Here is a 144179-nt window from a genome sequence, read left to right on the forward strand (position 1 = left end):
TTGTGTGGATAGTAGATTATGGATTTTGTTTATTGTTTCTTAGCGTATGTGGAGAGTATAGTTTGGGTTTTGTAACCGCTCACGTACGATTGTGTGGATAGTAGATTATGGATTTTGTTTATTGTTTCTTAGCGTATGTGGAGAGTATAGTTTGGGTTTTATTATATGAAATGAAAAAGTAGGGGGATGTTTTCCTTCACGTCCGCGCTTTTCGTATAAGAACCCACAGTATTCGTCGTTCAAACCATTCTGCAAAGAAAAAAAAATGAAGATGGCTTCTAACCAAATGGACAAAATGGAAAAATTGCAAAACGTCCTCGACAATTTAGGAATGATAGAGCAAATGTTGGTTAACCTAAACGAGGATCACTATTCTTATAGTCCCCATCGAGTGAAGATGGAGATAAACAATTTACGAAAAATGAATGTAATCATCAGTGATCTGTTGAAAGAAATAAAGGAGGAGAAGGAGGATGAAGAGGAAAGGATAAGGATGAGAGCATGGAATGAAAAAATTGAAAAAGAAGAAGAAAATGAAAAGAGGAAGAAAGAAGAGGAGGAAGAGAAGAAGAAAGAAGAGGAGGAGAAAAAAAGAAAGAAAAGAAGAGAAAGAGTGTTGGAGATAAAATAAGAACTTGGTGGAGAAAAAGAAGAAACTAGAAGCAGAAGAAGAAGAAGAAAACCCAAAGGCCCTTTTCAGGGCCAGCCATATTTCTCGAAAAGAGATAGCCTTTCCATTGCCTACCCCTTTTTTAAAAAAATTTAAAAAAAAAAAAATCCCATGTTCAATTTCCCTTGACGCTATAAAGTCCCACCCTGTTTAAATTCCTTTGACGCTAAACCGTCCCACGATTTTTCTCCATGTTAATTTCCCTTGACGCTAATCTGACCCACGATTTTTCTCCATGTTAAATTTCCCTTGACGCTAATCTGACCCAGGGGTCTCTGTAATGCTAATTCCCACTGACGCTAATCTCACCCCATTTACTACTAATGTATTGTCCATCTGGGCAATTTAGTCCTCGAAACGCGCGAGTTCCTCGAATGACTTGAGTGTACACTTTCACCGTGTAACAAGAAGCCAGAACGTATTAAAGTTTCTACATTTCAGAAATGATACACAGTCTCTTTGAAAATGCCCTTCTTCTTGTAATATAGAGTTCTGTTTAAGTAATATCTTTGGCTATGTCTGATATTTTATTGCTCTCCTGTGATCTTTTAATTTTATGGCATCGTTCTTTTCGGCATAAGCTCTACTCAAGACAACTACACTGGGGAAATATCCTTTTTTTGTGAGCTATTAATCTGAATGATGCTTGTTTTGTTAGAGCGGAGTTCATACATAAATAATATTTTGAGTCGTCCAGTACATCTGAGAGGTTTGGCGTGTGTCATATAAAGAATGGCTTTTCCAATCGGTCAACTCGAACTCTTTGTTGGAAGTTTGAACGTGTTGAATTTTTTCCAATAATTTGGAGAGTGTCAACTCGGTAGGTGTACTAAACTCGATCCAGACAGGAGACTTCAGACTGTCATGATTGATAGAGATTGTCAAACGATCGTTTTCTTTAACTTGGTATTGTCTTTTCAATGTCTCGAACAAAGAATCCTATACGTCTGTAATGAAACCTACTGGTTTCTCTTGTGGCACTTGAGGCTAGAACTATTTAAATTTCACTGTGCGCGTGTAAGCCGTGATTTGGGTCTCTCGAGTGTGAAAATAATCTTCACGAGCACCTGAAAGACTTTCTTTCTTGGTGGATCTTGACTCTCGTGGCAAATGTACAGGTGTTGGTTGAGGCGCACTCGTGTCATTTTCGAAACCACAGGTGTCCACTTCACTTAACATATGAATCGACACCTAAAGTCTCCGTTATCTCTGTTTTTCTTCTTCTGACTTCTCGATCGAACAGTGTGATCGTTTCATCCTGATTCAAATACTTTATTTAACTAAGTCTTGCACACCATAATTATTTAGATTCTTTCGTCATAAACTAAATAGCATAAAAGAGCGAAGACCAACAAGTTTTGCAGTATTCAACAATTTCTCTTCCTATAACACAAAGTGAATGTTTGTAAAAAAAAAAAACTTACATTAATGCGAATTAAATCCCAAATAGTCCTAGAAGATTTAACACAAGTCCCAGTGTATAAACTTCCTACTGAATCCCAGTGGTATAAAAATTAAGTTCTAATATTGATCGTGTTGATTCGCAGGAAGTCTCGCATATACTAATGTGAAAGTGTCATGCAGTGTGGCGTTGTCGTAACAGTCTTTTGATGTATCACACTAATTTAATCCCAGTATGTTCTTGTCTAAAACCACTATAATTCCAAATTAATGTTATAGTCTTAGAATATTAATGAGCATTCTTTTCCAGCAAATAATAGTTTGAATGAAATAAAACCCCACCTAAATGAGGGCTGCTATTCAGTTATATGTAGTTTATTATTACATTTGTACCCAGAGTAGCTCATCTGTCTGTACATTTCTAAGGTTGTCTGAAGACAAGATAAATCCCATATTAAACTCTCCCTGTCCCCATTAGTGTCTCATTCTCTAAACCTATGGGCAATTTTACCATAGGGATTTCCTTTGTCTCACAGTGGCCCTAATATAAACCTATGGCGTAATGTTAATTCCCGTATGTCCCCATAGTAACATATAATACTACTAGTTTACCTATCGTCATGTGATGTCTAGTCTGTTTGAGTCCTATAGATTATATTTCTGACATCACATTAAAGAGACATTTCTGTACATGTGGCATGCGCTGTTTGAGTCCCAAGCAGTTATAATCCTCGCATCACGGCCGTGAACCATAATCGTCCTTCAAACGATAACAATGCTTCAAAGCAGGATAAAATTATTAGCAAGTATGAACCAGTGGTTTCCAGTCATTACCTATACGTTTGAAATACTTAATGGCATTAAAATATTTTTCTTTTCGAAACAGAGAGAAATGATACATGTTTTATGTCATGACAGGATCGTATTAAATCTGGGCCAATCCAGTAATATACACTGAAAGATCAGAGAAGTCTCGTTGTTAATAATGACTTTATTTTCTATTTGGATGGATCAGGAGCGTTTCTTTTTGATTCTGTAAAGAATGTTATTGAGCGGTATTATCCCTCATCCAATAAAAATCGTTAATTAAAGAACAGTGTAATTTCTGCAAACAAATCGTCTTTGATTAAATCACCATCAAATCTAAATCCTTACCGGGTTCTTCAAAGCATGGCTGTTGACTCCTTTCTTGTAATAAAGAGATGATGTATTGTGGATTCGGGCAATGCCAGATCTGGCCAAGTGTGTGTGTGTGTGTGTGTGTGTGTGTGTGTGTGTCCAAATTTTCAAACGGGCCCTGACTTGCGAAACGAGGGTGTCAGAGAAACATACCGGGATGTAGTTCTATTGGAACTAATGGGAACGGCGTTCCCTTACCGTAACTGCACATTCCTTTACTTCTTGGCGCTTGACTTTCCTCGCATTTGAGTAACACGTGTTCCCTCACTTCCTTTTTGCGTTCTGTAACGTTTTTGTTTAGCACTAGACCACAGTATACTAATACCTTTAAGAACAACTGACTTTCACGACTGATTTTCACGACTGATTTTCGTGATTAATTTTCACGACTGATTTTCGTGACTGATTTCATCCTCATGTTTGTTGTATTTGGTGGCCAGGGTGTATGGTGGAATTTGGAGATTGGATGCTTATAATTTGACTGGTTTTTATATTTAAACTTTTATAGCTATAGAGGCGGGAGGACATGAAGGTTTTTGATTGATGATATAACTTGCAGAAATGAGTTTCACTTTCAGTATTTATGAACAAATTGTGATTCTCTAACCTCTATGATAATTGTTCTCTCTCTCATACATTTTCATTGTCATCATCTTTCTCTCTCTGTACACACACACACACACACACACACACACACACATATATATATATATATATATATATATATATATATATATATATATATATAGAGAGAGAGAGAGAGAGAGAGAGAGAGAGAGAAAGAGAGAGAGATAGGCTGAATCCTTTTATTCACAGTCAATCATCAATCTTCATTCTTTTAAAATCAGCATTTATTATTCCTCCACACGTCAAGTTTATCAAGTCGGGAGAGGGTGGACATAGGGAATGGTGTTGGCACTTTACTTGTGGCAAGTTTTATAATTATTTTTCCTTGTAAAAGGGTCAAACTTGGTACTTCAAAATTAGTAAATGAAAATTCTAAGAATGGCACCTAGTGAGCAAAAAGCGTGAGGATATGATCTAGAAAGCTCTTGTAATTGTTTTTGTCATCCTGTTCTAAATGTTGAACTTCAATGAAACTGAACCCTTCTAATGGCAAAACCCCAAAACGTTTGACATTTGTTTTAAAGGAAGTAAAGTGATGTATCCGGCTGCAAAGTTGTTCACTTCACAATACATTTCAAGTGAGACTTTTTTAAGTAGAACAAGTGATTTGTTAGCAAGTCGGCTATTTTTTTGTAAAACTTGCATGAAAGAATGTATCGTTGTGTAAAAGATTAGAATACAATGAATCCATGGTCTTAAATTAAGCAACAGAAAGAGCGATAAAACATGTTTTGTACAGTTCAACAAATAATTTATTTCCCTAGCATACAAAGTGAAAATTTCAAAGTGGACATTAAATTAATTAAATCCCAAATAGTCCTAAAAGTTCTATCACATATCCAAAGGTATGAGCTTCTAATTGAATTCCAGTGGTGTTCGAAATAAATTCCAATATTGAGTGTGATGATGTGACTATAGTCTCGAATATGCTAATGTGCAAGTGCAAACGAACTGGAATGTTTTTATTTGTTTACAGTCTTTGGTGTTAATAATACAAAATATCTTTGTTGAATTCACTTTAATTCCAAATTAATGTTTTAGTCCAAGAATATTATTGCGCATTTTGCAATTCCAGTGAATAATAATTTGATAAATAAATCTACCCAAATTAAAAACTGAACACAACGATCAGACTGATTCTGCTTCATATGTAAAGGCAAGAATGAAAAATCCCAATGCAAACAAGATTATGTACCCCGCTTCATGACCAAGGTCGCAATTATCATTTTCTGAAAATAGTCTAAGACATTTCTATTCTTGAAGTTTCTAATACAGAATCAAGACTACATCTTTGACTCAGATCAACGCAAACATTCTTATCAATGATATTGACCTGAATATTGAATGACAATGATAGAGAAATATTAGCGATTCATTAGGTTGTTTACAAAATAAATGTCACTAGTCAGGTACACCATTAACTTGATTTTGGACTACGTCGATTAAACATACGGATGTACATAACATATAATTATTGGAAAAAGCCAACAAACAGTACAAAATAAACATACACAACAATTCTAAGATGTATATGCAGATATTTAAGATGCATTATAATCAAGAAAGATAATGCCAGCTGCATCCAGCTAGGTAAATTTCATTGTTTTCTTTTGCATGGTGGAAAGATACATTTTAAGTTAACAATAAATCTCAAAATTATGAAGCACGACCCAATACTTACTTATTTTTATAACAAAAGCATTGGACTGTTGTGCTAGTATTGAGCATATATGTTTTTCCCAGTCCCCATTCCTCTGGAAACGTTTCAAATCGAGTTCATATTCAACTCTTAAGATTGTCTCTCGTCAAACTTTTGAAAGAGAGTAATTTTCGACTCGGTATCTTTAAGTCAAGCCCTGAAATTATCCTATTGTAGTTTACGAACAATTACCTGCAAAATTTAAGCTGAAATGTTGATATTGTTGACTTGTATTAAATATGATTCAAATCAGATCTCCACAGTCCTACATGACGACCTAATGGACTCCAATAAGAAGTCACGTTCTCTGGACCTTGTTTCTCGCCAGTGAAATCATAGCTTTCAAATCTGAGTTCACTAGGTTCAAGATTTCTAGGTCCGATTTACATTCAACTTTATTGGCTGAAGAAATTTGTTTTAGAGCCGTGTGTCCATCAAACATCATTTTTCAGTGTCCTCCGTTTTCTGCCCCGTGACTCTACCATCGTCTTCTTGACCAGTATTTTAATCACGTGACTTCTGCTGCTCGCTTAACGAATTATACTGAATCATCCTGTGTAGATGTTTAATACAGAATTTGTTTCCATTCATTTATGTGTCTATTTCTCTGTGTGTGTGTGTGTGTGTGCGTGTGTGTGTGTGCGAGAGAGAGAGAGAGAGAGAGAGAGAGAGAGAGAGATTGATGTAGAGATAAAAATGATATATTCTGAAGAAAATGCAATTAAACGAACGGTCCCCAGACTTTGACTGTTACGTACTTTACTTCAACGTTTGGAGATTCTCCTTAGAATAATTTATGAGATAGATAGATAGATACATACATAGATGGAAGGAGGGATGGAGGGATGGATGGATAGGTAGATCGATATTTACATCTCCTTTGTTGTGCCACTAATAATAAAAAATTCCCTTTCTATAAATGATTACAAAAAACTCTGTATCCAGGCTAATGCTTTCTACCTTGCTGTTTACAAGAGTCATCGTTTGATCACAGTGCTTCGTTTTGTTTTCACCTTTTGGCTTTCTGGCAATACCTTTTAGTTTCATTTCACAATAATATGTATGTTATTGGAATAAACCTCGATATGGTTTGTAAAGTATATTGACTTTTTCTCTGTAGACTTCGATGTTGTTTGTAAAATCTACTGAGTTTCTCTGTAGACGTCGATATTGCTTGTAAAGTTTATCGACTCTTTGTCTGTAGACCTCGATACAGAGGTATGAAAATCATACTTTATTCTACACAATAGTTTATGAAAGTTATCAATATTTTCATTACAGGTTAATAAAAGATTAGTACCAAAACAAAAGTAGAACAAAAATAAAATATTTGAAATCATAGACAGATTAAGAAAAACTATAAGTATAAATAGTTACAATATTTACAAGTATAAATAGTTACAATATTTACCAGGTTTGGCATATTTCAAACCGTGGAACATCGTACTGAATGTTTATCATTATGGTAAAGAAAATAATGAACTATTATTTTATATTATTAATCAAGGCTACATCGTTTTACTAATTTCGCATTGTTTACCTTTTGCCCTTACTAAACCGCACTCTATAAAATGCGTACTGGTATCAGAACTTCAACAATTACAGAAACGTACTGCCGGATCGGATTAGGAGGTGAGTGTGTGGGGTGGGACACGCTTCCTAGGGTCAGTTTTCCTATCCAGTTAGATGATCAAAAGTATACTCTGGAAACGAATGAATTGCAGGAGCTTCCATGGGATTCGCTTTCTGTGTGTGTCGGGGATTTCATCTCACGGACCCCTCGCTTACACGGACCAAACCACAAACAAACAACAAAATAGATTTTAACGATGTTTCTGGGTCCTCCCTAATATTGTCATTTCCGGTGTAAAAGTTATAAATAGAAGATGTATAAAATGCAATTTTTTTTCTTCTGCGCTCATTAATTTAAAATAAGTACATATTTTAGATTAAAATTAGTGGTTGTCCTTTACAAGTGTTGAATGACGTGATATGTACACGTTTACCTTCATCGGCTCGGTACACCTTTTCACACTACTGGCAGTTTCGCATAAAAATACAATTTCAAAAGTAACATACACAGTCTGGTGATATTATTTAAACATATTCGTGTAAGGTCATGAACTAAATAATCAAAGAATTATATTGCACTGGATAACTTCACAAAACAAAATTATGATAACGCCCCTTTCACAGTTTGGCGTATTGTCTTTTGCCAATTACGTGTCTGTGAGAAGTTGCTTTTTGGCGAATGATATATGCGCATCTGATGTCGTTATTACAAGACCTAAAGTTCGATATGTCTTTTGCATAATAATTTGACTCAGTGGTCTCTTTAAACATCTGCGTCATCTAGTTAAATATGCATCGAAAGTTTGATGCATGTGACTGAGGGGAGATATATAAGAGCAGATTCAAGTCTTTGCATTAGATTCCGTTGTAAAATGATCATATGTAGGCTCAAGTATGATGACTTTCTCATATTGATAGTTTGTCGTATCATAAACATTGGTATCAACTCCAACATTAACTTGATGATAGATATTTGCATCAAAACTATTTCGTATGTTTGCCTTTGACATATTGATCTTTTTAGTGGGATCCAACATAGTGTAAATAGCGCAATCTTCTCTTTCTTTGGTCAATGCAAATTTCACCGCGTCTTCTGGAGTCGAGTACTGAACAATATCTGGTTTATCAGGATCAGTCGAGTGATCCTGGCTAAGTTCTGGTCTGGCGATTGAATCTGCAACTTCTGAGTAGGTTTCGAACATATCCATTTTGTCGCTCCTTCTTTTTTTATTTACACTTCTATGGCCCTGTTTAACATCAAACGTTCGTCTTCGACAACTGAAAGATGAATATGAAATAAGAGGTGCAAGTGATATTACACATATACTTACACTGTTCACGGATAATAAAAGTGTGTGTGTGTGTGTGTGTGTGTGTGTGTGTGACCTGGATTTGTAATGTAACTTTAAAAAATTGTCAGTCATATCACTACGATGTCTGCAGTGTGGCAGTTTATAGTAATGTATAGCACTGGTGCATCATGCCACATACATGTAGCATAATGTCCCACCCAGTCACAGTATCCTGACACGAGGCCGACAAATCCTAACACTAACCTCTTAATGCTGACCTCCTAGCCTGGAAGTTGCAAAACCATTTTTATAAGTCTTTGGTATGACTCGGCCGCGGTTCTAACCCGTGACCTCTCGCATCCGAGGCGGATGCGCTAACCACAAGGCCACGGGATCGGTGGAGAATAAAAGCTAGAAGCACACGAATGCTAAATTGTCTATTAATGTCGATGTTATTTATCCTCTATTATTGGCATGTATTTAAGATCACTTTCTTAAGATAAGGATGAGAAGTACTTAATAAAACCTGCATTGTTCTTTGGGTCCTTCCCTGTCTTTGGATACGGAACCTTCTATCATACGTAGTAACCACTTTTACAGCCCCATCCTTAAACGTATGCATTTACAAGTCAGATAAAAAAATATTTGAAAAATATGCAAGGTTCAGGCCATCAGATGCAAGCTCACCACATTATTGTCGTCATGGATATAGCTCATAATCAAATTCATTTGAAATTTTGACGATACAAACTCCTATGCCAGGTTTGATCAACGTCTAATCAAAAATATGGTATCTAGAGTGTGTAAAATCTCAGCCAATCAGATTCAAGATTAAATTAAGCATATACGTGGATATTGTTCATCATGAAAGTGTTTCTAGGACTTGATGATACAAACGAACATAGCAAATCTCATCCAAATCTAATAAGATATGTAACCCCTAGATTGTTCGCAAACTAGAAAATCAGATTTATGACTATAGCACGTCTAGTCTTGGTTGCCGCTCACAATAATTTCCAGGCCATGATTAAGTAAGCCTACATGCCAAATGTGATGAAATAAAATTGGCATTTGAAGTTTTCACAAGATCAGTAATACAATATAAAGATACTTAATTATCATTCGTGGATGCCGCTCATAATCAAATTAATTGTAACTCTCAAGGAATTTAATTTGCTTACGTAATCCGATTAAGTGTGGTCCGCATTGTGGCCTCTGCTGTGTTCCCAAACTCAGAAAATCAGATACAAAATCACTTCTTTAGTAGGTGTTGCTGCCGCTTGTAATCCAACTATTTGGAGGACGTGATAAGCTTGTATACTTAATCTAATGAAATCTAATTGGAAATATGCCCTCTGGGGTGTTCACAAGCTCAGCCAATCAAAAGCAAGATGACATCATTGATGATGCAATATTACATACTAAAAGTTATACAAAACATGATATAAAATATGATAAAATATTCGAAAGTCAGATATAATCAGCTCTTCAGTATGCATGGATATCATTCATGAACAAACTCTACGTGCCAAATTTGCATAATATCTAACCACAAGTTTGTCTGCTAGAGTGCTCACAGTCTCGGCTAACCAGCTGCAGGATTGCATCATTCATAGGTCTAGCTTTTGCCCATCATCTGACCAGTCGCAGGTCTTGATGGCATACATTTTCCTACCAAATCCAATGCAAATCTGACCAGAACTGTGGTCTCTGTGGTTCACGAGCCCAGCCTACCAGATGCAGTATCATCTCATTAATATCCGTGGATGTCGTTGGTAATTGACGTCTTTGGATGAGATAAACTTACACACCATGAGATAAACCTACACACCATGAGGTAAACCTACACACCATGAGATAAACCTACACACCATATCTGATCGAAATCTAACCAGAAATGAAGCCTCTAGAATTTTAATAAGTAAATGGTGGACGGTGGATGCAGGGACATATCATAAGCTCACGTGACCTTTGGTCATGTGACCTAAGACTGATATGGATTTGGCTGTAATACGAAGATGTATGCACGAGTACATGTATGTATGTCTCTATGTATGTATGTATGTAGATGTATGCACGAGTACATGTATGTATGTCTCTATGTATGTATGTATGTATGTATGTATGTATGTATGTATGTATGTATGTATGTGTGTGTGTGTGTACGTACGTACGTAGGTACGTACGTACGTATGTATGTATGTATGTCTGTGTGTGCGTGCGTGCATTTATATTATATAAGTAAACTAAAAGAATGCTCAGACTGATTGGATAACACATGATCATATGACAGTTTGATAAAACGCTTTTTCGATGATGTCTAACCTCAGTTCAGACACCTCTCAACGGCCTCCACCCCACCCCACACCGCATCTATGCGACAGTAGCAGTAGTTTTTAAATATAAAAACTTACTTTTAAAATGAAATAAATAAGTTAAACACGATTTATGATTTTTAGAATACGCTCAGTTGCATTTAATAATGACATAATAACTATTAAAATAACAAAACAAAATACTTATCAATTACACCTCTACTTCCATGGAATGGGTCAAAATTAAAACAAACAAAATGAAACGAAACGAAACGAATTGAAACGAAAACCTCGGTGCGCGTATATAAACAAAAAGCTTTACAGCCTAAAGAACTAAAATTATCTTTAGGTGTTTGGCAATTTCAGCGGAAGTGCAGACACGTTAAATATCATTCCCTGTTTTCCACAAACGGGGTGACATTGCTACTGCTGTTGCTGCTAATGCTACTATTGTTACTGTAATTAATATTATTGTTGTTGTTGTTTTGTATTGTTGGTTTAGAGTGCAGTATTGTTACTATCTTATAATGATACAAATACATCTTAATGCTATAACTGTCTCATTAAATGTGTAGCTGCAGCCCTAATTGTTAGGAACTGTCTTATGCAACCCTAGACAACTTGATAAATGAACATGCATCATTTAAACAGTAATAATGAAAAACAGCTGATTAACCTGCCAATGGACATACATGCTTTATGTGAAGGTAACAGTACACTCTGTCAAAAAGGAAAATGTACTTACATACACGCGAAGCATGAGAGAATAACGAGACCAATAACGACAGTCCCACTGATGCTAGCACCAATGATGATATACAAAGTTGTTGTCTTTGTTTCCACGTCTGTCAAATAATAATAATAATAATAATAATAATAATAAAACACCAACTACAGCAACAGAAAAATCAACAGTTTGTGGGTTTGATAATGGCGGAAAAGGGATGGGCTTTATTCAAATTTCTTGACTGGTGTATAAATCTAAAACCAACTCGAACCCTGTCCTAGAATTTGAAGTCTCTATTTAACCGGAAATGGTCAGATGCACAGTCACACTTCTGAAACCCATCCATAAAACTCCTAGACATATCAGTGCTGCCACCCAGCCAGGATTCCATCCCATTAGTGTTGCCTATCATACAAGCCGTTTTGCAGTAAAGGGTAAACTTGTTTTCTGGAAGGGATTCCAATATGCAAGGAATGATAGCATAACTGCACTTGCAGCCATGGACACAAGTTCATTGCATGCTGATGACACCATTATTGATATTTAGCAATATGTCTGCAAGGTGTACCTATTTCAAATTAGAAGCTGAGATGTTGACTGTTTAGAGAGAAGCAGACGCAATCGAAAAGGCTACCGCCTACACAGGATACAATTGATCAACCTCTTTTACAGGCACACTACTGGGCCATGATCAGGAGCAGGGGCATCACAGTTAACCCTGAGATCAAGCCATTACAAAATATGGATAGAAATTAGACAAAGAAGATTGGGTTGCAGTTATGCCTCTGCAAATTCCGGCGCCAAAATCTGGATTGCACTTGGTGAGGTGTGTTTGTACCAAGACCAGATGCCAAAGCAGCATGCACCTGTCGAAAAGCAGGGTTGAGCTGCCGAAATATATGTGGCTGTTCTATCATAGTGGCAACATGGAATAAGTGAGGACAGTCTATAAGGAGGCAGAGGAGGAGGAGGAGGGAGAAAGCTGGAGAAGATGACATATTCCTGTGAGATATCTGGTGTACCGGTAAATGGGGACATTGCTTGTATTGTAACATTACACTTTTAACTATTAAGTCCCCAGTAAATCTACGTTCTACGTGACACTGTATGATCTATCAACATACATTTACATATAGACTGTTAAGTTGATCTCAGAATAGAAAGCTATTAACAAATAATATTTATATGATTAGTGACAGCAGCACTTAGAATAATGTCTTGCCAGATTGTTCCATTTTCTTAGCTCAGGTTGATGTGTCGTAAAAACTCATCATTGTTTTACACGAAACGCACAATGTTCTTTTTAAAAACACTGTCGGTGGTCATTCTGATATTTATTTTTTTCTCAGCCATACTAACATATTTAAGATATGACCTGCCTTCTTTATATACTTACAACTGTACTGTGTTTATCTCTATGATCGAATTGACTTCAGATCGATTGTTTGGATTTATTTTTGCAAAGGCGAGCTCCGTAGACCACTCGGCCACACCGGGGCTCTAAAACTGCAGAAGAATCATGGTCATACTTATGACAATGCCCTTTAGGGCTTAATACGAACTGGAGTCTTCACCTATAAAGAAAATGGTAGACTTTTCAATGTCAGGCATGATGTGTCGTTTTCGTCAGCTTATAAGTGACGGAGTACCAAGTACTTAGAACGACAGAAGGGAAAAGCTAAAGAGGTCTACGTTTTACCATGGAGATAAGGTCTACGATTTACCATGGAGATAAGGTCTACGATTTGCCATGGATATAAGGTGTACGATTTACCATGGAGATAAGGTGTACGATTTACCATGTAGATAAGGTCTACGTTTTACCATGGAGATAAGGTCTACGATTTACCATGGAGATAAGGTCTACGATTTACCATGGAGATAAGGTCTACGATTTACCATGGATATAAGGTGTACGATTTATCATGGAGGTAAGGTCTACGATTTACCATGGAGATAAGGTGTACGATTTACCATGGAGATAAGGTGTACGATTTACCATGGAGATAAGGTCTACGTTTTGCCATGGAGATAAGGTCTACAATTTACCATTGAGATAAGGTAGACAATTTACCACGGAGATAAGGGCTACGATTTACCATGGAGATAAGGTCTACGATTTACCATGGATATAAGGTGTACGATTTACCATGGAGATAAGGTGTATGATTTACCATGTAGATAAGGTCTACGTTTTACCATGGAGATAAGGTCTACAATTTACCATTGAGATAAGGTCTACGATTTACCATGGAGATAAGGTCTACGATTTACCATGGATATAAGGTGTACGATTTACCATGGAGATAAGGTGTACGATTTACCATGTAGATAAGGTCTACGTTTTACCATGGAGATAAGGTCTACAATTTACCATTGAGATAAGGTCTACGATTTACCACGGAGATAAGGGCTACGATTTATCATGGAGATAAGGTCTACGATTTACCATGGATATAAGGTGTACGATTTACCATGGAGATAAGGTGTACGATTTACCATGGAGATAAGGTCTACGTTTTACCATGGAGATAATGTCTACGATTTACCATGGATATAAGTTAAAACCAAGATAGATGCCATTTCAGCTGTGCTGCAACACTGGGTCAGGCAAAGCAGTCACTCATATGTCTCAGCCAAAAATCAGAGCTCGTTCATATTTAAAGTTGTCGGAATGTTCCAGTCCATGAAGATCTTATGCTGTACAGATATTGCGCTTTTATTTGCCAGATATGAAGGTCTCAAAAGTTTCGTCATTAAAAGCTCAAGCAGAGAAAGTACAGCTGCTTTTATTGATGATAATTTGTTTACTATTTTGAAATGTCTGACTGATAGCGAGAAAGCATTGGACGCGAACATCAGTGACACAACCCGCCTTTCAGTTTCCTCTAACACGCTGCGCTGTTAGCTTCGAACAATCGCACAAAATATTAATAGTGTAGCAGTTACACCTGATAACACAAAGCCCTAGGCTTTCTTTCAGGTTGTGGTTGACAATTATTTAGATTTGAATGAATAAACACTAGATAGGAAAAATGCCCATGCTACAACCCATATCGTGTACCCAAAGCGAAAGTGAAGAAAGTTTTGGAAAATGGAAAACGAGGCACGTTGTAACATGAAACTGTCGCGTACACCCATGGAAAAAGCTGTGGCTGGACATAGAATATTGGACTTCAGTGCTAACTGACTTTGCCCTTCATCACAATATCGACTAGGGCAGATGTCAACAGAGCTGTATATGGATCGTACTGTGGTTCAAGAGGCCTGTAAACTGGGTGTTGCTTGGACTGTCGAGAGATTGTGTCAGCAAATATTTCCTGACATGTTCCTAGAATAAAAGTAATTTCTGGTTGGTCCCCATACAGTGAATATACAACGAAGAAAAATCCGAACCAAACGAATATCGTATATTACTTATTCCTGAAACTGAAAATGGCATTTGTGCTTGTACAACGTGTAAGACACGATACAAAGTGTTTAAGTACAAGAAGTATGAAATTTGTAAAAATGTGCCAACATGTTCTCATGCTTTAAAATCGACTCACGCCATTAGCATAGGCATAACAGCATGAATGTGGAACTGCACTTCTATAGTGATCGGTTTTGTCTAAGTCATGTAGGAATGGGTTTCATGACAAATTTCTAAGTTTAAAAATGCTAATAGTTTCCACATAATTTGAAACAAATTTAAGATGCTATGAGAATATATTATGATTATCCACATATGCATATGATATCATTAAAGTCTATGTGCGTATATGTTCATAAATCATGGCACTTTTCAATGGAAATATGGCACGCGGATGAGTCTAAAAACTACTTGTATGACGCATTTCCTTCTAGCCAAGCATAAGGTTCTTAAAAAACGTAGACGGCAATTGACACATTCTCTCAAAAGGTTTCTCATACACTGCATGTTCATATTCCCATATTGAAATGTAATGAAAATTACTTCTACGTGGTCGTATTATACGCACTTCTGGTCGTAAATAAAGCAAATTTCTTTTATAACAAAAAAAAAATTAAATCATCATTTTTGCTCGCTGTAATAACAATTAAAGAATTAAAGGTCTGAATGGTAGAGTGATTAATTTACTTCCTATAATTGACTAATGATGACACATACATTAGTAAAAAACATGACCTATGTTGGATCAGTACCTATCGTAATCCCGTGCTTTGGCGAGGGAGTTGATGAGTTGGTAAATGAGGTGATATTGTTTTCAGAATGGTGGCTTGAGCTATCGACTATTGTTGTGGACGCACCTGTTGTCGACGTTGGTTCTAGGATGTATCTTGGAATGAAATCACTGAGTATCGACACAGAATAATTTTGGTGTTCACCTATTTGAAAAGAGGCATACGGATATGAAATTAATGACATGTATACAGTGGAAAACAGAGAGAGAGAGAGAGAGAGAGAGAGAGTTATTTTTGAAGTAAGCATTAGGATATATATTACCCGAACAGCTGATATTGTCAGCGCAACCAGTTTCATTACTATCTATCTATCTATCTATCTATCTATCTATCTATCTATCTATGTGTGTGTGCGTGTGTCTGTCTGTTATTTCTTACAGACAATACCCAATCGAAGAATCCATACCATTTATGACAACAAAACAAAACGATGAAGATATTCAGCCACTAGATCCTACCATCCGCTACAATCTATCAAGTTCTTTATTTTGTCAATATTATGGTGAAGAACATTATGGTAACTTCTCCCACACATGTTCATGTACCTTCAGAAATGCTGATCAGTCAATTGAACATAACTGTCAGTTGAAAGAAGAAATACAGATTATATCGGTCATCAAAAGATCTTTTACCGACCATTGCGTGGTTACCACAGGGAAGAAAAACAAGTATTTTCAGACCCTACCCGTAAACAAACAATTACAGACCATACCCGTAAACAAACAATTACAGAACATTCCTATAAACAAACAATTACAGACCATACCCGTAAGTAAACAATTACAGACCATACCCGTAACCAAACAGTTACGGATCATACCTGTAAACAAGAAGAAGGATGTAGCTAAGGTATGTAAATCGGAACCTTATTTGCAACAGTCATTATATGCCCAATATATTTAGTTATAATAGTGATATTATGCAAAATAATTTAATACATGTAAATGTTTCACTTTTACAGTGCGATGGCATATTTACCGATAGGTATCCTATTATATTGTTGATGCACTTTTATGTCTTTTATGGTTGTTCTTTAAGGAATTTATACAGAATTCCAATAAGATACAATTAGAAATAGAATTATGTGTGGGCACGTGCTTAAGGTATATTATATTTGAAACCACCCTTTTATGTCTTCCAACCTATATCCAGAAGCCACATAATGAGACCTGACAAATATCTTCCATAATAATTAGGTAATTAGTTTCTTGCAAGGATTACTGGATATTCTTAAATCCAAACTGTGTCACCTATCTAATATCTGTTTTAAGTACTAGTTTCTATTGGAGTAATATCAGCTAACCTATACTAAATTTTGGTATGTTTATTGACGATGTTAGGCAATACATCTACCCAACGCTCTGACTTGTAGTTTTCGAAGTTGTATTAAACCTTTTATTACAGAGCCTTCCCGATGTTTGCTTAAACAAATAATTTATTCACCCGGTGGTTATACAATAACTACTTCTCTTCATAGATTGAATTATTTTCTGGTCATAACTCTTTAAAGAGTTTTCTGCGTGCATCATATATATTATCCCATCTTATAGACCGCACTTTCTTAGTCAAAACATATTTGTATAAAATATGTAAGACATTAAAAATATTTTTTATATACTTCATTCTTCTCATATATTTGCATAGCAATAACGTCCACCTGTCGCTTGGCATCCAGAGGGTATCATTAATGTTCTAACTTGATATTTCCTCGCCTTTTTATGCAATATAAGGGTATGTTTTTCCTTTAGCTATTCTTTCATTTCAACGAGTTTTCTTTGGAGTTCTCATATTTAATATGTTCCAGCATTGATCGATATTTGCATAATCAATTCAACTTTCATGCCACAATCCAGATACCTATGCCTCAAAAACTCTCCTTTTTATTTACTCATTTTTATTTTGTAATTATTTTTTAGCATTTTAAATATACTCCATTTTAATCAGTATAAGGTATTCGAAAAATCAATATTATCTTCTTTTTGTGTTGTGTTTTTTTCCGCTTTCGAGGGGTTGGGATAAAGCAACGTTGATATTTTGAAGCAGTGCTTACTTAATGTCGAAAATGGACGGTACAAAGTACGGTCTAAGTTTGTTATCTCGAAAAATCTCTGCAATATTTCCATATGATGCATCATAACAGATTAAATTCTTCGAAAGAGAGCACTGTAGATCAGTTTCATGACAATGACATAATTAGTTTGATTTGAATTGCAGACACCAAGGCATATACCATTCTGTATCCATAATTTGTCTGTAATCTATTCTCATCGTTGAAAAGGATTTGAGTGTACGAAGTTAATGTTGAAGTACAGTCACACAGTTGTTACTAATTTATGAAGGGTGCTTGTTACATACTTAGTTATTTGCAAGCTGAAGGACTGTAGAATCATATAGTTCAAAGATATGTCGTTACCAGTGCTGATAAAACAAACAAAGTAGAGTATGCTATGATGAATACAACACTGCGAAAGTTACGAGCGGTAATGGCCAATGCACTATACACGGATACAAAAGTAATTCAGATTTTAATATGTTGAAAGAATTGTGTACTACCAATTGATTTCCAGGTGATGACAATTCATTGTCTACTGTACTCATTTCCATTTTGTTCTACCCTGGATAAGAGACTGGCCATTACAATGTGAGAGAAAATTAACTGATAGAAATAATTAGCCAAACATTTGAGTAAAATGTCCCTCACCAGTAAAATATGAAAGCATCAAAGACTTTTTCATTTAGCTACTTGAAATAATTTTCTTTCTTCATTGACTGCATAACAAGAAACATGTTTTGGAGTTCGTTGCTAATATGGATTGCAAAAGCTATACTTTATTTTATTATGAATGATTTGCAATGGAGCCTTGATACTGTGTAAGGTTTGGTCATGTTGGGTTTAACTCCATTTGTCAGCACGCTAGACTACTAATGGCGGCTAATGTATTTGGTGGAGGACAAACACATGAAACGTTTGTAAAGAACAAGCGACCCACGGTAAGCTGCTGGCAAGCTTTCTCACATACATACGTTGGTCGAGCCAAGACTCGAACGCATACGGACACACGTGGGATGTGCAAGTGATCGCCTTAGACCACTCGGCCACTGGGGCCGGACACATTATAAGATAGAAAACGTAACAGTTTTTCATTTAAGCTATACAAAAGAAAACGATTACTGTGTACGGATTACCAAACATATTGCGTTCTCATAGGTAACAATTACGTATCGGTTTACAGATGTAATTTGGTATTTCATTGACGATCAATAGAAACACACAAAACCTATCAGTCTCTGCACAACTCTACAGTTAATCTTGTATGACTTGCAAATTAAATATCATAATAGTTTACATGGTACATGTCATAAGTTAGTCACATTTCAACAATGTAGTATTTGCTTCCATTCTTTAGTGCATTATACTAGTCAAATTTTAAACATTCTTGCAACCGAAACAAGCATTAGTACCAGATAAAATGACAATACAAACGTATTCCTAACGTATCGAGTTATCATTGGGCTGGTAAAGTGATTAAGTTTATGTTGTATAGGTTTCTCTAAAAATATCAGTATGAGTAGAAAAATGTACATGAATGCAAATATTATCCAAATTTTTCAAGACGGGGATAACCAGATCGTGTTCTCTCAATCTTTCCTTCATGAGATATGTTCTAGTTTTATTCTGCATTTACCCTCTGCAATTATATAAGGGTTTTATCTTGTTTTATTCTCTCCATATCATCTCCATTTGGACCAAAATAACTTTAACAGATAATTACTTCTCGTGTAAACTGTTCAATTAACTATTACAACAACTATTTACTATTGCTATTGCCATTTCCTGCTAACGCTGCTTAACGATATTACACAGTGGTGCTGACATATTTTCGTATTATGATGCTTGAACGCTCTTCCTTTGCATCTTACTTGATCGCAAAAAATAAAATATTTTATTCCAAAACATATATATGTGATTATGTTTGTTATAAGTGGCTTCGTATTATTTCTTGAGCCTTAGCAAGTTACCAACATGTTTATCTGTTACATCTACTCCAATATGAGCGTCAATCTTATCAACTAATTTAATGTACAAGTTTATGAAGAAAATTGTATGAACCAGATTTCATTATTTGAACTGCATATTGTCATGTATTGTGTGTAACTGCAGTATAGTAGACGGTATTGAAGTGGACAAATAGAATATAACATTTAGGTGTAATTTTCCAACAACCCATATATAGGTTCTATGAGATTAATACTAACTCATTGCATGACAAACGAATCCTCATTTTGCAAATATGACAATGACATATGTTATATATAATTAACATGGTGCAATTGGAAACTCATAGAGCACTATACACGCATAACTATTGATTTATCAAACAAATTTTGTATTGATCTAAACTGCTTTTTTTCCTCGATTTTAGAAATAGATTCAATACTCACCATACCTATTTGGGTTCAACTTGATTTTAAATGTATCGACCTTATTTTCCTTTCTATTTCTGATTTAAATGTATCCATTCTTCCACCAGTGCTAAAGTTTTCTGTATTTATTTAAACAAATTTTTAACCACTTAAATCTAATTTGTAATAACTCCCTTGTAGATATATATAGCTCTATGTAACAAGTTCATTATCAGCAAGTTCTTTTATAAATAAATCTTGAGTCTTTTCTTCCAACCGAACGCTTAGACTTGGCGAAGTCTTATTCCTTAGTGTTTTTATTTATTCGTTTTAATCACGTATGAAAGGTAAATTGTTTTTGTATAACTCTGATTACACTTCTTTTCACAGCTAGTGTGTATTTATTGGCCCTTGTCTGTTTACCATCGCAAGCCACGGGTGATAATACGCCACGCTTTCTCTTCATCCTTGGCTGCCTTTGATGATATTTATCGGTTTATCCTGAAAACGCATCAATACAAATATGTCATGAACAGCAACATCTAGCAATCAAATACATATGAATGAAAACGTCCGTTGTATCTTCCGATAAGTGGTTGCGCTTAGAACAGAATATTTGATTGGTTTATTTAAACTGCATGGAAGATCAATAGCGAGAACAATTTACTCGCGTCGGCAGTGATTGGTAAGCATGGTTATGGATATTCCAAGAGAAGCGAGAAAATCTCCGCACAGGCGGACAAGATCGATTTATGAGCGTAGCGGATTACCGCCAGTGGTTTTGAAACTTTGTACGTTTTTCAGTATGACTGTTAAATGGAATATAATTATTTTCTTCTTGCTTTCCGCACGTTTTAATTTCTTTCAAATTATTATCATCCAATGCATTATGTATTTGTGCATCAACAAACTTTTCACAAACTGGATAGTACCTGCATCAGTTGATCTTACTCGATGACCTAAATTTGCAATAGGGTTGCTTATTTAAACCTAATCCTTTATGTTTCATTGGTCAAGTGTTCTACCATCTGATTTCGCTTCGCTTTCCTCTACGTGGTTTTGAAATAAAATTGTTAGGAGTTCTTAAAATACATAGCTCAGCTAATACGAGTCGCAGGTTGATTCGTACATAATAGTGCCATAGTTAAATGTACATCTTGGTAAAGAGCTGTATAACCGGATTAAGACATCAGATCAGCTCCCAGGGATGTGTTTGCTATATCGCTAATTGAATGCAGAACGTTTTGGCATTTGTCCCAAAGGTATATGTGATAGAGAAGCTATGTTACTGTCAAAACTTTGCACGAAAATTTTGGTCTATTTCACATCAGGAATGTTGTTCGTCATTTGAGTTCGAAGACCTCCTTGACATCACTAACTAGTTTGGTTTCTGTGGGTACGTGATAACTTGATCAACCCAATATGTGCTTTGAACCGTCGGTTATAATACGGAGTGAAGATGCCGCTTGATGTTGCTGGATTAAAATAGGGCGTGCTGCAGTCGTGAGATTTAAGTTGCTTGCGCTGCCGCACTGCCCCTGTCCGTCTCCGCATCGCTCAAATATGTAGATATAGATGTGGCTGAGCCAGGTTGAATGATTCTGTGCAAGATCTTCATGAGACTCAGAGGCAATGTTGAAGCGTTTCAATGATGACTTGAGATCGCTTTCCTCTTTCAGTTCGCCGTAAAGACCCTCTTTGGAGGTGGCCCGTGGTGAAATGACCTGCGATTTCATCAGCAGAGTGTTGATGCTTTTAAAATCTGCACCTGGGAGAACCCCACAGCTCTTGGACACTGTCCTACCAGCGTATCCTCTTGTTTTTCCTGAGATTACATATGACAATGATTCGGGTTCTTCGAATGACATATGTGTACCGCCCAGGCTTCGCATACATGCAATAGGATCGGCTACACAATGGCTTTGTAAAACTTTACTTTTCTTGAGGATTGTTACCTCTGTGTTCCCGCATATCTGGTATTGGTTTCGTCATCGATGTTGATTGCACGTGAGTGTGTACTTGTGAACTTGTCTATTGCGGGTTTGACAATTCACTATGATGGAAGGCTCAGCTGTAGGCTTTCCTGCTATAGGGGGCTACATCGCTTCTTTTTTAAAAAATATTTATTGTTAGACCGAAATTGTGAGAAACTGAACAGAAATTCTCCAAATACTGTTGCAGGTATCACTCAGATTGGATATTCAAGGAACAGTCATCAGCAAATAGGAGATCACAGAAATTCCCTTACTACAGAGTTTCTGTTGTTTTTTCCCGTTTTTATAGAACGTGAATGCATTCTTGTACTCCTGGGATGTGAGTTCTTGCGTCCACATTAACTGAAAGAGTTTGATCAATTTCTGTGCCATGTGCAAGCCTTCGGCGTTATGGATTTCTCGATGGAATATTGGATAGTTTCAACCTGCCTTAACTTCATCTTTACGCACAGAGGGAATTTGGACATAGATGGAAATGTTTAACGTATGTATCTGTTGTTTTTTTCTTCTCAGAAATATGTTGGTTTTTTACAAGTTGTATTTTAATATTTGCAAGTCATATGTTGCTTTCTCTGACATTCAATTTCAGTTTGTATGTTAATAGAAATGTACCTTTATAATATAAAGAGATAAAGATTTTGTTCAAGAATATATTGAGTTTCTCATTCAAGAATAGCTCTTCGATAATAACAAAAGGAACCATATAGAAATTTGAGAATCCATTTTAGAACCAAACTGAAAGAGACAATCCAAGATATAGTTAAATTTGTGTATGGTCTGCATTATATATCTCAGCAAAGGAGATGAGAAGCAAACTGCATTGTTTTGCAACCGAAACTTCCAAAACCATTCATATCTTAACTTTATATAAACCGCATATTTTGTCCGTCAGTCTTGCTTGCCAGAAGAGTTAGAAAGTGAAAATTGCTAAAATTAAACAAAATAAACCGCAAAAAAGAATGTTTATTAAGTTCCAAGAAGTGACAAGAATAAACATCGCATAAAATCTTACCTTCAACACATATAGCTCTTCTCTTCTCTGAACATACATCAGAAAATATATCTCTCTTAGAGTACAATGCACAACGTGTCAGCCTAGTTGCTTCATTATCTGCAAAAAATATATTTATTTACAACAATATTTTTAAAAAATCCAGCACATACACGATTTGTTTTATTCCAGTCAGCGTATTGGGGACACGAATAATACAAGATCGGAACTAAATATAGTTATACAATCTCACTTAATTCATGATTTGTACAATAGAACTTGCAAATAACTTCATTGTTTCATATTCTGTTTTTTTTCTTCTTCTTCTTTTAATGACAATGTTAGTTTCCATTTTGCTCTTACAAGGAAGTTTTCGGTTGGAGAGACAACCATGGACTCGTAAAAGATTGTGAGGAATGAGTAAGGCTCATGAGTTCTTCACACACAAAAAATGGCAAAGTTACTAATTGTGATATTTTAAGGTGTGCATTGAGATGCTTTAAGGTATTCACTGTGAAACTTTAAGGTATGTATTGTGAGACTTTAAGGTATGTATTGTGATACTTTAAGGTATGTATTGTGAGACTTTAAGGTATTCACTGTGATACTTTAAGGTATGTATTGTGATACTCCAAGGTATGTATAGGGAGACTTTACGGTATTCACTGCGATACTTTAAGGTATGTATTGTGATACTCTAAGGTGTGTATTGTGAGACTTTAAGGTATGCACTGTGATACTTTACGGTATGTATTGTATTACGATTCTATGATCTTAAAATAAGTAATCTAAAAAAGTGCGAAGTAACAAGCGTTGCAAAAATCAGCAACTAATTTATTTGCCAGGAATAAAAAGTGAAAATTTAAAAAATAAACCTACGGTATTGCAAATTAAATCTCAAATAATAATAGAATTGCGATTGATTAAAGATCTGAATATGCTTTAGTAGAAATTCAAATTAAATCCAACGCTAGAAGTGTTGATGTGCCCGTGTAGTGATGTTGTGCCAACAGATTTTAGCTGGATCTCAATAATGCAATCAAACAAAAATATCCTTATTTGAAATGTCATTATAAATTCAAGTCTCTATTTCCAATAATGTTACTTTTGAAGAGCACTTAATATATTCAGTAAATAAGTTTTAATAAATTAAATTTCAGCCTACCTTTTGACAAAACAATAGTAAACTTGATTCTGCTAAGACCTTAAAACACGAATAATTAATTATTAGAAAAACAAGATTATATTGTCCTCTACCGGACCTCAGATTACAATTTGCATCTAAGAATTATATACCCCCCCCCCAAAAAAAAAATTACCCTCCCACCAACAAACAAACTATTTCCTACATGGAAATTTCAAATTTGCTTCTGGAAAGCTTCCACAGTTTCCAAGATAAAATCTTAGTTATAATTAGACGTCTATTTCTGACAGTACAATATTACACATGTAGTACACATCAGGCAGATCTGACATTTCATGGGGATTTTCAAATGTTCTGTACTCTGATTGAGATAAGTATGTTTACTACAAAAGCAAAATCAGTTATTCAGGTCAGGTGGAACATGAACTTGATTTTGGATAAGGTCAAGTCCAAAATAAAATTATCCATAGCATATAATGAAGAAAACAACAACAACCTAACATATAAACAATGCAAATCAAATATACATAACAACTGTGATACTCTGAGGTATTGTTATACTTTAAGGTATTCATTGTGATCTTTTAAGGTAGTGATTATGATACTTCAAGGTATTCAATGTGATATTTTTAGATATGCGTTGTGATATTTCATGGCATACGTTGTGATACTCTACGGTATTCATTATGATACCTTAAAGTAATCATTGTGATACTTTAAGGTATTCATTGTTATACTTTAAGAAACTGATTGGAATGCTTTATGTGTGCATTGTGATACTTTGAGGTATGCATTGTGATACTTTAAAGTATTCATAGTGATACTTTAAGGTACTGATTGGAATACTTTATGGTATGCATTGTGATACTTTAAAGTATACATTGTGATACTTTAAAGTATTCATTGTGATACATGAATGTATTCCTTGTGATACTTTAAAGTATACATTGTGATACATGAATGTATTCCGTGTGATACTTTAAAGTATACATTGTGATACATGAATATATTCATTGTGATACTTTAAAGTATTCATTGTGATACATGAATGTATTCATTGTGATACTTTAAAATATACATTGTGATACTTTGAGGTATTCATTGTGATACTTAGATATTCATTGTGATACTTTAAAGTATTCATTGTGATGCTTTAAAGTATTCATTGTGATACTTTAAGGTATTCAGTGTGATACTTTAAGATACTGATTTGAATGCGTTATGGTATTCATTGTGATACTTAGATATTCATTGTGATACTTTAGACCATTCATTGTGATACTTTAAATTATTCATTGTGATACTTTAGGGTATGCATCGTGTTATTTTAAGGTATTCATTGCCCTACTTTAATGTATTTATTGTGATACTTTAAAGTATTCATTGTGATACATGAGTGTATTCATTGTGATACTTTAAAGTATACATTGTGATACTTTGAGGTATTCATTGTGATACTTAGATATTCATTGTGATACTTTAAAGTATTCATTGTGATACGTTAAAGTATTCATTGTGATACATTAAGGTATTCATTGTGATACTTAAATATTTATTATGATTCTTTAGACTATTCTTTGTGATATATTAAGGTATGCATCGTGATATGGTATTCATTGTTATAATTACATACATACATACAGTGTACTTTCTACATTTAAATTCCTCTAATAACAATATTATCAATATCATTATCATCGTCAACTGTGGAACTTCATTAGTTCTTTCCATTGAGATAAGATTCTCAGGTATACCAATATTAATAAACATGTAGTAGGATATACAATATGCGTTTTCAATTTAACAAATAACTTACCGTTTAGGAGGGAAGTGTAATTCACAACGCCGATTCTATATGTAGTGTTCCTAGACAACTTGCCAGCTATTTGGGAAAAGGAACCTAATTTGATCAAGTTGCCGGGGAGGCCGTTTCCTAGAGCACATGATGTTTTGAGTGCATCCTCTTCTGAGTAAAAGATTGATAATATTATTTTAATTGGTATCGTTGATATTATCATCAAGATTGGTGCTCCTGTCGTAGTCACATTTGATGTTAATGTCCTTTTGTAATCACCATCGTCGCCTCCGTAGTACGACATCAGTAAGTACCATGTGGTCAACACAGTTATCAGATGATCTGTATTGTTACTAACAACATTGCAGGTAAAATTAACATCTCTGCCTCAACGTATATATCGTGCTGATTATTGTCATTTTTATCGCCGTATGCCTAATTCTATTATCTATCATTTCATTCTTGTCACTGCTGGACAATCACTAGTCTTTCAGCCATATGATAGTATTCATCAATAAATTATTATATTCGAGAATTTTATAATAGTAAATATATAGAAAACTATTGAATGAATCTCATAACGTTTTTTTGAATTCAGCAAAAATTAAGAGTTTATCTAACAAATGACAAAAATAATGATTCTATTCAATGTGATTTCATTACGTAAAGCCCAGTTGTCAATAGACAATTGTCATTAAATAACACTGTCCCTCTATTCATCCATTAAACCGACTTTTGTGTAATACAGTGTGACAACGTAATTACATTACATATCAATCACTTTGTTTCTGGGGATGCTCTACAGATATTATAAAGTTATGAGAAAATGGCGGGTGTAAGGTGAAGTTACATTTCCAACATGCAGTCGACAGAATGTTGTTACTTTCATATACTGCGGCTGAAATGTGTGTGGATATTGTACGTGGGGAAATAAACGGCTCACTAAAATACTGCTCCTTTGTGCTCACAAAATCAGCTTGAACTGGTATAGTACACTATCTTTAGCAATTATTAAAATAGGGAAACGAATCTCGCCAGACAAGACAATATCAGCTTCGGAAAGTGCAATGAATGATTGATCAAATAAATAAAATGTAAAACAAATTATCAGCTGTTTTTTTACAATTAACTTGTGAAATCCAAGAAGTGAAAATAACCAAGCGGAGCAATCAGTTTCTTGTTAGATACGCATCCGAAATAAGGTCAAGCTGTATACTCTATATCCCATATTCCAAACATCAATCATACACCACAAAAAAGGAATCATAAGTTCTTTTAACAATACCCACCATAAGGTACACAAGGTTTTTTGTTAAATAGCTAGTAAAACCAGTAATAAATGCGGAGACATTCCTCTTCTTTAAAAGTCTAACCCCCATGCAAAATACGAAACTATAGAGCGCAATCTTTGTTATCTCATATAATATGCAAAATAGCAAGTGTTATTTGAACGAAATATCAACTTACGTCTGCAGTGATACTCAAGGTTATCACCAGTTATTTTTATGCTGTAAGATTCTGAAATAATAATAATAATAATAATAATAATAGTAATAATAATAACAATCATAATAAAAACAATACTACTACTACTACTAATAATAATAATAATCATCATAGTAATAGCGTTTGTTTGTAAAACAGGCCACTGGCCCATGATACGTATCCATACATCATGAGGTACCAAAAGATGTCATATTGCAGAACAATAGAACATCCTCTCTATTGGAAGTGATATACATAAAAGTGTCGTTTGAATTGGGTGAGATACAGATTTAGTATATGTTACACAGTAATCACACAAATGTATTTAAGGGGAACCCTAAAATCTGCATGGAGCATTTTTTGTGAGATTGATCTAGAGTCCTATGTTGCAGAAGTCGTTGATAAAACGGTTTCTCTAATCTTTAAGGATTTTATAGTAAACATTGTTAAATTAGCCATCCGAATTTTACTAGTATCAAAAGACGTACATTATTCTAAAATTGAATTTTTATGCACAAAGGTGGGTAAATATTTTTTAAAATTATTTCTCCATATAGCGGACAAGTAGTAATAAAATGGAATTCATTTTTGATGTTAGCGTTACAGATTTGACATAATCTTTCCTCATAGCAAATCCTTTCATATCTTCCCGCGTTACCTCTGATTGGCAAGTTACCACTCTAAGCATATTGATTATACGACAAAAATAGCTATCTCCCAACAATTCTAGATATCTTTGACAAGTGAATTGTACTCTATCTGATCTATATAAACGCAATCTTTTCATAGACTTAATCTCATCCTGCAGCTTTTGCCTATAAATATTTTCACATCTCCGGCTGAACAATCTAAGAAAAATGTTATCATTTACGCCATGGGTACACCCAACATTGCCAAATCCAAATGTAAATAGAATCCTTTTAACAGTGTTAACCAAGCATCCCCCCTCCAACTGTCATTTGTAGCATTTTCTAGGATATCTGTCTTCTGGCATTCTTTGCATTCTAAACAAATATTTCAAAATACGTTTTATCTTATACACTGCATACTAATTCTTCCTAATTTGGTGTAGACTTAGATATACCAGGAATATATGTACAAAATAACAAATGAGCTTTTTCAATATCATTGGTCTGTATAACACCCAATCCTCAGCCACATAGTGAAGGATGAGAGATATCTTCGCGTCAACCAGACGAAGGAATCCAATTATGGATAATCTGCCAAAATTTGAAAGACTTTGCTTCATTGTATACATAGCCTTCAGCGCCTACAACGATATAGTTTGATGTCTCATATACCAAGAGTTTTTCAAGAATATATGCTAATTAAATACTTATAATATGATTCAATTTTTACCTTTTTATGGCCATAGTACCACGTTTAGTACCTTCTGAGATAGCACCTCTGCGAAAAACAACAAATCTTGTTTTGTTTTTTCATATTCACTTTTAATTTTAGGCAATATGTAATCAGCCTGTTGAGCATATTTTGCAACTGGTGAGCAGTGCCAGTCAAGACAATTAAATTGTCTGTATTTAACAGTAAACAAAGCTATAAGGTTTCCTCCGACACTACCCTGTTTCCTTCAGCCAAAAAGGGTTTCAAATCATTAAAAACAACGAAAAGAATAAGGGCGATAAAACAAATTGGCATACACCAAAAGAGCAATTAAACAAGCCGGTAACAAGATTGCTGAACTTAACACATGCTTTAATATCATTTAAATTGCTCTAATAACTCTTAACATTTTTCCGCTAATATTTTCAATAACTAGTTTTTGGTACTTTAGACGTCTCTATATCCTATCAAAGGCCTTTTCATAGTCAACAAATACTGTATATAATCGACCCCCACGTTTTCTTAAATATTGGCAAATTAATGTATATAATATTAGATATATTATCTGATATATAATATCCCGCTATAAATCCCGACTGCTCCTCGCCCAGTAATAAGTTTTCCTCTACCCATTCATTTATTCTATTATTTAAATTCGATGTAAACACTTTGCTTAATACAGGTAGTAGACTAATGCTTCTGTATTTGGAGGGTTCATTTGCATCCCCTTTCTTTAAAACTGATATTATGACAGCCGTTGACCAACATTCTGGATAATATCCAACATCGAATAGCTTGTTAAATAATATTGTTAATATTGGAACTATCATGATGCCCGTACATATAAAGAAGTCGCTGGATAAAGCATATATTTCCCCAGCTTTGTCATGTTTCAGTTTACTCTATGGTAGGGTACCTCCTTTCCTGTGACTGTTCTGTCTAAAGTCTCATGAATTAGTGGAATGTTCTCATTTTCCTGTATCTGGTCAACAGAACTGGAAAAATTAAATAATTCTAAATATATTCATACCAAGTTGCAAACGTGATATTGCTTTGCATACCAGCATTTGTGTTCTTTACAAGGCGCCATAATCGTTGTATATTTTTCCAGCATAATGTAGATAAAAGGCTATCTTTGTTTTAATTCATATTGTAAGAGTTTTATACCTATTTCTATACAATGTATAATCGTCAAGTGATTCACTTGTGCCTTTTAATCTGAACTGTCTTAGATATCTTGAGGCTTTGCTTTTGACGGTTGTGGTATCTGTGTCAAGCAGCATGGCTGATATTGAATAATTCATCTTGGTAATATATCACAGATAGGTTTTGCTTTCTATTGATTGTCTTCGTTGTGCTTGCTGTATCATGGTGTATAATCAGTAATTGTTTCGACGCAATCATTCGGTTTGCTATTGTTTATATCATTTAAAATCTTATCTATATTTTGAGATAATCGATGTTTGCAATTTTGGATAAAAAATAGACCTTTTCCTTTTTATAAATAAATAAATATGTATTTATTTCGCTAACACAGGAGACACTTAAAGCATTTTGCTCTAGTTTACCCATGTAGACAAGGTACAATACAATGGGCATATGTATTGATTCGAGTCTATCATCTATAATAATAATAATAATAATAATAATAATAATCATTAATTTACACAGTGCCGTTCGTAGCGTATTTATAAACTATTCAAACATATAATTGTAAAAGCCACCTCTGTCTAAAAACATTGAAGAGATGCTATGAAATACCTGATATGACGCCTCTGATGTGACACAGACTACCAGATAATCGAAATGATGCATATAGTACATCATATTATATTATTTCTTAACTTTACTATTCTTCTGTGCTCGTGAAAACGAAAGCTTAGTCGTTCGCGCGGCACGTGTGAAGTATAGAACCCGGCTACATGTTCAGGCAAAAGGAATACTGCAACTGTGTAAGTGGTGTAAGGGGTGCTCATGGAGGGATATTACCTCTGGTGGGGGTAGCAGTCGTACTCCCTTGGGATTAGCTAGTCGACCTTTGACCCCCACATGCCTCTCACCTCTCACCTGTGGATTCAAGAAGCTGTAGCATATGCAGCGGCCACACCACGGGCATTAGCTTCGACTGGCCAATTAAACCAGGTTGAGGGTAATCTACGGGTCTCAAAGCATCGATGAGTTAGGGCTTGTCACTCATTGCATATGAAGACTGGACCCGGCGGACTGCGTGGAACCACCAGCTGGTCAACGGGCAGGAAAGCGGACAAAGCGATGTGGAGCGTTAAGAGCATAGCAAGACACGTAGGACGCATTGATTATCCACTGCATCCAGTTTCCATTCCAGCCATCTTGACTAGGTCTTGCCACTGGGCAATGTTGGGCCTGAACAAAGGAGTGAGACTGACGCAGCGCAACTCTCCCTCACTTTAATCCAACTCACGTGCAAGTCATTTTTGTCATCACCAGTGCCTAAGTCCTTCGGCGATGGGCGAACTGCAACGCGGCAGGTGTGGATGCACTGGCAGCCGTAGTGGCGGACCTGCACGCACGAGTCTAAGGCGATAGGTTCGTCCTCCATTGACCTGAAGCAGAAACGGATGTCAGCAGCCGTCTGAGAGACTAAGCAGACATCTTCTTAATAGCGTTGCTTACCTCCGTAGCCTGAGGAAGTGGCTAGGAAAGGTGCCCTAAAGAAAGTCGGCTTCGACTACCCCGACCAGCATACCGCGACTGGAGGGAATCCTATTCTTGCGGTCGAAACACAAAAAAGCCGAAAGGTTCCACTTTTGGTGCGTTGAACAGATGCAGTCTATTTGATCGCGCAGAGGCTGACTTACCAAAGAGAAGAACTGCCCTGATGGCTAGAGAAAATGCTCGCTACAAGATAAAGATAGCATCCCTGAGTGAAACTCGCTTGGCCGACGAGGGCCAGTTGACTACAGTTGTAGCTGGCTACACCTGTTCATGGAGTAGACGTGGCACCGATGAACATCGTGAGTCTGGAGTTGGTGTCGCTGTCAAGTCGAGTTTGGGGAATAAGCTCTCCATCATATTAAAAGGGTATTGATGACCGGCCAATAATGCTGAAGTTAACCTTAACTGGAAGAAAGCAAGCCACACTTATTAATGCGTATGCACCAACCATGACCAACTTGGTGTAAGCCAAAGACAAGTTCTACCAGGATCTGGAAGTTCTGATTGCTTCAATACCAAAGCCACACAAGCTCATTATTCTTGGAGATTTTAACGCCAGAGTTGGCGCAGACCATATTTCGTGGGAGGGAGTTATTGGTAGACATGGCTTTGACAACCGCAACAGCAATGGACATCTGCTATTACGGATGTGCGCAACCTATGATCTCCTGATCACAAACACAGTCTCCCGCTTGCCGAACCGTAATAAAACAACTTGGATGCAACCTTCCTAGCCTACACAAGGAATTAAAGTCCCAAAGTGACTTAGCGTCTACAGACTGAAAGTCTACAACACTGAGCATGCTCTGTCTGAAGCTCTGACAAGGCAGCTGAAAAACACAGACACTGATACCAATGACGTAGAAAAATGCTGGCGGCCTTCAAGCATCTGGTGTACTCTACTGCATCTGAAACTCACGGTGTCACTGCGCGAAGGCACCAAAACTGGTCTGACGAGAACTGTGAAGAAATACAGTCCCTGCTAGAGGAGAAGCGTCGTCTCCACTCTTGAGCTCCGATGGCAGCAATCTCTTAACCGAGAAGATACTGTACTGACAGGCAGAACACTATGACGGTGTTCTCAACAGAACCTCTTTCATCAACGATGAAGCGATCAACCGTCTACCCCAATTGGAGATCAACGAGAGATTGGCTGACCCCCCAACAGCGCTGAAAACTCATAAGGGCATTGAGCTCCTGTCTAGAGGGAAAGTTCCGAGAGCAGACTCCATCCCAGATGAGATCTACAAGTCTGGTGGGCCTACGATAGTGGAAAGACTAACAAAGATGTTCTGTGGGATTTGGAAGAGAAAACGCATACCCCAGGAATTCAAAGATGCGTCCATCATCGACATTCACAAACGCAAAAGCAATCGCCAGCCCTGCGACAACCATTTAGGAATCTCTCTTCTCTGCATCGCAGGCAAGGTCCTCGCCAGGCTACTGTTGAACAGACTCAGTGAGCACCTTGATCATGGCCTACTGCCAGAAAGTCAGTGTGGCTTCGGAAAGGAGAGATGTACCATTGCCATGAGCTTTGCTGTCAGGCAGATGCAGGACAAGTGTCTTAAACAAAATGTTCAGTTATACACCACATTCGAGGACATGAATAAGGCATTCGACACTGTCAGCCGGGAAGACCTTTGGAAGACCAAGGCCAAATTTGGATATCCAGAAGTCTTCATTGAAATGATGAGGCATTTTTATGATGGCATGCTTTACAGAGACCAGGACCAAGGTAACTATTCTGAACCCTTTGCAGTTACGAATGGAAAGAAACAAGGATGCGTCTTAGCTCACATTCTCGTCAGCCTCATTTTCTCCGCAATGTTGATGGATGCTTTCAAGGACAGTGATTTGGGAGAAGGTCTCCGATACCGTCTGTATGGGAAGTTGTTCAACCTGAGGAGGCTTCACCAAAACCAAAGTCCAAGTTGAGAACATTCGCGACCTCCTGTTTTCAGATGACTGTGCCCTCAATTCCAGCACGGAGGCAAGCATACAACAGAGCATGGACCTTTTTTTCTATAGCGTGCACCAAGTTCGGACTCACCATATCTACCAACAAAACAGATGTTCTGCATAATCCAGCTCCTGGATAAGATTACCTGGAACCATCCATCACTGACAATGGCCAAAAGCTCAAAAATGTAGACAGATTCACATATCTCGGCAGCACCGTCTTACAACTAGTCCAGATAGACGACGAGGTCAACACCAGTATTGCCAAAGTCAGCATATCATTTGGCAGACTCCGCTCAAATGTCTGGGATAGGAGAGGCATCAAGCTTGCCACCAAACTCAAAGTTTCCACCCTCCTTTATGATTGCGAAACATGGACTGTGAATAGCAGCCATGTTAAAAAATTGAACCACTTCCATATGGGTTCCCTGAGAAAACTACTGAAAATCAGATGACATGACAAGGTACCTAACATACAGGTGCTTAATCAGGCCGGCATGACACAATTCCGATGGGCTGGACATGTTGTCCGAATGCCGGTAAAACGCATACTATGAAGGTCTTATATGGAGAGCTACAGCAAGGCAAGAGATCTAAAGGTGGTCAAAAAAAGAAAGAGGTACAATGACACCATCAAGGCTTCGCTAAAGAACTTAGGCAATGACACTGACAGTTGGGAGAGTGTCGCTACTGATCGATCTGCTTGGCTCAGTCAAGTCAATGCTGATGCGGCAGCCTTTCAGCAGAAAAGTCTGTTGGACGCAGCTGAGAAAGTGATCCGCGCAAATCCAGGAAAAGTAGTTCTGCAACTCCCAGTCAGCTGCCTGTATATCCATGTTCCCATTGCAACAGACTCTTCCGGGCCCGGATCGGACTGATCAGCCTTCTCCGGAGCCACCCCCAGTAAATCGATGACATTGAATATTTCTTATCGACACCGATGGTCAAACATCATGATACTGCAGCATACACTATACGGGAGGGTCATTTTACGCCTAGCTGGCAGAGTGTTACTGTTATGGCGGAGATCTAAGTTCTGAGACAACAAGTTTGGCTAGTCTGTTTCATATTATTATATTTGAAATTTGTGAACTCGTGCTCAGTTTCCTGTTGTGAAGCAATGTTGTAGTGTAGGTTTGCGTTTCTGTTTTATTCTCAACAATTGCTACCGTATTTGTAAAGTAACTCGTTGAGTACGTGTTGTTTATGTGACATGGTTATGGGTATTTGTATCCAGGACGAGCACCTCCCCATGTTACAATTCTAGGTCTTAAAATATGTAACAGAAAGATAATGAAACCAACAATTTAAGTAAATTAAGCAAGAAACCTGTCCCTCCAATGCAAATTGAAAATTCAAACGAAACTTACAATAAGTTTCAAATAATCCTAAATGTCTTATAACAATTGAAAACATATATAATAATCCGTATAAATTCCAATAATCTTGGATTTCCGATATAACACAATGGTGCAATCCAGTTTTTCTTTGAATGAATCCACACAAATCAAAATTAATGTAGTAATTCAAAAACTTAATGAGCACTTTAGTAATTCAAATGAATATTTTAAATACATAAATAATCTCGGATTATATCTCATTTCAGCAACACAACAGCAAACTCTGATCATGAATGGAGTCCCACAAACTGATCCCAAACAGGAACAAATAATTTATAAAATCCTTATTTATAAGCATTTTTGCGTGACCTATGTCATTACAGAAACTGTAGTAATCCAACAGTGAAACCTAATCTAATTGTGAAGAAGCCTGGCCTTGAATTCAACTGCTATATTAACATTCTGTTTACAACTTCCATCAATGGCCAAAAGTTAAATGCACATTATACATGAAGACGATGTTAAATAGGAAAGAAGCCGGACCATACATGATGGCAATGTGGATAAAATAATGTAGCATGAACACAGAATGAATACCATATTTGATGTTGCAAATATATAAATGATTTGCGGCTAAATTTACAGGACAATATATAGATCTTGTAAACTATACAAACTATAGTTTACAATAATTTAACAAATACAGAGACAAACAAAGTTTGATTGTAATGAACAGATGTTGACTTGGCATATGAAATAACCATAATAGAGTCAACCCTTGGGAGTGATTAAAAGGACATAACTCTGAACTAGTGTGTTCGTTTGTAAGAATTAAATACAAAAGGATCATATTGTATATGTTTGCTTCTTGGTTACACCTTAAGTGTGATCCGAATGTTGCAATTGTCTTTAATGACTGATAAAGAACAGTACCTAAGAAATCTTAACTACCATTCCGAAAGTACAGATGCCTACACAAATATGAATGAATTGGGGCAAAAATTGGAAGTAGAAAAAATAATGAATTTTTATCTGACATTCTATTTAAACACTGCATAAAGAGTAAAACACAGCATCAAACAGATTATGTGAATCTTGTTGATAAATCAAAGTAATGATGAAAGATGACTTAAAACCAAAAATGTTAACATGGTGAAATCTTGTCAAGCTAATTATCCATGACCACAATCAGAGTGAAAGCAAGAAATACCAATCACCATAACACGTAACTACAAACAAACCAAACGGGGAGGAGGTCGAGGTCTGCATATCCGAGTTTAAATCCGTCTTCTTTGGTGGATGATAATTTCATTTGTTGGCTCTTATGATGCTTTGTCTGCCAGTGGAAAATGTAAGAAGTGTCACTTTTTACACTGAATTACTTTTTAATGTTTCTTTCTTTTTAAGAACATTTTGGGATATGTGCCTTTTACCAAGGAGGAGTAGCATAAGCACGAGCACGACTAGTAATGCCACTGAAAATAATCTCATAATAAAGCTTCCATCTTTTGTTACCGAATTCAAAATTTGCGCAAATAGTCAGTATATTATATACTACTAAAATTGAACAGTACCATATATTAAAATAAACCAATATCATATTTTACACAGCAGGAGTGCGCAACGTACACCTAATTATAATAGCTGACAATGAATGCTCGTGTAACAATGTTTACGTAGGCAAAGTCGTTAGTTCGTAGACAATTATAATACTTGTAAGAAAATGATTCCTGAAGGTTCATCAAATAATTTAAATGGAAGTAAATAACAAAAATACGCTGGTCCAGAAAGTAATGTATCGCCACATTTAAACAGTGCATCGCCTACCCCATCTCCTACCCGGACATAGATTAGTCAATGCTTGACAAAGGAACAAGATACAACAAAACTGGATTGAGTCTCCTAGGATTTATGAAAAGGTACATCAGATCAATATGTTTATCAAAAGCTAGGTAGGAGAAAATGTCATATGAGAATTTGTTCTTATCAGAAAGAATCGATACGCTCGAGACAGAAAATAAAATAATTAAGGAGGAAAATGCTGGAATAAATGTTTGGAATGCTTCGATGAAGAAGAGATCAGATAGCTTGTGATTAATAGACCCGGAAAATAAATATTGAACTGTACGGGATAGATGACTCAAACAAGGATAAACCGCTCAAAAGAGTACGAAAAAGGTCATATCTTTCGGAAGAAATAAACTAAACATCAGTATTGGATCACATTATATTACTATAACACACATATTTGATCAATATCAATATAGATCGATTATTTACTGATTAGACCCATGACGCATTGGGAGGGTACTATAGAAACTGTTGAAGAGATTCTCACTACTGTTAAGAAAACGCATCACCAAAACAACTTTGGAATACACGGAGAAAATCGGAAAAATAATGTCTGAAGGAAGTACATAGGTATATGATTGCAAGGTGCTCGCATAGTTGCTGAACAGTAGAAAATTGAGAATAATCACTACAACATATTTACTCACTTTGGGATCATGAAGTCCCAGAAATTATTTATTTAAAGATTCTTAGTTAAAGGTATATTTATTACTAATATGTAAAGTTATTAACACTTTCATTAAGCACTGCATCAACATTCTATGTTGCATTTCATGAAAGAGTAAAGGAGATAAAGAGAATTGTAAGTGAAGTGATACTACAAGTGGTAACTACTACTCTCTAACTTGGATGGATGGTGGATGGGATGTGGAGTTGGGATCTGAATGAAGACTTTAGCTGATCCGAATAGTGTTTAGGGTATATCACAATCACCTGTTTTTGGTGTTTAAACAATAGACATCTTAATTCTTTCTATAAGTAGAGTATATGAGGTATGTAACTGCATAATTATATAAATGCATGATTCGTTTCGCCAGACAATTAGTATTTTAAGTGGATGACTGACTAGAGTGATAGCCGTATGCTGAATATGGGCAGTGATATAACTTTATTTTCGTCCTCACTGAGTTGGTTTCGATAGGGTTTACTAGCCTACGTGTTCATTTCAGATATATAAATCTGTGCAAATAAGTTTCGTTCATCACATTAACACTTAATTACTTATTTTTAGACGTCTGTTTGTTATTTTGAGAAGATAGTTGATTTATATATTTTAAAGAAAGATTTATGCAAATAGTATTTAATGAGTTTGTTAATATGAAGCATATACAATGAAAAAGCTAAGTTTAAAATATTAATGACAACCACGAACATATCTTAGAATGACAATTTACTGCGCTATATGTTCTATCACTGCTGTACTAATTTGTGTAACTTCGAAGAAATTCATTATATTAACAAATTAAATAACGTAGGGTAAAGCTAAGTCGTTGCAAAAAATCACTAATCAATTTAAAATTTCGAATGATGTATAAAATCTCTGTGATATATTACTCCGTAGATAAAATAAGTAAAATAAAACTAGATGGCATGCTTGGAAGATTGGAGGTTCCTACATTGACTCATGATGAAGAAAAGAAAAATACTGGACGAATTAAGTGGTTTGGAAGTTTCAAAATGCATAAAAATCACGAGTAATAGTAAGCGTCCAGGAAGTAACGGATTCACTTTTGAATTCTTTAATTTATTAGCAGGATTTATAACAGGTTATGATAACTTGAACAAATCATGGATTTAAGCAAGGAATGTTAATGGATTATGCAAACACAGGATCCTTTTTAATTGGCAACCGTTGGATTAAGCCATATTTTGTTGGCCTTTCATACTCTGTTGAACTTTGTTTTATTATACCCGTGTTACAAACCTTTCTCGATCACCTTCTCCCTTTTTTATGTTCAGTGTCAAAACACCCTTCAAGCTAATTTTTGGAGAATATAGAGTAAGATTAATAAATTTATATTGATTGCTATGTCGATAATTCTATTCCTCATATTGTAGTAATAAAAGAACCAAATTCCATCTTAATATTTGTCATTATCTGTTTGAGCAAATAATTCTGATGGAATTGTCTCATACTTCAACAAACATTGTTTCATTTTGAAGTCTGGGATACCACTTTCTATCATTTCGGAGGTTTTTGTGAGTGTTGTACTTGCTTTAAAGTCACGTGGAAAAGCAAATGAATAAGGTTTATAATGCCTTGCTGGAATCGAAATGTCTAATGATATTAAGAGTAATACATTTTGCACCACAAACAGTTGTTAATATACATCCTGACATAGTTGTCCTTTGCGATTAAAACAAGTGAATAAATCATTCTTTAATTATATTTTTTTTAAAAAAACAACCTTTAGTCAGTAAGTAACAGTTTTTTGTTTATTTGTAATCCACTTAAATAAATTTAATATTAACGCTCTCGATCTTAAAGGTTCAGCACGCAAATGAAGAAAAATTGTAATATGCCTGATTTTATTTTTATTTGAATGGCGTTTTCATCTAATAACTATATTATAATTAATTTAATTCTTGAAACCATGATAGATCATACTTAAATCGATGCACTTAACAAATATCCTGAGTATATTAGCATCTCTGAAAACGTCCAGCAATCATTCTAGCACTTGGATTCATTAGTAATGGTTGTTTTTTGTGCAATTGAAATTATGACTTTTATTCACACCTAATTCAAAAACAAAAGATCCAATTGGCTTCGTACATAAAGCAGTATGCATACTTTCAGGGTTTTTTCCAAAATCCTTTATTACTACTGGTTTTCTAAAGCATAAAGAGCCAAACATTCAGTGATATAATCGATGTATTGGAAAGCTAAAGGCATTTTGAATTATATTAGTTTCACTTCTTAAAATATTTGCTGTGTTTAGTCTAGTTTTGATGCGTGTTTATGTTTGTATCGGTTTTAGTTATGCCAGTTTTACCACATAATCAGTCTTTAAAACTTTATTAATATTGCATACATCAGTCTCAGACGTAAACCTGTTCCAAATCATTTTCACATTTCTTCATTTGCTTCGTATTTTACATTGATTCGTTCATTCTGCACTGGATCCCGCCAATATTATAATTTCTCTATTCATATAATATTTTGTATCTGTTTGAGAGTGGTTAATCTCAGCAGGTAAAACATTGCACGTGACCTATTTGATAGTTTCGATTTTTGACTCGAATCTGCAAAAGATAAATCGCGAGTTGTTTACATAGCCTTCATCTTGCATTCTTACATATTTCCTTTGGATATTCTTTGTACTCGATCTATTTAATTATTGCTTCTAAATCATGTCTGCTTTGCGCACTCTGAGAGAATATTCTTGTTCCTAGTTAGTATTTATTCGGATTAGTCTTAGTACGCTACAAATATTAATTCGATTTTAAATTTCTTGATAGTTTCGTTGGAGTTCACTTTTAACGTTTCTCAGTAACTATTCACACAGTAATTGAAAATTGTTGACACATCATTCGGCAAAGCATCTATCAAACGATTTCTCTTTTATTTGTTCAGTACGTTGTAAATATGTGAGTTGTGTTTGTTCCGGTGTGCATTAATAATATATTCGTGGTCTCTATTTACATTCATTTCCCTCTTTCACTATTTTCATAAAGATTTCGAGGCCGTAAAAATCACCATAATTTTTAAACACTTGTTATTTCGTTTTTGCTTTGTGTTCTCTTCAAAGAGAACGATCTCCTATTACATCTAACCATCGTTACCATTGGTTAAATATTTTCTCGAACGATACTGTAGGCATACAGTTTATTGTGAAACATTTATAAAGCAAAAATTTTTAAAACTTAGAGGTTGTGACTCATTCAAAGGATAATGACATTATAGTTTTTGCTTTCAATTTATATTTTTTGCATTTTACGTTTCCAAAATGATTATTCTTTCTTACGCTTCTCGAGATTTTTCACCCGTTTCCTTTCGTCCCATTTATTGTTTTAATTGCTTAATATGATGTCTTACGGCATTGTTGGTTCTGTTTTTTGTTGGATTATTTGTATTGTTCTGTATTTATTGTTCTGGTTGATAATTAAAATTAACACCTGATGGTTAGTTTCATTCTCACTGGTCGGCCTGTTTATTGTTTTGTCGATACCGTTCACATTGCAAGTTGCAAATTAAAATCCGAATGACCAGCTACACTGGTGACTATTTATATAGCTCCTAATTTTGACGATGTTGTACCCAGAGTAACTGAATCAATTTCTATACCAGCCGCCACCCAAGCTAAGGCAGTGTATTCTACTTTGTGTATGTCACTAAAGCGATTGTATTGATTATCTTTAACTAAATCACTGGAAGTCTGGGTTTATTTTACTTTGTTCTGGAATGACAAGCCTTACTGATGGAGGCTAAAGGCAACGTATGATATAACTGTGGATTCTTTGATGAATTTCTAGTTTCTTTATTTACATGAGAAAGATATCATGTTTTGTGTCTTATTTACTGGTAACTTGTTTCTCTGATATTGTAAACATTGTAAGTTGTTCCGTCGTATTTTACCGTGTAATATTTCATGCAACTGTACTTTAGTTGATGCTGAACAATGTCTTTTGCCTTCCCTTTTGGAACAGAAACATAGTTGTCATTTGGACAATACGTAGGCATATAGTGCATCGAAAAAGACACGGTAAATGTTGCATATTCGGCAAAATCATTCTTCTCGGCATTTGCAAAGTTATAGCCTAGCGGTAAAGATTTACTTTTACAAAATATTTTTTGAGCAACAATTTTGTCAGTTATCGGGAATGTACTATAAGTCAAGCTAATGGAAATGGAATTGACATAAACAGATATTTAATAGTCATAATTGACAATGTGCCAAAAGTAGGATTTAACAGCTTTTTCAAAAGCATGATATAAGCTATGGTAACATATGAGTTGCATGACGCAATGAGTTGATAATACTGTTGTTTTAGTAGGCATTTGTTCCTTTTGTTTAAAAAAAATCAGCTTTGGTTGTTTTTCAGATTCATATGATTTCATCTAATTGCCCATCTTCAATTGGATCATTTGATTTTCTTGGAATAGCTATTACCTTGTTTTCATTTTCATATGTGTCTTGTTCAGCTTTTATCTCATTTTTAAGGAAACGATACACTCAACAGTACTTGCAAGTTTTCTTTCACTTTAAATAGCGAAACTTGTGAACTTGAATTCTTTAAAAAAATAAACAAGAACATAATGAATCATGGAATATTACGCACTTCACAGTGGAAAAGTTTTGATGTCTTGCCTGACTTATTTGCCCTGAAAGACAACACTACAAAATAAGCAGCATATCGTGGAGAGACAACTTTTGTAATACACATGATTAGCAAATACGAACGCAACAACCAAGCGGCAAATGCATTCATTTTGCTAAACATTTTCCGAATTTTTTATTTACTCCCGATATTTTGTTTTCTCTTTGAAAAGGATGTATAATCAAACCGGTATTCAATTCATATACAGGCTTCCCAACTTTAATTTAAAAAAGTCTATGAGGTATCTCATATATATTTAATGAAATGTAATTATCTGTCAATTAATTTGTAAATTGTTGAAAGTCTCGATTGGTAATAAAACATTTCGCATCATAAGTTAAAATATCTGACAATGATTTGGAATTGTAGCAGTAGTTGAGATGAGAAATGTTTCATATCCCTTGTTTATTTCTTCTCCAACTATTTTTGGGTAGATTGTTTTTACCAGGTATCTATTTGTATGTTCGTGGAAGCTCTGTTGCATTCCTATTACATATTCTTCATTTCATGTAGAATGGAGTTACTGATATTTTTCTAGTCGATAAGTCCAACAGCTTTTCCGATATTGTCCTTTCTCTTTTTATCAATGTTAAAATCAATGTTTTTGAGTTTAGTATTCATTGAATGATAGATAGTACGTGATGCTTGCAATAAAAGAGTAGAAACAACATTGCATGAAGGTATTGATAACATGATGATCTGGTTTTTGAATACAGCTGGACTCGGTATTGCATTCCCAAACAACCTTGATATTATACTTGTTTCGGAATTGGTCAGTTTGTATTGGCATTTGTAATCGGAAATGCAAACACAGTTTCCGGTAAAATTTGCAAAACTCGTGTAGAAATTTGGGATCGTTGTTCGCCGTATAATATAAAGGTTTGTAAATTATTTTAGAAGCTAGATTATAGCTGCTCATGCAAGTATTAATATCAACTTAAAATGATTTATATATTTATTTCATGGTGTTTATTTGTTTTTCTTAGGGGTGGGATTTTATGAAGATCCTAATTTGCCATGACCCAACGGAATGTTCAAAATAATATATATATTCCACTAGAAACATATTAAAACGTCAACCTATTTTCTGTTTCATTTTGTGTAAACTGTATCCAAATTGCAGGCTTAAAGTAAGTGTAGTTCTTGTACATTTCCAGGTTTTCACTCTTAGAAGCTTTCTCTAGAAGCATCGTTAATGTCATTTCCCTTCTCTTCCACTCTTTAACTCCAACATTAGTTGTAAAGGATATGTCTCAATACTAATATCTATTTGTTATCAACGGTTGTATATTTCATATGCGTGCATATCAACAATATGTGCTTGCAATGGATCATCCACGTGACAAATATGAACCTATTTGCCCGAACATAGTGTTCTCATTTAATTGTGGAAAGTGTAGGTAGATGGTTTTTACTCTACTTAATTTGTTTTTAAAATTGAGGAAGTCCGCTGTATGTAGTATGTATGCTTTTAAATATTGATCTTTGGCTAGCAATTGAAAAAATACATAAATATTCAGACACGACATTTGCCTGACACATTTCTTGATGGCGCTGTTAAAAAGCCAATAGGACATACGTTTAAAAAACAGTAATATTTTCACCAATTTGCAATGTTTCTACAGTTTTATAAAACATGTACATGATTCAGGTTATGTCAAATCTGTCCATTACCATATCTGGATCTGAAAGAGCTGCTTCAGGTAAAGTCACCTAATGATGTATTAAATATTTCTGTAAAAAAGAATATGTCTCGGATTTTTACGAATCTTTTTACATTGACCCATTAAAGTCCATGAGATCTTCAAGTTAAACTTGTCTTTTTACACTGGCCCATTAAAGTCCACGAGATCTTCAAGTTAAACTTATCTTTTTACATTGACCCATTAAAGTCCATGAGATCTTCAAGTTAAACTTGTCTTTTTACATTGACCCATTAAAGTCCACGAGATCTTCAAGTTAAACTTGTCTTTTTACATTGATCCATTCAAGTCCATGAGATCTTCAAGTTAAACTTGTCTTTTTACATTGATCCATTCAAGTCCATGAGATCTTCAAGTTAAACTTATCTTTTTACATATACCCATTAAAGTCCATGAGGTCTTCAAGTTAAACTTGTATTTTTACATTGACCCATTAAAGTCCATGAGATCTTCAAGTTAAACTTATCATTTTACATTGACCCATTAAAGTCCATGAGATCTTCAAGTTAAACTTGTCTTTTTACATTGATCCATTCAAGTCCATGAGATCTTCAAGTTAAACTTGTCGTTTTACATTGACCCATTACAGTCCATGAGATCTACAAGTTCAACTGTAAATTTACCCATATATAAATTTGTGTGTTTAATCCACATCAGATAGTTAATTTATTCCTTCCTCGTGCTGCACTGCGCTGGTTTAACCTTCTTATCTTATTTATCTTATTTATACACAATAACAACAATAATAGCGTGGGACTGGGCCAGTCAATTTTGAGGTCGCTGGGGTTTATAAACCAAGAGTGAAGAACTATCTGAAGAGGAGGTACAAGCTATTGAAATAAATTAATACTCAGAGGCTACTAAACGAAACACAAAATGGAGCATTGGCATTTTCAATAGTAAATTTGTTGTTTGTTTGTTCTTTTTTGTTATTGTTGCTTATTTTATGTCGTGTGGGTGTTGGTGGCATGGTGTGAATGACACCATTTTCACAAAAATAAAAACAAAACTTTATGAAACCATTATTCAAACACCGATTAATGATTTTAACTTGTAAAACTACAAGAAGAAGATAATCAGATTAATTGCATGAAATATCTTTGATGGATAGATCTTGAACGTATATAATAACATAGTGCATACTTTGTTGACATGACAATGTTATGACGTTATTTCCACCAATGCGTATCCACATCACTGAAAAATGTATATAACAATCCATAAGGTAATTGATTTTCTAAGTTAACTTATTTTGGCTGTTTAGTCATTCATTTCAATGAAAAAGAAATTGCATAACATTTTGCATTGTTATTCTTCTTCTCAAGAAATAATTTTTCTGTATAAATTTGAAAGACTTCAAATGTTGAAGGAAATAATTACAAATGTCACCATATTACATACATAAATCCCAACCATAACCATTCAAGATATGTACAAATTGCTGGAAATGTTGTCTTTATGGTATTTCAAAATGATCTTGCAAAGCGTAAGAACTGTATTGCTATGAATATATTTATATTTACTTACACCTTGGTGCATTCAAATTATTGGACACAAACTTGGCTTCAACATAATCAGGTCAGACAAGCTGAGTGGCCACTTAAAAAGGTTCTACGCTGGAGCTCAACTCAGTATTTTTTTTATCATCCAGGGTCACAGAAACGCCAGCTAATCAGGCGCAAGAATATCACCAGAATTCATTGAAATATGTTCGTGCAGCCATAAACAGATACTTGAAGGACATTGTTAAAGAAATTGGCATTGTCAAAGACAGAGAATTCAAAAATTCTAATTCAATGTTAAATGCAAAACTGAAATTGAATTTAAAATCAGGTATTTCAAGGCTAACCCAGCACTACCAAGTAATTTCACTGGAAGAATTAGGAAAAATCAATGCGTATCTTAAAAAATTTGACACTGTTGCCTTTCGATTCAGAATATGGTATCTGCTGGATATCCATTTTGTGACCAGAGTATAGAATTTCACCATCGACTGACCCCCAACTTCCTTAAAGTTTGAAAATGATGAATCTGACATGGAGTACATTACTTTAAATCATGAAGCAGTTGATGAGCAGCTTGAAGAAACATCAGACAAAATAATGTATGCAACTGGCACAAACACTTGTCCAGTGAAATCTATGAAAAGATTTCCTTCCGAATTGTGACAAGCCTCAAAGGTCTTATTTACACAGTAAAGAATCACTAAGATCTCCCGAATTTACTGACAAATGGTATACTTGTGAACCGGTCAAGCCAAAGCGATTCTACTCATCCATGCCAGACATCTGCAGCAATGCAGGAGTACAACGCTATACTGGTCATTCACTCCGTGCAACAGCAATTCAAGCTATGAGTGATGGGTTTGCAACAAGAAATATTTTGTTTCTGAAAGACCACAAACGTGAGTAGTCTCTAAAAGCTTACACGTCGAAGATCTAGCACTGAATAATTGTTGTTGTTGTTGTTGTTGTTGTTGTAGGGTTTAACGCCATTTTTCAGCACACGATAGACTATACATGGCGGCCAGTATTAATGGTGGAGGAAGAACCCGGGAAAACCCCGGAAAGAACCACCCTGGCAAGCTTTCTCACATGCCTACATTGGCTGAATCCGAGACTCGAACTCAATGCAGACAGAGGTGAGATGGCAGTGATCCGTAACGGAGAGCGCTTTAGACCGCTCGGTCACTCGGGGCCCCAGCACTGAATAAAACAACTCATTAGTTCAGGTTTGGAAAATATGGCTGATGATGGTCAAGCTTTGTCTGCATCAGACCCTAACACCATCCCCCGTTTCACTTCAGACCAAAGTCAGCAACCATTGATAAACTCTCCAATCCAAAGTTAAAACACTCTAATCGCACAGTCCTTCCAGTGCTCCAACGCTCAACTATGCAACCAAACAAAACATATGGCCGGTTTTGCGAGCAACTTACCTTTAACAACTGCCCATTCAATTTCACATTGGAATCATATCACTGAAGGGGTCTTGTTAAGTATTAACGGTGTTAAAAATGATATAAAAAATTATTCCTGTAAAAATTATTATTTAATTATTACCTTTATTTTGGTAAGGGATAATATCATCTTGTTCATATTTTCATGTTGTTCATTCATAAAATCCATAATGATTTAAGGTTTGTTTGGACATTTCATTTAGCACACTCGTTCTAGCCGTATCAGCTGCTATTAAGGTCGTGAATTTGAGCATATTAGGTGTCGGATTGGCAACATTTTCAGATAGCCATATTGCATTTTAGATAAGTATTATTCACATTAATGACCAACTAACGATAAAAGAATACTTTAGTGAAAACCCCATGTTGATATAATCCTTTATTCAAAACAGCGATAATAATAGTTTAAGACTGCTGTTGAGCGGAACCATTTTCATTCAGGGCCAGCTAAACATATTCTGATAACAATGCTATTTCGACATGACGTTTTGTTCAGGATGATATAGCAATAACAACATTTTCAAGAAGGATGACGTGGCAGTTATACTGGATGTCCGAACAGAACCATTTCACTTAGAATCAACAAGAAATCATAAGAAGTCTTTTTGTGAAAACTCCATGTTGATATGAACATACACTGAGGACGAGTAGCGATGACAATGTCTGCAATGTGTCAGCTGTGCCGAACATACTGGATGTGTTAGGGGCGCCATTTTCATTTAGAGCCAGCAAGACCTTGTTTATAAAGTCGCACGGCATTCCTTCAAGTAGTTGAGGAGAGGAAGCGCTAAAATCTTGTGCTTACGGACGTCGGAAATGAGGTCGTCCCCAAACGATCTTCTCGCAAGAATGCTTTCTTCAATAGCACATTTATGTTTACTCGACTTGTTGTTCTAAACAATTACTTCTTTCTAGAATTCTCACATGTATACTTCTACTTTTCCAGCTTGATTTTCATATGCACACTTTATTATTCCCAGTGACTCTTGATTACTCCATTCGCTTACCTCAACTCACCATTTCACACTTGCTCGAGATCTCCCACTCGCTTAAATTTACCCTTTCTCAGTCTTAATTAGTCAAACACCCTCTCATTTACTCCGATTCGTCTTTGTCTGCTTCCTCTCAGTTACTATGGGTGGCAGGGGACAGTTTCGTAAATTGGCTACGGTCAGTATTATTAAAGTAATGGCTGTGGTGTGACTTGATCATCTATTATTGTTTAATAATGAAAGATATGGATATAGTTGTTAATTAGGTGTTCAGGCTTGTGTTGGTCTTGATATTGGTGTGAGGCATGTACACCTCCCATAGTTACTTTAAAGTATGTAGATAGTGAAATACCAGTAGTCGGTTGGGAAGAAGAGCTAGCCACAGATAGCAGTAAACACGTGGGCTCAGAGCAAGTAGAGTATCTCAAAAAACGGCTTGGATGGCAACTATTTTGTATTTCAGCAACCTGTTTAGTACACAGTGGTTTTCAGAATTTTCCCCTAGCAAAAGGGCTTGTGTCTGCACTGTGAAAGTGACCTTAGGAGGTGACAAATGCAGGTATGAATTTGGAATAGGGTATATAAACTTATGTTGCTATGAACTGCTATTGACTTCCTTGGTCAAGTGAATAATATTCTTTATGCTCTCTTTTAATATATTCACAAATATGGACCTTTTGGACATCACTTGTGTATTTTATTTTTTTATATTTTTTATAATAGGCAGGTGAATGCGGCATTAAATTAGTGCATAAAAACTGTTCCTTGCACTCATAGCTAACTTTCCATTATGTGCATTCTCTTTGAATTTCGCCCGTTCTAACTCCATTTCACCAACGTGATCTCAACTTTTGCGTCGACCACTGCTTCTTTTTGTCAGGTACATTTTACTTTGGCTTTGGGCGATTCACCTATCGTACTTTTCCAAGACAATATCTTTGCCATTTCTAGGATCTTGACATCATCAAATGAGCAGCCGTAGTGCGATTTAATGTAGTTCAAATACGGTCATAGCAATACACTATCGAATGTGTTATTTTAGTTAAATGATGAAATTACCAACGACTTCTTTCATATGTGAGTCTGTGTGTGTGTGTGTGTGTGTGTGTGTGTGTGTGTGTGTGTGTAAGAGAGAGAGAGAGAGAGAGAAAGAAAGAAAGAAAGAAAGAACGAAAGAAGTTAGAAAGAAAGAAAGATGGATGGATGGACGGACGGACGGACGGGCAGACATACAGACAGACAGACAAACAGATAGATAGATAGATAGATAGATAGGAGAGAGAGAACATTACCATTATATGAGCTGAGGTTACCATCTCTTCCAAACATCTTTGTAATTTCAAGTTCTTGTATCCAGTATGCTTCAGTTTCGCTTGCATTTAAGAATCTGTGACTACGTACGATCTGTTGGCTTGCCAAAGTCATGTTTATTTTGTTACAGGCATCTAAGCTATCCAACCATCTGTACGACTCATTCGTTATTGTAAATGAGCTGAACCCTGAAACCGGAGATTATTCTGATTTTATCCAAAATTCAACAAACAATAAAATAAAAAAATAAAATAAAATCAAAGTAAAAATTTTATAATTAGAAAACATTCATATTCCTCCATAACGATTGTGTTACATGTCCAAATAAGCATGAGCTCAAGGAAGCGAGTTATTCCGAAATTAAGAAAAGAAGGAGACAAAGAGAACATAAAGGACATAAGTAGGCAATATAAAAGGTGCCTACCTGTATTTATGAACCTGTTTTCGAAATGTTATTTACACGACTGAACTGGCCCACCGGGATTCATGGAGATTGTTGGCAGTTCCCGTGTCGGGGTGGGTGCGGTGTATTTTTTTCTTCACTTACATAACGGGGGTTAAGGAAGGGGACGGAATAAAATCATTTTGTCAATTATTTATCAGCGATGTCCCTCTGTCTTACGTATGCATGTCCATACATAATGCAATTTCGTTGTCTAGCTAAAGGTAGATTAATGTCTAAGCAATGTCACATTTTGTTTTGTAAATTAGGGATCACTTATATAACTGTGCCTGATGTTTGTGAGGTGGTATGCGAATACACAGAACTGAACTGTTTGGAGATGAGAGAAAATAATTATCCAAACAGAGGGGTATGCAGTTCAACGGTATAAAACACTATGTAGGAAATCAAGCAAGCAAGCTGTCAAGTAATTGATCAAGCAGACAGGAAATAATATTCCAGAAAGTTAAATATCGATAAACGAAGAAACCTAAGTCTGTACGTAGGTTGACTAGTTGATGTACGTGGTAATAGGTTATCTGAATAGGATAAATCAGTAAAAAGAAATGTTCGCTTCAACTCTTGGCAAAAAGATACTCTTCAATACTGGAGAACAGTTTCAGTTATCTGGTAGATAGTGCTATAAAGATTTTATCGTCCTATACATTATGTATTAATTATTGTGTTATCTTGTTTGACAAAGTCGACCAATGCTGTTATCGCGCTCTCTGACCAATAGCTTAATTGAGAAGTAAAACAGAAGGAAAACATGACCAATGTTTGCGTGCATTCTATTTGCAATACTATCTATTTATCAACCGAATCAAACGACCTCTGTTTAAATTACACATTTTTTAAATAATGCTATTACGTCCAGTTGTATATATTAAGCCGTGCAGCAATATTAAGGTATTTAAAATTGACTATAAATTGTAAAGTTTATATGTCATAAACCTAAATGCTGAATTTGGAATTCTTTATTTTATTTAATCATATTTGAATTGGGCCAATACCCAAATGACACATATAATTTTAGTTTATTTGCCAGGAGACTTGATACACTGCAAATTTTCTAACAAAAAGTAAGATCTATCTCTCTCTATATATATATAGTTATCTATCTAGCTATCTATCTATCTATCATAATTCAAATATTTTTACATATGGAAGTTACTTCTACTCTCTCTCTATTATATATATATATATATATATATATATATATATATATATATATATATATATATATATATATATATATATATATGTATGTATGTATGTATGTATGTATGTATGTATAATCCGTCAAAATAATTATATTTTGAGTTGAGGTGATATTGGGCTTTCTGAAAATAAGAAAGAAAACTACTACTTTGAAAATAAAATGGCATTTATCTTTTTTGTCAGTACTCCACGTTAACTTAACGAGGAGGTATACGAGTCTTCTGAGACACAAGTGCACCCCACTCCACCCCGATCGTCTTTATAACATCTCAGGAAAAGCCGTGACTCAGTGATAAACGTGCTTGTCGATTTCGACCCTCAGACCAGTCTACGTCCGCTGCCGTGGCGTGCTCTTGGACAAGGGACTTTAATCCAAATCATCTATGTCAATTAATGTACAGTAAAACATCTAACCAAACTTTTAAAATATCAGATGACTAAGTATCATTTTTTTTATCAACAGTATCTGCTGGTCTTTCTGAAACAACTAGGGAAAGAAAGAAATGTGAAATATAGAAGTATAGAAGTAGATCTCCGATGAAGTTGAGTTTTATTTTTTAAATTTTTGAACAGCACTCAGAGAGAGAGAGAGAGAGAGAGAGAGAGAAACAGACAGACAAACAAACGGGGGGGGGGGGGTCTCGATAATATATATTATCAATTTCAGTGGATTCATGTGTATGTCAAAATGTATGGAAGATAAAATTACACGTATAACGACGGATCATGCTATAATACTAAGAATAGGAATCATACTGTTAAAGTAACGTAATTTCTTACAGTCGTTAAAACTCTTGACAGTAAACTATTCTTATGAAACGTGGGAACTAGTCTTCGACAATTACTTTGTTTTTCTATATGCCTTAGTTACATCCATAGACATAGTGCACATTTTAAACACCGTGTGCACTTATTTTTATTGATCGGAGTCTTACGTAGTAAAATATAAATTGGTTATTGTAGGTGGGTATGAGAATATGACAAAACGATGTGAACAACTGAACGATAATGTGTCTTTTGTGCAGAAAAATGGGAAAAATAGACAGACAAGCAAATATACAGTAATTAGTTACGGTTAGAGTAACGTTAAGTCATCAAGTGGAAAAAGATCATTATCTTAAGATCACTTTTAGCACATTATTGCCCTTATCAGGATATTGACGGTTAAGTGCCATTATCAAGGATACACCAAACCAGCCAACTTCGGTTTGTCCTATCGGGAACAGAAGCCGCAACCATTGGACTACGCCTCTGACATTTTAATAAACGTATTCGTGGATGTGTTTATTATGGTCAAGACCAGACCGCAGAGGCGTGGGAATGGATTTTGGTAGGCGGTGAAAATGGTGTTCTCGGCCAGTATAAAAAGATAATGAACATGAAACAACCGGAACGTTTTCTAAAGTAAGTTTTCTTCACAATTAGATGGTTAACGTTATCCCAGCAAACGATTAAAATGCAGCGCCTTGTGGAGGTCTCGCCTCTTGGCCTCCACTAGGGTTTCCATCCTATTGACCCATTGCCTTCTTGATTAGGCAGCCCACCGTTCAAAAGATATTTCTGCATCCTACCATGAGGGTGGATTGGAGGCACGTGCAAAGAAATATTTGCTTGTCTGTTTGCTATTTCATAGTATTCCACAAATGTTTTAAAATACGGTAATCAAGTGATTCAGATTTATTTGTGTACGCTTTCAGACTCTGTATATCTATCTATATCTATCTATCTATCTATCTATCTATCTATCTATCTATCTATCTATCTATCTATCTATCTATCTATCTATCTGTCTGTCTGTATGTATGTATGTATGTCTGTGTGTGTGTGTGTGTGTGAGGGAGAGAGAGAGAGAGAAGAATGTTGTTACTTGAGAAAGCGGATGTACCGCGGATATTTTAGAGAGAACTGTCTACTTATTAAGAACTTGTGACTGATAACATTAGCAGATTGCACTCGCTCAAGGAAGTGCATCAGTTTCTAAGTTTCCTAATTTACGAGCGCATGTTATGAATCACCTATCTGCGTAAATATGCTAACGTTTCAAACGTGTGATTATAAGGTCAAAAGGAAAATACATAGTTGCCCCCCACCCCACAACTGTCTAAGCTATAGAATAATCTCCCCACCAACACACAGCATCGTTAAGTACACAAGTGCTTCGAGTACGTAGAATAGTTCGATTGTTGAACAGTCATAAAATATATGCAGTTCGTGTGCTAAGAACACGCGACACTCTGGGAAAGTGTAAAAATTAAACTCGACGACAAGGATGTACTCGAAAGAGTGTTAACTAAACATACCATGCAGAGTGATGTGTTTTTCCGTCATTGTATTGGCAATTTGCGTACAGTGCGTTGTGGTTATTTTCGTAGAATGCTTGCTGGATACAAAGCCACATTGTTTGCAAGAGAGGAAGAATCTACGCATATTTATCTTTGTTAATTGTTATTGGTAATACAAACTGGTAAAACGGGTTGGTGGGTATAGTAAGTCAGATATCACGTATTGTACGTACTGAGTTTAAAGTTCTGTAATATTAACTTTAAAAAAAAAATCTACATTTGAATGTTCAGGTGCAATCTGTTTTGCGGAAAATAGATTTTTAATGAGCTAAAATAGACAATATTATATGCGTGCAATATATCATGGTATTGAGATAGTATTGAGCTTTTGTATTGTTGTTATCTTGTTGTATGAAGACTAATCATAATGCAAGGAGCGTTGCCTTTAACATTGGACCTTGCGTGAAACGCACGTGGCAAACATCACGATGCCAACCAATGGGAACTGTCATATCGGTCTTCTTCAAGTCAACCCGGTCCCATGATTGACAGTAATATTATACACATACCTGATGGATATCAAACTTTCCATACTGAAAGCACAGTTATGATCGGTTCCGATAATAGCAAAGATAATTGCAAAACATTCCTGAAATACGAACTACAAAATTGACTTATTTGCTTCCTTACATTTTACTTTCGTTCATTACATCTTTCACAGCATGTACTTCTGTAATTATCAATCCGCCAAAGTTTATATCGCCGGGTATCATTAGTTTATTTTTGTACCTAACAATCATCAAATGATAATGAAAAATACTTGCCATTATCTACTTATTCTAAATGCATATTATATGTATGCATAAATAGGATGTATACTGAAATCGACTGCAGCTATGAAAACGATTCTAACTGTGATATTCTGTTATGGTGAAAATATTTGAAGAATAATTTCGTTGTACATTTTGTCGGAGTCAGCGTGACATGTAACCATAAAGACTGATATATTGGCTGGGCTCGCAATAGCCTGACAGCTTGTAACAATTAACCTTTCGTGTTTGGAAGCGTGAGAGGATTTGATTAGGACTCGCTCGGTTAACGGTTAGAGATATATCTGGAGTAGTGTTAACACAAGGTCAATAGCGGTAAATGACAAAAGTTGAGACAAATAAGGAAATGTTAGGAAGTTGTGGGCCATTTTTGAAACAGGAGTCATAAGATAATATTTTCCAGAATAGCTGGTAATATAGGTAAACTAGAGATGATTATTCTGACTTCGATGGGAGTGATGATAGATTTGGAAAATAAAAAAACTACTTTCATTGGTTAAGCTAAGCGAGTATGTCTTCCCAGACGGAATTCAGGCTTCTAAGAAATTTCCCTCTCAAAATGAATCAGTCTAAAGTTCTGAGGCAAGTCAGAATTTAGCTCTGGTAAATATAAGCATTTCTCCTAATATTGTCTAAAAACTCATGTTGAAAAACGAGGAACAACAAAGGACTAATCACATGATTAGTCTCAGTTGCATACATTATTTATAAATTGATTTATTTGTAATTATCTGTTTGTTCATTTTGAATTTATACATCAATTTTCCGTGCGTTCGGAAGTTAATTGCTGGCATGCATTTGTCTCATATGTTATATGACACGTGTATTATAAAAATGAGCTCGGATTAAGTTGTTTTGTAAGCCATATAATATATCTATCATAAATCTGAGAACATATGGAAAATGAACATATTGGATAAATGCTAACGTTATTTAAAGTGGCTGACCTAACATAGAGTTACGTTGTTACATTGTTAGAGTTGATCCCAATATGCGGCACTGGGTTTATGTGGGAAATCTTATGTTAAAAATTATCCATAGGTTTAATCACAGGTGCTCGACGCGAGCTTGATGTTAAGAAGAAAAAAAATAATCTAAAGGAAAAAAATCATACAGAGTGACAAAAATACCTTAACTTCCGTGCTCCTATGATAATTAGTATAACCTTTTGAGCCAATCATATTTCGGCGTTGACGTTAGTGCCGCCTATTTTGAAAATAGAGATGCATGTATACGATGTGTTGTGCAGTGAAGAAGGCAATGTATAATTCTTGCATGGAACAGGATTCCTAATGTTCAATCGAGTTAATGGTAAGTAAAAAAGCATACTTTTGCATCTACCGCTGTTCTGTAATTCAAGAAGGGATGTAACAAGGAGTTGAAAACATTGTCCATATCGCTCTGGGGCCCTGAGTGGCCGAGTGGTCTAAAGCGCTCACCGTTGTGGATCACTGCCATCTCACCTCTGTCTGCGTGGTTTCGAGTCCAAGTCTCGGCTAGCGTGGGTACGTGGGAAAGCCTGCCAGTAGCTTCTCGTGGGTCGATGGTTCTTCCCTGGGTTTTCCAGGGTTCTTCCTCCACCAATTATACTGGCCGCCATGTATAGCCAATCTTGTGCTGGAAAATGGCGTTAAACCCTACAACAACAACAACCATATCGCTCTTGTCACCGGTTTTCAGATGAGCACGGAAGTGTCCACAATAATAAGCTTCGCGAAAATCACACGTTAATGATGGCTTGATGGATAGAAAAAATATCTCAGAAGTAAAACAAGCCATATAGTATGGTCGTGTGCCTTTAAAGACGGAAATAGCAGAAGGAATTCGAGGGTCATGGGTGGAGCCAAGTATTTGGAAGTTCCGTACCTTCTCTCTTATATATTATGATAGAGAGGGTCCTATGTCCGAATGGGTCATCGGGGTAATCTAAGGTATTTTTTGTCACTCTGTATGATTTTTTTCCCTTAGATTATTGTTTTTTTGTTTTTTTTAACATCAAGCTTGCGTCGAGCACCTGTGGGTTTAATATGTAGGAGTCACCCTGGGTTTAACGCCATTTTTTCAGCCCAAGACAGGCTATATAGTGGACAGTATAAGTGGCGAAGGAAGAATCCGGGAAAACTTCGGGAAGAACCACCTACAAACGGTATGCTACCGGCAAGCTTTCTCGTGTACCCACGTTGGCCGATCCTGATATTCGAACCAACGCAGAGGTGAGAAAGCAGTGATCCGTAAGGCTGAGCGCTTTAGACCACACGACCACTCGGGGCCCCCTCTACGTATGTACCGAGAATCCTATGTTAAATTGATTAGTTATATACCGTTTCCGTGTTGAAAACTTAATGGGTATTTACGAGAAATGCAATGCTAACTTTTCTTTCTTGATTAGAATCCAACACCCCAACCATTCAGTGGTTGTTGTTGTTGTTGTTGTAGGTTTTAATGCCATTTTCAGCACATGATAGGCTATACATGGCGGCCAATATGACTGGTGGAGGAAGAACCCTGGCAAATCCCGGGAAGAACCACCGATCCACGAGAAGCTACTGGTAGGCTTTCTCACGTACCCACGTTAGCCGAGCATGAGACTCGACACCACGCAGACAGAGGTGAGATGGCAGTGATCCGAAACGGTGATCTCACCATTGAGTGGTAATGGCGGGAGTGTTAATAAACGCAATATACCTCACACAAATGTTTTATACTATCACATAAACACAGAAGATAGGAATTTTTATAGCCTACAAACCGTAATTTGCTTTTTTGATCGTGACCTTCCACTCAATTAGAAAAGTGTAATTTTTAAAAATATTAATAAAATGAATATTAACAAAATATAAAATAGTAATAAAATGATTAATTGAAACAATTTTATATCCTTACTATCTTATATTTATGTTTTTTGAAAGAACACAACCGTGTTTGTATACGCACTATACCTACATACCACGATACTATCATAACAAATATAGGGGTAAGGGCTTTGAATGTTTAAATGTGGAGTCTTCGCTATACATAAACTTACACGAACGTAAACTATCGTCAATAAGTTTGAGCAGTACCCTCTTCTTATAGATTTGGGTGGCCCTGAAAGGGGTCGTTGGAGTTGGTAACCAAAGAAGACGGTTACCACATACCAAAGCTCTTCACTTTCAACCCCAGTGGTGTAACCATTAAGGAGGAAGAGTGGTGGCAGAAACCAACCAGTTCCTTTTCAGGTACCCATATCTCAAGAAAAGGGAGATATTACTCAAAATCATTACCAATATTTGTACGTGCGTATGTCTGTCTGTGTTTACAACTTAAACTTAAAACCCCTTTCCTTTCTCTTTTGTGTATGATAATATGTTTGTACATGGTATATTGTGCCTATAAACACTCCTACCCTTGCCTGAGTGTGTGATTGTATACTATATTTGTGTCAGGGAACTGTGCATCTATAAACCCTTCAACCCTTTTCATTGGATCGTGTGTGTGTGCGTGCGTGCGTGTGTATTTAGAAAGCTGTGCTAATTAATAGCGGGGTGTTTTGGAAGCAAACAAAATTGCTAGCATTTTTTTCCTCTTATATAACCATACCTTTCTCAACAAGGAAACAACATATTACTAAACATTTTAACACAGGATTTCTAGTACGTACACAGAGTGCATCCGCACATTTAAATCTTACAGACGATTTTAAGACTGGAGTTCTAGTAAGTACAATGATTGCCCCCCCCCCCTTTAAACCTACGGCACAATGTCAATTTCACAATGTACCCAATGTGTCGCATATTACTACTAACACATTTCTAACGCTTATGTTGTATTTACTGTTTCTGATCAAAACATTTTTTCGCACTGGTTGGCATCCAGAAACACCAAATACACACATTGGGCGCGTGTCTGCATGGAACACTCAGAACTAATTGTAATATTAGGTTAAGCACCATTTTTCAGCACTTGATAGGACATTACATTTTGTGGAGGAAGAACCCAGGGAACATCCTGAGAATAACGTACGACCCACGAGAAGCTACTGGCAAGATTTTTCTCATACCCACGTTTGTCGAGCCATGACTCGAACATGTATGGACCAGACATGAGATTTGGGTGATCTGTAAAGGCAAGCGCCTTAAAGAACTCGGCCACCTGAGGCCCCGAATCAATTCAGAAGACACATAAGAAAAGATAAGCACAGGCACTCCTCGGTGTCCCGAAGATATTGGCGATGTTGGTCACTGTCTTCGACACAGTTAGCCTTTCTCTCATTATCTTGACTAGTTGTACTCACTGCAACTTCATAATATCGATTATTGTAGGAAGATAGTGGCCCATATCATGTCTGAATTTTTCACGGGACTAAATACTATACGAATAATTGAAATATGTTTTAGTACAAACACAACGAGATGACTACAAAAATGATCTGCATTAATTGTGTACCATTGATGTGTCGTCTTGTAAGAGATACCCAACATCTGATCACTCTCAGTAGAAAAGCTAACACGGCATACCAATCTAAGGTAATAGTAGACAGCATATAATCTGTTACCTGAACCTATATTAATTAAATAACATTCCATTTTACCACATACTGATCTCGTCACGTTAACATGCATTAAATTCAAAGTGACTGCCTCTGCGACACTAGCGAAGTTCTCACAGAAAAGGTCAATGATCCGCAAGCTGAAAAATGGCGCTTCAGTAGTGGCAGCAGTCACTGTATGCAGAAATGCTACTGCTAGAATTCCTTACAAGAAAACGCGAGATTACTCAAAATTTTCCTACAAACCGTAATTTGATTTTTAAAACCTGACCCATCACTTATCTGCAAAGTCTTAGTTGAAAAAAATTAATACAGTGATTACTTAAAATCTTTTTTATTCTAACTGCATTAAATTTATGTCATTTTGAAATAATACAACCGAGAAACATCTGTGCAGTAAATGTCATCCCAAGAAGTGTGTATACCTTATAATTTCCTTTAATGTCCAAAGTGACTATCATATCTCAATAGTTTCTTTCAGTTTGCCATTTGCATGAGGAAAAGTGGTGAATAAACGCAGTTTGTATGAAATTCTGTCAAGTAAGAATCTTGTTAACATATTGGCTTTGGCTAAATACACAAATGGTCAATTTGAGAGGTAATGTAAGAGGACGATATTCCCGTAGTTTTGAATACCCAATGGTCAATTTTGAAAGGTAATGTCAGAGAATTATATTCCCCGTACTTTTGAATCCCCAATGGTATTATCTGATAATGATATTCACGTAATGTTGAAATGTATTGACAACCCTTAATTAGAGACATGACTTATATTAACTATATCAAGCTTTGAAATATATTGACAACCCTTAATTAGAGACATGACTTATATTAACTATATCAAACACGAGAGATGCATACAATAAAGTATAATCTGTCACGTGCTTTCACTTCATTGCAAATCAATGATTTAATAAAAATCACTTAAAGCATCAATTTAAAAAAATAGTACCACTACGATTAAACGCAGAATTTAAATGCTACTTATGTCTACGTTAAGGTATCTTGTACAACAGCTTTTCTAAACATGTGACTTAAACTATGCGACTTAACGTTAATCGTAACGAGACCTTTGTGTTGCAGGTAACAACTTAACCATTAGTCTGGAACATAGTTGGTCTAATTGACCCCTGTTTTTGCGTAACATAGTCGTCATATTGCTATACAAAAACTATCAGATCAAAAATTTACTAAGGAAGATAAACACTCAAAAGATATGCAAAGTAAGAACTGAGGACTTGCTTATAATACTGATGGAACTAATGCATTTAACGTTCTGCACAAACACGTTGTTTTTTTCTTCCTGTCTTTTCGTACAACATGTACACATGTATATGACACTGAACGAACATTACACCACTTTCATAGATATGACCTACACGCCAGGTAAAGAAATTTGGCAATTCATCATCAGCGCAATATGGTAAGGCACATTTTCCAAAACTCATTAAACATAAAGGAATGTACCTTGTCATATTCTGCGACTTCAGTATGGTAGTGCGGTCCGGATCTCAGTAGTTTCAAACACTACTAGGTTCCATGAACCATAAGTGCCATGCATAGAGATGAAATAAAATGTTACAAGTATATAATTGGCACCCATAGTCTCATCACTAATCCACGTTTCCACTGTATATTTGTTTTTAATGTTAGCGAAGACAAATATCAAATGTCTAGGAAAAACTGTCGAATAAGAAGATGGAATGAAACAATGTTCAAAGGCGATGAAGAACTTTGATATTATTTAAAAACTCAATATCGTTTTGAGTTTGTTTGCAACTGCATACATTTCACACTTACTAGTATTACGATGCTATGTTCTTAAACTAAGTAATAGAAAAGAGCGGGGGAAAAAATCAAGTTTTGTAAAATTTAACAAATAATTTATTTCCCTAGGATTCAAAGTAAACATTTGAAAGAAACTTAAAGCATTACGGATTAAATCCCTAATAATCCAAAACGTGTATCACCAGTTCTAATGAACAAAGTTCTAATTAAATTCCAGTGCTGTTCAAAACGCGATCCAACGCTTAGGGTGTTTACGTGCCCGTAGTCTCGAATGTACTAATGTAACAATGGCCTGAAGGGTGATGATCTGCCAACAGTGTTTTGATGAATCACAGTAATATAATCCAAGATATACTCGTTTAAATTCACTATCATTCGCAGTTATTGTCTCTGTCCAAGAATAGTATTAATTGGGCACTTTTGTATTTCAAGTGAATAAGTAATTTAAATAAATAAATTATAGTCTAAATGAAATAGTGAACACAACAATAAGACCGATTTTGCTTCAAGATCTTACAACCTAAGTAATGTTTTTCTTTCCAGTGAGCAATATTAAATAACAATGCTAAGACACAAATGAATAACCCTGACTAGAGACAAAAGTTCATTTCTCGAACAATCTAAGTATAATTAGGTCTGTTACTAAAACGCATGCTAAAGAACAAGGTAAACATAATGTCCTTGACACAGGCTAAAATAATAATCCTAATATTTAACCTACATTCACAGAGAAATATAAACTGAGTATTAGTTGTTAACAAAAGATACGTCATTCTGGTTCGTAGACAATGAACTTGATTTTGGACAAGGTCAAGCAGACACTACAATTATAACACATAATCATGGAGAAAAACTAACACATACAAATTAATTATACATAATAGTAGATAAACCTAGTTTGATTTCAAAAGCACATTTTTCACATTAAGCTTATAAACCTTTGTAAACAATAGTCTGGTTACATTTGCATACATTTCACACTTAGTAGATATCAAAATGACTAATTTCTGTTTTCTGCCAATTTCGTACAGTTGTGAGTGAGAATGGATTATTGTTAGCCATTCAGAAGAACAAAATACCTATTTTGTAAGAACGCATACACTGAGATAATTAAGCAATCTGAGATCAGATTAAATAGGGGCCCCGAGTGACCGAGTGGTCTAAAGCACGCATTGTTATGGATCACTGCTATCTCAACTCCCTCTGCGTGGGTGGTTCGATTATCGGGGTGTGGCTACGTGAGAAAGCTTGCCAGTAGCGTCTCTAGTGTCGGTGGTTCTTCCAGGGTTTTCCCAGGTTCTTCCTGTACCAGTTATACTGGTCGCCATGTATAGCCTGTATGGTGCTGAAAATGATCTTAAACCTCATAACAACAACAACATCATCAAATTAAATAAAGTCAGACTTCGTTAGCTGCATGAACATAATTTCTCATCTTTTTATCAGTGCCGAGAATAAGGGGGTGTAAAGACTAACTAAATACATTAACGGGACTGGTGAAAATACGAAATTCCTAATTTGCTGGAACTAACAATTTTAGAACTCTCCGGTGGCCTAAATCGTTAGAGTTTCCGCCTTGGATGCGGGAGGTCGCGGGTTCGAACACCGACCGAGTCATGCCAAATACTTATAAAAACGGTACAATCAGCTTCCACACTTGGAGCTCAATATTAACAGGTTAGTATTAAGACTGGTCCGCCTGGTGACAGGATAATGTGATTAGGTGGTACATAATGCTACATGTCTGCAGCATGATGCCCCAGTGCAACATATCACGATAAACTGTCAGGCATCGTTGTTGTTGTTGTTGTAGGGTTAACGCCATTTTTCAGCACACGATAGACTATTCATGGCGACCAGTATTAATGGTGGAGGAAGAACATGGGAAAACCCTGGAAAGAACCACCGACCTACGAGAAGCTACTGGCAAGCTTTTTCACGAATCCGAGACTCGAACCCAAGCAGACAGAGGTGAGATGGCAGTGATCCATAACGGAGAGAGCTTTAGACCACTCGGCCACTCGGGGCCCTGCCAGGCTTCGTAGCATTATAACTGAAAATTAATAAAGCTACGTTAAAAACCCAAATCACGCACACTCACACACGAACATGATTTTTTTTTTTAAATATTCATAAAATTCAATTTTCTTTTATATATACCACAAATGATCATCTGCTGAACCAGCAGCAGAACCATTAGGGAATTTTTAAATCCCCCTATTGACACAGATGTATTGCTTAAAAGAAGTTCGTTTTATTTCAAGTCTACGGGCACCTTGGGAGTTTGACTAATTTAGGAATTTGTATCTCTGGAACTGTTGTTACTGTATATCCCAGTTATTTATATGGTATAACAAAGAAGAAAGTTCAGATGGATTGAAGCCACCATGAGATAATGTGAGTAAATTCATTTGCTTTCCTGTGCTTACATCGTTCAATTATATACGTAAGTGTTCGTGTCTTTGCGTCATATGACTACGCAGTCATAGGATGGGATTTCAGTGTTATCCTTTCACGTTCAAAATTCGTTAATGACTACCAGCTCTCCCCTCACCTACTAGCATGGGTGTATTATGATGCAACATATCGTGTACTCATTACAGAAGTAATAATGTATTGTATTGTATTTCCTCCTGTACTGTGTACACAACAGCTTCTAATTCTAAATTGTATTCATTATATTAAACTATTGGTCCGGTCAATGCGGATCAGTCTCTAATTTGTACTAAATTCAATAGTTTACACACATATATACATTAAACGACCGCGTCACTCTTCCCACAGAACAATGGGTTGGTGTTGCTTATTGTTAATAGTTGACTTAATCATTTTAAAAATGGCATGCTGATTTGGATAGAACATATTTTAATTATAGTTACCACATTAGCCTTACAGAAATTGCGTAGGATGTCGAAATGAAATCTTTATTCAGGGAGTCGCGTTAGCTCTGTTGTTAGAGCGTCAGACACACAACTCAACGGCGTAGATTTAATGTATGCCCAGGTCAGTCCTGGTCGGATCGCTACGGTGGCCTAAGTGGTTAGAGCGTCCGCCTCGGATGCGTTAGGTCGCGGGTTAGAACCCCGGTCGAGTCATACCAAAGAGTTCTAAAAATGGTATTAACAGCTGCATCGCTAGGCGCTCAGCATTAAGAGGTTAGTGTTAGGACTGGCTGGCTTGGTATCAGGATAATGTGACTTGATGGGACATGATGCTACATGTCTGCGGTATGATGACCCAGTGCTAGACATCACTACTGCCACACTGCAGACTATAAACGGGCAGGGTGGAAGATTGTAGAAGCTTCGTTAAAAATCCAAATCACACACACGCGCGCACAAGCACGCACGCATGCACACACATAGCCTGGTCGCTTGCCTCAATGTGTTGGGCATGTAATCCAACGGCTCAGATTTAGTACATGTCAAGGACGGTCCAGGTCGCTTCTCTCAAAGTGTCATTTGGAATGACATTTAGCTCCTTTTGTTTGGCATAATATTGACAATATTGTGCTAAATGTGTTGTTCAACCAAATGACCAATTGACAGCATTCCGAGATATTCGTGTGTAATAATGTAATAGTAACTATCTGTTTGTGGATGGTTTTAGTTGAAGGGCATTTTCTGAAACTCAGAAAGCTATTGTATGATGAAGTTAACTACCCGGATGGATCTTGATTCGTTTCACAATATAATATTCAGGTTATGTCACTGTATCTCGCTTTTAATTCTTTATAGACAGCTCGTTTTTCTGTTGATAGCTCTATTAAGGGTCTTTTATTTTCATTTGGTCGGACGCTCATACTGCTATGTTGTAGTATGTTGCTTCGTCTGAAGTTGCGGTTGTCAATATGCAAAGTCCGTTTTATATTTCCTCATTTTTCTACAATCTTGATGAAATCCAGTACACTAGATATGCATTTAAATCCACCAAGTCAACCTTAATTTTCATAAAGAACCAACTTGGACACAACATGCACAAACATTTGCATTTTCTCTACACTGTTACACTGGAATGAGATAACATGAATTTCTGTGCAAGTGGCATTTCTAAAACAGGCTGAATCACATAGTTTGCATAGTGAACGTGCACAAAAGGCACACGTTTGAACACAATTATCATTTTATGTCTGTTTTGGTTTTATTGCTACGTTTTACTTAATACAAGACACATTTTTGTACTGATAGCAAATCTTCAGGAAATGCCCGATACAATTTTAACGATTTTTGTGCATTTGACTAGACTAATATGTATCAACATCCGATTGAATCCATTTCTGTAATAACACCTTGAGGAGATTAAAAGTTTCACCTATTGAACGCATTTTCTTTTTCTGTATTTATAGTAGCACTGAAGCAAAACATTTGATGATCAATTGCATTTTCTTAAGTGTGGTTGTGCCAAAAGTATAATTTATACGATACAATAACTGATACACGTAGCCCAAACACGAAGCCATAGGTGATAAATGTACTGTCCAAACACGATCCTACTAGTAGTAAATGTATAGTTCAACACTATGCCATAGATGATACATGTACAGTCCAAACACGATCCTATTAGTAGTAAATATACAGTCCAACACGATACCATAGGTGATAAATGTACAGTCCAAACATGATGCGATAGGTGATGAATGTACAGTCCAAACACGATCCATTTGGTAGTATACGTACAGTCCAGACATGATGCTATAGGTGATAAATATACAGTCCAACCACGATGCCATATGTGATAATTGTACAGTCAAAACACGATCATATTGGTGGTAAATGTACAGTCCAAACATGATGCCATAGGTGTCAAATGTACAGTCCAAACACGATGCCAAAAGTGATAAATGTACAGTCCAAACACGATCCTATTGGTAGTAAATGTACAGTACAAACATGATACCATATGTGATAGATGTACAGTCCAAACACGATGCCATCGGTGATAAATGTGATCTAACACGATGCCATAGGTGATAAATGTACAGTCCAAACACGATGCCATAGGTGATAAATGTACAGTCCAACACGATGCCATAGGTGATAAATGTGTAGTCCAAAAACAAGGAGCCCATTGCCATACGTAAAACAATGTCGATGCCTAGATATGTTTGATCACAGCCATAAGGATCACAAAAAGACATTATAGTAACAACTATACAATCAAGTTATATTTTCATCTGTATAAACTTACAGATAAATACAAATCTTTGGAAGTATGTGTCAAGTTAATATTACAGGTTTCCGTAAGGGCTACAACATGATGCAATAACAGCTGAATGGATTATTAAGCGTAATGGTACCTACGAAGGTGTTGAACCATCAAGTTAAACTCGGATCTGCTATTCTAGGACACAGCAATACAGGTAGGTTATTAAGTTTTGAGCCAACTGGAGAAAATGGCTTTGCCCAAGAAAAGACCATGGTGATAGATCAAGGCTTATCCGATGGTAGTTTTCGATCCCGCACATGTCTGGTCACGAGTGTGACATAATATCCGCTGAGCTAACAGCGGCTCCTCTAACGTTGTGTTAAACTTCATTCACTGCAACCTACTTTTATGTTTTAGCTTTTATGAGTGTAATTTTTCATTACTCGCATTGATGTGGCTCACTTTTCTTTCTCACAATATCATTAGCTAATGGCATGTATAGTTAGTTCTAGCTGTCAGCTGTGCGGATCCATGGAACTATTTTGGGGGAGAGAATATATAGGTTCTATATGGGGTAGCTATGGCAAGGAACGTCACCGTGAAATGAAAAATCTTTACGTATGGAATGGATGCACAGTCTACATACCCCCCCCCCCCGCCCCCAGGATTCCCAATGAATCAGACACTGTATTTAAGTTTCCTGGCTAGCACATGCATTGCAGTAATACAATAGCAAGAGCAACGTGATACTGCATTTAAGTGTCGATAATCATCAAGTCACGTGATGGCTTGTGCGTGCTGCTTTCTTTTCATGACAAATCCGAGAAACCAGAGAAGCAGATTAAACCTTTACGTAATCAACTAATGTATACCATAAGAAATTTTAGGGAAAACCCCGATATTTGGGCTTTATAAATTGTTTTCTTATCTTGAACTTATAGAAACGGAAAATTAGCCATGCGTGCATGTTTATGTATTAATGGGGTTAATCATATTGCTTCTTCAATGTTGATTTTCTGTTGTAGGTGGGTACGGGATGGCCATGCGTGCAATGACTATTTAGTTTCTATGACTTCCCTTGCTTGCTAACCAGTTAAGAATGATGCTTGTTTTAACTAGAAAGGATCAATACAGTCATAGAAAGGATCAGTACAGTTATAGAAAGGATCAATACAGTCATAGAAAGGATCAGTACAGTTATAGAAAGGATCAATATAGTTATAGAAAGGATCAATACAGTCTAAATAGAAAGGATCAATACAGTCATAGAAAGGATCAATACAGAGAAAGGATCAATACAGTCATAGAAAGGATCAGTAGTTATAGAAAGGATCAATACAGTTATAGAAAGGATAAATATAGTCATAGAAATGAACAATATAGTCATAGGAAGGATCACTAAAGTCATAGAAAGGATCAATACAGTCTGAATAGAAAATAACATGTATATTAGTCTAAATCATTTGACAGTTGGGTCAGGCAGTTTTCTGTTTAACATAAGTTAACTAGTCTTGGTGCATGTTTCCATGTCATCAATGCACTGGATTACGTCCAGAAATGAGGGAAATATATAATTAACTTAAATAAATTAATAATACGTTGAATAACCTATAAAAGGGCAACTCAAACGCAAATGTTGCCAACGGTAGGAAATATAGAATGCATTTAATACGTGTAGCTATACTTTAGACGTTAGAAGGTTAAGCCTACTAAACCAGCTTGTAGTGAGGGGTGATTGAGTGTGCGCGCGTATTTGTGTTTGTATGTGCCGGCATAAAACTATCTCTTTTATTCAAAACATTTTCTGCAAAAAAATCATTTCAATATGTTGGAATTTAGGTTAACAAACAATTAAATACTATATGTTCATAACATGTAAAATAAATTAAAAAAATAACACTAACTGTTAATAAGCTGGCAATATGTTGATCGTAAAATAAAATAAACTGAAATAATTTAAGCATGCAGTAATTATATGGACGACTTAAATATACAAATTTAGGTGATGCGTACAACTTCATGGGACCTCGTGTCAATAGATTGCTATAGAACATCATGTCATCCATAATTTACATCCATATCACCTTAATTTTGAGTATTGCTAAGTCTTAGTCCCTGTCTATGTGAAATGACTGCTAAGACTTATATTCCAAGCAAAAAGGAATTAGCCTCTATATATCCGTATCATTTCAATGGGATTTTAGCGTAATAAATGACATTTACCTCTCAACTGATAATTTTGCCTCCATTTTGTTTCAGAGTAAGAAATATCTAATATGAGTTACGAGTCAGTAGCCGATGCTCTTAGATTTACGATGAAACGGAAATTCTTTCGAAACTTGCGACTAATCGTGATACGATATGCATTTTACGAGTTTTTGTTAAATACATTTAACGTATTTCGTGAAACGCTGTGCTTGTTAATATTTATAAATTATTCCTTATATTTTTTGATACTTTGTACATTGTAATCTATTGTGAAAAATAGGGAGTGAATTTAGTGTCCAAATTTAGTCAGCCTTTTCCCAAACAATTGAACAATACTCATTTACGTTAACGTTTTGCAATATATTTCTTTAAGGGTTTAGTTCTATCTCATTTAAAGCTTAGATCTAACAATACGACAATATTAAACCTTGATTAAATTAAACAGAACTGTTTTCTAAAGGTTCAGTGTATCTTGTGATCTTTGCAGGTGGTTTATTAAAGCAGTGATAGGCATTTCGAATAAGAATACATTTTGGGTATTTCGCAGCGAATGAACGGTATAATGTCTCATTGAGAAATCTTTCCTTTGTAATATTTTATTATTCTGCAGCAAGCTAATTTATTCGCTAAGGTAGTACACATTCTTTATTGTGTATTGAAACATTACACAAGTTTATATTCCTTATAAAATGTACAATTTACGAACACGTTAGCGCCTTATGTAATAATTCTTGAAAGTAAATTTAGATAAAGTGTGCAGAGAAATGACATACATGTTTATAACGGAGTAACAAGCTCTTTTAGCCGTGTTTGAACTAGTTGACACAAACATTGTGCATATGAAAGTCTCGACCACGTGACTATGAATGGTAATTCTTATTGACAGATGATGATAGGAGGACATTAATGAAGAAACGATCAATGTATGCTTACTTTTAAGACATTGGCAGAGAGCAGAAAATTTTTAGGCTTTTTTCGTTACCTTCAAACTGCGTTCGCTCTAGAAAAAACCCACGAATCTTACACAACGATCACGGTATAATCTGTTTAATTTCCATAATAAGGAGCAGTGAAAAATGCACAGTACAGCTGCACATCAGTGTCAGGAATGAAAAAAGAAAATGGCGCCAGGAAAGGAAGTGGGGATAGCAGAAGAATTCCACTCAATATGCAGAGGTCATGTCCAGTTTATTCTTTGTCACGCACGCGTATGTTAATGTTAAAAAAAACAACAGCTAAACGTGTGGCCGGCGCATGCATCTGAAGAGTCGATTCCATAGCGATTCAATGGTTAGCAAAGCCAATGATAGGGCTCCTGCTCTCAGTGTTCCAGTGTCACTGCCATAAGATTATTGCCCGACCTAATATATGTTCTACCTATTAGTGAGTGAGAGCCAATGCAAGAGCTTCTGGGTGTTTTACAGAATTCCCGTTGGGTGTTCCCTCACAAAGATCCCTCGCCTACTTGTAACGTTACAGTAATTTATTTAAACATTACAATTTCTGTGTGAAAATTTTGTTCCTGGTCTATAACTTTAAGTAGGCAAAAGTGGAATCGGTTTCATGAATAGTCACACGTCATGCAGAAAATAATAACGAAGCTGCGTTATAAAGCAGCGTTCACAATGCCCTATTAGGTCTCACTTGATAGTTTCGTATTTTGACCCCCCCCCCCCTATTTTTAAGGTAGAAGGCATGAACATAATTATCACAAGCCTAGCATTTATAAATTCTTCATAAGATAAGTCTGTAATGTGGTTTAGATTTACTTTGAGTTAGGCCTGGAAATGGGTTGGCTTGTTGGTGACTGTCTGTCACAGTCAGACGAGCATTGGAGATTAAATGCGTAACTAGGGCTGCAAATGAGCAGCCGACTTGGCTTACGTATTACGTCTGTCTGCTACGGAGGTAAATATCTAAAAATCTAGATGGTTGAGGGGTGATGAAAAGTATACTAATTTGTTATAGTATTAGTGAACTTTATTCATGCATAAGGCACATGCTGATTCTTTTAGCTGCCTTATCATAGTAATATATTCAAAATAGCTATTTCCTGTCAAAAATGAATGTAAAATTTAGGGGTTGGTGGCAGTGTTGGTTCAGTATAAAAACCATCAGTTGCATCAGGAATTAACCTGATTGCGGCAGTCAAAATCTCACATGTATGCTTCCGACAAAAGTTATTAGTTTGTTTTTATTTGTATCTTCAGTGTAAATTTATTCTCATTTTTCTGCAATAGGTCATTCTTGGATGAAAATTCACCAGAAAAAAAAACAAAAAAAAAACCTGTCCAGTGAGACCTTAATGGTTTTTGTTGGTGCTACTTGATTCGTTTGCTCCAGTAATAACTGTTGCACATGCTTAGTTTTTATGTTCTAGGTCATATAGAGTCGCACGTCTAAAATATTATCAAAAGCACTCATACGTTACACGACTGGTATTATGTGTCGACGGATCAAACCAAAATGTACCTAAAAGCGTGGAGATATGTTTAAGGGCATACTTCCTAAGTTGAGAAATACGTATAGAACTTAAAGAAGTGTCTGCAGGAAATAAATCATACAGAGCTCAAGTCATTTAAAACAGTTTCGTTATGTGGCAAAGAACTACATCGCTATTTGTTCATGTAGTAGTACTGCCTTTGGGACTACTGGGTGATTATCATGTATCATATACAAAACAATTATCATTAATATCGCGCAAATTCTGTAAAGTCATTCTATTTTTGTTGTGTTCGTGTCTCGTTGGTATAACCGTCCTTATTAGTTGTATACTACTGAGAAAGTAAAAAGTTGATCTGTACACACTTTGGACCGCTCCAGTGGCCTAGTATCTAGAGAGTCTGCCTCGGATGCGGGATGTCGTGGGTTCGAACCCTGACCGATGCATACCAAAGACTTATAACAATGGTACTAACAGCTGCCTCGCTTGGCGTTCAGCATTAAGAGGTTAGTGTTAGGACTGGACGGCTTGGTGTCAGGATAATGTGATTAGGTGGGACATCGCGATACATGTTTGCGGCATGATACCCCAGTGCTACACATCACTATAAATTGAAAAACTGCAGACATCGTAGTGATATGAATACAAAATTGTTAAAGCTACGTTAAAAATCCAGATCACACACACTGTACACGCTTGGGCTGCTTTCACATATTTAACACTTTCGTTAGTGTTTCTTTCGTACATGCCTTCTCTTGACCATCGCGATCTGTATGACCCAGATACATTTTAGGAAGAGTCTTCTTTCCATGACCAACATGGTTTGATTCCCGTGTGCATGATTTCGTTTTAATCATAAACTCTTGAAAACGACAGATTTAGTTGCAAGGTACCATTTGTTTATGTATTTATTTACCTATGGATTGATATTTAGAGTACATTGGATTTATCTTTAATGGTAGAGTGTCTCTATGGCACGGTGTTGCACGATGGAGGCTGTCCTGGATGATCACAATATAAATACATTGTCTAACCCTAAGAAGACGGGTCTTTACTGTTAATCTATCTATCTATCTATCTATCTATCTATCTATCTGTCTCTATCCATCTGTCTATCTATATATCTATCTATCTCTATATATCTATCTACATCTATCAATCTATCTAGCTCTCTATTTATCTATCTATCTATCTGTCTGTCTGTCTCTATCTATCTATCTCTATCTATCTATCTATCTATCTATCTATCTATATATATATATATATATATATATATATATATATATATATATATATATATCTTGTTTGTTCTTTTTTCTCTGATAAGATAATCCATAGGAGTAGATAGCACTTTCTTTGTGACGTCACTCGTTTGATATCATCTAAAAACATTTTAACTCGTAAGTTTGATACATATTATAATTCATATTATACACAGTTTTCGCAGCCATATAATATCGGTTGTGGTGCTCGATACAATTGATTTTCCTTATCAAAGTTTGTACAACTAGTGACTTGGTAAGCCTTTTCCCGGACTCGAATCTTGTAAGTCGTTTTATATTTCCCCATCATTGTCAAAATACATGCGGAGTATTTTTACACGTACTAGTTTCGTCTGTATTAGCAGAGCGATACTTTAGGCCTCACGCTCCTAATTCCGATTTCATATTAAACCGACGCAAACACCATGCTATTCAACAGTGCTCATGCTCAAATATATATTCATCAGTACAGATGCATCCCGGATGACAGATTCTAAGCAGAGACAAGGAAACGAGCCGCAGAATTTTCTGGATCTACGTGTGTTAATTCCGCAGCAAAAAGTCATTTCTTATGGCAGGGGCCAGTTTCGTAAATTGGCCCCTGGCAAATTTGTTAACTTAAGGCTATGGTGTGACTATTTCAGCTATTATTGTTTACTATTTAAAGATATGGATATATTTGTGAACTAGGTGTTTCGGGCTTGTGTTCATGAAATTGATGTCAGGCATGTACACCTTCCATAGCTACTCTGCAGTAATTGATAGTGAAATACCAATAGTCGGCTAGGAAGAAGAGCTAGCCTCACATAGCAGTAGACACATGGGTTTGGGGCAAGTAGAATATCTCAAAAACGGCTTGGATGACAACATTTTCAATTGCGTCAGCCTGTTTAGTACACACTGTTTTGCAGAACTGTCATCTAGGAAAAGGGCTCGTGTTTGCACTGTGAGCACCACATGGTGTCAAAAATGACCTTCGGTCATGAAAATTGCCGGTACTCAAGAGCAAACATATATGTATCAGTATAGACGTATCCTGAATGACAGCGTCTGTGCAGAGAAAACCATATCAGACGCGGCATTTCCTGGATCTACTTGTTTTTGAAACATATGGTTTCGTTTCTGCACAAAAGGGTCAGGTGCTAATTTCAGTAATTAGTGTTCCAAACTGAAGTCTGTTAAAGGACTGAAATTCCTTCAATAAAACAATGTCACTCTTTTTCTAAGTTACAACTAGGATCAGCTTTCTAAAAACGTATATATATATTCAATCTGATTTGTTGTGGAAACTTGAAAGTCTTTTAACTTATTTCATATCACCTTGGCAAAACTATAGACTGGGACACTCCCATGGGTATCAGAGTAAGTCCCAACGTTATTTATTATATAGCCCTTTTCCACTCCACTGCATGATTCTGTTCTCCATACCGTGAACCGGACGTCACCATCCAGATTCCGTAACATATGAATTGTCATTAATACGATTACATGTGTAAAATATACCCCCAAAATACTATAAATATCATTGTAATTCAACTTTTGTATAATAAAACCAGAACTATATCCCATGGACCCTCTAAAGAACGGTGCAGTAACTATTCTCACGTCGCACATCATTGTTAGATGGCCATTTTGTATACGATGATTGGTGCACACACACACACACACACACACACACACACACCCAAGATTAGTGAGTTGCAACCAAGCGGTTCAGGAGAACATACATTTCGACACTCTCGTTATGCGAAGTTAATCTTCACTGCAAAGTGAAATAGGTTGATAGGTTGCATACATGCAGTCAACATAGTTATGCCCTTAGAATCGATTTAATTAGACACACACGTACACAAGCACACATACACACGCCCATCCCCACCCCAGCTATATATACCAAGAAAAATGTTGATAGCCTAAACAAGAAATAAATATATAGATAGATTGATGGATTGATAATTATATATATAGGTACATACGAATATAATTGAACTGACGGAAAGACAGACAGACAGAAAGACAGATAGATAGATAATCGTACATACTAGTAGATGGGAAGTAGGGATATATTACAAAGTAGACGAATCCAAGGTGGGTACCTTATGGCACATATATGACTGCAAATCCTGTAGGAACATGAAAAGGTGATATCATAGTAAGATTATCAGCGTCAACCCCAGATGGAATGCCTAAAATGGATCTTAGTATAAGATACGCTTTTCAAGTGATCACTGTTTATAACACCTTGGCGGAGTTCCTTCCCTTACCATGGTCTTCTCAACCAAAATCTCTTTAAATGCCATGCCATTAACTCGTTGCATGTTCCATAGACATTAACAAATAAAAAGTATTAGTACTTACCAGGTGTGATGAAAACATATAAAGATCCAACGAAAATAACTGCCGACATTTCTCTCAAGTTAAGGACTGAGGGAATGACTACTGCTGCACCAAGTAACGCGGATGTTGTCAAGTCGTGTACATGCAAGGCGCAATGTCATTTGGGACGTAAGAGCCCCTTTTCTCAACAATGCAGGAGTGTCAGTGAATACCACATATTTCCATACACATGCGCTGTAATTTGCTACGTATATCGAAGCAAGACGAAGACATACCGTTTTGTAATCGGAGAGATGCTTACAGGATTTGTTGGCTCAAGAATAAATTCCCCAGTAGACCTCTTTGAATTACGAATTGAGTCGGCGGTGGACCCCGCCCCCGACCAAGTTGTCATACCCTGTAGGAACATATTGATTTAACCACCGCGAAGGTCCATCAGACACACAATCATATATATGATAATAATAATAATAATAATAATAATAATAATGAGGACTTTGTATAGCGCCTAATCTTTAGAAGCTTTAAGCGCTTTACAACATTAGACAACACCTATAACATCAAAGGACATGTATATATATATATATATATATATATATATATATATATATATATATATATATATACACACACACAGAGAAACATGTTCTACCTTTGTGAAATTTTCCATCTGATTCATTTGTAATATTATTTTGGTTTTACTTTGCTATTTATTTTCAAGTCGTGGAAAATCGGTGTTTTCTTATTGTGTCATGTCACGTATTTAGGCTCAAATAAACCGTAACACAAAAAAGACTGAGAAAAAAAAACACGATTTGAAAAATAAAATATTTTATTTCCCTGGAAAAATAATCTGTAAAAATGAAAAAAAATATGAACTTACGGTTTTATAGAATCAAATCCTAAAATAATTCAAGAATAATCCACGAATAAAATTTTTGAAGTCCTAATAACAAAATGTTCTACTGATTTCAAGTTCGAATCCCGACGAGGAATCCAAGATGTAAGACGATGATGTATGTGGAAATATGTAGTGTTGAATTCCACAGTTCCTTGTAGAAAGAAGAATTATCACTCCGGTTTTGGAAATTTAAATACGTTTCTTATAGGAACTGTCTTTGATCAAGAATCTCACATGAGCACATGTATTTTCCAAAAAAATAACAGAATTAATTCTTTTGAATCAAAATTATTTGAAATAACTCCAAACAGCACAACATACAACTTCCAGTTTAACACCCCAGCTTCTGCTGAAAATATCTCATCAAAATATAGGTTATATCGTATCCTAAAACGTAAACAACTGGTGAAGTGATCATCTTCTGGAAGCTAATAGAATTTTAAGTCCTTGTTAAAGGTCACGTACGCACAGTGTGGCCCTGAGGAAAACCAATCATTTTACTCTAAGAAATATAAAAATAAAAAAAAATTGTTTGCATATTAAACCCGAACTCCCGTCATGACCTTCACAACAAAACATCATTTAAAAATAAAATAGAACTTATTTATGTGGAAGCTACAAACCTGGAAACAAGGTCAGGATTTAGATCAACACCTGGTGTTTATAAACTAACAGTCAAGGTCAAACTATTTTCTGAAAAAAGTATTATGTCTAATGAATAAATTTACATTACAATATCATGTAATGAAAAATATATTTTTTTAAAAAAACTGACAAACAATTGAATTGAAATAAATATATAGTAAATCAGATATAATTAAGTCAAATATACATAACAATTGGAGTACATAATTGCCTTACAATTCTTGCTAGCGCCATTCGGATGGATTTAATTTCTACACCCACTTTGAAGAAAATATATTTCAAAGAGTGGAAAGAATTCTACGATATCAGGAGTATATTTCTTCCAGACCGATCTTTTGTAACCCAATATTAAAGTCTTGTTTAAAAATCGATCTCAAGGTATTAACACATATGTTAATAATTCCCGTTTTTACTTACTCTTTTGGAACCCTACGTCTGTTTCACTTCATCGAGTCCATACTGCTGATGCTGCTACTGCTGCTACTACTACCACTACTAATGCTATTACTAAAAAAATAAAATAATAGCACGCCACAATTGGGAGCATATTCTAGAGGAAGAAAGGAATTATTCGCGAAACAATTTACGTAAAAAAAACATTTAGTGCATATACATTGATATATACATATTTAATTTAAATAGTTATTATCCTAACGCAAATTATTTTTGGGTTACGGATCATGATACAAATAAGAGATTAACACATAAACATATATCGGAAATGGAACAGAAGCCTATGCATCAGATCTATATATATGTCTATGTATTATATATGAAGCAAACAATGCAAAAGGGCAAATACATTCTTTATTGGTTGCATAATGCAGTCAGTTGACATCCTAATCGGAAATGAATAATTTTTATAAGTCTTCTTTCAAGTCCTTGATTTAAAGTATAATATAAAGAAGAATATTTATGGCGTTAAGTGTTTAAGTTGTGCACTTGTGACGCATCTTGAAGGGGTTTCGTGGTTGTCCATTTCTGTTAAACACCGGCTTATATAAGACGGTGGTTGGGTGCAGTTACTAAACAAATATTTGTCAGCACAAATGTAGTAAGTCGATTCACTCCATTTTAAGTGAGTATATATTTATATGTATTTATACTAACACAGTGGTCAATATCTCAAAGTTAGAACGTACGGAGGCAGAAATAAAACTTTTATCGAAGGATCTGAGTATTTGTTTCCGCCTAAAGACATGCGACAGAGGGAAGATGAAAAAGGACACCGAAGAGTTTAGCCGCCGACTAAGACTCAATACCGATTTTGCCCTGCAGACAATAAATAATTCAAAGAAAATATCAGCTGCGACCAACTCATATTCAGAAAGAAAAGTAATTGGACCCCACCAAAAAGTTCAATTCCGAATCTAGAAGCCTTTCAACTCAGTTAAAAACGACACTTCCAGACACATCAACCACACTAACATATACTCTAATTTGACAGAAGAAGAAACAGATGCCCTACACTCACCGAAAAGCAGAACAGACATCATAATTAAGCTTGTAGATGAGTTTTTGCTGTAGTCGTTATGAATAGGGAAGTCTACATCAGTGAAGCAAGTAGACAACTAAGTGACGCTAAGTTCTACCAAAAACTAGACCACGACCCAACACTGGAATATGCAAAAACCATCACTAATATTATTGATGAGGCGTACCAAATCGGGCACACAGACCAGCAAACGAGAACGTACTTAAGCCCAGAAAACCCAAGGGCATGTAAATTTTACATTCTACCTAAAAACCACAAACAAAGAAACATGGGCAGACCTATACTGTCCGGTAATAGGCATCCCACAGATCTGATATCAGAATATTGGGATCATTTATGAGACCACATGTCCACAAATTACCATCATATATTCAGGACAGATTACTTCATAAAAAGCAAAGCAAGCGAACCATTACTGCCAGATACATTGCTTGTTTCCTTGGAGGTCACATCTTTGTATACTAACATACCGTACAACGAAGGGATACAGGCGTGTAGAGAAGTATGTGAAACACGAACTGTAGACAATCCACCCATACTTCTTAGTCCAACTCCTGGAGCTTGTCCTAAAACTCAATAACTTTGAATTTAATGAAGAAAACTACCTCCAAATCAATGGAACCGCAATGGTACAAAATTGTCCCCTTTGTATGCTAATATTTTTTATAGGAAAACTTCGGTTGAACTTACAGCATACCAGTGGTTACGCTTTATCGATGATATAGAAATGAAGTGGCAACATGGAACAAAGTCTGGATGATTTCATATCAAAGGCAAACAACTTTGATCCTTCAATAAAATTCATGGCAGAAGTCTTCAACTCAAACCACGTTTTCCATGACACAACAACCAGACTGGTAGAAAACAAACTCTATACAGACATCTGCTAGAAACCGACCGACAAACAATAGTATCTCCTCCCAACTAGTTGTCATCCAAAACACTGCATTAGGAACATCCCATATAGCCAGGCACTGTGGATACTCATAATTTGCTCCGACAATGAAACATTCCTGAAAAGGTCTGAAGAACTATGTAAACATTCATTTACCGAGGCTACGACAAAAGCTTGATTGTTGAGGCATCCCAAAGGGCTAAACAAACAATCCGCGATGACCTACTAAAATAAGGAAATACAAAAAAAGGGCTGATAGGGTTCCATTTATCCTCATCTACCATCCAGATCACCGCAAAGTAAGTAAAATCATTGGGAAACACTGGCCCATCGTGGAGTCGTCGGACGTACTAAAGATAATCCTCCCAAACAAACCTGTAGTAGCCTATCTCAAGAACATCCTAGTCAGGGTGAAGCTTACGCCAATCACTAATTAAGACCATCTTAGTCAATCTGGCCCCTGAGGCGATAAAAGGTGCAAAGCCTGTCAACATGTGATAAAGACAAGGACATTTTCACAGTGGCTAGAGAAAAGATAAACAAACATGGTCCAAACAAAACGTGCAAAACAGAGAATCTAATTTATCTCATCACATGTAACATCTGTAGCCTTCAGCATATCTGAGAAACTGAAACGCTACACAAAAGGATCAACCTTCATAGATCTGATTGGATGACAAAGAAGCTGTACAGAAGTCCGGTCGCAGAACACATATCCTCCCCTGGCCACACTTCCAGTGACATAACAATTATTGTAATCGTTCACAACCCCAATTGGAGTTCTGTAACCAGGAAAAAAAAGGAATCTTACTGGATACGATGCCTAAGAACATTCAAACCAACCGGTTTAAACCAAGACGACTAGAGAAAGACAGCCATGCACAAATCAATTATTTTTTGTAGTCGACATATTTTCTTTTAAATAATTCTTTAAATTTGCTTAGTAGCTTATAACTACTACTATACCTATACAATATCCGGGATATAATTTGCGTTGACATGAATTTACGTAAAATAACAGATGTCACTATGGATCATCGATTTCGAGGTCAATAAAATCTTTCCCATCATCCTCAACAAGCTGAAATAAACTAGTTGAAACATAATACAGTTAAAGGTTAAATTCCTGTAGAAACAGCCATGTAAAGTAAACGGTTTTCTGTTTTAATTGTTTGTCTGTCTATGTTTTGTATTTGCCTTTGAAAAAGACTCATTAAGAGTCGAAAGCTATCAGGCTAGTTAGTTACTAGTTTTGTACTGTTTCTTGAGAGTTCATTACATTTATCTTAATCAATCCATGACACACGTGATTCCTTGCTAGATCCAGTGAATTGAAAAGACTGTTATTCGTAATATGATTTGTATTCTTTATATATGTATATATATGGTGCTTTGGTTATCTTTATCTTGATGATCGACCACGTTGCTACTGCCCAGATCAAGTAATTAATAACATAACATATAAAAGTAATGGATGGAATAACAGAGATCTGAGCAAAGATATAGAATAGAACAACTCGAGTCACCGTATGCAAAGTGTAACAATTAAGTTAGTTACATAAACAACCTGAATTCTTCCGGTCCTTTCCAAATTACTGCTGATGGCAAGTTAGCTTTGCCGTATTTATTTTCCTTCTCTCTCTCTCGGGTCATCAACCGTAACTTGACTATCAGCAGCCATTTCCCACTGCGCGGATCACGAACGGAGGTATTTTGCTTCAAATAAATTAAATACGTATAATGGTTCAAAATAATCTCAGAGTAACTTCTCTAGTGGTCATCGTGCCACTTTAACGTTAGGTTTGATGTATGGGCTGGGTTTGTAATAAATTACTGACTGCTAGTGATGGAATCTGCTCTGTTTCGAGCATGAATTGAATTTTATTTGAGTCCGTTCTATAACGGTCCGAAAAGATATGCCAGTATAAAATCATCAAAGACAATAGAAGCAGCACGTCTTGGGCCGGTTGAAACCAGTGTCATGAAATGATATAGTCCAGAACACTTATCAATAAATGCGGACCAGAGATTATTCCGACTTCGTTGGGAGTGTTAAAAAATTTAGCGGTTAGAAAAGAGTCATGATTGGCTAAGCTATGTGTTCCAAGGCGGAATTCATGATTTTAGGAAATTCCTCACGCGACAATAGTTAATTTAAATTTCTGAGGCAAGCCAGAATGTAGATCCAAGAATTAGTAAAAACTACTTTTCTCTCTAAATTGTCGATGGGATGTGTATTGGCAAGTGAGGGACACGAAAGGTCGATGGGATGTGTATTGGCAAGCGAGGGACACGAAAGGTCGATGGGATGTGTATTGGCAAGCGAGGGATACGAAAGGTCGATGGGATGTGTATTGGCAAGCGAGGGACACGAAAGGTCGATGGGATGTGTATTGGCAAGCGAGGGATACGAAAGGTCGATGGGATGTGTATTGGCAAGCGAGGGATACGAAAGGTCGATGGGATGTGTATTGGCAAGCGAGGGACACGAAAGGTGAGAGATTCGACTTCATGGAAAGGTGCGAGTTTCGAATAAAGTACAAGGCTAGTCTCAGTTGCATAGAATATGTGATCATCAGTTTAAGTTTATAATTATGTGTTGAATTTATTTATTTTAAATTCAGACATCACTTTTTCTTGAGTACAGAATTATTAGTTGTCATTTTGTCTTAAATGTTATATCACTCATGTATTATATGAATGTAATCGGATTAAAGGTTCTGCATATAATAGAAATCACGTAGTGTAAGAATTTCATGCATTGTTTGATTTGTATCAAATATGCGGATAATCGATTTTATGTGTCTGGAAATGTATGTAAATGAATCGCTAATTAGTAAAGTAACTTAGTTAGTACCAGGAGTGAAGTCCATAAACTGATTGAGCAATTAGGTTGTGAATGCTGTTCAAATGAAAATCTAGTTGGTTAGCATTTGTAAGGTCTGTCAACAGGCATAGTTCAGCTGTTATATTTTGCATAAAGGGGATAGCACAGTTTTATTCTATATCTCTGCCCATATTTTTGTTATTCCATCCATTAATTTCATATTTTATTTTATTGCATAATCGTTCCGGGCAATAACACCGTTGCCAGACATCTACTAGATATCGATAACCGAAGCACCATAAGGAAGGGGATTCACACATCTTCACACCACCTACTAACAATACGCAACCTTGATATGTCCGGTTTTTCTTATCCTGTGTAATCCGAGGCAAACCCAATGTTTGAACACTTTTTACTTCTTATGTCGTTCTATCGTAATTCAACAGAACTAAGTAAGGTATTATCCGTTCGCAACATGATACTGGTATTCAATCCTACTAACGAGAATGTATGTCTTTTATAGCCGCTACTCGTATTCCTAACTGGAACTATGACGCAATTAGGGTGACACACGCCGAATAAATAAATTCCCACAAGTAGTATCAGAGTAATGCGTACAATTCCTACAATACATTATTTACAAACAATCAGAACAAGGTAATTCGAACAGATTCGTATCAGTTCGAACAAATTCATATCATACACGAGTCCTGTGAAATCCTAGGCAAACACATTCAAACCCTTAGCTTCCAAACTCACGGACAGTTGGTGTATGAATTAAACGAATACATTCAGCAAATAAAATTACAAACTTACACAACAAATGTATAATGTTATATATATTCGATTTAATTTAATTGTTTGTTTGTTGGTTTTAATTTTTTTTAAAATTCCATTACATGCTATTGTAATGTAACTCTTTTACTGGATATGACATTGTCCGGAAATTCAGTTCAGTTCTGTTTGACCTGAGGTTTTTATTTCATTGATAAACAATTAATAATAGAAACACTGTATCTAGTTTCTGAACTTGATTCAGAAACAGTGACAGTTTTGGTCAACAACTTTTCTAATTTTTTAAAATTATTTCTCAGGGTAAGAGTCATTAATTGGAATCATCGCCATGCCTCGACTACTTGACATCAAGCAAGTGTCTAGTATTACAAGCTTCTAAATTTCACGAAGATTGACCCACATCCGGGAATCTGTTTTGCGTCTCACACTTGTTTGTAATTGTTGTCGTTGTAGAGATTGTTCAGTCGGGCTCCAAACATCTGTTATGATGAGTTTGAATTTTTTTATATTGAATTTCAGGCTATTCTTTTCCCTGGAAATACTTAAGTTCTCCTACAAAATTCTTTGATAGAAACTTTTATTGGAAGTTGTACTGAATGCAAAACTGGAATAATATTTTATCTGATTCAACAAGAAACTGTTGACATAATAGCACTTCGCAGGTTACAACAGACGTCATTGTCTTCCACTTTGGATCTAATCGGGATTCGAAGTCAGTTTCACTCAGGACTTTTTATTACTAGGACTTCTATTTTTTTAATTCTTATATTATTTTTAGATTCGATTCGTAAACCGTAAGTTCTTTTTTCTCTTCTTTTTTCACTTGATATTCGGGGGAAATAAATTATTTGTTAAATGTTACAGTGTAAACTTGTAAATTTTACAAAGCTTCTTGTCTTCACTCTTTCTGTTACTTTTATTACGAGCATAGACTCGTACCAATATTGATGTGATTAAGAAATACCTTGTGCATTCCCGAGACTCGTTCCCTTTTCTATGTAGTCGAATCTATCTCTGGTTCCGGGTCTCTCAAATTGTTCCAGACCCACGTCCCTTAGACGATTTATTTAAGGACAGACATTACTTATTAAGTTTCCTCGGAGTCTTTCGGACTTCCCTTTTGGCAGAAAAACGTGTACACTCTAATTTCTCCCCCTCGTTTAACTTAGCCAATCCTGATTAATTTTCTCTAACCGCCAAAGTTGTAATGCTTCCATCGAAGTCATAATAATTCTCTTTTGACCGCTTTTATTAATAACTATTATTGAAAAGATCACTTTATGTCATCTCTTCCGAAAAGACCAAGAGCTCCCTATTTTTGTCTCTGGCCTTTTTCAACCGAGTCATTTATTCCACTTAACCCTACATTAACATATCTGTCGGACCTTTATCCTAGTGGGTCCTTATAAAAATCCACTCATGTCCCAAAACAGAGCATATCTCAGCCTTAGCAGTCAACAATTTATTGCGAGGTTAGCCAATACATCAATATTAATGTTTACGTGTCACGCAGACCAAACAAGAAACAGTAACAAAATTTAGCTTTTAAAAGTCTTGGATCTTTCGACTTTTCATCACCGCAGTTCAAACAAATGAAGCACGATGCCTAAAATTAACAATCAATAATACTTTAGATATAGACATGTAGAGGTTTGTAAATTATTTTGTTTTGCTTTTAAAGCCTGTCTTGCTTGATTATATCTTTTGCAATTGCCTTTTCCATAACCGCAAAAGCTCGATAAAACTAATTTACACTGTTCGTTGTCTGTTTCTTTCATTTATCTATATTTACCCTGACACACACGAATACTTATTAGATCCAGTGCACGTGGAATGACTGTTATTCGCCATATGATTTAGTAGACTGTTATAATTTCAGTGCTTGGTGTGTTTATTGTTTATCTTGCCTCTATTTTGTGATTGCATTTGGCAAACACTCAATTAGATTCGAAAGGCGTAGGCTAGTGAGAAAGTAGTTTTGATCTGTTCATTGTCAGTTGACTGCCTTTATGTTAATCAGTCCCTGATACACGCGATCTCTCGCTGGATCCAGTGCACTTGAAACGACTGTTATTCGCAATATGATTTGAATTCTTTATATTATCAACCGCGTGTGGCTCGATCTACTTTTGTTGTGATTTTTTCGGTCATGAAATTTGTGTTCCTTTTGTGTATCAGTTTTGATTTCTTTCTTCTGACCTTCACCTTATTGCTGAATCAGTAGTACCGAGACGCTGTCCCTAATCGATAGCGAAAACTTGCAAAACCTTACGAAACGAAACCATCGCCATACAAGAGTTAAAGACAGTCACTAAAGATTTTAAGATTCATGTCAAGCCCAAACTATTGTCAAGCTCTTAAACAAATTCAATAAAACAATGAGTCCATGAAACTCACAGCCCAATGTACGGGATATTTAAACCATCAATATCTGGTCAAATCAACAGCAGTTCAAAAACTAATAGGGGAGTTGACTTCAATTTCCACTTAGGAACAATTACAAACGTTTTGCTCTAAATTAAATAATGATCAAAACAGACTCTCTGTAAAGCTAAACAAACTCAGGGAAAGACAACTTCAGTCTTAATCTGCAACTAAACCACGGTGCTGAAAAAATGTTCAACTCACAAAACTTCTAAAAACAAACATAAGAAGATTAGTTGCAGTTAAAGGAAGAATCGCAAACAATCTACAGCAGAAAGTCCTTCAACTTTTATGTACACAGTAGTTAATATCTCTAAGGAACATACGAAGGCAGAAGTGAAACTTTCATCTAAGCGTTTGAGTTTCTGTCTCCGCCCAAAGACATACGACATAGATAAGCTTCAAAAAGACACCGACGAGTATAGCCGCCAGTCGAGACTCAAAACCCATTGTACCCTGCCTGCAAAAATGAATCAGAGGATAATATCAGCCTCGACGGACTCGTGTTTTGAAAGAAAAATAGTTGGACCCCAACAAAAGGCTCAATCGCAAATCTAGAAGCCTTTGTTAACTCATTTGAAACGACACCTCCAAACACATCAACCATACTAGCAGACATTCTAGTTAGGAATAATATGAGAAAATTGCCCTACATTCATTGAAAAACAGAACAAACATTATAATCATACCTGGATATAAGGGCTCCGTAGCGGTTGTTATGAATAGAGAAGTCTACTTAAATGCAACAAATAGTCGATTAAGTGACGTCAAGTTATACCAAAAACTAGACCTAGATCCGACAGTGGAATACGCAAAAATCATTACAAGTAATATTGACGAGGCGCACAAAATCGAACATAATTACCAGCAAAAGAAAGACTTCTTAAGCCCAAGAAAATCAAAGAGCAGGAAGATTTTATTTTCTACCTAAAGCCACAAACAAGGAACCCCGGCAGACCTATAATCTCCGGTCACGGGCATCGTACAGAAATGATATCAGAATATTTGGATCATTTCATGAGACCACATGTGCACATATTACCATCATATCTTCATGATACGACAGATTCTCTCCTAAAAGCAAACCAAGCGAACCATTACTGTCAGATGCAACTGTCTTTTTCTTAGACTCCATATCTCTGTATAATACTATACAGCAGAGTGAAAGGATTCGGGCATGTAAGAATGCATGGAAATCAAGTATTGTGGACAATCCGCGCACTCATTTTTTAGTTAAACTTCTGGAGCTTGTCCTAAAACTCAGTATTCAATGATGAAAAATAATTCCTAGTCAATGGAACCGTAATGAGTACAAAAACAGCCCCCTCGTATGCTAATATTTTTATGGGAAGACTGCAGGGAAAACTTTTGGCATCGGTTGAATTTATGCCATACCAGTGGGCACGCGTCACCGATGATATAGAAATAAAGTGGCAACATGGAATACAAAATCTGGATGATTTCATGACAAAAGCAAACAGCAGAAGTCTAACCATGTTTTTCCTGAACACAACAACGAGACTAGTAGAAAACAAACTCCATATGGACATGTGAACACCAGTATCTTCTCATATCCTGTTGTCATCCAACACACAGGATTCGGAGCATCACAAGCATTGAGGATACGCAGAATCTGCTCCGACAAAAAAGCGTTCCCAAACAAATCTGAAGAATTATCTGAACATTTAATGAACCGAGACTACGCCAAAGACCCGATAGTAGAGGCAACACAAAGGGCTAAAGACACAAATTGCAATCATCACTACAAGATATAGAGAACGAAAAGGTCGATCGTATATCACTTATCCTGACCTACGATCCAGACAACCCCCAAATAGGTAAAACCATCCAGAAAGATTGACCCACCGTGGAATCTTTTCACAAACTAAAGCTAATCCTTCTGAAGAAACCAGTAACAGCCAACCGAAGACCCCAAACGACCCTCCAAACATCCTAGTCAGAGATAAGCTAACGCCAATCACAAACCAGCAAATATGGTCCCTGTGGTGATAAAAAGGTCCAACAATTTTCAACATATGATAAAGACATCACATTCCCTAACACAGCAACGAGAGAGAATCTGAACTTATGGGCCAAACAGATCCTGCAAAACAGAATGAAATCTATTTCATCACGTATAAAATCTGTTGCATTCAGTCTGTCGGAGGAACTGAAAAGCTATACAAAAGAACCAATCTTCACAGATCTGATTGGATAACACAGAATCCGGAAATCTGGACAGAAGTCCAGTTGCAGAACACTTCTCATCCACTGGCCACATTTTCAGTAATGTAACTACAACACCAAATGGAGTTCTGAAAGCAAAACGGAAAAGAAATCTTACTGGATATGCCGCCTTAGAACATTGAAACCAAGCGGCCTAAATTAAGTCAACCACGCGCAATTAGAATCACAATCTCTGTACAGTCAGCACATTTACATTATATATATATATATATATATATATATATATATATATATATATATATATATATATATATATATATATATATATATATATATATATGCGAGTGTGTGTGTGTGTGAGATCATTAATCACTCACTCGTCTGTAATTACTACTAAACACACTATCATTAGTCAAGCTGAAGTCTCCTAGTCGAAACATAAAACATTTTCGAAGTTTGATTTAAGTAGAAATAGTTATGGAAACTTTTATAACTTCAATACTTATTTGGTTTATTGTTGGTCTTGTCTGTTTTGTAACTGCCTTTGACAAGGACTCGGTTCGAGTCGTAAACGCTTGCCTAGTGAGAAACTAGTTTTGCACTGTTCGTTGTCAGTATATATGCAGGGCCGACAAGGGAGGGGGCAACCGGGGATATATTCCCGGGGCCGGGAACCTGTCCCCTTTACGAATAACACTTATTAATTTTTTATAAAAGAGAAATTTTGTTTGAACAAGAACTAGGACAGCTCCGGTTGTTTCTTATCCCAGGGCCCGTGATCGCTATATATATAAGTAGTGAAGTGGGGCGATAGGGGAACTATGGGAATTAGCATTAAAACACCCCTTGGGCCTGTATAGGGACTATGTAAAATTAACATGGAGAAAAATCGTTTGCCTGTATAGGGACAATGGGAATTAACATGGGCATAAATCTTGGGCCTGTCTAGGGACAAAGGGAATTAACATGGAGAAAAATCGTGAGCCTGTGTAGGGACAAGGGGAAATTAACAAGGGAAATGGAATAGGGTCGGGACCCTACTTTACTATGGTCCCGACCTGATGGGTCTATGGAAATGGAACAGGGGAGAAGGATATAACACACACACACACACACACACATACACACACACACACACACATAAAATAAAAAATGGGATAGGCAATTGAAGTCTATCTCTTTTCGAGAGATTGGAGTGGCCCTGAAAAGGACCTTTGGTTTTATGTTACTGTATCCATTAACATAAGGGGCACCGTATTGGTCTTCTTCTTGTCAATAGGCTGCGTCTCACTGTAGGACCGTAAATCAGGACTCTTTTGAGACATCCTTGACGTTCTACATATATTCTACGTATCCACAGACTGGTGTCTGTCCTGTGGACAACTGTCCACTTGGATCGGACATACATCGGTATGTCCGTCCTGAACATCATCGAAGATACAAGGGTGGAAGATTCAGCGTCGGTCCACATGTTGAGGCGCCGAGAACAGGTGAATCAATGCAGTGAACTGTGCTTATTTATAGGTAGAGGAAGTATTGAAACGGATTGAGTTTATTGACCAATCCAAACACGCGTTACAAAATTCAGTCAGCCCGCATCCAATCGGAAGAGAGCAGTCTGTGACGTCACGTGGTCTATATAGATTCGCTAGCGCCTGTGCGCAGTCAATTGATGCAACAGTTATTCAACATGAAGGAAACACAGAAAACAATCAATTGGGGTGCACCAGCAGTGGAGACCACCCAAGGGAACCCGGACTTACTTTCAGAAGAGGTAAATTGGGATTATGTGGATTTTCTTACCTCGCAAGAATTTGTTCCGGAACTTTCGCCACCTTCTCCTTCATTACCGCACGTGGAGAATTTTAGACAGAGACAGAAAGAAGAATTGGAGAAATTTATGCAACAGCAAAAGGAAGCGGAACAAGCTTTTCTTCTACAGCAACAACAGCAAGAAGAAGAGGTAAGAAGAAAAAAAAACAGGAAGAAGAAGTAGCAGTAGCAAAGAAACTAGGCTGTGAAAATCAAACGGTCACGGTACTGTTAGACATTTTAGCAGAGTTAAGAAGTCTGAAACAAATGTATCAGACTTCTTTATCACGACCGAAGAGAATACGACCTTCCCGAGCTAAACACTCCAACCCTGTGACTAAGCCTACCGTACCACCCCTAGTGATTTCAACCAAATCATCATCATCATCAGAAGTAGGCCTCGGCCGTGGCAAAGGCTTAAGGCAGTTAAATCTGATTGCTTAAACTCCCCCCTACACCAAAAAAGGCCCTTTTCAGGGCCACCCACGTCTCTTGAAAAGAGATATACTTTCAGTTGCCAACAACTCAACCCCCCCCCCATTTTACCCCTATCGTACGTGTCTATGTATGAGTGCATGAGTGTAGGTTCTTATTTTAAAATCAAAAACCCGAAGACACTTCCCTTTTATAATTAATTTATTCTTTTATTAATATTTACAATACAATTCACAATTCACAACAAATCACTTTAAAAAGTTCATAAACTTCTTCTGTCTCATTATTTACTCTCTCTGTTTTTTAAATTTCTTCACAGTCACAGTCTTTTCCTCTTCTTCCTCCTCACTTTCTTCCCTTCTTCTTTTCTTCTCCTGTTTCTTTTTCTTTACCTGTCTGCTTTCTTCCACCTCTTCTTCCTCTTCGTCTTCTTTCTCTGAAGAATCCCTCTCTTCTTCTGACTCCTCTTGATTCTTGTTTGGGCAATCTCCTTTTTCTTGACAATCATAACAGGTATCTTGACTTTTGTCTTTTCTAACCCCTTTTTTCTTTTTTGACGGTCTGGACACTCTGAAGACCAATGCCCTTTCTTTTGACAGATATAGCAAGTATCTTCACTTTTATCTCGAAAAGAAGGAGAGTAGTCCGAAGGCTGGTCTGAAGAAAATTTTCTAATGACCCATCGCAAAGCTTTGATGAAACGTTCGATTTGGGTAGTCTCTTCCATCGTTGTGCTCGGTTAGAGAGTGAAATGAATAGTGAAAGGACAAGACACATGCCCTTTATATACGCTGGTCTGCCATGACCATAAAGTAACCTATGGTGTTTAAACTTTATCATTTGACTTTTTGCTTTCAAGATGAAACGAGCCAATTCATATGAGAAGAAAGAAGAAGAAAGTAAGTGGCAGAAACGTGATGTATCGCCTCGTACCAGGGCTGAAGTCTTGGCACAAATTCATGCCAGTGATTTTGAAGAGGACATGAGTGAACCAGAATCCATACCCTCTAAACAAAGTTCACCACCCTTAGTTAACCCTGAAAAATACTATTCCATTCGAGGGACGGAAAAGCGCTCCTCTAGAAAACTTAGAACCATGGCTTACAAATACACGGTGAAGTTTAAAGATTTCAAGGCCGACGTACCCTTAGAGAAAGCAGAACGGTTCATCACCGGGGTGTGGGATTTTTTGCTTACCACACTCAAGCGACAATGTCAACCCAAAGAAGACGATCGCTTGAGACTTTCCATACAACACGACGGCTTGAAATCCCCTGTTTGGATCGAGTTTAGCACCCCTGCAGAATTGACAGCTTCCAAAGTCATGGACAAGATTCAACACGTACAACAATCCAATGACCAGTTTGACATCACCGATGGAAAAGCCACACTGGACATGACCCACGTTTCACCTCCTCAAGGGACCGGACAACGCAATAAGGTGTTATTGGTGAACGACCTTCGCAGCATTAAGCGTAGCCTCGTCCAAATTCATAACCCTCAAGACCAGATGTGTTTAGCCCGTGCTATCGTGGTGGGACGAACCTATGCCAACAAGAACGACACGGCAGAATGGAAAAGAGACTGGGAGAACATTCGAAAATCGGCCCGAGCCAAACAACAAAACGAAGCTGAACTCCTGTTGCAACAAGCTGGTCTGTCCACAGATATACTCTGCGGCATTCCTGAGCTGCAAAACTTGCAAGATATCCTAGTTCCACGCTACACCTTGAAAGTGCACCCTCAAGAAGTGCGCGGGCCTCTGTTGTTTCGAGGGAAAGACTTTAAGGATGGAAAATACATTCATTTTTATCATCACGATGACCATTTCGATACCATTACCAGTATCACTGCATTCCTGGGATACAGTTATTACTGTGAGAAATGTGACTATGGCTATAACAATCGAGAGCAACACAAGCATTGTGGATCGAAATGCTCAGGATGTTTGGCTTCTCCACCCTGTCTGAGCGAAGGACAGAACCAGTGCATTGTTCAACTTGTCTGCGCACCTTTGTGAGCCCTGCCTGTTACCAACAATTTGAAGACGCAAGGTTCACAGAAGAAATGTGCTTGTCAACTGCTGAAATTGTGCCCTACGTGTGGACAAGGCATACTTACCAATAATGCCAAGGCACACGTATGTCGAGGAAAGAAAAAAATGTCACATTTGTCAACACATCGTGGACTTGGAACACCAATGCTACGTGCAAAAATACCAACCCCAACCAGAGAAAGCGGACGGTCACAAGAATAAAAAAGGCAATTTCATCTTTTTCGATTTCGAATGCATGCAAGAGACAGGCATTCACATTCCTAATTTCTGCGTGGCTCATCGAGCGTGCGAGAAGTGCATTCAAGAACCTATTTTCAGTTATTGCCCTCTGCGCAGTAAGATTCCTGGAGGGCGTGAAAAAATCTTTCGGGGACCGAACACGCTAGCCGATTTCGCTCGATGTGTCTTAGACCCTATCGACAAGACATGGAGCCAAAAGGACATCGAACGTTACGGAGATTGTCATCGTCATGCTACGGTGATGACTCACAATTTCTCCGGATACGATAGACAGTTTCTTCTCAGATACTATACAGAATATTGGAACCGAACGTCCTAAAGTCACTTTGAACGGAGCCAAAATCATTTTCATAGAAGTGGGACAAGTACAGCTTAAAGATTCGATGAGTTACTTGGCCATGCCTTTGAGTCGAATGCCTAAAACGTTTGGAATGACAGAAATGGCTAAAGGGTACTTTCCACAATTTTTCAATACGGAAGCCAATCAACATGTCGTTCTACCCCATTTGCCTGTGGCTAAAGACTACGACCCCGACAACATGCGTACCGAACAACGAGAAGCTTTCTACGCTTGGTACCAGGCTCACGCCTCAGACCTTTTCGATTTTCAGGAAGAAATGCTAAAGTATTGTCGTTCCGACGTGGACATTTTACGGCGTTGCTGTGGAAAATTTCGAGAACTGTTCATGGAACACGGAGGGGTCGATCCTTTGAAAGAAGCTTGCACCATTGCCAAAGCGTGTTCCTTAGTGTACCGGCAACGATTCATGCCTGAAAACACCGTGGCTGTCATCAGTCCTCAAACGACCAACTATGTCAAACGTCAATACTCGGTCAAAGCCCTACGCTGGTTACATTACTTGTGCGACAAGGAAGACAAATGGATTCAGCATGCTTGCAACGGAGGGGGCGAAAAGATCTTCGGAACGCATTCGGTCGATGGCTGGGACTTAGAAAACCCCAAGATCGTGTACGAGTTTAACGGTTGCTTATTTCACGGATGCCCCGTCTGTTACCCTTACCGCGGCACTAAAAATCAGTTTTTGCAACGAACCATGGAAGACTTGTACCAGGCCACTTGTCAGCGGCGTCTAAAGTTAGAACAGGAAGGATACCAAGTGGTGGAAATGTGGGAACACGAGTACGATCACCGTTTGAAAACCGATCCCGAGTTTAAACGCCTCGTGGAAAGTTACCAGTTCATGGACCCACTGAACCCGAGGGATAGTTTGTACGGAGGAAGGACCAATGCCACCTGTTTGCTGTAGCAAGCCGACGAAGAGAAAGGAGAAGTAATCAAATACTTGGACGTGTGTTCGCTGTATCCCTACGTGTGCAAATATTGTCGCTTTCCTGCAGGGCACCCACAATTGTTGACGGAACACATCGACCTGAAAAACATTCGACAATACGAAGGCTTGATCAAGTGCAAAGATTTGCCTCCCACGGACTTGTACCATCCCATCTTACCTCACCATTGCCAAGGCACACTGATGTTTCCTTTGTGCCGTACTTGTGCCGAAACGTGCAACCAAGACCAACCTTGTCAGCACGCCCAGGAAGAACGGGCCTTGACGGGAATCTGGGTCAGCGTAGAATTGTTCAAAGCTCTGGACATGGGATACCAACTGTTAGAAGTGTACGAAATTTGTCACTTTCCGAAGACACAACAATACCACAAGGGTGACCCCACGCAGAAAGGTATTTTCGCAGACTACGTAGATGCCTTTTTGAAACTGAAACAAGAAGCCAGCGGCTATCCGTCCTGGTGTCACACTCCCGAAGACCAAAAGACATTCAAAGAGAAATACTGGGCACAAGAAGGCATCACTTTATATCACATCGAGAAAAACGAAGGCAGGCGATCGTTTGCCAAAGTAATGTTAAATTGTTTGTGGGGCAAAATGGCACAACGACCGTGTTTACCCAAGACGGAATATTTGACCCAACCTTCCCGCTATTTCCAGATGATTCACTACAGAACCAAATTCATGAAAAACGTGGACGTCGTTCGCGAGAATTTGATCTTGGTCAATTACGAAGAAGATCTGGACTTTGTACAAGACGACCCCTCTGGAAATGTCATCATTGCGGCATACGTGACAGCTCATGCTCGCTTAAAATTGTACGAAGCTTTAGAACTGTTAGGGGAACGTGTCCTGTACTTTGACACGGACAGTTGCATTTACATCCATCACCCGAGTAAACAGCACCCTGACATCGAAGGAGACCGTTTAGGAGCCTGGACAGACGAGCACCCCGAAGACAAGATTCTAAGTTTCGTCAGTGGCCGTCCCAAAAATTACGGCTACGAATACCGGGACAAACAAGGAGAAGTGCACACAACGTGTAAAGTGAAAGGACTGACTCTGAATTATCGTACCAGTCGTGTGGTCAACTTTGGGGTATTGAAAGAAGCCTTGCAGTCTAGAGAAGATGAACACTTTAAAGTGATCACCTATCAACCCAACAAGATTGTACGTTTACCCACTCACCACATCGTCAGTCGACCCTTGGAAAAAGTCTATCAAATCGTGTACCAGAAGCGAGTGCGACTTCCCAATCATTTTACCTTACCGTATGGACATGTCGGTATAAAACATTGGCTGTAAGAGGATAGTCACCAGAAGGATGACTTCACCACAGCAAGAATCCAGTGAGAACTCCAAGTTGAAACCCTACCATTTTCCGGTCTTCTTACCTGACTATTGTGATTGTGCCCGTCGATTGGACACGTTTCAAGCATGGCCTACGGATAGGGAAGGATTACCTTCTTCACATGTTTTAGCTAGAACAGGATTTGACTACTTGTGACCTGAGACTGGATTGAGATACGAAGTACAGTGTTTCGCTTGCGGACTGAAGTTTCGAATGGATCTATGTATCTATAAAGACTCAGCTATTCTGGAACATGCTCGATGGTCTCCGCACTGCCCTTACCTTTCTATGGCCTTTCCATCCATCACACTACGGTACAATTAAGATGTTACCTTAGAGACGGTACCTTCCAAAACTAGACACAAAAAAGGAACGATGTACAAGCTTGAGACTGCATTGCGACTAGTATTAAAAGGGGTTATGGTCAAGATTGATAGTTCATTGTGACTACCAAGACCAAGCGAACAAGATGAATACTTTCAGAGAAACACAAAACAAGTTCTGAAAGGCACAATTCAAGTGTGGGGCTTCTGAAGTGGAATGTGAATGTGAGCCTTGCGATGGGAGCGATGCTGTACGCTGTGACCTTAGCGATGCCGTAAAGCATCATGGGAACTTTGTTCTCACTACTCCTATCATGGAAAGTGATGCTGTGCGTGTCAAACCTGAGGGATGCGAAAGCGATGCCACTCGTCCTCTTGGACACTTTACTGGGTTTCATGGTCAATGTGGATGTCCACCTTCACGTCTACCTCCCTACGGATGTCATCCAGCCCTGAGCAAACTCCTGTCCATGTCACCCTGTCCTCATCGAAACGAACCTGTGAAAGACGAATATTCGTTCCCTGTGCGTTTGTCGGAATACTGCAACTTTGAAAATCGTTTTCAATCGTTCAAAGGAAAATGGCCTAAGTATCTGGGAGGACCGACCCCCGAAGAATTAGCCAGAGCCGGATTTTACTACTTGGGCGAAGGGGATAAAGTCAAGTGCTTCAGTTGCGGTATGTCACTTCACCACTGGGAACCGCAAGATTCTGCGTACCTGGAACATGCTCAATGGTCTCCCAGTTGTCATTACTTACCCTTAGTAGGACAATATATTTAAATGGATACTTTACAAGAGAACATTCGTGCTTTGCCTGTGGATTTGAGAGAACACATTTACCGAGAGCTGGTCAAAATACAAGTCAAACGTAAAGAACAATTGCATCCGTTACGTCACCGGTGTTTGAACCACTGGTACCTGAATGCTATACAAGGACTGATTCAGTTGAAAGTGTTCCATTCGACAGACATTGATCAACGATCCCCTAGTTTTGAAAAGGATTGGTTTGCTATTGATGATTCTATCTACTACATTGGAAACTTACTGCATCGAATTCCAGAGGAAGAGTTAACGAATTACCAATATCTTGTACACAATGTCAACTTAGTGAAAGAGAAAACATCTGAACGAATTGTAATGTGTAAATTAGTAACTAAACGATTTAAATTCGACACTGAAGTAAAACCATGTATGTGCAAACGGTACATTTCTTGTGTCAGAAAGAGGATTTGGTATGACCTATTCATGGATACTTTGCTAGAGAGCATTCGTGCTTTGCCTGTGGAGTTGAGAGAACGCATTTACCGACAACTGATCAAAATACAAGTGAAACGCAAACGCAAAGTTATTCATCCGTTTTTAAATTATGCTGTGTTCTAAAGTGTACGAAGACTGATTATGAGTGGATATTACATCAGGCACAAAGGTAAACGAGGCTATTGGCCACCACCCAGGGATTCCAAAAACAGTGTATATACTTTACAAGAGAACATTCGTGCTTTGCCTGTGGAGTTGAGAGAACGCATTTACCGAGAGCTGGTCAAAATACAAGTCAAACGTAAAGAACAGTTGCATCCGTTACGTCACCGGTGTTTGAACCACTGGTACCTGAATGCTATAAAAGAACTGATTCGTCAGAAATTGTTTCAGTGGTCAGACATTGTTCAAAACTTTGAGGTCGCCAATGATCGACATGTTCATAATTTTGGTTACTTCGAGATTTCCCTAGAGCAACGCATTGAGGAAGACAAGTTAAAGGATTACCAACATATTTTACGTGGAATCTACTTAGCGGAAGAGGAAACTCCTAAACGAACTCTGAAGTGTAAGTTACAGTATGCAAGATCTAGATTTCCTACTGGAGAAGGAAGATGTCTGGCTAGAAAGTACGTGTATTGCATCCGAAAAAAAGAGAGTATAAAAATAGGCTGTCATGCCGAGGCTTTTATCACATGTGATTGAACAGATTCCGTGGAAGGAACTCAATGAAAATATTCAAACCGTGGATCATTACCATCAATTATTACAAGAACTGTATCCAATCAATTTGGGACGACGCATAGTGTGTGTCTTAGTGACTTGTTTTCTGGGATTTCGTTTACCAGCCGATTCCTTGTGGACACTTTATGAACAGTACTTACCATCCTAATGGCCTTAAATGGTCACGAAAGACTCCTTTTGCTCAAAGCCCTGCGTTTTCATCTGGATACTTCTCGACCTCTACGGGAAAAAAAGATTTGTCAACTTTTAGCTACCCAAGACGTGTATGACGATGTGTGTGTAGCTTGTGACTTACATCCCCATTGGACAGATGTCTGTGACTGGAAAATGGGGGTTTTGAGGCTTGGACCCAAGAAGTGGCCCAGTATGTCCGAGAGTTGTTCAAGTAAAAAAGTTACTTTTCAACCTGTGTTAATGACCGTACCAGAAGAAGAACCCGTCACCCAGGACAGGACTGTCGTGGACATGCCTGAAAGACCCTTTCGGGAGGACACTTGTGTGACCATACCCCCTATAGAACTGGTCAGAACCTTACCCAAAACATGTTGTACAGACACTTGTTTCTATTCCACGTTGATGGTTTTCATGTGCCTTTTATCGTTGTACTTAAGCCTTTGGCTTTTATGTATTTTTGTCTTTCGTATTCATGTTTGAAACATTCAATAAACGTGTTCTGAAAAAAGTATATAAACTCTTGTCTTGTTTGTTTTTGTGTCACAAGTGACATTCCTAACACTATGGCTACTTTTACTGTCTCTGCTCCCTCTTCCTCCACTGTTAAATTCATCGACGAACACTTAGATCTTGCCAGTCGGGAGGCTTTGTATCTTCGCCATCCCTTTAACATGCTCATTGCTGGACCTAGCGGTTCAGGCAAATCCGAATTTGTCAAACGTTTGATCGAACATAAACATCATTTGATCGATCGACCACCTCAACGCATCGTATGGTGTTACAAAGAGTGGCAATCGGCGTACGGCCTCTTGCGAGAAAGTTAAGGCTATTCCATCGTGTTTGTGGAAGGCATTCCTAAAGAAGACGACGGCACCGTCTCTGACTCCCGTCAAACCCATTTGGTCATTTTCGACGACATGTTAGGAGAAGACGAAGAAGAAATTAAACTGTGGTTCACGCGCAAAGGGCATCATCGTAATGCCAGTGTCGTTTACATCACTCAAAATTTGTTTCATCAAATTAAAGCCCATCGCACCATCAGTCTCAATGCACATTACGTGGTCTTGTTTAAAAGCCCTCGAGATAAATCGCAAGTGCAAGTCTTAGCCAAACAGTTAGGAACGCCTTGGCTGACTCAGGCGTACGACGATGCCACTCAAACTCCACACGCTTATTTACTCGTCGATTTGAAACCTACGACCCCCGATGATTTGCGATTTCGTACCCACTTGTTTCATCACTGGTGCCAAGACGGAGGGCCTGTCCTGTACACGTCTCCGTCCTCGACTTAGCCGCACCAAAAAAATCTATAAAAACCTCAAACACTTTTCTTCTGTCTCACACAACGTCAACATGACATCCCCTCAGTCATATCTCCCCGTCAAATTGATTCGTGCCTTGTATGGCATCAGTCGAGAAAAACATCTACAAATACGGGCTCGTGTCTTAGAAGCTAGTCTCAAAGAAGTCTTACGATGGCTCACGGTGACAGCACGTAAATTACTGCAAGGGATCATTCAGATTCCTCATCAAACCAAACTCTTTTTTGATCGAAACAAAGTCGCTTTGACCCAACTGGCCTATCCCCGCATCGACACTCAAACCAAAAAACAAATCATTTTGAAACCTGGAGGGAGCGGTACTCTAGGAGGGGTCATCATTCGCTCTCTCTTAAGATGGGATCCTAATGCCCCAAAAGTTCTCCCCAAGACAAAAGTCAAACGAACCTCCAAGAAGAAGAAGAAAAAGACCAGGTCCCCAATTAGACCTGTGTCTCCAAGAACTTCTCCAGTGGCGGGACCCTCCTCTTACCAGACACCACCCCGGAAAAAGAAAAGAAGCCCCCAGAAAAAGAAGCAGAGAAAAAGTCCCCAGAAAAAGAAAAGTCCACAAAAAAGGAAGCAGAGAAAAAGTCCCCAGAAAAAGAAAAGTCCACATAAAACTAGTCGCAAGAGAGGCACTTCGGCCAGGACGCAACCTTACACTCGCAAACCACGACCTGCATCGGCGGTGACCGTGTCTCCGGCAGCCTCAGGTTCATCCACTTCCCCGTTAATGTCACCAAGAACTGAAGAGTACTTGGAGACGTTGATCACACCAAGAACTTCTCCGTTGATGACCCCAAGAACTTCCCCAGTGTCTGGACCCTCCAATTTAGTGGCAGTGGCTGCTGCTCACAAAGTACCTTCTCCCAAAATCAAAGTTCAAGAGAGATCGGGCATGTTACAAAGTTTACTGGATTTGTCCAAGCAAGAACTGGCTCGATTTAGTCAGTTACGTACCCCTGCACGACGTGTCATGCCTGTCCTGAAGTTGATACGACGTAAAGACAATCAGTGGCGACGCGTTCCAGTATAAAAAAGGTGTGTGACCGAGTAAGGGTATCAGTGTTTTGGTGCTCCTGAAGATGTCACCCTCCAGAAAAGATCCCTCTTCTAAACAACCCCAAGGAAAGAAAAGGGAAGGACTGCCACCACGTTTAGTCAAACATGGGGACATGTTATCTGTCCTGTCCAAAGCTTCTCCACCCCTACGAAACAAACTCATTCAAACAGCCTCGAAAGAGGTCATCGATACCGTGTGCGAATGTTGTTTGAACGTCTGGAAAGGCACGATCCCTTTGTCCAAACACCAGAAACAATTCTTAGGCAAACATCGTCACGTTCTTCGCCAAATGGTTCAAAAGAAAATCCCCCTTCGCCAAAAAAAGAAGATGTTGGTCCAAAGCGGAGGCATTTTACCCCTCTTGTTAGGCCCCTTGCTGAAAGGAGTCTTGGGAACCATGTTGGGAGGACTGATGGAAGCAAGATAAAAAGACCCTCTGGAGACCCAAGATCTCAGAATCGACTCCTGACATCCCATGGAAGGACGAAAACTAGCTTTAGTGCCTTACAAACGATGGATGGAATACCATCGTTGGCAAGAACAACGCACCCCGCATTTACCTCCCAATCCCTATTTGACTGAGATGTCCCAGTTACAACACGAATTGCAGTCCTTGATGGATCGCCAAGATTTGTCCGAAACAGAAAAATCGCAAAAGTACGGTCAACTCTTGCAACGACTGCAACTCTTTTACCAGAAAGCCTCAGACGAAACAGTTCTTCCCACTTTGAAAGATTTTAAGACCTTGATGAAAAGTCCAGCACCATCATCACTACCACCACCACCAGTACCAGTGACCAAGACAGAAAAAGGAGAACAAGAAGAAGGGTTTCAAACTTCAGCAGAAAAAGTACGGAAGTTAACAACACCACCTACCTCCAGAATTGGATGGATTAAAAAGATGATGACCACCCCTTCTTCATCAGAAGAGAAAAAGAAGGTGAAGACAGAAGTGAAACAAGTAAAAATATCCCCTGTTCAGACATCCTTCTCCTTGACACCTATTGCCGGTCGCACTCGCAAAGCATTACAATCCAAGAAAGTAGCCCAAGAGAAAAAGAGTAGCATCTTCCAAGAGTGGGTGCCTTATTAACACACAAACCAAAAAATGGAAAAAGTGTTAGTCAGCATTTACTACGATCCCTCCCATCCTGCAGGTTACCCAGGAGTACAAAAATTGTATCGTGCTGCCAAAACGCGACTGAAAATTCTCCGTTTACCTCATGTGCAAGGATGGTTACAAGAACAAGCTAATTACACTTTACACAAGCCCATTCGACGCAAGTTTACCAGATGTCGCACCCAAGTGGAAGGCATCGATCATCAATGGCAAGCCGACTTAGCCGATGTCTCTCATTTGGCCAGCTACAATCGCGGCTACAAATATTTGTTTTGTGTCATCGACGTCTTTTCCAAATTTGCCTGCGTCGTGCCCTTCACTTCCAAATCGAGCAGCGAGTTAGTACGAGCCGTGCAACGGGTGTTGAAAAAAAGCGGTCGTCACCCTCTTCGATGGCAAACGGACAAAGGCACCGAATTTGTGAACCAAGCTTTCCATAAAGAATTCAAGAAACGTGACATTCATTTTTTTACCACCGAGAATCCTGAAACCAAAGCCAGGATCGTGGAACGTTTTCAACGCACTTTGAAAGAACGCATGTGGAAATATTTTATGCATCACCACATTCTGAAGTACATCGACATCTTACCGTACCTGGTGCAAGCGTACAACCAATCCTACCATCGAAGCATCAGACGTGCCCCGCAAGAAGTGACTCCCGAAAACGAAGTGTTGGTGTTTGAGCGCCTGTTTGGTACGTCCCCGACGATGGCTGTCCCCAAGAAAAGTGGAGAGTTGGCCGTAGGAGATTGGGTGCGCATTGGCAAAACCAAACACACTTTCGACAAAGGTTACTTACCTATCTGGACGACCGAATTGTTTCGTGTCACTGGACGAGTGCATGGCCGTGATCCTGCCGTCTATAAATTAGAAGACATGAACGGAGAAATACTCAAAGGAACGTTTTACTTACCCGAGTTACAACGTGTCACCAAAAAAGAAGACGACGTGTACGATATCGAAAGCATTCTCGAACGCAGAACCCGTAAAGTGGGCAAACGACGTGTCAAAGAAGTCAAAGTACGTTGGAAAGGATATCCACCCAGTTTTGATTCTTGGATCGACGCTTCGCAAGTCATCGACTATAAAAAGAAGTGACCATCATGCCGTTTCACACAGACGTAGCTACTGCGACCACTCCTTCACCCAGTTCTTCTCTGCAAGATTTACAAAAACAACCTTTGTGGGTGTTTTAAGGAGAACGTGTGCCTAAAACGCAAATCGTCTTTTTCTGCCAAATCTTCGTGGTGTATTGTGTCATCGGTGCAGCCATCGCCAATTTGAGTTTGCAACAAGGAGACAAACAATTGTGGACCATTTTATTGAGCAGTTGCATCGGTTACCTGCTTCCCAATCCCTCTCTGAAATTCATCTCGAACGGGAACAACGGGAACCTTGTGTCCAGTGCCAGTGCCAGTCACCACTCCAACAACAATAATCCCATTTTGGGCGGAGACACGCCTCTGACGTCCAGTAACGCCTCGGACAGCCACAGAACTCTGGAATTATGAGTCACCAAAACCAATTTTACTTAACCTTACCCAGTGACTGTTCCATGGAGGTGTTTCCCAAGAACACGTTGTGCTGTTACGCGGCCAAATTACCTCAGGCCATCCCATTAGATCACGAAGCCCATTGGGAAGTGGCTTTGGTAGAAATCATTCACCCGACCCAAGTCCTCAATGTTCTTCCTATTCCAAATATTTTTACGGTGGAAGTTCATGACGAGCAAATGCAAAAGTACTTGAATACCCATGTCAATTATAATCACAAAACCTATGATGACAAAACTCAAAAGTGGTCCTACCACTTGTTCGTTCCCCCAGGCTATTATTTTAGTGGTCAACATTTGGTCAGCACCATAGCTTCCAGATTTAATCTCGTGTTTCTGAAAGCTTTGGAAAGTGTCAAAAAAGTGTCACCCTGGAATACCACAAAGTAGCTCGTCGCTTCCTGATGAAATTTCCTGATGGGGGTAAAATCATATCTATTATATTTTGTCCTGAATTGATTGACATGTTGGATGGGGACACGGACATGAGGATCGCCATGCTCAATAAAAAGGAATTGCCAGTTATTTCCGACAACGATTCTTTTGCCAAGCTATTTCGTTTCCCAGTAGAACTGTACCAAGGACTGAATTTGATCTTTGTGTACTCCGATGTGGTGGAGTACAACGTGGTGGGACACACCTCTGTAACGTTACTGCGTGTCATTCCTTTCAAAGTGGATTCTGCCACGGCCGCTGACCAGGAAGGTGGAAACACTTATCACGTCCACCGCGAATTTGCACATCCTCACTATTTGCCTGTCAGCAAGTCGTATTTGGACACGGTCAACATTGCTATAAAAGGAGATCTGGGACAAAATATTTCATTCACCAAAGGAAAAGTCACGGTGAAACTCCATTTTCGAAAACGGTTCTCTCACGAGTTGTAAGTCATGTATCCAGTATACCGAAGGGTTGCTCGACAGCGAGGACACGGTTTAGGAGATATGTTAAAATCGGCCTTTCGTTCGGTGGCTCCGGTGTTGAAACCGATAGTGGCACTCGGATTGCACGCCTTGAAAGATGCGGCACTGATACACGGTAAAGAATTTCTCCAAAATGTCATCATCGACAAACAAAACCCCAAAGAAGCTTTCCTGAGGGCAGGCAAAAATGTCTTGTTGCAAACGGGTAAAGACCTTTTGGGCCGACGAGAAAAACCTATAAATGCTCTGCACGCTACCGAGTCAGGCATTCAGCAAGGACAAGGTAGAAAGAGACGACGAAGAAAACACCCTTTCAACAGACTTCACACTTCTGAAGCTAGAAAGGCACAGAAAAGAAGAACCGTTCGAGACTTAGACGTTTTCGATTATTGAGACACAGAGAAAAAAATGATGCACCGAGAGTCTTGCGCCTGTTCCAAGTCGGAACTGGATCTGTTTGCCATGCCACCTACGATGATGACGATGCAAGAATCCCAATGGGTGGAATTTCATCCCGTCTCCTCTTTGACGGATTCCGCTCCCATCGAGTTTGAAATCAAAGGACAGCCTGAAGATTACATCGATCTGAATAGCAGTTACCTGTACTTGAAAGTGAAAGTGTTCGAACCACCCAACACTAACATAGACGGTGATGAAGCAGTAGCTCCCGTCAATAATTTCATGCATTCCTTGTTCAGCGAAGTGGACTTGTACTTGAATAACAAACTGGTCAGCAGCAGCATGGATACTTACCCTTATCGAGCCTACCTGGAAAATCTCTTGACGTACGGAAAAGAAGCCAAGAACACTCATCTGGATACTTCCGTGGTATGGAAACCTGACGCGATAGGCATGTTCAACAGTTTTACACTTGCTGGGGATGCTGAAAATCTATCGGGATTTGTAGAACGACAAAAGAAAATTGCTGGAAGTCGTAGTTTAGAACTAATGGATCGCTTGCATTTGGACATGTGGTTACAAGAAAAATATTTGCTGAACGGGGTGGATGTCCGCCTGAGACTGAATCGTAGCACTGCTGCTTTCCATTTGATGGCTGCTGCTGATGCCCCTTACAAAACCAAAATCGAAGAAGCCAGACTCTACGTGCAACGTGTGGAAGTGTTGCCTAAAGTGGGAAATGACGTCAGTCACACGTTGATCAGAACGACCGCCAAGTATCCGATACGTCTCATGGAAGTGAAAACCTTCACCATTCCTGCTGGACAGCGATCCATGATCGAAAATCATCTGTTATCAAGGACAGTTGATCATTGGAATCGTCAAGAATACAGCCTTGAACGGAGCCTACAACGAAAACCCTTTCAACTTTCATCATTACAAAGTGTCCAAAATCGAAGTCAGTCGCGACGGCAAGACCTTGTGTACCCGACCCTTTGAACCTAAATTTGAGCGCGAGAAGAATTATTTGAGATCGTACTTGTCGCTGTACGAAGCCACGGGACAGTTAGGAACCAACACCAGCCACGGTACTTCGTACGACGATTATGCAGGAGGCTATGCTTTGTGGGCTTTCGATTTCACTCCAGACCAAGGCAGCGACGAGGGACATTTCCACCCTATAAAATCCGGCCCGATTCGTGTGGAACTTCAGTTTGCAGAATCTTTACCCGTAAATAACATGGTGAACGTCATCCTGTATGCCGAATTCGATAATACCATAGAAATCAACAGTTTGAGAGAAGTCATTCTAGATTATTAGAAGCCATGGAAGACTGTTATCCCTCTTTACCTAGTGAAGAAACTTTGGACATGAAATGTGAGGAGACTGTGGAAGAAGAAGAAGTTATCATGATGAAGTCGAGATGGCCAGAACAAGAAGCCCATTTAGTCTCCTGATTTGCCAAACACTTGGTCGAAAAAATGACGGAATTGATCAAGAAAGATTGCTATGGATGTCAAAACGATCATCCCAGTCAAATTCAACACGATAAATGCCTGATGCTGAGTCAAGAAGAAAAATTGGACGAGTATCTGGACGAAGCTTGGAGTCTCATCTCGGACGAAGTCGTGTTGCATCAGTGGTATAAAGACTTGCGTGAACATTCTTGTCCACCATTAACCACTCAAGAGATTCATCGTATCGAAGCTGTCCTGAATCAGAGTGGGGAGACGAAGCTAAACGCCTTTTACTTGTCAGACATTTTCAAGCAAAAAGTCAGGATCGAATTGATCACTTATTATTACCTGTGAAGAAGAAGAAAAAAAAAACACAAATCAATGGATACCTGGGAACTTTATTACCTTTTGAACCACAGTTCGTACACTGCTTCTTGGAATCCTGTCGTCTGTGCTAAAGATGAACTCCCTCATCGCAAACCTCAAGACCATCAAGCTTATGTGATCAACACGGACGAAAGTCATCTCCCAGGAACCCACTGGGTAGCCGTCTACTTTCCTCAAGACGGATGTGTGGAATATTTCGATTCGTATGGATTGCCTCCTTTGGAAGACGATATCATTAACTTTATGAGAAGAAATGCTCAGACCACCCGATTCAATAATGTGAAAATACAAGGCACATATTTCTTGGTGTGTGGACAATATTGCGTGCATTTTCTGCATCATCGCAGTCAGGGCTATTCCTTTGAACATTTAGTGAATCAGTTTGATCCTCGTTCTTCTTCTGGAAACGATGTGAAAGTAGATCGATGGTTTTGTGATCATTATGCTTATCTTTTGTCTCAAGCTAGAAAACGTAGTGTCCATCAATGGCCTAATGACTTCCAACAGTGGTAATCACAATTTCATTCACAACGTTGTCAGCCCTGTCCAAAATAATGTGTGAGTTGAAAAAAAATGTTTGGTATTTGAAAAAATTGTTTGATGTTATATTGTTGGATTATTGTTAAAAATGTTAGAGTTGTTTGTTAGTGTTAAGTGATTTTGAATAAAAAAATTTGTGTTTTGAAGAAAAAAAATGCCTTTGTGGTTTGTTTGGCTATAGGAATTTTGATTCATGCTCTTTGACTTCTTACTATCCCTCTCAGGACACTCATTGAACGGTCCGGCTCGAAAACGGTGTGGGGATGTTTTCCTTCACGTCCGCGCTTTGACTTTAAAAACCGGGGCAGTTTCCAGTCTAACCATCCATTGTCGACTCACCCTCCTACGAAGATGTGCTCCAAACTAGCTAAGCTAAACGAAGCCTACGTGAATTTGCATAGGGTCAGACACAGTCTGATACCGAAGCCTGAAGAGACAGAGAATGTGAGAATGTTAAAAGTCACTGAAGACCTGATAGAAGAGCTCTTCAGAGAAGAAGTGAACAGGGAGAAAGAAGAATGGACAGAGAAGTACAGACTTCAGAAACAGCGGAGAGAGCAGCAACAGCAGCAAGAACAGAAACCTGAACCTGACAGAGGCTTTGTCGACTGTCGTATCGACACGAAAGAGTTCTTCTTCTCTTTCCGAAGAAGCAGACCTATCGTCAGAAAGTCTATCATCAGAGGACGTCGCATTCTTAGAAACTAAAAGATCGCCCTAGCTTCAACTTCGCACACAAAAAAACAGCCCTTTTCAGGGCTACCCAATACTCTAGAAAAGAAGTGACAATAGATTTGCCAATGTATGTATGAAGAGGAGTGTGAATATAAACAATGACTCTTTTTTGTGGTGTGAGTGTATGTGTTTGTGTGAATAGTAGATAATGATAACGTTTTTTGCTGTTTGACGTGCGTGGAGAGTAGATTTTGGGTTTGATTTGATTGCTTTGCGTATGTGAATAGTATATTGAAGTGTTTAATGAAAATTTTTAAATTAGTAATGGATAGTAAAAAAGTGAGTGAGTGTTTCTTTTAGGTCCGCGCGTTTTTGGTCATGATCTAGGTAATATAACTTTTGTCTTAGGGGATGTTTTCCTTCACGTCCGCGCTTTAACTATAAATTGAAAATCGCTAGGCAGTCTAGCTACCCTTGTTGATTGATTAACACTAGAAAATGAGTAGAATGAGCAGCAGACTGACTAAATTCATGGAACTTCAGATGCATCTGGAGTATGCCAGATGCCTCCTGAACGAGCTGGTCGCGGAGGCCCTTGTGGAAGAAACCAGGATAGAACAGGAGGAGGAAGAGAGAAAATGAAAGAAGAAGAGGAAAGAAAGAGAGAGATCAGGTGTCACCCTATGATGAAACCTGTGTGCAAGGTGACACCTGAGGCAAGGACATCTCCCCAGCCTGTAGCTGAACCACAGTCACAACGTGAACAACAAGAACCAGTACAGGACCCACAGGAGGTAAGGAGGCCAGTTGTTCATCCTCGAGTGTGGAATAGAAGACAAAGAAGACAGAGGGAACAAGAAGTGTTCACTATTCCGCAAACGGAGGAGTGGGATAGTGAAGCCACTCAACCCCCGTCTGCTCTTCCAACGACTCAAGTGAATTGGACCAGTGATTGGAGTAGACGTTGTATCTGTGGTGCCAGACCCGGACGGTGCCATCATTAACCAGGTGCCCTGGAGTTTAATAAAACAAACAGCCCTTTTCAGGGCTGTCCAAACCTTTAGAAAAGAATTAGTAATCTATTTGCCAATGTGTGCATGTAGAGTAGTGTGAATATAAACACTGACTCTTTTTTCCTAGTGCGAGTGTATGCATTAGCGTTTGTAAGTTATCAAGTAGGTTTGTGTGAATGGTAGATTATGGGGTTTTGTAAGTGCTCACGTACGTTTGTGTGGATAGTAGATTATGGATTTCATTTTAATGCTTTGCGTGTGTGAATAGTAGATTTGGGGTTTGTTTATTGCTGGTTCACGTATGTGGATAGTAGATAATATCAAATGAGAAAAGTAAGGGATGTTTTCCTTCACGTCTGCGCGTTGTTTGGTCATGATCTAGGTAATATAATTTTTGGGCTTTAGGGCGATGTTTTCCATCATGTTCGCGCTTTTCCTATAAGAACCCACAACGTTCGTCATTCACACCATTCTGCAAAGAATAAAAAAAGAAGATGGCTTCTAACCACCTTGATAAAATGAAAAAATTGCAAGACGTCCTGGACAATTTGGGTATGATGGAGCAAATGTTGGTTAACCTAAACGAGGATCACTATTCTTATAGTCCCCATCGAGTGAAGATGGAGATTAACAACTTACGAAAACTAAAGGACATCATTAGTGATCTGTTAAAAGAAATAAAGGAGGAGAAGGAGGATGAAGAGAAAAGGATAAGGATGAGAGCATGGAATGAAAAAATTGAAAAAGAAGAAGAAAATGAGAAGAGGAAGAAAGAAGAGGAGGAGGAGAAGAAAGAAAAAAAAAAAGAAGGAAGAAAAGAAAGAAAAGAAGAGAAAAAGTGTAGGACAGACAATAAGAAGTTGGTGGAGAAATAGAAGAAATTAGAAAAAGAAAACCAAAGGCCCTTTTCAGGGCCACTCTAATCTCTCGAAAAGAGATAGACTTTCAATTGCCTATCCCATTTTTTATTTTATGTGTGTGTGTGTGTGTGTGTGTGTGTGTGTGTGTGTGTGTGTTATATCCTTCTCCCCTGTTCCATTTCCATAGACCCATCAGGTCGGGACCGTATTAAAATAGGGTCCCGACCCTATTCCATTTCCCTTGTTAATTTCCCCTTGTCCCTATACAGACCCCCGATTTATTCCCATGTTAATTTCCCCTTGTCCCTATACAGGCTCACGATTTTTCTCCATGTTAATTCCCCTTGTCCCTATACAGGCCCAAAATTTATTCCCATGTTAATTCCCATTGTCCCTATACAGGCCCATGATTTTTCTCCATGTTAATTTTACATAGTCCCTATACAGGCCCAAAGGGTGTTTTAATGCTAATTCCCATAGTCCCCCTATCGCCCCACTTCACTACTTATATATATATATATGTGTGTGTGTGTGTGTGTGTGTGTGTGTGTGTAGGAGGGATGGGTGCTGGTTTGAGCTGGGTTAAAAGCTCCCGGGAAAGGTTACTTTAATGTTTATTTCCATTTAATTTGTACGATTGGTACAGCATCCTATTACCAAAAGGTTGTGTATATACCAAGCAGGATCTCACTTCGGTGTATAAAATGAAAACTATACGTTTATCGCCAGATCTGAGTTAATATACGGATATTATTATATCATATTTAATAATTTAATTATTGGTGTTGTGTGAAACAATTAGAATAATGACACTTCCATTTTAATAGCCTAATTATCGTGGTAATTATCTTGCATCAGTGTTAGATCCAACATGTAAATGCTATGCTATGCTTTGTGTCCAAAAATTATGCGCTGTAAACAAGTTTTGCAATTTTCCCCAACATCTTCCGAACATGATTTCTAGTTAGTATTGTTCCATGGTACTATGGATATGGTCCGATCTTTGTCGTCTTTTCTTGTACTAGAAATCGACCTTTAGTTGAAAATTATTAGAAAAGATTTTTAGACTGCCGTTCTAGTCTCCAAAACCTTTCGTCCTTGAGTTTTTATCCATAAATATACGGTTTTTTTTTTAAGAAGTTGGTGCCCCATTCCCTTCTTTATGTGTACCACTCCTCTTCCTTTGGTTTTCAATCTAAAATTTCAGCTCCTGAAAGAAACGTATTCTCTGAGTACAGATTGTGAACACTATGAAAATATTTGTAACGTTTGCTTTTGACACGTGCCATCTAAAATATTTAATTTCAAATTTGTCGTGAATGGTGAGCCGATAGCTGAATTTTAAAATGAGAATTTGTTTAGAAAGGTGTTACCGACAGAATATGTTAGGTGAATGGATGAATGACGTGCTCCTCCCATAAATATTGATTTCTTCGAAACGCTTCTGCAGTACATCATAAGTTAGCTAAGAAAAGGGCAATAGTACATTTTTTCTTGCAACAGCTGAGTGTAATTGGAATATTTTGAGAATATGTTTACCTTCGTTTACGTACCACTGGTTGCGGTAGTAATATTTCAAAGATTAACTGTATGCGTGAAGTAAGTAGGCGATGTAAAGGAAGTGCAAGAAGTACGGACCTTATAAATTACATAGGACGGCATAATTTACAAAAATATATCGAGCTGTGATGCTTCACTAGACAGGTACTTATCGGGTAAAGTCAGTAGACAATAGTTCAACAATCTGATATGTATTACGACAGGGTTTTAACGTATCTCATACTATAGATACGAAATGTTAGGTTAGCAGAGGGGATCTATACGTAAATGTTAATTTATGATTTTCAACAAAGATTGAAATGTGGTTTTAGCAAAATGTGTACCAAACGATGCATGTATATAAGCCATCAGGAAGTAGGTTTTGTATGTGCCTACTTTGTTTCTAATGACGTCTAAAATTAGTCTTGTTAATCTGTAATGTGGGTCAGGCTCCTAATTGTTTTAGTCTAAATGTGTGATTTTAGCTGCTTTGTTGTAATAGTATCCTTTATGTGTTAATACAAAATAAAAATAGGCCAGGCGCTTATGTTGAGAAATTATATATTTGACTAGTTTAATTAACACGATATTTAACACAAGATTTTGTATAAAAAACTAGTGTTGTTTGCATCTAATGAGCACATAAGGACCAAGAGAGGGAAAGTGAGGGTTGAGTTGGGGTGAGGGAACGGTGGGTAAATAATGTGTTAGCGAAAACTATTGGTGATACATTTAGTGAATGTGATCAAGAATAGTATGAGATTGGAAGCTTTGGATTAATAGAATATCAGCTTTATATTAATAGAATATCAGCTTTGGATAGAATATCAGCTTTGGATTAATAGAATATCAGCTTTGTAAACAAAGTGAATATACGAAAATATTCAGTCTGATGCAAATAAGAATAACATTGAATCTAGTGTAAACAATTATAACATTGAATCTAGTGTAAACAATTATAACATTGAATCTAGTGTAAACAATTATAACATTGAATCTAGTGTAAACAATTATAACATTAAATATAGTGTAAACAATTATAACATTGAATATAGTGTAAACAATTATAACATTGAATATAGTGTACACAATTATAACATTGAATATAGTGTAAACAATTATAGCATTGAATCTAGTGTAAACAATTATAACATTGAATCTAGTGTAAACAATTATAACATTGAATATAGCGTAAACAATTATAACATTGAATCTAGTGTAAACAATTATAACACTGAATATAGTGTAAACAATTATAACATTAAGTCTAGTGTAAACAAGGAACACATTCAGTCTAGTGTAAACAAGGAACAAATTCAGTCTAGTGTAAACAAGGAACACATCCAGTCTAGTGCAAGCAAGGAACACATACAGTCTACTGCAAACAGGGAACACATTCAGTCTAGTGTAAACAAGGAACACATTCAGTCTAATGTAAACAAGGAACACATCCAGTCTACTGCAAACAAGGAACATATTCAGTCTAGTGTAAACAAGGAACACATTCAGTCTAGTGTAAACAAGGAACACATTCAGTCTAGTGTAAACAAGGAACACATCCAGTCTACTGCAAACAAGGAACACATTCAGTCTAGTGTCAACAAGGAACACATTCAGTCTAGTGTAAACAAGGAATACATCCAGTCTACTGCAAACAAGGAACACATTCAGTCTAGTGTAAACAAGGAACACATTCAGTCTAGTGTAAACAAGGAACACATCCAGTCTACTGCAAACAAGGAACATATTCAGTCTAGTGTAAACAAGGAACACATTCAGTCTAGTGTAAACAAGGAACACATTCAGTCTAGTGTAAACAAGGAACACATTCAGTCTAGTGCAAACAAGGAACACATTCAGTCTAGTGTAAACAAGGAACACATTCAATCTAGTGTACACAAGGAACACATTCAGCCTTGTGTAAAGAAGGATATAATTCAGTCTTGTGTAAGCAAGGATATAATTCCGTCTAGTGTAAACAAGTGTAAAATTTAGTCTAGTGTAAGCAAGGATACAATTCTGTCTAGTGTAAGAGAGGAACACAATCAGTCTAGTGTAAACAAGGATACAATTCAGTCTAGAGTAAGCAAGAAACAGATTCAGTCTATTGTAAACAAGGAACACGTTCAGTCTAGTGCAAACAATGATACAATTCAGTTTTGTGTAAACAATGATACAATAGATACAATTCAGTCTAGTGCAAGGAGCACATTCAGTCTAGTGTAAACAAGGATACAATTGAAAACAGTATTAACATGGAACACATTCAGTCTTGTGTAAACAAAGATACAAGTCAGTCTAGCATAAACAAAGGGATAATTCAGTCTAGCATAAACAAATATACAATTCAGTCTAGTGTAAGCAAGGATGCAATTAAACAATGTAAGCAATGAACACATTCAGTCTTGTATAAACAAGGATCACACTCAGTCTAGTGTAATTAGGATACCATTTAGTCTAGCATAAACTAAAATACAATAAACAGGGATACAATTCAGTCATGTGTAGACAAGGATACAATTCAGTCTAGAATAACCAAATATACAGTTCATTCTGTTGTAAGCAAGGATACAATCTAGTCTTGTGCAAACAAGGATACAATTCAGTTTAGCATAAATAAAGATACAATTAATTATGTTGTAAGCAAGGATACATTTCTGTCTGGTGTAAGGAAGGAACACATTCAGTCTAGTGTAAACAAGGAACACATTTAGTCTTGTGCAAATAAGAAACACGTTCAGTCGAGTCTAAACAAAGATACAATTCAGTTTTGTGTAAACAAGGATACAATCCAGTCTAGTGTAAGCAAGGAACACATTCAGTCTTATGTAAGCAAGGATACAATTGAAAACAATGTAAACAAGGAAGATATTCAGTCTTGTGTAAACAAGGATACAAGTTAGTCCAGCGTGAACAAAGATTCAGTTCAGTTTAGTGTAAGCGAGGATACAGTTCAGTCTAGTGTAAGCAAGGATACAATTCAGTCTAGCATAAACAAATATACAATTCAGTCTAGTGTAAGCAAGGATACAATTAAACACAGTGTAAACAAGGAACACAGTAAGTCTTGTATAAACAAGGAACACGTTAGTAGTGAATAGGGGCGATTCAGCCTCAAGGGGAATTAGCATTAAAAACCACCCTGGGCCTGTTTAGCCTCAATGGAAATTTAACATGGGAAAAAATCGTGGGCCTGTTTAGCGTCAAGGGGAAATGGAACAGGGTCGGGACCCTATTTTAATAAGGTCCCGACCTGATGGGCCTATGGAAATGGAACAGGGGAAAATTGAACAGGGAGGGGTCTCTATTTTTTTTTTTTTTTAAATGGGGTAGGCAATGAAAGTCTTTTCGAGACCTATGAAGGGGCCCTGAAAAGGGCCTTTGGGTTTCTTCTTCTTCTTCTTCTTCTTCTTCTTCTAACTCCTCCACTTCTTTAACCATCTTCTCACTTTTGTCACTATACCTGTCTTCTTCTTCTCCTTTTCTGGCATCCAGTCAGGATGGCCTAGAGCTCTGAACTTTTCCTGAACTTTTATCCAATTCTGATTGAGCCTCTCAAACTCTTCCTTTTTCTTTAAATTTTCCTTATCCTTTCTTTCTTTACTCCATTTCTCCTTTACCTTCTTTACTTCTTCCACCATCACTTTTCTGATTAGTTCTTCAGCTTTCTTCATCTTTTCCAGACCCCTTTTGACAAAGGGCCAATCTGACCATTTCACCATTCCTTCCAAAAAACACCTTACTTCTACAACATTATCCAAGGCCTCTTTTAACATTCCAATTTTGACATAAGGAGGATTAATAAACCCTCTCAACTTCTTCATTTCTTCTTCTATTAACTCCTCTATCTTCTCCCTGGCTACTTTTAGTTTGTTAGCAAAGTCCAGACTGTATCTTATTCTCCATTCTCTTTCAATTCTTTCCACTACATATTCACTGTCTATCATCCAGTAGTATGTTTCCTTTAAGTTGTTGAACAGGTCAGATACAGTTATCATTTTTTTTTCGCTTATTCCGTAGAATGGTGCGAACGACGAATGTTGTGGATTCTTATACGAAAAGCGCGGACGTGAAGGAAAACATCCCCCTAAGACTCAAATCTTATATAACCTAGATCATTGCTTAAAACGCGCGGACGTGAAGGAAAACATCCCCTACTTTTCTCATCTCATATTATCTACTATTCACATACGCGAAGCAGCAATAAACAAACCCAAAATCTACTATCCACACACGCAAAGCATTAAAATCAAACCCAAATCTACTATTCACACAAACCTACATGATCGCTAACAAACACGATCATATACATAAACACATACAATCTTAACATGAAAAAAGTGAGTGTTTATAAATACACTACTCTACATACACACACACTGGCAAATCGATTACTATTTCTTTTCTAGAGATTGGGGTAGCCCTGAAAAGGGCTGTTTGTTTTGAACTCCAGGGCACCTGGTTAATGGTTGCACCTCCCCGGCCTAACACCGCAAACGCATCTTCTACTCCAATCTCCTTTCACTCTTTTGACTGGGAGCGCAGAAGGAGGATGATTGGCTTCAGCACCCCAATCCCTTGTCTCTGGTATCTTGTAAGTCGTCCTCTCTCCTATTTTCTTTTCCTCCTCTTCCTTCTTTATCCTTCCCTCTTCGACTATAGCCTCTGCAGCCAGCTCATTCACTATACGCCTGGCATATTCCAGGTGCATCTGGAGTTCTAGAATTTTACAATCCTTGTATTCATTGTATTGCTGTTAACAGGTCAACGATGGGTACCCGAACTACAGACTAGTTTTGTATTGATTCGAAAAGCGCGGACGTGAAGGAAAACATCCCCCTAAAACTAAAATCTTATATTACCTAGATCATGACCAAACAACGCGCGGACCTAAAAGAAACACTCACTCACTTTTTTATACTACCCTTCACCATTCTAAAATTTTTTCATTAAACAAATAATATACTATCCATATACGTAAAGCAGTCAAATCAAACCCAAAATCTACTATTCCCACACTTCAAACAACAAAAAACATTATCATAATCTACTGTCCACACAAACGTACGTGAGCGCTTACAATCACACACACACACACACACACACACACACACTTTCTAAGCAAGATAAATAATTCATGTGCTTATACACTCACTTCTATTTTTAAACTTATTATAGGCAATCGATTGTTATTTCTTTTCTAGAGGATGGGGTAGCCCTGAAAAGGGCTGTTTTTCTTTTTTTTGGTTTGCTATGGCAATTTTTTTTTAGGTTCTAAGATGGCGGCCTCCTCTGACGATAGGCTTTCTCCCAGGATAAGGTCTGCTTCGGAAAGAGAAGAAGAACTCTTTGGTATCGATACGACAGTCGACAAAGCCTCTGTCAGGTTCAGGTTGCTGTTGCTGCTCTGTCTGCTGTTTCTAAAGTATGTACTTCTCTGTCCATTCTTCTTTTTCCCTGTTAATTTCTTCTCTGAAGAGCTCTTCTATCAGGTCTTCAGTGACTTTTAGCATTCTCACATTCTCTATCTCTTCTGGCTTCGGTATCAGACTGTGTCTGACCCTATGCAAATTCACGTAGGCTTCGTTTAGCTTAGCTAGTCTGGAGCACATCTTCGTAGGAGAATGAGTCGATAATGGATGGTTAGACCGGAGACTACCCCGGCTTTATAGTCAAAGCGCGGACGTGAAGGAAAACATCCTACACGGTTTTCGAGTCGGAACGTTCAATGAGTGTCATGAGAGGGATAGAAAGAAGTCAAAGAGCATGAATCAAAATTCTTATAGCCAAACAAAAGACTAAGGCATTTTTTCTTCAAAACATCATTTTTTATTCAAAATTACTTAACACTAACAAACAACTCAAACATTTTTAACAATAATCAAACCATATAACATTAAACATTTTCTTTCAAATGACAAACATTTTTTTTCAACTAGCACATTATTTTGGACAGGGCTGACAACGTTGTGAATGAAATTGTGATTACCACTGTTGGAAGTCATTAGGCCATTGATGGACACTACGTTTTCTAGCTTGAGACAAAAGATAAGCATAATGGTCACAAAACCATCGATCTACTTTCACATCGTTTCTAGAAGAAGAACGAGGATCAAAATGAGTCACTAAATGTTCTTAGGAATAGCCCAGGCTGCGAAAATACACACAATATTGTCCACACACCAAGGAATCTGTTCCTTGTAATTTCACATTATTCAATCGGGTGGTCTGAGCATTTCTTCTCATAAAGTCAATAATATCGTCTTCCAAAGGAGGCAATCCATAGGAATCGAAATATTCCACACATCCTTCTTGAGGAAAGTAGACGGCTACCCAGTGGGTTCCTGGGAGATGACTGTCGTCCGTGTTGATCACATAAGCTTGATGGTCTTGAGGTTTGCGATGAGGGAGTTCATCTTTAGTACAGACGACAGGATTCCAAGAAGCAGTGTACGAACTGTGGTTCAAAAGGTAATAAAGTTCCCAGGTATCCATTTATTTGTGTGGGTTTTTTTCTTCACAGGTAATGATAAGTGATCAATTCGATCCTGATTTTCTCTTGGAAAATGTCTGACAAGTAAAAGGCGTTTAGCTCTGACTTCTTAATCTGGTTAAAGAGAGATTCGATGCGACGGATCTCCAGAGGCGTTAATGCAGGACAAGAATGTTCACGCAAGCCTTTGTACCACTCATGCAACACGACTTCTTTCGAGATGAGACCCCAAGCTTTGTCCAGATACTCGTCCAATTTTTCTTCTTGACTCAGCATCAGACATTTGTCGTGTTGAATTTGACTGGGATGATGGTTGTGACATCCATAACACTCTTCCTTGTTTAATTCCTTCATTTTTTCTGCCAGGACTGTAGCAAAACAGGAGACTAAATGGGCTTCTTGTTCTGGCCATCTCGACTTCATCATGATAACTTCTTTGTCTTGGGATTCTTCTTCTTCTTCCACAGTCTCCTCACATTCCATGTCCAAAGTTTCTCCACTAGGTAAAGAGGGATAACAGTCTTCCATGGCTTCTAATAATCTAGAATGACTTCTCTCAAACTGTTGATTTCTATGGTATTGTCAAATTCTGCATACAGGAGGACGTTCACCGTGTGGGGTAGAGCATTAGCAAACTGAAGTTCCACTCGAATCTGGCCGGATTTTATAGGGTGGAAATGTCCCTCGTCGCTGCCTTGGTCTGGAGTGAAATCAAAAGCCCACAAAGTGTAGCCTTGTGCATAATCCTCGTACGTAATGCCATGACTGGTGTTGGTTCCTAGCTGGCCGGTAGCTTCGTACAAGGACAAGTACGATCTCAAGTAATTCTTCTTGTCAAAGTCAGGTTCGAAAGGTCTGGTCTTGCCATCGCGACTGACTTCAATCTTCGACACGTTGTAGTGATGAAGGTTGAAAGGATTTTCATTCTGGTATCCATTGAAGGCTGTATTGCTCACGATACCAAGGATTAAACGTTTGGGTAACTGACCTTGGAACAGATGATCTTCGATCATGGATCGCTGTCCGTTGGGAATGGTGAAGGTTTACACTTCCACGTGGCGTATTGGATACTTGGCGGTCGTTCTGCTCAACGTGTAACTGATGTCGTTTCCCACTTTAGGTAACACTTCCACACGTCGTACGTAGAGTTTGGCTTCCTCGATTTTGGTTTTGTAAGCGTCACCAGTTGCATCCATTAAATGGAAAGCGGTACTGCTACGATTCAGTCTCAGGCGAATATCCACCCCATTCAGTAAATACTTTTCTTGTAACCACATGTCCAAATGCAAACTTTCCATCAGTTCTAAACTCTTGTTGTCTTTGATTTTGTTTCGTCGTTCTAAAAATCCCTTATTGTGGTCTTTCTTTGTATCCACTTCGGGGTTGTTAAATTGACCTGGTCTGTCAGGTTTCCATGCCACGCTAGCATCCAGATGAGTGTTCTTGGCGTCTATTCCGTACGTCAAGAGATTTTCCAGGTAGGCACGATAAGGGTAATGCTGCTACTGATCAGTTTGTTATTCAAGTACAAGTCCACTGAGTTGAACAAGGAATGAATGAAATTGTTGACGGGAGCTACTGGCTCAGTGTCTATAGCATTTCCATCCTTATCCTCAACTTTGACTTTCAAGTACAAGTAACTGCTATTCAGATCTATGTAATCTTCGGGCTGACCTTTGATTTCAAACTCGAGGGCAGTTGATCCTGAGTCCTTGACAGAGGAAACGGGGTGAAATTCCACCCATTGGGATTCTTGCATCGTCATCATAGTGGGTGGCATGGCAAACAGATCCAGTTCCGACTTGGAACAAGCGCAAGATTCTCGGTGCATCATTTTTTCTGTTTCTCAATAGTTTAATAATCGAAAACGTCAAAGTCTCTGACGGTTCTTCTTTTCTTTCCCTTTCTAGCTTTAGAAGTGTGAAGTCTGGTGAAAGGGTGTTTACCTTGTCTTTGCTGTGGCGTCAGGGAAGGAGGAATGCCTGACTCGGTAGCGTGCAGGGCATTTATAGGTGCTTCTCGTCGGCCCAAAAGGTCTTTACCCGTTTGCAGCAAGAATTTTTGCCTGCTCTCAAGAAGGCTTCTTTAAGGTTTTGTTTGTCGATGATGACATTTTGGAGAAATTCTTTCCCTTGTGTCAATGCCGCATCTTTCAAGGCATGCAATCCGCGTGTCACTATCGGTTTCAAGACTGGGGCCACCAAACGAAAAGCCGATTTTGACATATCTCTTAAACCGTGTCCTCGCTGTCGAGCAACCCCTCGGTACACTGGATACATGACTTACAACTCGTGAGAGAACCGTTTCCGAAAATGGAGTTTCACCGTGACTTTCTCTTTGGTGAATGGAATATTTTGTCCCAGATCTCCTTTTATAGCAATGTTGACCGTGTCCAAATACGACTTGCTGACAGGCAAATAGTGAGGATGTACAAATTCGCGGTGGACGTGATAGGTGTTTCCACCTTCCTGGTCATTGGTTGTGGTACTATCCACTTTGAAAGGAATGACACGCAGTAACGGTACGGAGGTGTGTCCCACCACGTTATACTCCACCACATCGGAGTACACAAAGATCAAATTCAGTCCTTGGTTTAGTTCTACAGGGAATGGAAAAAAAAACTTGTAAAATTCCGTATTGCTGTTGATCTTCGGTGTAAAATTTGGAGCCATTTTTGTGTCTTCACCTAAAATATCAAACAAGTCACGATTAAAACTGATGGACAACGTTTGGGTATCCTGAAATTTCATCAGTAAGCGACGAGCCACTTTATGGTACTCCAGGGTGACACTTTTTTGATTTTGTTCAGGTTTTGCCAAAGGCTAACTCGAACCTGTAAGCAATGGTATCCACCAAATGTTGGCCACTAAAATAAAACCCTGACGGAATTTTCAAGGTGTAGATACTGAAGGGTGAATTGTTGGCTGGTCTTGTGTCCCCTGAAAACCCGATTTCATTCATGGTTTGTTGCAATTGTTCGTTCATGATTTCGACCTCCAAAGTGTATTGCTTTTCAGTGATGTTTTTGGATTTGTGTAGGGTGAATCATTTCCACTAAAGCCACTTCCCAATGGGCTTCGTGATCTAATTGGATGACCTGAGGTAATTTGGCCGTGTAACAGCACAACGTGTTGTTGGGAAACACCTCCATGGAACTGTCACTGGGTAAGGTTAAGTTAAATTGGTTTTGGTGACTCATAATTCCAGAGTTCTGTGGCTGTCCGATGGGTTGCTGGACGTCAGGAGTGTCTCCGCTCAACATAGGGTTGTTGTTGTTGTTGGAGTGGTGACTGACACTGGCATTGGACACAAGGTTCCCGTTGTTCCCGTTGGAAGAGAATTACAGGGAGGGATTGGGAAGCAGGTAACCGATGCAACTGCTCAATAAAATGTTCCACAATTGTTTGTCTCCTTGTTGCAAACTCAAATTGGCGATGGCTGCCCCGATGACACAATACACCACGAAGATTTGGCAGAAAAAGACGATTTGCGTTTTAGGCACACGTTCTCCACACCACACCCACAAGGGTTGTTTCTGTAAATCTTGCAGAGAAGAACTGGGTGAAGGAGTGGTAGCAGTAGTTGGCCGTAGGAGATTGGGTGCGCATTGGCAAAACCAAACACACTTTCGACAAAGGTTACTTACCTAACTGGACGACCGAATTGTTTCGTGTCACTGGACGAGTGCATGGCCGTGATCCTGCCGTCTATAAATTAGAAGACATGAACGGAGAAATACTCAAAGGAACGTTTTACTTACCCGAGTTACAACGTGTCACCAAAAAAGAAGACGACGTGTACGATATCGAAAGCATTCTCGAACGCAGAACCCGTAAAGTGGGCAAACGACGTGTCAAAGAAGTCAAAGTACGTTGGAAAGGATATCCACCCAGTTTTTATTCTTGGATCGACGCTTCGCAAGTCATCGACTATAAAAAGAAGTGACCATCATGCCGTTTCACACAGACGTAGCTACTGCGACCACTCCTTCACCCAGTTCTTCTCTGCAAGATTTACAAAAACAACCTTTGTGGGTGTTTTAAGGAGAACGTGTGCCTAAAACGCAAATCGTCTTTTTCTGCCAAATCTTCGTGGTGTATTGTGTCATCGGTGCAGCCATCGCCAATTTGAGTTTGCAACAAGGAGACAAACAATTGTGGACCATTTTATTGAGCAGTTGCATCGGTTACCTGCTTCCCAATCCCTCTCTGAAATTCATCTCGAACGGGAACAACGGGAACCTTGTGTCCAGTGCCAGTGCCAGTCACCACTCCAACAACAATAATCCCATTTTGGGCGGAGACACGCCTCTGACGTCCAGTAACGCCTCGGACAGCCACAGAACTCTGGAATTATGAGTCACCAAAACCAATTTTACTTAACCTTACCCAGTGACTGTTCCATGGAGGTGTTTCCCAAGAACACGTTGTGCTGTTACGCGGCCAAATTACCTCAGGCCATCCCATTAGATCACGAAGCCCATTGGGAAGTGGCTTTGGTAGAAATCATTCACCCGACCCAAGTCCTCAATGTTCTTCCTATTCCAAATATTTTTACGGTGGAAGTTCATGACGAGCAAATGCAAAAGTACTTGAATACCCATGTCAATTATAATCACAAAACCTATGATGACAAAACTCAAAAGTGGTCCTACCACTTGTTCGTTCCCCCAGGCTATTATTTTAGTGGTCAACATTTGGTCAGCACCATAGCTTCCAGATTTAATCTCGTGTTTCTGAAAGCTTTGGAAAGTGTCAAAAAAAGTGTCACCCTGGAATACCACAAAGTAGCTCGTCGCTTCCTGATGAAATTTCCTGATGGGGGTAAAATCATATCTACTATATTTTGTCCTGAATTGATTGACATGTTGGATGGGGACACGGACATGAGGATCGCCATGCTCAATAAAAAGGAATTGCCAGTTATTTCCGACAACGATTCTTTTGCCAAGCTATTTCGTTTCCCAGTAGAACTGTACCAAGGACTGAATTTGATCTTTGTGTACTCCGATGTGGTGGAGTACAACGTGGTGGGACACACCTCTGTAACGTTACTGCGTGTCATTCCTTTCAAAGTGGATTCTGCCACGGCCGCTGACCAGGAAGGTGGAAACACTTATCACGTCCACCGCGAATTTGCACATCCTCACTATTTGCCTGTCAGCAAGTCGTATTTGGACACGGTCAACATTGCTATAAAAGGAGATCTGGGACAAAATATTTCATTCACCAAAGGAAAAGTCACGGTGAAACTCCATTTTCGAAAACGGTTCTCTCACGAGTTGTAAGTCATGTATCCAGTATACCGAAGGGTTGCTCGACAGCGAGGACACGGTTTAGGAGATATGTTAAAATCGGCCTTTCGTTCGGTGGCTCCGGTGTTGAAACCGATAGTGGCACTCGGATTGCACGCCTTGAAAGATGCGGCACTGACACACGGTAAAGAATTTCTCCAAAATGTCATCATCGACAAACAAAACCCCAAAGAAGCTTTCCTGAGGGCAGGCAAAAATGTCTTGTTGCAAACGGGTAAAGACCTTTTGGGCCGACGAGAAAAACCTATAAATGCTCTGCACGCTACCGAGTCAGGCATTCAGCAAGGACAAGGTAGAAAGAGACGACGAAGAAAACACCCTTTCAACAGACTTCACACTTCTGAAGCTAGAAAGGCACAGAAAAGAAGAACCGTTCGAGACTTAGACGTTTTCGATTATTGAGATACAGAGAAAAAAATGATGCACCGAGAGTCTTGCGCCTGTTCCAAGTCGGAACTGGATCTGTTTGCCATGCCACCTACGATGATGACGATGCAAGAATCCCAATGGGTGGAATTTCATCCCGTCTCCTCTTTGACGGATTCCGCTCCCATCGAGTTTGAAATCAAAGGACAGCCTGAAGATTACATCGATCTGAATAGCAGTTACCTGTACTTGAAAGTGAAAGTGTTCGAACCACCCAACACTAACATAGACGGTGATGAAGCAGTAGCTCCCGTCAATAATTTCATGCATTCCTTGTTCAGCGAAGTGGACTTGTACTTGAATAACAAACTGGTCAGCAGCAGCATGGATACTTACCCTTATCGAGCCTACCTGGAAAATCTCTTGACGTACGGAAAAGAAGCCAAGAACACTCATCTGGATACTTCCGTGGTATGGAAACCTGACGCGATAGGCAAGTTCAACAGTTTTACACTTGCTGGGGATGCTGAAAATTTATCGGGATTTGTAGAACGACAAAAGAAAATTGCTGGAAGTCGTAGTTTAGAACTAATGGATCGCTTGCATTTGGACATGTGGTTACAAGAAAAATATTTGCTGAACGGGGTGGATGTCCGCCTGAGACTGAATCGTAGCACTGCTGCTTTCCATTTGATGGCTGCTGCTGATGCCCCTTACAAAACCAAAATCGAAGAAGCCAGACTCTACGTGCAACGTGTGGAAGTGTTGCCTAAAGTGGGAAACGACGTCAGTCACACGTTGATCAGAACGACCGCCAAGTATCCGATACGTCTCATGGAAGTGAAAACCTTCACCATTCCTGCTGGACAGCGATCCATGATCGAAAATCATCTGTTATCAAGGACAGTTGATCATTGGAATCGTCAAGAATACAGCCTTGAACGGAGCCTACAACGAAAACCCTTTCAACTTTCATCATTACAAAGTGTCCAAAATCGAAGTCAGTCGCGACGGCAAGACCTTGTGTACCCGACCCTTTGAACCTAAATTTGAGCGCGAGAAGAATTATTTGAGATCGTACTTGTCGCTGTACGAAGCCACGGGACAGTTAGGAACCAACACCAGTCACGGTACTTCGTACGACGATTATGCAGGAGGCTATGCTTTGTGGGCTTTCGATTTCACTCCAGACCAAGGCAGCGACGAGGGACATTTCCACCCTATAAAATCCGGCCCGATTCGTGTGGAACTTCAGTTTGCAGAATCTTTACCCGTAAATAACATGGTGAACGTCATCCTGTATGCCGAATTCGATAATACCATAGAAATCAACAGTTTGAGAGAAGTCATTCTAGATTATTAGAAGCCATGGAAGACTGTTATCCCTCTTTACCTAGTGAAGAAACTTTGGACATGAAATGTGAGGAGACTGTGGAAGAAGAAGAAGTTATCATGATGAAGTCGAGATGGCCAGAACAAGAAGCCCATTTAGTCTCCTGATTTGCCAAACACTTGGTCGAAAAAATGACGGAATTGATCAAGAAAGATTGCTATGGATGTCAAAACGATCATCCCAGTCAAATTCAACACGATAAATGCCTGATGCTGAGTCAAGAAGAAAAATTGGACGAGTATCTGGACGAAGCTTGGAGTCTCATCTCGGACGAAGTCGTGTTGCATCAGTGGTATAAAGACTTGCGTGAACATTCTTGTCCACCATTAACCACTCAAGAGATTCATCGTATCAAGCTGTCCTGAATCAGAGTGGGGAGACGAAGCTAAACGCCTTTTACTTGTCAGACATTTTCAAGCAAAAAGTCAGGATCGAATTGATCACTTATTATTACCTGTGAAGAAGAAGAAAAAAAAAAAAACACAAATCAATGGATACCTGGGAACTTTATTACCTTTTGAACCACAGTTCGTACACTGCTTCTTGGAATCCTGTCGTCTGTGCTAAAGATGAACTCCCTCATCGCAAACCTCAAGACCATCAAGCTTATGTGATCAACACGGACGAAAGTCATCTCCCAGGAACCCACTGGGTAGCCGTCTACTTTCCTCAAGACGGATGTGTGGAATATTTCGATTCGTATGGATTGCCTCCTTTGGAAGACGATATCATTAACTTTATGAGAAGAAATGCTCAGACCACCCGATTCAATAATGTGAAAATACAAGGCACATATTTCTTGGTGTGTGGACAATATTGCGTGCATTTTCTGCATCATCGCAGTCAGGGCTATTCCTAAGAACATTTAGTGAATCAGTTTGATCCTCGTTCTTCTTCTGGAAACGATGTGAAAGTAGATCGATGGTTTTGTGATCATTATGCTTATCTTTTGTCTCAAGCTAGAAAACGTAGTGTCCATCAATGGCCTAATGACTTCCAACAGTGGTAATCACAATTTCATTCACAACGTTGTCAGCCCTGTCCAAAATAATGTGTGAGTTGAAAAAAAATGTTTGGTATTTGAAAAAATTGTTTGATGTTATATTGTTGGATTATTGTTAAAAATGTTAGAGTTGTTTGTTAGTGTTAAGTGATTTTGAATAAAAAAATTTGTGTTTTGAAGAAAAAAATGCCTTTGTGGTTTGTTTGGCTATAGGAATTTTGATTCATGCTCTTTGACTTCTTACTATCCCTCTCAGGACACTCATTGAACGGTCCGGCTCGAAAACGGTGTGGGGATGTTTTCCTTCACGTCCGCGCTTTGACTTTAAAAACCGGGGCAGTTTCCAGTCTAACCATCCATTGTCGACTCACCCTCCTACGAAGATGTGCTCCAAACTAGCTAAGCTAAACGAAGCCTACGTGAATTTGCATAGGGTCAGACACAGTCTGATACCGAAGCCTGAAGAGACAGAGAATGTGAGAATGTTAAAAGTCACTGAAGACCTGATAGAAGAGCTCTTCAGAGAAGAAGTGAACAGGGAGAAAGAAGAATGGACAGAGAAGTACAGACTTCAGAAACAGCGGAGAGAGCAGCAACAGCAGCAAGAACAGAAACCTGAACCTGACAGAGGCTTTGTCGACTGTCGTATCGACACGAAAGAGTTCTTCTTCTCTTTCCGAAGAAGCAGACCTATCGTCAGAAAGTCTATCATCAGAGGACGTCGCATTCTTAGAAACTAAAAGATCGCCCTAGCTTCAACTTCGCACACAAAAAAACAGCCCTTTTCAGGGCTACCCAATACTCTAGAAAAGAAATGGCAATAGATTTGCCAATGTATGTATGAAGAGGAGTGTGAATATAAACAATGACTCTTTTTTGTGGTGTGAGTGTATGTGTTTGTGTGAATAGTAGATAATGATAACGTTTTTTGCTGTTTGACGTGCGTGGAGAGTAGATTTTGGGTTTGATTTGATTGCTTTGCGTATGTGAATAGTATATTGAAGTGTTTAATGAAAATTTTTAAATTAGTAATGGATAGTAAAAAAGTGAGTGAGTGTTTCTTTTAGGTCCGCGCGTTTTTGGTCATGATCTAGGTAATATAACTTTTGTCTTAGGGGATGTTTTCCTTCACGTCCGCGCTTTAACTATAAATTGAAAATCGCTAGGCAGTCTAGCTACCCTTGTTGATTGATTAACACTAGAAAATGAGTAGAATGAGCAGCAGACTGACTAAATTCATGGAACTTCAGATGCATCTGGAGTATGCCAGATGCCTCCTGAACGAGCTGGTCGCGGAGGCCCTTGTGGAAGAAACCAGGATAGAACAGGAGGAGGAAGAGAGAAAATGAAAGAAGAAGAGGAAAGAAAGAGAGAGATCAGGTGTCACCCTATGATGAAACCTGTGTGCAAGGTGACACCTGAGGCAAGGACATCTCCCCAGCCTGTAGCTGAACCACAGTCACAACGTGAACAACAAGAACCAGTACAGGACCCACAGGAGGTAAGGAGGCCAGTTGTTCATCCTCGAGTGTGGAATAGAAGACAAAGAAGACAGAGGGAACAAGAACTGTTCACTATTCCGCAAACGGAGGAGTGGGATAGTGAAGCCACTCAACCCCCGTCTGCTCTTCCAACGACTCAAGTGAATTGGACCAGTGATTGGAGTAGACGTTGTATCTGTGGTGCCAGACCCGGACGGTGCCATCATTAACCAGGTGCCCTGGAGTTTAATAAAACAAACAGCCCTTTTCAGGGCTGTCCAAACCTTTAGAAAAGAATTAGTAATCTATTTGCCAATGTGTGCATGTAGAGTAGTGTGAATATAAACACTGACTCTTTTTTCCTAGTGCGAGTGTATGCATTAGCGTTTGTAAGTTATCAAGTAGGTTTGTGTGAATGGTAGATTATGGGGTTTTGTAAGTGCTCACGTACGTTTGTGTGGATAGTAGATTATGGATTTCATTTTAATGCTTTGCGTGTGTGAATAGTAGATTTGGGGTTTGTTTATTGCTGGTTCACGTATGTGGATAGTAGATAATATCAAATGAGAAAAGTAAGGGATGTTTTCCTTCACGTCTGCGCGTTGTTTGGTCATGATCTAGGTAATATAATTTTTGGGCTTTAGGGCGATGTTTTCCATCACGTTCGCGCTTTTCCTATAAGAACCCACAACGTTCGTCATTCACACCATTCTGCAAAGAATAAAAAAAGAAGATGGCTTCGAACCACCTTGATAAAATGAAAAAATTGCAAGACGTCCTGGACAATTTGGGTATGATGGAGCAAATGTTGGTTAACCTAAACGAGGATCACTATTCTTATAGTCCCCATCGAGTGAAGATGGAGATTAACAACTTACGAAATCTAAAGGACATCATTAGTGATCTGTTAAAAGAAATAAAGGAGGAGAAGGAGGATGAAGAGAAAAGGATAAGGATGAGAGCATGGAATGAAAAAATTGAAAAAGAAGAAGAAAATGAGAAGAGGAAGAAAGAAGAGGAGGAGGAGAAGAAAGAAAAAAAAGAAGGAAGAAAAGAAAGAAAAGAAGAGAAAAAGTGTAGGACAGACAATAACAAGCTGGTGGAGAAATAGAAGAAATTAGAAAAAGAAAACCAAAGGCCCTTTTCAGGGCCACTCTAATCTCTCGAAAAGAAATAGACTTTCAATTGCCTATCCCATTTTTTATTTTATGTGTGTGTGTGTGTGTGTGTGTGTGTGTGTTATATCCTTCTCCCCTGTTCCATTTCCATAGACCCATCAGGTCGGGACCGTATTAAAATAGGGTCCCGACCCTATTCCATTTCCCTTGTTAATTTCCCCTTGTCCCTATACAGACCCCCGATTTATTCCCATGTTAATTTCCCCTTGTCCCTATACAGGCTCACGATTTTTCTCCATGTTAATTCCCCTTGTCCCTATACAGGCCCAAAATTTATTCCCATGTTAATTCCCATTGTCCCTATACAGGCCCACGATTTTTCTCCATGTTAATTTTACATAGTCCCTATACAGGCCCAAAGGGTGTTTTAATGCTAATTCCCATAGTCCCCCTATCGCCCCACTTCACTACTTATATATATATATATATATGTGTGTGTGTGTGTGTGTGTGTGTGTGTGTAGGAGGGATGGGTGCTGGTTTGAGCTGGGTTAAAAGCTCCCGGGAAAGGTTACTTTAATGTTTATTTCCATTTAATTTGTACGATTGGTACAGCATCCTATTACCAAAAGGTTGTGTATATACCAAGCAGGATCTCACTTCGGTGTATAAAATGAAAACTATACGTTTATCGCCAGATCTGAGTTAATATACGGATATTATTATATCATATTTAATAATTTAATTATTGGTGTTGTGTGAAACAATTAGAATAATGACACTTCCATTTTAATAGCCTAATTATCGTGGTAATTATCTTGCATCAGTGTTAGATCCAACATGTAAATGCTATGCTATGCTTTGTGTCCAAAAATTATGCGCTGTAAACAAGTTTTGCAATTTTCCCCAACATCTTCCGAACATGATTTCTAGTTAGTATTGTTCCATGGTACTATGGATATGGTCCGATCTTTGTCGTCTTTTCTTGTACTAGAAATCGACCTTTAGTTGAAAATTATTAGAAAAGATTTTTAGACTGCCGTTCTAGTCTCCAAAACCTTTCGTCCTTGAGTTTTTATCCATAAATATACGGTTTTTTTTTTAAGAAGTTGGTGCCCCATTCCCTTCTTTATGTGTACCACTCCTCTTCCTTTGGTTTTCAATCTAAAATTTCAGCTCCTGAAAGAAACGTATTCTCTGAGTACAGATTGTGAACACTATGAAAATATTTGTAACGTTTGCTTTTGACACGTGCCATCTAAAATATTTAATTTCAAATTTGTCGTGAATGGTGAGCCGATAGCTGAATTTTAAAATGAGAATTTGTTTAGAAAGGTGTTACCGACAGAATATGTTAGGTGAATGGATGAATGACGTGCTCCTCCCATAAATATTGATTTCTTCGAAACGCTTCTGCAGTACATCATAAGTTAGCTAAGAAAAGGGCAATAGTACATTTTTTCTTGCAACAGCTGAGTGTAATTGGAATATTTTGAGAATATGTTTACCTTCGTTTACGTACCACTGGTTGCGGTAGTAATATTTCAAAGATTAACTGTATGCGTGAAGTAAGTAGGCGATGTAAAGGAAGTGCAAGAAGTACGGACCTTATAAATTACATAGGACGGCATAATTTACAAAAATATATCGAGCTGTGATGCTTCACTAGACAGGTACTTATCGGGTAAAGTCAGTAGACAATAGTTCAACAATCTGATATGTATTACGACAGGGTTTTAACGTATCTCATACTATAGATACGAAATGTTAGGTTAGCAGAGGGGATCTATACGTAAATGTTAATTTATGATTTTCAACAAAGATTGAAATGTGGTTTTAGCAAAATGTGTACCAAACGATGCATGTATATAAGCCATCAGGAAGTAGGTTTTGTATGTGCCTACTTTGTTTCTAATGACGTCTAAAATTAGTCTTGTTAATCTGTAATGTGGGTCAGGCTCCTAATTGTTTTAGTCTAAATGTGTGATTTTAGCTGCTTTGTTGTAATAGTATCCTTTATGTGTTAATACAAAATAAAAATAGGCCAGGCGCTTATGTTGAGAAATTATATATTTGACTAGTTTAATTAACACGATATTTAACACAAGATTTTGTATAAAAAACTAGTGTTGTTTGCATCTAATGAGCACATAAGGACCAAGAGAGGGAAAGTGAGGGTTGAGTTGGGGTGAGGGAACGGTGGGTAAATAATGTGTTAGCGAAAACTATTGGTGATACATTTAGTGAATGTGATCAAGAATAGTATGAGATTGGAAGCTTTGGATTAATAGAATATCAGCTTTATATTAATAGAATATCAGCTTTGGATAGAATATCAGCTTTGGATTAATAGAATATCAGCTTTGTAAACAAAGTGAATATACGAAAATATTCAGTCTGATGCAAATAAGAATAACATTGAATCTAGTGTAAACAATTATAACATTGAATCTAGTGTAAACAATTATAACATTGAATCTAGTGTAAACAATTATAACATTGAATCTAGTGTAAACAATTATAACATTAAATATAGTGTAAACAATTATAACATTGAATATAGTGTAAACAATTATAACATTGAATATAGTGTACACAATTATAACATTGAATATAGTGTAAACAATTATAGCATTGAATCTAGTGTAAACAATTATAACATTGAATCTAGTGTAAACAATTATAACATTGAATATAGCGTAAACAATTATAACATTGAATCTAGTGTAAACAATTATAACACTGAATATAGTGTAAACAATTATAACATTAAGTCTAGTGTAAACAAGGAACACATTCAGTCTAGTGTAAACAAGGAACAAATTCAGTCTAGTGTAAACAAGGAACACATCCAGTCTAGTGCAAGCAAGGAACACATACAGTCTACTGCAAACAGGGAACACATTCAGTCTAGTGTAAACAAGGAACACATTCAGTCTAATGTAAACAAGGAACACATCCAGTCTACTGCAAACAAGGAACATATTCAGTCTAGTGTAAACAAGGAACACATTCAGTCTAGTGTAAACAAGGAACACATTCAGTCTAGTGTAAACAAGGAACACATCCAGTCTACTGCAAACAAGGAACACATTCAGTCTAGTGTCAACAAGGAACACATTCAGTCTAGTGTAAACAAGGAATACATCCAGTCTACTGCAAACAAGGAACACATTCAGTCTAGTGTAAACAAGGAACACATTCAGTCTAGTGTAAACAAGGAACACATCCAGTCTACTGCAAACAAGGAACATATTCAGTCTAGTGTAAACAAGGAACACATTCAGTCTAGTGTAAACAAGGAACACATTCAGTCTAGTGTAAACAAGGAACACATTCAGTCTAGTGCAAACAAGGAACACATTCAGTCTAGTGTAAACAAGGAACACATTCAATCTAGTGTACACAAGGAACACATTCAGCCTTGTGTAAAGAAGGATATAATTCAGTCTTGTGTAAGCAAGGATATAATTCCGTCTAGTGTAAACAAGTGTAAAATTTAGTCTAGTGTAAGCAAGGATACAATTCTGTCTAGTGTAAGAGAGGAACACAATCAGTCTAGTGTAAACAAGGATACAATTCAGTCTAGAGTAAGCAAGAAACAGATTCAGTCTATTGTAAACAAGGAACACGTTCAGTCTAGTGCAAACAATGATACAATTCAGTTTTGTGTAAACAATGATACAATAGATACAATTCAGTCTAGTGCAAGGAGCACATTCAGTCTAGTGTAAACAAGGATACAATTGAAAACAGTATTAACATGGAACACATTCAGTCTTGTGTAAACAAAGATACAAGTCAGTCTAGCATAAACAAAGGGATAATTCAGTCTAGCATAAACAAATATACAATTCAGTCTAGTGTAAGCAAGGATGCAATTAAACAATGTAAGCAATGAACACATTCAGTCTTGTATAAACAAGGATCACACTCAGTCTAGTGTAATTAGGATACCATTTAGTCTAGCATAAACTAAAATACAATAAACAGGGATACAATTCAGTCATGTGTAGACAAGGATACAATTCAGTCTAGAATAACCAAATATACAGTTCATTCTGTTGTAAGCAAGGATACAATCTAGTCTTGTGCAAACAAGGATACAATTCAGTTTAGCATAAATAAAGATACAATTAATTATGTTGTAAGCAAGGATACATTTCTGTCTGGTGTAAGCAAGGAACACATTCAGTCTAGTGTAAACAAGGAACACATTTAGTCTTGTGCAAATAAGAAACACGTTCAGTCGAGTCTAAACAAAGATACAATTCAGTTTTGTGTAAACAAGGATACAATCCAGTCTAGTGTAAGCAAGGAACACATTCAGTCTTATGTAAGCAAGGATACAATTGAAAACAATGTAAACAAGGAATATATTCAGTCTTGTGTAAACAAGGATACAAGTTAGTCCAGCGTGAACAAAGATTCAGTTCAGTTTAGTGTAAGCGAGGATACAGTTCAGTCTAGTGTAAGCAAGGATACAATTCAGTCTAGCATAAACAAATATACAATTCAGTCTAGTGTAAGCAAGGATACAATTAAACACAGTGTAAACAAGGAACACAGTAAGTCTTGTATAAACAAGGAACACGTTAGTAGTGAATAGGGGCGATTCAGCCTCAAGGGGAATTAGCATTAAAAACCACCCTGGGCCTGTTTAGCCTCAATGGAAATTTAACATGGGAAAAAATCGTGGGCCTGTTTAGCGTCAAGGGGAAATGGAACAGGGTCGGGACCCTATTTTAATAAGGTCCCGACCTGATGGGCCTATGGAAATGGAACAGGGGAAAATTGAACAGGGAGGGGTCTCTATTTTTTTTTTTTTTTAAATGGGGTAGGCAATGAAAGTCTTTTCGAGACCTATGAAGGGGCCCTGAAAAGGGCCTTTGGGTTTCTTCTTCTTCTTCTTCTTCTTCTTCTAACTCCTCCACTTCTTTAACCATCTTCTCACTTTTGTCACTATACCTGTCTTCTTCTTCTCCTTTTCTGGCATCCAGTCAGGATGGCCTAGAGCTCTGAACTTTTCCTGAACTTTTATCCAATTCTGATTGAGCCTCTCAAACTCTTCCTTTTTCTTTAAATTTTCCTTATCCTTTCTTTCTTTACTCCATTTCTCCTTTACCTTCTTTACTTCTTCCACCATCACTTTTCTGATTAGTTCTTCAGCTTTCTTCATCTTTTCCAGACCCCTTTTGACAAAGGGCCAATCTGACCATTTCACCATTCCTTCCAAAAAACACCTTACTTCTACAACATTATCCAAGGCCTCTTTTAACATTCCAATTTTGACATAAGGAGGATTAATAAACCCTCTCAACTTCTTCATTTCTTCTTCTATTAACTCCTCTATCTTCTCCCTGGCTACTTTTAGTTTGTTAGCAAAGTCCAGACTGTATCTTATTCTCCATTCTCTTTCAATTCTTTCCACTACATATTCACTGTCTATCATCCAGTAGTATGTTTCCTTTAAGTTGTTGAACAGGTCAGATACAGTTATCATTTTTTTTTCGCTTATTCCGTAGAATGGTGCGAACGACGAATGTTGTGGATTCTTATACGAAAAGCGCGGACGTGAAGGAAAACATCCCCCTAAGACTCAAATCTTATATAACCTAGATCATTGCTTAAAACGCGCGGACGTGAAGGAAAACATCCCCTACTTTTCTCATCTCATATTATCTACTATTCACATACGCGAAGCAGCAATAAACAAACCCAAAATCTACTATCCACACACGCAAAGCATTAAAATCAAACCCAAATCTACTATTCACACAAACCTACATGATCGCTAACAAACACGATCATATACATAAACACATACAATCTTAACATGAAAAAAGTGAGTGTTTATAAATACACTACTCTACATACACACACACTGGCAAATCGATTACTATTTCTTTTCTAGAGATTGGGGTAGCCCTGAAAAGGGCTGTTTGTTTTGAACTCCAGGGCACCTGGTTAATGGTTGCACCTCCCCGGCCTGGCACCGCAAACGCATCTTCTACTCCAATCTCCTTTCACTCTTTTGACTGGGAGCGCAGAAGGAGGATGATTGGCTTCAGCACCCCAATCCCTTGTCTCTGGTATCTTGTAAGTCGTCCTCTCTCCTATTTTCTTTTCCTCCTCTTCCTTCTTTATCCTTCCCTCTTCGACTATAGCCTCTGCAGCCAGCTCATTCACTATACGCCTGGCATATTCCAGGTGCATCTGGAGTTCTAGAATTTTACAATCCTTGTATTCATTGTATTGCTGTTAACAGGTCAACGATGGGTACCCGAACTACAGACTAGTTTTGTATTGATTCGAAAAGCGCGGACGTGAAGGAAAACATCCCCCTAAAACTAAAATCTTATATTACCTAGATCATGACCAAACAACGCGCGGACCTAAAAGAAACACTCACTCACTTTTTTATACTACCCTTCACCATTCTAAAATTTTTTCATTAAACAAATAATATACTATCCATATACGTAAAGCAGTCAAATCAAACCCAAAATCTACTATTCCCACACTTCAAACAACAAAAAACATTATCATAATCTACTGTCCACACAAACGTACGTGAGCGCTTACAATCACACACACACACACACACACGCACACACTTTCTAAGCAAGATAAATAATTCATGTGCTTATACACTCACTTCTATTTTTAAACTTATTATAGGCAATCGATTGTTATTTCTTTTCTAGAGGATGGGGTAGCCCTGAAAAGGGCTGTTTTTCTTTTTTTTGGTTTGCTATGGCAATTTTTTTTTAGGTTCTAAGATGGCGGCCTCCTCTGACGATAGGCTTTCTCCCAGGATAAGGTCTGCTTCGGAAAGAGAAGAAGAACTCTTTGGTATCGATACGACAGTCGACAAAGCCTCTGTCAGGTTCAGGTTGCTGTTGCTGCTCTGTCTGCTGTTTCTAAAGTATGTACTTCTCTGTCCATTCTTCTTTTTCCCTGTTAATTTCTTCTCTGAAGAGCTCTTCTATCAGGTCTTCAGTGACTTTTAGCATTCTCACATTCTCTATCTCTTCTGGCTTCGGTATCAGACTGTGTCTGACCCTATGCAAATTCACGTAGGCTTCGTTTAGCTTAGCTAGTCTGGAGCACATCTTCGTAGGAGAATGAGTCGATAATGGATGGTTAGACCGGAGACTACCCCGGCTTTATAGTCAAAGCGCGGACGTGAAGGAAAACATCCTACACGGTTTTCGAGTCGGAACGTTCAATGAGTGTCATGAGAGGGATAGAAAGAAGTCAAAGAGCATGAATCAAAATTCTTATAGCCAAACAAAAGACTAAGGCATTTTTTCTTCAAAACATCATTTTTTATTCAAAATTACTTAACACTAACAAACAACTCAAACATTTTTAACAATAATCAAACCATATAACATTAAACATTTTCTTTCAAATGACAAACATTTTTTTTCAACTAACACATTATTTTGGACAGGGCTGACAACGTTGTGAATGAAATTGTGATTACCACTGTTGGAAGTCATTAGGCCATTGATGGACACTACGTTTTCTAGCTTGAGACAAAAGATAAGCATAATGGTCACAAAACCATCGATCTACTTTCACATCGTTTCTAGAAGAAGAACGAGGATCAAAATGAGTCACTAAATGTTCTTAGGAATAGCCCAGGCTGCGAAAATACACACAATATTGTCCACACACCAAGGAATCTGTTCCTTGTAATTTCACATTATTCAATCGGGTGGTCTGAGCATTTCTTCTCATAAAGTCAATAATATCGTCTTCCAAAGGAGGCAATCCATAGGAATCGAAATATTCCACACATCCTTCTTGAGGAAAGTAGACGGCTACCCAGTGGGTTCCTGGGAGATGACTGTCGTCCGTGTTGATCACATAAGCTTGATGGTCTTGAGGTTTGCGATGAGGGAGTTCATCTTTAGTACAGACGACAGGATTCCAAGAAGCAGTGTACGAACTGTGGTTCAAAAGGTAATAAAGTTCCCAGGTATCCATTTATTTGTGTGGGTTTTTTTCTTCACAGGTAATGATAAGTGATCAATTCGATCCTGATTTTCTCTTGGAAAATGTCTGACAAGTAAAAGGCGTTTAGCTCTGACTTCTTAATCTGGTTAAAGAGAGATTCGATGCGACGGATCTCCAGAGGCGTTAATGCAGGACAAGAATGTTCACGCAAGCCTTTGTACCACTCATGCAACACGACTTCTTTCGAGATGAGACCCCAAGCTTTGTCCAGATACTCGTCCAATTTTTCTTCTTGACTCAGCATCAGACATTTGTCGTGTTGAATTTGACTGGGATGATGGTTGTGACATCCATAACACTCTTCCTTGTTTAATTCCTTCATTTTTTCTGCCAGGACTGTAGCAAAACAGGAGACTAAATGGGCTTCTTGTTCTGGCCATCTCGACTTCATCATGATAACTTCTTTGTCTTGGGATTCTTCTTCTTCTTCCACAGTCTCCTCACATTCCATGTCCAAAGTTTCTCCACTAGGTAAAGAGGGATAACAGTCTTCCATGGCTTCTAATAATCTAGAATGACTTCTCTCAAACTGTTGATTTCTATGGTATTGTCAAATTCTGCATACAGGAGGACGTTCACCGTGTGGGGTAGAGCATTAGCAAACTGAAGTTCCACTCGAATCTGGCCGGATTTTATAGGGTGGAAATGTCCCTCGTCGCTGCCTTGGTCTGGAGTGAAATCAAAAGCCCACAAAGTGTAGCCTTGTGCATAATCCTCGTACGTAATGCCATGACTGGTGTTGGTTCCTAGCTGGCCGGTAGCTTCGTACAAGGACAAGTACGATCTCAAGTAATTCTTCTTGTCAAAGTCAGGTTCGAAAGGTCTGGTCTTGCCATCGCGACTGACTTCAATCTTCGACACGTTGTAGTGATGAAGGTTGAAAGGATTTTCATTCTGGTATCCATTGAAGGCTGTATTGCTCACGATACCAAGGATTAAACGTTTGGGTAACTGACCTTGGAACAGATGATCTTCGATCATGGATCGCTGTCCGTTGGGAATGGTGAAGGTTTACACTTCCACGTGGCGTATTGGATACTTGGCGGTCGTTCTGCTCAACGTGTAACTGATGTCGTTTCCCACTTTAGGTAACACTTCCACACGTCGTACGTAGAGTTTGGCTTCCTCGATTTTGGTTTTGTAAGCGTCACCAGTTGCATCCATTAAATGGAAAGCGGTACTGCTACGATTCAGTCTCAGGCGAATATCCACCCCATTCAGTAAATACTTTTCTTGTAACCACATGTCCAAATGCAAACTATCCATCAGTTCTAAACTCTTGTTGTCTTTGATTTTGTTTCGTCGTTCTAAAAATCCCTTATTGTGGTCTTTCTTTGTATCCACTTCGGGGTTGTTAAATTGACCTGGTCTGTCAGGTTTCCATGCCACGCTAGCATCCAGATGAGTGTTCTTGGCGTCTATTCCGTACGTCAAGAGATTTTCCAGGTAGGCACGATAAGGGTAATGCTGCTACTGATCAGTTTGTTATTCAAGTACAAGTCCACTGAGTTGAACAAGGAATGAATGAAATTGTTGACGGGAGCTACTGGCTCAGTGTCTATAGCATTTCCATCCTTATCCTCAACTTTGACTTTCAAGTACAAGTAACTGCTATTCAGATCTATGTAATCTTCGGGCTGACCTTTGATTTCAAACTCGAGGGCAGTTGATCCTGAGTCCTTGACAGAGGAAACGGGGTGAAATTCCACCCATTGGGATTCTTGCATCGTCATCATAGTGGGTGGCATGGCAAACAGATCCAGTTCCGACTTGGAACAAGCGCAAGATTCTCGGTGCATCATTTTTTCTGTTTCTCAATAGTTTAATAATCGAAAACGTCAAAGTCTCTGACGGTTCTTCTTTTCTTTCCCTTTCTAGCTTTAGAAGTGTGAAGTCTGGTGAAAGGGTGTTTACCTTGTCTTTGCTGTGGCGTCAGGGAAGGAGGAATGCCTGACTCGGTAGCGTGCAGGGCATTTATAGGTGCTTCTCGTCGGCCCAAAAGGTCTTTACCCGTTTGCAGCAAGAATTTTTGCCTGCTCTCAAGAAGGCTTCTTTAAGGTTTTGTTTGTCGATGATGACATTTTGGAGAAATTCTTTCCCTTGTGTCAATGCCGCATCTTTCAAGGCATGCAATCCGCGTGTCACTATCGGTTTCAAGACTGGGGCCACCAAACGAAAAGCCGATTTTGACATATCTCTTAAACCGTGTCCTCGCTGTCGAGCAACCCCTCGGTACACTGGATACATGACTTACAACTCGTGAGAGAACCGTTTCCGAAAATGGAGTTTCACCGTGACTTTCTCTTTGGTGAATGGAATATTTTGTCCCAGATCTCCTTTTATAGCAATGTTGACCGTGTCCAAATACGACTTGCTGACAGGCAAATAGTGAGGATGTACAAATTCGCGGTGGACGTGATAGGTGTTTCCACCTTCCTGGTCATTGGTTGTGGTACTATCCACTTTGAAAGGAATGACACGCAGTAACGGTACGGAGGTGTGTCCCACCACGTTATACTCCACCACATCGGAGTACACAAAGATCAAATTCAGTCCTTGGTTTAGTTCTACAGGGAATGGAAAAAAAAAACTTGTAAAATTCCGTATTGCTGTTGATCTTCGGTGTAAAATTTGGAGCCATTTTTGTGTCTTCACCTAAAATATCAAACAAGTCACGATTAAAACTGATGGACAACGTTTGGGTATCCTGAAATTTCATCAGTAAGCGACGAGCCACTTTATGGTACTCCAGGGTGACACTTTTTTGATTTTGTTCAGGTTTTGCCAAAGGCTAACTCGAACCTGTAAGCAATGGTATCCACCAAATGTTGGCCACTAAAATAAAACCCTGACGGAATTTTCAAGGTGTAGATACTGAAGGGTGAATTGTTGGCTGGTCTTGTGTCCCCTGAAAACCCGATTTCATTCATGGTTTGTTGCAATTGTTCGTTCATGATTTCGACCTCCAAAGTGTATTGCTTTTCAGTGATGTTTTTGGATTTGTGTAGGGTGAATCATTTCCACTAAAGCCACTTCCCAATGGGCTTCGTGATCTAATTGGATGACCTGAGGTAATTTGGCCGTGTAACAGCACAACGTGTTGTTGGGAAACACCTCCATGGAACTGTCACTGGGTAAGGTTAAGTTAAATTGGTTTTGGTGACTCATAATTCCAGAGTTCTGTGGCTGTCCGATGGGTTGCTGGACGTCAGGAGTGTCTCCGCTCAACATAGGGTTGTTGTTGTTGTTGGAGTGGTGACTGACACTGGCATTGGACACAAGGTTCCCGTTGTTCCCGTTGGAAGAGAATTACAGGGAGGGATTGGGAAGCAGGTAACCGATGCAACTGCTCAATAAAATGTTCCACAATTGTTTGTCTCCTTGTTGCAAACTCAAATTGGCGATGGCTGCCCCGATGACACAATACACCACGAAGATTTGGCAGAAAAAGACGATTTGCGTTTTAGGCACACGTTCTCCACACCACACCCACAAGGGTTGTTTCTGTAAATCTTGCAGAGAAGAACTGGGTGAAGGAGTGGTAGCAGTAGTTGGCCGTAGGAGATTGGGTGCGCATTGGCAAAACCAAACACACTTTCGACAAAGGTTACTTACCTAACTGGACGACCGAATTGTTTCGTGTCACTGGACGAGTGCATGGCCGTGATCCTGCCGTCTATAAATTAGAAGACATGAACGGAGAAATACTCAAAGGAACGTTTTACTTACCCGAGTTACAACGTGTCACCAAAAAAGAAGACGACGTGTACGATATCGAAAGCATTCTCGAACGCAGAACCCGTAAAGTGGGCAAACGACGTGTCAAAGAAGTCAAAGTACGTTGGAAAGGATATCCACCCAGTTTTTATTCTTGGATCGACGCTTCGCAAGTCATCGACTATAAAAAGAAGTGACCATCATGCCGTTTCACACAGACGTAGCTACTGCGACCACTCCTTCACCCAGTTCTTCTCTGCAAGATTTACAAAAACAACCTTTGTGGGTGTTTTAAGGAGAACGTGTGCCTAAAACGCAAATCGTCTTTTTCTGCCAAATCTTCGTGGTGTATTGTGTCATCGGTGCAGCCATCGCCAATTTGAGTTTGCAACAAGGAGACAAACAATTGTGGACCATTTTATTGAGCAGTTGCATCGGTTACCTGCTTCCCAATCCCTCTCTGAAATTCATCTCGAACGGGAACAACGGGAACCTTGTGTCCAGTGCCAGTGCCAGTCACCACTCCAACAACAATAATCCCATTTTGGGCGGAGACACGCCTCTGACGTCCAGTAACGCCTCGGACAGCCACAGAACTCTGGAATTATGAGTCACCAAAACCAATTTTACTTAACCTTACCCAGTGACTGTTCCATGGAGGTGTTTCCCAAGAACACGTTGTGCTGTTACGCGGCCAAATTACCTCAGGCCATCCCATTAGATCACGAAGCCCATTGGGAAGTGGCTTTGGTAGAAATCATTCACCCGACCCAAGTCCTCAATGTTCTTCCTATTCCAAATATTTTTACGGTGGAAGTTCATGACGAGCAAATGCAAAAGTACTTGAATACCCATGTCAATTATAATCACAAAACCTATGATGACAAAACTCAAAAGTGGTCCTACCACTTGTTCGTTCCCCCAGGCTATTATTTTAGTGGTCAACATTTGGTCAGCACCATAGCTTCCAGATTTAATCTCGTGTTTCTGAAAGCTTTGGAAAGTGTCAAAAAAAGTGTCACCCTGGAATACCACAAAGTAGCTCGTCGCTTCCTGATGAAATTTCCTGATGGGGGTAAAATCATATCTACTATATTTTGTCCTGAATTGATTGACATGTTGGATGGGGACACGGACATGAGGATCGCCATGCTCAATAAAAAGGAATTGCCAGTTATTTCCGACAACGATTCTTTTGCCAAGCTATTTCGTTTCCCAGTAGAACTGTACCAAGGACTGAATTTGATCTTTGTGTACTCCGATGTGGTGGAGTACAACGTGGTGGGACACACCTCTGTAACGTTACTGCGTGTCATTCCTTTCAAAGTGGATTCTGCCACGGCCGCTGACCAGGAAGGTGGAAACACTTATCACGTCCACCGCGAATTTGCACATCCTCACTATTTGCCTGTCAGCAAGTCGTATTTGGACACGGTCAACATTGCTATAAAAGGAGATCTGGGACAAAATATTTCATTCACCAAAGGAAAAGTCACGGTGAAACTCCATTTTCGAAAACGGTTCTCTCACGAGTTGTAAGTCATGTATCCAGTATACCGAAGGGTTGCTCGACAGCGAGGACACGGTTTAGGAGATATGTTAAAATCGGCCTTTCGTTCGGTGGCTCCGGTGTTGAAACCGATAGTGGCACTCGGATTGCACGCCTTGAAAGATGCGGCACTGACACACGGTAAAGAATTTCTCCAAAATGTCATCATCGACAAACAAAACCCCAAAGAAGCTTTCCTGAGGGCAGGCAAAAATGTCTTGTTGCAAACGGGTAAAGACCTTTTGGGCCGACGAGAAAAACCTATAAATGCTCTGCACGCTACCGAGTCAGGCATTCAGCAAGGACAAGGTAGAAAGAGACGACGAAGAAAACACCCTTTCAACAGACTTCACACTTCTGAAGCTAGAAAGGCACAGAAAAGAAGAACCGTTCGAGACTTAGACGTTTTCGATTATTGAGATACAGAGAAAAAAATGATGCACCGAGAGTCTTGCGCCTGTTCCAAGTCGGAACTGGATCTGTTTGCCATGCCACCTACGATGATGACGATGCAAGAATCCCAATGGGTGGAATTTCATCCCGTCTCCTCTTTGACGGATTCCGCTCCCATCGAGTTTGAAATCAAAGGACAGCCCGAAGATTACATCGATCTGAATAGCAGTTACCTGTACTTGAAAGTGAAAGTGTTCGAACCACCCAACACTAACATAGACGGTGATGAAGCAGTAGCTCCCGTCAATAATTTCATGCATTCCTTGTTCAGCGAAGTGGACTTGTACTTGAATAACAAACTGGTCAGCAGCAGCATGGATACTTACCCTTATCGAGCCTACCTGGAAAATCTCTTGACGTACGGAAAAGAAGCCAAGAACACTCATCTGGATACTTCCGTGGTATGGAAACCTGACGCGATAGGCAAGTTCAACAGTTTTACACTTGCTGGGGATGCTGAAAATTTATCGGGATTTGTAGAACGACAAAAGAAAATTGCTGGAAGTCGTAGTTTAGAACTAATGGATCACTTGCATTTGGACATGTGGTTACAAGAAAAATATTTGCTGAACGGGGTGGATGTCCGCCTGAGACTGAATCGTAGCACTGCTGCTTTCCATTTGATGGCTGCTGCTGATGCCCCTTACAAAACCAAAATCGAAGAAGCCAGACTCTACGTGCAACGTGTGGAAGTGTTGCCTAAAGTGGGAAACGACGTCAGTCACACGTTGATCAGAACGACCGCCAAGTATCCGATACGTCTCATGGAAGTGAAAACCTTCACCATTCCTGCTGGACAGCGATCCATGATCGAAAATCATCTGTTATCAAGGACAGTTGATCATTGGAATCGTCAAGAATACAGCCTTGAACGGAGCCTACAACGAAAACCCTTTCAACTTTCATCATTACAAAGTGTCCAAAATCGAAGTCAGTCGCGACGGCAAGACCTTGTGTACCCGACCCTTTGAACCTAAATTTGAGCGCGAGAAGAATTATTTGAGATCGTACTTGTCGCTGTACGAAGCCACGGGACAGTTAGGAACCAACACCAGTCACGGTACTTCGTACGACGATTATGCAGGAGGCTATGCTTTGTGGGCTTTCGATTTCACTCCAGACCAAGGCAGCGACGAGGGACATTTCCACCCTATAAAATCCGGCCCGATTCGTGTGGAACTTCAGTTTGCAGAATCTTTACCCGTAAATAACATGGTGAACGTCATCCTGTATGCCGAATTCGATAATACCATAGAAATCAACAGTTTGAGAGAAGTCATTCTAGATTATTAGAAGCCATGGAAGACTGTTATCCCTCTTTACCTAGTGAAGAAACTTTGGACATGAAATGTGAGGAGACTGTGGAAGAAGAAGAAGTTATCATGATGAAGTCGAGATGGCCAGAACAAGAAGCCCATTTAGTCTCCTGATTTGCCAAACACTTGGTCGAAAAAATGACGGAATTGATCAAGAAAGATTGCTATGGATGTCAAAACGATCATCCCAGTCAAATTCAACACGATAAATGCCTGATGCTGAGTCAAGAAGAAAAATTGGACGAGTATCTGGACGAAGCTTGGAGTCTCATCTCGGACGAAGTCGTGTTGCATCAGTGGTATAAAGACTTGCGTGAACATTCTTGTCCACCATTAACCACTCAAGAGATTCATCGTATCAAGCTGTCCTGAATCAGAGTGGGGAGACGAAGCTAAACGCCTTTTACTTGTCAGACATTTTCAAGCAAAAAGTCAGGATCGAATTGATCACTTATTATTACCTGTGAAGAAGAAGAAGAAAAAAAAAACACAAATCAATGGATACCTGGGAACTTTATTACCTTTTGAACCACAGTTCGTACACTGCTTCTTGGAATCCTGTCGTCTGTGCTAAAGATGAACTCCCTCATCGCAAACCTCAAGACCATCAAGCTTATGTGATCAACACGGACGAAAGTCATCTCCCAGGAACCCACTGGGTAGCCGTCTACTTTCCTCAAGACGGATGTGTGGAATATTTCGATTCGTATGGATTGCCTCCTTTGGAAGACGATATCATTAACTTTATGAGAAGAAATGCTCAGACCACCCGATTCAATAATGTGAAAATACAAGGCACATATTTCTTGGTGTGTGGACAATATTGCGTGCATTTTCTGCATCATCGCAGTCAGGGCTATTCCTAAGAACATTTAGTGAATCAGTTTGATCCTCGTTCTTCTTCTGGAAACGATGTGAAAGTAGATCGATGGTTTTGTGATCATTATGCTTATCTTTTGTCTCAAGCTAGAAAACGTAGTGTCCATCAATGGCCTAATGACTTCCAACAGTGGTAATCACAATTTCATTCACAACGTTGTCAGCCCTGTCCAAAATAACACTGGTCAACAGTGAAATCATTACTGACTTGAAAAGGCCCTAATCTGTAGTATTTTGGTGTGCCGAACACGAATATAACCGTGAAAAATTTGTATTGGCTCTAGTTTTGAAGATATTCATATACCTCATTTTCTATGTTTCACTGTGTAAATTTCTCCAGTAGGACTGCAGCAACATCCGGAATAATGATGTAACATTGCATAATACCATCATGCTCACATCATCCACAGTTGATTGCATCATTTTCTGATGCAATGCAATACTAATGCCATGCGGCTGCTGAAGTAAGTTGACGTCAGCAGTGTACTATACATGCGTAGGCCTATTATACTAATGCCAGGCGGCTGCTGAAGCTGACGTAAGCAGTGTACTATATAAAGCCCAATCAGATAGGTTCAGCATTTAAAATATTTTAGACGTTGTGCGAGACAGTTCAAGCTACTGTTACATAAAACTTATTATTTTATCCAGTTACGTACAATAAAGAACAGTAATGCCTCGAAAGTGTGTTAATACCGCGGACAATTTTTGCTATATTTGTGGGGAAGTGACATTTGCCAACCAGAAGAAAAGTATCAATTCTCAAGTGAAGAAGGCATATCATCTTTACTTCGGATGCAAGGTTGGTGACCAAGACAAGCCTTGGGCTCCGCATATATGCTGTGCTACATGTACAACACAGCTTTCACAGTGGTTGAATTGCAAAAGGTCATCAATGCCGTTTGCAGTCCCAGTGGTGTGGAGAGAGCCAAACAACCACCTAAATGACTGTTACTTCTGCTTGGTTCCTCCTCTTTCCGGCGGAATAACGAAGCGAAAGAAGTCGAGAATAGTCTACCCAAACATTCCGTCTGCATTGAGACCAGTTCCACATGGTGAGGGACTTCCTATTCCAGAACCTCCAGCAGAATATTCTCTTGATTCATCTGACGAAGACAAAGGTGAGTCGACCTGTTCTTCTCCTGGTCCATCAGCATGCAGTGATCCAGATTTTCACTGTGGTGCATCATCAACCCCACACAGAATAACACAGGAAGAACTAAATGACCTGATTCGTGATTTGGACTTATCAAAGAACAAGGCAGAATTGCTAGGATCAAGACTCCAACAATGGAATCTTCTAGAAGAAGATGTCACAATTACTGCATATCGAAAGCGCCACCAGCAATTGGAGCCTTTCTTCAGAAAGGAAAGTAATCTGATATTCTGTTCCGATATTGAGGGCCTCATGAATGCTTTAAAAATCACTCATGACCCACAAGAATGGAGACTATTTGTGGACTCTTCGAAACTGAGTCTCAAGGCTGTGCTTTTGCACAATGGAAACATTCTTCCATCTATTCCAGTAGCGTATGCTGTCCACATGAAAGAGACATACGATAACTTAAGGCAGCTACTGAATTCCATTGAGTATAACAAGTACAGCTGGTACCTCTGTGGTGATTTGAAGGTAGTTGCCCTTTTAATGGGACTGCAGCAAGGATATACAAAATACATGTGTTTCTTATGCGAGTGGGATAGCCGAGCAAGGGAAATGCACTACATGAGGAAGGAATGGACTCACAGGCAGAATGTAGCCATTGGAGAGAAGAATATCCAACACCCAGCTCTGGTTGAGGCTCAGAAAATCTTGCTACCACCCCTTCACATCAAAGTAGGTTTGATGAAGAACTTCGTGAAAGCCATTGACCGGACTTTGCCAGCATTCCGATACCTGCATGAAAAATTCCCTCGACTCAGCGAAGCAAAGATTAAAGAGGGAGTTTTTGTGGGTCCTCAGATTCGAGAGCTTTTCAAAGATGACCGGTTCAACAACTTGCTGGAAGGTGACGCGAAACAAGCATGGAATGCTTTTCGCCTAGTTTCTACAAACTTCCTCGGAAATGTTAGGGCAGAAAACTATAAGGAACTAGTAGAAGACATGTTGATGAAGTATAAGAAACTTGGCTGCAATATGTCTCTAAAGATTCACTTCCTTCATTCCCATTTGGATTTCTTTCCTAGCAGCTGTGGTATTGTTAGTGATGAACACGGCGAACGTTTTCATCAAGATATCGCAACAATGGAACAAAGATACCAGGGAAAATGGTCCACTACAATGCTGGCTGACTACTGCTGGACACTCCTCAGAGATGCTCCCGAACAGCTGTACAAGAGACAGGCGAAGAAATCTAAGATGTAGTCAATGACTTGATTTTTTATAGGTAGGCTATTACAGTTGACCTTTTACTATTGGAATGCATTTCGGTATGTAAACATTAATTTCTTGCAGATTGCAAAAAAACTAGAGCCAATTTTGCAATTTGACTGTCATATTCGTGTTCAGCACATAAAAATTGATAAGAATTGACTAATTTTATTTCAGTAACATGACTTTTGTAAAAATTTGTTGTCCAGTGTAATGTGTGAGTTGAAAAAAAATGTTTGGTATTTGAAAAAATTGTTTGATGTTATATTGTTGGATTATTGTTAAAAATGTTAGAGTTGTTTGTTAGTGTTAAGTGATTTTGAATAAAAAAATTTGTGTTTTGAAGAAAAAAATGCCTTTGTGGTTTGTTTGGCTATAGGAATTTTGATTCATGCTCTTTGACTTCTTACTATCCCTCTCAGGACACTCATTGAACGGTCCGGCTCGAAAACGGTGTGGGGATGTTTTCCTTCACGTCCGCGCTTTGACTTTAAAAACCGGGGCAGTTTCCAGTCTAACCAT

General features: G+C 38.2%; 1 protein-coding gene across 4 annotated transcripts; it reads right to left on the reverse strand.

The window, feature by feature from the left end:
• Positions 1–4606: 4606 nt before the first annotated feature.
• LOC149772585 (uncharacterized) lies at positions 4607–73634 on the reverse strand. 4 transcript variants are annotated; one of them, XM_089947614.1, is made up of 8 exons: positions 73481–73630; positions 48955–49161; positions 27481–27531; positions 26035–26181; positions 23096–23194; positions 15647–15829; positions 11501–11600; positions 4607–8426 (listed from the first exon to the last, which is right to left on the reverse strand). In XM_089947614.1, the coding sequence occupies exons 1-8, from the start codon at positions 73527–73529 to the stop codon at positions 7991–7993; spliced, it is 1272 nt and encodes a 423-aa protein (XP_089803740.1). In that variant the 5' UTR covers positions 73530–73630; the 3' UTR covers positions 4607–7990. The 4 variants fall into 4 exon arrangements, with proteins under 4 accessions (XP_089803740.1, XP_089803738.1, XP_089803741.1 ...); XM_089947612.1 differs by having other exon boundaries at positions 26035–26184; XM_089947615.1 differs by lacking the exon at positions 15647–15829 and having other exon boundaries at positions 26035–26184.
• Positions 73635–144179: the final 70545 nt, after the last annotated feature.

This window comes from Sinohyriopsis cumingii, unplaced genomic scaffold (assembly GCF_028554795.1).
Source record: "Sinohyriopsis cumingii isolate HCF-2022 unplaced genomic scaffold, ASM2855479v2 utg001387l, whole genome shotgun sequence".
Classification (NCBI taxonomy): Eukaryota; Metazoa; Mollusca; class Bivalvia; order Unionida; family Unionidae; genus Sinohyriopsis; species Sinohyriopsis cumingii.

Excerpts from the sequence above, each read along its gene's own strand:
- LOC149772585 (XM_089947612.1), bottom strand. The coding sequence starts at position 73,529 with ATGTCGGCAGTTATTTTCGTTGGATCTTTATATGTTTTCATCACACCT. Across the intron at positions 11,601-15,646 it reads AAAGCACGGGATTACGATAG|ACGTGGAAACAAAGACAACA; the intron begins GTACTGATCCAA and ends ATTATTTGACAG. Across the intron at positions 8,427-11,500 it reads CTCTCATGCTTCGCGTGTAT|TTGTCGAAGACGAACGTTTG; the intron begins GTAAGTACATTT and ends TTCATCTTTCAG.